This window comes from Strigops habroptila, chromosome 6, assembly GCF_004027225.2.
Source record: "Strigops habroptila isolate Jane chromosome 6, bStrHab1.2.pri, whole genome shotgun sequence".
Classification (NCBI taxonomy): domain Eukaryota; kingdom Metazoa; phylum Chordata; class Aves; order Psittaciformes; family Psittacidae; genus Strigops; species Strigops habroptila.
In genome coordinates this window covers 49,792,699-49,936,877 of record NC_044282.2, presented here as the reverse complement: position 1 = coordinate 49,936,877, position 144,179 = coordinate 49,792,699, and the positions used below count along the sequence as shown (strand labels likewise).

The 144,179-nt window shown below is 37.7% G+C and overlaps 1 protein-coding gene and 1 long non-coding RNA gene across 2 annotated transcripts; one reads left to right on the top strand and one right to left on the bottom strand.

Annotated features, from left to right (window-relative positions):
• Positions 1–47,818: 47,818 nt before the first annotated feature.
• Positions 47,819–50,938, bottom strand: LRATD1 (LRAT domain containing 1). Its single transcript, XM_030490588.1, has 2 exons — positions 50,823–50,938; positions 47,819–50,235 (listed from the first exon to the last, which is right to left on the bottom strand). Exon 2 carries the CDS (start codon positions 50,196–50,198, stop codon positions 49,344–49,346), a length of 855 nt encoding a protein of 284 aa, XP_030346448.1. The 5' UTR covers positions 50,199–50,235; positions 50,823–50,938; the 3' UTR covers positions 47,819–49,343.
• Positions 49,865–116,543, top strand: LOC115609856. Its single transcript, XR_003992012.1, has 3 exons — positions 49,865–50,168; positions 86,603–86,688; positions 116,504–116,543. It is a non-coding gene; the product is annotated as an uncharacterized LOC115609856 (long non-coding RNA).
• The last annotated feature ends 27,636 nt before the right edge of the window (positions 116,544–144,179 follow it).

The following is a 144,179-nucleotide window of genomic DNA, read 5'->3' as shown; positions in this document are numbered from 1 at the left end:
TGGTCAATTTAAATAACTAGCCCCTAACTCTTGCATTCTTTCTGGATCTGGAACCTCCACCTAATGGTCACTGCAGCCAAAGCTGTCACACTCCAAACTGTGACATGACCTGTAGACCACAAAATGGATGGAGTTGCCCTGACACCATAGGTCAGTCTGATCTGAAGGCTCTGGTGTATCAGAAGTGGTCACATCTGGCAGGGCACCATGTCTTGCCACTTGCCTCCAATGCTGTACCAAGTCTGGCAGCCTCACTCAGTCTCTAGCAGTGTCTCTGGAACGCTTCTACACCAGTTGCCACATTAGTCACCTGGTTTCTCTCTGCACATTCTCCTCACTAATGCTCTCTTAGACATCATTTAACCAAGGAGCCAAACATGAGCTTGCTCTTCTCCCTGTAAGATTTCCTACTCACCAGCAACTGCTCATGCTGTCTCAGTTCTTGGCTGCTGTCCCTCACTTGTGAATATGAGGTTCACCATATGCACTTTCCTTCCATACTGTGTTCCCTACAGGTATCAGAAGCCTGACGGTAAATTGCTTCTTTCTAAATCTAGGCACCAGAGCCAAGCTGGTTGTTTTGGTGAGACAAGATAATAATTTGCCAATGCATACTCTCCAATACTATTTTCTTCACACACGAGTACTTATTCTGTAAATAGTTTATGTTACTACCACTTGTTTCACTCTCAAAATCTGAGTTAAATCACAGTCTGTGGAGAATGGATTACTTGGTTGTTGAAGAAATCTGTTTTAATAGAAATGAACTGATGTTTCCTCAGCATTGAATCATTATTGTTTAATGTTTAAAGTTCTGTTTCAGGCAACACAACCACTTATCCATATGAAAGCAATTTCAGGTGTGATCCAACTTCCACTGAAGCTGACAAGACACTTTCTTTTTCTTACAAAGTAGAAAACATGGGATTTTGGAGCAATTTACAGCTTTTTCCATAAAGAGAAAAAGGTCCCAAACATTGTCCCTGCCATTTAAACTATAGGCAGATACAATAGCTCTGTTATGAATCTATCCTACACTTTAATTTGCATGAAATATTCATTTCCAGTTTCATTAGACAGTTGAAATAATTCAGAAAACCTCAGAACCAAAATAGAGATTTTAGTTTTGAAACAAGATAAAGGAAGATTTTTTTCCCAAAGAAAATTGTATAAATTGAATTACAGTAATTAACCCAGCAGAAATAGATGTCTTTAAATTACAGTATGAATTTCTGGTTATTAGTTTATATTGTTTAAAAATTGTCAAATTACTTATAACCAAATGGTAACAAAAAGCAAGCAGAAAACCCCTGAAAACTCATTCTGTAACCAGAACTAAAGACATCCATCCATCTATGAACAAAAAAACTGCAGGATTAACACCACTGCTGTGCAAATAATATTTTGCTTTATTGACAGAATTAATAAATTGTGCACATTTAAAATTCAAACTGGTTATACATTTTTTTTCTTGTCCAAACAGTCCTTCCCTCTAGGAATCCCTCCACTGCTTTGTTTTCCAGTAATTTGCAAAATCAATTCCCCAGAAAATATCTGAGGGAGGCATTCAGATGATTTTAATCGCCAGGTGATTCGAACACATGTTTTTCACAACTAGTAAAGGTCTGTTTACAACATTAAAGATACCAGCCTGCCTCATATTTGAACATCTCCGTCTATGCCTGGGGGGTGTGGTGGTCTGTCCGTCTGAATAGCACTAAGAGCTGTGTTTAGGCTGCCTGCTAGAAATTTGGTTCTGTAACTGTAGTGAGAGGTTCTGACTGCCTTTTAGGCTGATCTCCCTGAGAACAGCTTTCTTTACACTCAGTGGAAAAAAAAAGATGCATTTAAATGGGTCAGGCTGTTGATGATGAGGCATATCTATGATAGCAAACTGAGCAGTGGTTGGCCTGCTCTTGGCCCTGAGGACTGGCCCCTTCAGTATTTTCTGTGCTCTTAACTTCCAGAGCAGTATGGTCACAATCATGCTGCACATTGGGAGCTTTGCCTGCTCCATGCTAGGCCCTGAATGGTGCCTGGGAGCAGTCTGGGGAAAAAGTGCTAGTGAATATATGCTGAAACCATGCCAAGTGTACTTCTGACTGTTTATAACTGTAGATGATATTGTGTTGGAGCTCAGGAACATTCCCAGGCGCAATACACATGGCCATGTTTGATAAGTTAGGTGTCATGACTTCTCTTCAATGACTTTAAATGTCAGGGAGCGTTAAACAGTAGGCAGTCTAAATTGCCCATAACTCTTTAAGTGCCTTAAGCACTATCATAGTTCAAATGCCTAGGTAGCCACTTGTAATAGATAGCATGAGTATATCCTTACGTGACTTTCCAGTGAGTGCCTGGGAAGTGTGCATTTCCCTACCGTACACTGAGCACTCAGCAAATTGCTGAAGGAGATGGGGTAGGCCAGATGCTCACCTACCTAAGAAAACTCACAAGGGCAAGATTCACTCTCCTTGTTAAGCAAGGAGCAGGTAGAGTTCATCTGTGGATCTCAGGATATCTCTCAGGGTCCCTTGAGTAGCTGTTTTCTCACAGAATGCCTCAGAGGAGTGGTAATCTCATACTCTTCAACTTTATGAATGCAGGAGGGGAACTACTCTTGGGCAGACTCAGATTTTCATATGGAAACATATCTAAACAGAAAATCCACTATGAAGTGTAGCTTGTCCACAGTTAAAAGAGATCTACTACAGCTAAGAATGAGAACAGCAAACCTTATTCCAAATATTGTTGTCATTGCTCTGTTCAAGAGGAGGGCTGTTGTGGTCTCGTTTGCTCTCCTCTTCGAGCCCCCACCATCCCTCTGTCTTAATCCTTCACACTGGGTATTAAAGAGTATCTTAAGCAGTCTCAATGCTCAGCTGACTGATCATTTAGCAAACAGGCAGTATACTCTTCCTGCTCTACCAGAGAAAAGAAAATGAAAAACCCCAAGCACCATCACACGGGCTTTTTTGAAACAAAACAGCAGTGAAAAACATTGTCAGTAATTTAATTATGTTTTAGGCTGACAGCTTTAGCTGTATTTAAAAATTACCAACCAAGGGCTTTACATTAAGCATGCCAAAAAAGAAACAGCAACTAACAGATGTGCTTTACTCTTCTCTTTTGTGTCTTGCTTTGAAACACTGTCCTTTTTTGATCACTATACGCTAGTTTTATTACCTTGCTTTTTTCTAAACCCTAACTTTCTTTTTGACAGCATCATGCTGATGAGCTTGCAAGAAGGATGCTCTTGTATGTTAAAATTGTGCTAGTGGTGCAGAGAACAGGTTTAGCCAATATACATGTCTACAGGATGCAGAAAAGTGATGCTCATTTTTAATTAATGGGACACTTCTCAATGAAAAGATGGCAGTTGTTTGATAACCAAGGCACGAATATCATCTGGAACACACTGAATATGTTTGTTCACCTTGGAAGGGAAATTAAGGTATCACATTTGTTTTATTTAAACTGCATTTAGAAGTATAAAGAAATGGCAACCCTGGGAAAGAGATTTGTCTGGCAAAATTATTAAAGCGAACATTCCCCAGCTTGATATTATTCATATTTGAATAGAATGGATTACACACAGACTATTCTACCTCTTAGCACATCTGGTAATTACAACAGCAAAAAATACAAAAGTGAAGATAGAATAAAATCTCAACATTAAAACAACCCTTATTTTTCTTCAGGAACACAAAGGAGTGTTAGAAACATGCTGGAGGACACCTACATAGGGAACAAATAAAGCTGTTGGAGAATTTTTGCAAAGGAGTCAACAGTTTCTTTATTTTGTTCTGTTGAATTATATATTTATTTTTTTTACACTGTCAGAGATCCATACTCGTAACAGCTTCAGACTAAGCTAGGTATTTTTATCTAGAAAGAAGAACATTTTGTGGGTAATGAAAGGAGTAATTACAATTAGCTGAGATGCTGACATCCAATGGGGTAGAATTGTTATTTCATTTAACATCCTTAGCAGAAATGTGCTTACTTGATTCTTAGCCAGAAAATGTGAGTCTCATGCTGAGAACTAAGCGTGAGCTTGTACATAGGTCACAGCCTTCAGTTAGGTAGTGGGTGGTTGGAATGAACAAGGAGAGTCCAAGGGAGCTAGAAGCAGCAAGGAAGAAAAGAGTTGATACAAATACCGAGAGCTGTGAGCACATTCCTCCTCTTCCATACATACTTCCTGACTCTATCTGCGGTGTAGGAGCAGTGCCAAGCCTGTGTTTTCCAGCCTTTCTTCCTGTGTAGGAAGCTCCTAATAGGAGCTGATCCTAAGTAGCAGACTAGGGCAGGGGAAGAGGGGGGGGAAAAGCAGAATTAGAAGAATTGGCTGACAGCCAACAATCCATCATCTTTCTCCACCCACACAATAACCATTTTTCCATAACCACATTTTTCCATAACCATTATTCCATAACCACAGAATAACAGCTCAGCAGTGCATGTTTCTGGTACAAGGGCATCTTCCAGCTCACCCTTAGTTGCCATGCAGTCCTGCACACACAGGTGATTTATAATCCCGGAGTCTGTAAAACCTCAGGCTTGCCAGCCGCTGGCAAGCCAGAAGGGAGAAGGAAAGGAACCCTTCCATACTCTGTTTCCACACAGGAAAGAAATGTAAAGTGTGGCTTGAGAAGCTATACTATTTAATTACTTTGTTGGTGGGACTGGATTCTGAATATTGCGATGGAGTTTGGTATTTTTCACTAACCCAAGAAATAAGCTCTGAAAAATGAAAAAGACATATTAGATCATACAGTCTGTCCTCCATGTCACTTCCTCCATGATTGCCTCTGTTCTTAACTCCAGTCCACTTGATAAAATCTAAATGACCCATGCTTCCAGTTCCGTTCCTCCAAGGTTAGCCAAAGTCCTCATAGCTCTGAGAAGTTATCTATGAAATTTAAATTTTATTTTGTTTTAATGAATAACTGGTCTCAATTACAGGTCATTACCTTTCATAAAGACTTTGAATGTTATTAACATGGAAATAAGAGGTAACTGCAAATTTGAAAGTCAGATGCTGCAAATCTATGTTCAAAAAAGTAGTTTTTTATGAACTGTGTTTCAATGGCAATATTAACCTCATTAAGAGGCACAACATGAGTATGAGATCCGAATACTGCTGTCTTCAGTATTTAGATGGGCAGGAATCCAGTAGAATACTTAGCCTTGATACAATGCAGAAGATGCCTTGATACAACACAGCAGAATAATCTCTAGAACCATCTCACTGAACTTTGAGACACCTTAGGTGAATAACAGGAAATGCAGCTGGTGGGAAGAGAAGGAGAGAGGGAGGGAGGGGAAAATGCCTAACTCTTGCTGCTTTTAGGCAGAGAGCCCCACAGCCTCTTCCTTTAGCTGTACCCATTAAATGTGTGAACCTGCTGGTACAATTTCATATTCTGACCAACTTTCTCATAAGTGCTTAACATAGGACTAGGAGGAACCAATTTTAGAGTGTCTCATACTGTTTTCTTCAAGAGCTCCTAATGACTACTTACTGTGGTAGCTACTGTGAATTCCTGTTTCAGGTGTCTAACTCTTAATTCATCAGGCAGAAAATGCAGGCACTTGGCAACTGCTAATTTCGGGACTACAGAAATACAGATAAATTTCATGCACTGCAATCTTGAGTGTTAGTATACTGACAATCCTCTTTAGATCACCAAGATTGAATTTGTCTTATCTAACTTTATCGCATTAAAGTTTTATTCTAGTATGGACATACTTAATAGTGACAATCCATCTTTTTCAGTTCATGATGGCAAAACTGCTTGGAATTGGGAAGTAGACAATTGCATATACTGTATACAGCCATCCATTTATTTTCTCTTATTAAATAGTACATCATTAATTACTTAGTCTAACTGAGGAACACTCACTTAATAATTCAGTTGACCTATTTGGTCACATTTTCTGCCTGTCGAAATACCACAAACAGATTTCAGTTTCACCATAATTAATAAATGGAATTAGATGTGTATACACCTATAAAATGTACGGATTAATCATGATTTGTTTATTATGGCTACTCATTTCTTCATCTTTAATTTTTGAAAATTTAGCTAGCTTGATTTTGACCATACTTTAATATTTTACATAATGACTAGTTGAGATTAAGATTTACAGCTTAATACCCCAAAACAGTAAATGAAAATAGTAATCTTCAAAAGATTACTATTAAGAATATAGTTAAGGGAAGGAATAGGTAAAGGGATGCCAGAAGAGACAAACACTAAAATACTTTTCTGAAAATTAAAAATAATCTGATTTTGCTTTTCTTTTTTTTCTTTTTTTTGTTTTGTTTTTGTTTTTATTTTTGTTTTTTTTTAAATAAACAGTACAACTAAGTGCAAATATTTTCACTTGGTTTTCACTTTCAGAAAACTTTTTTTTCTCTGTGGATGGACTCTAGTAAAATCCATGGCAACTGTATTTTTGCACAGGTTTATACAGTAAAGCAGGAAAAAAGGTTAAGCAGAAACTTATTGGGCTTGTTTCACTGCTTTTGTGTCAGGACCTTGGTCAGTGTTTCCATGCAAAGTGTAATTCAGTGCCTTGTTTTAAAAATAGCGTCTCTTTTAAGCTTACAATGTTCAGTCTCAGGAAGCATGTGTGCCTTAAAGACCTTCTCCAATAACACCCTTTGCAGCCTGTGCTGTTTCCTCACATGTTCTTTCATACTTTTCCTAGCTTTCCTCCCCACTTGAGGCTCCAGTGACACATAGGTGCCCTTCATGAGCTCTCTCTAAGCCATGGCCCACCTGGCCACTCATGCCAGCAGGAGGACATAATTCCTGGGGTGGGTGTCCTACCTCTGCTGCCTTGACTGCTAGCACCTCTGAGCAAAGCATAACTGCTGGGTGTCATCCACCCACTAGCCGGGCCCTAGGGGAAAAAAGACAGCAATCAAGGTCTCATATGAATAGGGCCTGAAAAGGATCTGCACCATTTTTGCTACCTAGTATTTACTATGCACTTGATAGAAATTAGCTCAGAGATAATTTTTCAATATGTATATAAAAAAAGCTTCTGAAGCTGGATGAAGGAATAAATACAAATAATAATAATAATAATAATGATGATGATGATTATGATGATGCAAGCACGAGGTGCACCTAACAGCAATACTTTATAAACCATGAAGTAGGATTTTTCTAATGGACTCATTCTACCTCATTTTAAGTAGAGCAACTGAAATGTGGTGTATATTACAGATGGATAATATCATAACAGCAGTACACTTTTGTAACTGGCAAAGCGGTGTCTGGGTTTATTTAACAAGCTAGCTAGCATAAACCAGATTTCTACTTATTATAGGAATAGTTGGTGCATACAATGTTGTTTCAAGGAAGCACAAAAGGCAAATCTCTGTGAACCATTTGCAGACTTAAAGTATGCCTGCAGATATTGTTTCATCTTCCAGAAACCTTTAAAAGTAATATTTTAATCTCTTATTAGTATATAGCATCCATTCACTCCCTATAGTAATACCCTAAGCCTATGATGACTGCACCCCTGAGGAATGAACAGGATTTGCCCATTTGCATGTGTAATACACGTATTGTGTACGTGTGAGAGAAAAACACATTCCTTTTTTAAAAATATTAGATGGAGCTAATTTTTGTTTGTGTACAAACCATTTTCAGTACTCACACAGATAGTTCTGTTCTCCAGGTAAGCCTTTCATGATTATATGCTACACTGCTGTTAGACATGTAAACAGCCGTGTTTTGCGCCAGGATGACTAACTGCCGAGCCTTTACACGTATCTTGAACAACCCTATTAGTCCCTGTTGAGACTTGAACATGATTTAGATGATAAAAGCTCAGGACAACCACTACTTGGTAATGTGAGCACTTAGATATGTTATTCATAGAAATGAGGGCTATATCTATAGCAACAAGCTGAACAGGAACAGGTATGGTTTTGCTGACTGGTGAGCAGCAGTCTGCAATGAATAATTGCTAGCACATTTCCTGTTATGGATTTGGCGCAGGCCACAGAGCATTCTCCCAGGCAATATCTAATTTAGGTTAGCATTGGCTAGGCATGGCTCCAGTAGGCAATACAGATATTTTGGGCAGGCAGAAAAAAAGAGTTCAATAGTTTGCGTGAAACTCAGGGCCAGAAAACCAGCTGATGGTACAGATGGAGCCAAAAGTGCCAGACATCTAACCTTATTTGGATTGGGTATCTGAATGGACAAAGGGTTGCCTCAGCTCTCCTGTACCTCTAATCATAAGGTCCAAAGTAGGGAGAAAACATGCTGATTACTATTAACCCCACTGACATGCAGTCCTATAGGAAAAGACAGAACATACTCCAACGGCTGGTTGCTGAGAACAGATGCACTTAGATAAGATGTGAGAATGTTTATGGCCACTGGAGGAAATCATTAAAAGAAATGGTAGGTTTTTCACTTCCTAATGTCTCCAGATTAAGACATTTATGGAAAATCTGTGTTAGCCAAAACAAGTATGGGGCTGAGAACAAAAATAACTGGTTGAAAATGAAGGATCTGTGGTGCATAGAGGCTAAGACTACAGATCTGAATAGTGCTATGAATAAACCTTGTAAATACTCCAGTGAAAACGAACACATTATTATTCTTAATTTACTCATGAGGAAAATGAGCTGTGTTGAAGTTGTGTATCTGGCATGACACAGGGCAAGGGCGTAGTTAAAAGCAATGTAAAGGGTTCTCTGAAATTTGGTAGCAGATGCCCTTTTCCAAAATTCATTGCCTGTCCTACTGGAAAAATCTGCAGTGCATAAACAACTTAGGGGTTAAAGGCATTTTGATTTATTCCAGTAAAAAAAAGGGATTTTTCCCCACGCGCTTCCTGAAGATTATAGACTGTGTAATAACACAGCCCTTTAGCAATACACAGGTTCATGAATGATTAATGAAGTTTTAGGTCCAAAATCACTGAGTAGTGGTATATTGCAAGTTTTACAGTGTGATGTGTTACCAGCAAATGTATTTTTTGGTGTTTCATTTGTTGGACATACTGTGCTGTGAACTGGATAACCCTTCTGATTTTCCCCCCTTCTAGAAATTACCAGTTAGGTGGGAGTGAGAACAAAATTTCACTGCATAAATGGATATTGCTGTTAAGCACCTTGTTCCTTGTTTGTATGCTTGGTAGGTGAAGAGGGGGGGTAGAGGATTTAGCTCTCATTTTCTGGCATTTTTCTTCTAGTAGTAAGGTATAATTTGCATAGCTTATCACTGCAGCATTTTCAGCTGCTTTATTAATGGCCTTTTAAGGAAGATAGCAATACTCCTCTAAGTAGCTTTGTTTGGAAACCCTTGTCATGATTGAGTTTTAGAAGCTGAAAGAAAAAGATGAGTCACAGAAAGCTTCAGGATGTGAGTGATCCTGCAGGAAAGATGAATGGAAGAGTACAAAGGTTAATAATTTTTCTTTCCTTTCCTTTCCTTTTCTTTTCTTTTCTTTTCTTTTCTTTTCTTTTCTTTTCTTTTCTTTTCTTTTCTTTTCTTTTCTTTTCTTTTCTTTTCTTTTCTTTTCTTTTCTTTTCTTTTCTTTTCTTTTTCTTTTCTTTTCTTTTCTTTTTTCTTTTCTTTTCTTTTGTTTTTTCTTTTCTTTTCTTTTTTCTTTTCTTTTCTTTTCTCTTTTCTTTTCTTTTCTTTTCTTTTCTTTTCTTTTCTTTTCTTTTCTTTTCTTTCTTCTTTTCTTTTCTTTTCTTTTCTTTTCTTTTCTTTTCTTTTCTTTTCTTTTCTTTCTTTTCTTTTCTTTTCTTTTCTTTTCTTTTCTTTTCTTTTCTTTCTTTTCTTTTCTTTTCTTTCCTTTCCTTTCCTTTTCTTTTCTTTTCTTTTCCCGCCTGTGAGTGAAAAGTTACAGAAATCATAGAATAGTAAAATACCAGGCTGGCAGTGTTGGGAGGGACCTCAAGGGTCAACTGATCCAACCTTTCTTGGCAAAAGCACAGTCCAGATGAGATGGCACAGCACCTTGTCCAACTGAATCTTAAAATAGTTCAATGTTGAGGAATCCACCACTACCATAGGGACATTATTCCAATGGCTGATTGCTCTCATTGTGAAAAATTATCTTCTTGTGTCCACTTGGAATCTCCCCAGGAATAACTTGTACCCACTACCCCTTGTCTTTTCCATGTGGCTCCTTATAAAAAGGAAGACTCCATCTTCTTTGTAGCCACCCTTTAAATACTGGAACTGGAACATTTTTGCTCAAGGCTGACCAAACCTGGCTCTCTCAGCCTTTCCTCGTCTGGCAGGCTTCCCAGTCCTTTGGCCATCTTTGTGGCCTTTCTCTGGTCCCTTTCCAGCCTGTCCACATCTTTTTTGTATAGCATGGGCCAAAACTGAACACAGCATTCCAGGTGTGGCCTCACAAGCGCCAAGTAGAGTGGGATAATGGTATCTTTATCACTACTGGTGATGCCCTTGTTGATGTAACCCAGCATCCTGTCGGCTTTTTTTGCCACAGCAGTATGCTGTCCACTCATATGGAGGTTGTTGCCCATTAGGACCCCCAGGTACCTTTCCATCCTGGCTGGGATGCTCCCTAGCTGGATAGATCCCATCCTGTGCTGCAGTCTTGCATTGTGTTTACCCAGCTGCAAGACCTTACACATGTACTTGGTGAAATCCATAAGATTCTTGTTAGCCCACTCTTCCAGCCTATCCAGGTCTTCCTGCAGGGTGGCTCTCCTTTCCAAAATGTCCACTTCCCTACCCAGTTTGGTATTGTTGGTAAACTTGGTCAGGGTACACTTGATCTTTTCTTCCAGGTAATTTATTAGATATTATTAAGATTATTATTAAGATATTAAACAGTGTTGGGCCCAATATTGATCCCTGTGGGACCCCACTTGTGTCAGGTGTGTGCTATTTACCAGTACCCTCAGGATGCAGCCTGTCAGCCAGTTCCCCACCTGCCATACAGACCACTTCTTTAGACTGTAATGCATCAGTTTCTGTAGGAGGAGGCTTTGGGAAGCCATATTGAAAGCCTTGGAGAAATCCAGGCAGACAATGCCCACCACTCACCTTGCATGAACTGGGTTTACTTCATTGTAGAAAGCAATCAGGTCCGTCAAGAATGATTTGGCCCTGGTGAATCCATGCTGCCTTTTCCCAATCATATGCTTCATTTAACTTGTGGTAGCCCCCAGGATTCACTTCATAACTTTCCCAGGACTGAAGTAAGACTGATGGGCCTCTAATTTCCCGGATCCTCTTTGAGCCCTTCTTGTAGATGGGGGTGACATTTGCCTTCTTCCAGTCTTCTGCCCCACTCTCTGTGACTTAGTAATTATTATAGAGAACAGCTTCACGACAACATCAGCCGGCTCTCTTAATGCCCTCGGCTGGATATTGTCAGGGCCCATCGTTTTGTAGGGGTCAAGCTCTTGTAAAAGTTCATATACGAACTCTTCCTTTACTGGTGGTGGAGCTGTGTCTGCATCAACCTGGATTTTTGTTCCCAAAGCCTGCACTCAACAGTGCTTGTAAAGAGAGGTGAAGTGTTGAAAACCTCTGCCTTTTCAGTGTTGTTGGTAACTAATTCACCTCCTGTTTTTGCTTGTTGCTTATGTACCTGAAGAATCCTTTCTGATAGTTTTTTATATCTCTTGCCAGTTTCAATTTGAGCTGAGCTTTTGCTTTTCTAACCGTATCCTGGGATGCATCAAAAAAAGCAGGTTGAAGGAGGTGATCCTGCCCCTCTGCTCTTGTGAGACCTCACTTGGAGTACTGTGTGCAGCTCTGGTGTTCTCAACATAAGAAGGACATGGAGCTGTTGGAGCAAGTCCAGAGGAGGGCCACGAGGATGATAAGGTGGCTGGAGCACCTCCTGTATGAAGACAGGCTGAGAGAGTTGGGGCTGTTCAGCCTGGAGAAGAGAAGGCTGCGTGGAGACCCCATAGCAGCCTTCCAGTATCTGAAGGGGGCCTATAAGGATGCTGGGGAGGGACTCTTCCTTAGGGACTGTAGTGGTAGGACAAGGAGTAATGGGTTCAAACTTAAACAGGGGAAGTTCAAGTTAGATATAAGGAAGAAGTTCTTTACTGTGAGGGTGGTGAGGCACTGGAACAGATTGCGCAGGGAAGTGGTGAATGCTCCATCTCCGGCAGTGTTCAAGGCCAGGTTGGACAGAGCCTTGGGCGACGAGGTCTAGTGTGATGAGTCCCTGCCCATGGCAGGGGGGTTGGAACTAGATGATCTTAAGGTCCTTTCCAGCCCAAACCATTCTACGATTCTGTGATTCTAAGGATTTGAAAAATGTATTCACTACAAACTAAAATTATAAAATTGGCTAAGTTCAGGGGTCATTAAGAACTAAAATACAGCAGAATTTAAACTTTAGCTGAATTTTTACAAAATAAGTGATTTCTGAACTGGAGAAATTGATTAAGTAATGTTTATACAAAGCATGTATGGCATATCTTGACAAGAAATGAATGTCTGTTTTAAACTTATTACTTCTATGGTGTCCTTCATCTTCTTAGCCCCATTAGAATGTAACTGAAAGCCACCTGGGGATCTTCTATTTAAAAATCTAAAAAAACCCCAAAAAACAACCCAAAAACCAAAGAACCAAAACTACTTAATTAATATGAGATAATTTTCACGTGTTTATTAACCAAAAGTGGTGCTACACAAAAGAGAAAATGGGAAAAGGGAAATCTCAACCACTAATCTGATTGGTGTTTTAGATATTTCCAATGGGAAAAATATGGTGGAGGGGAGAGAAAAGAACTGCTAAAATTGCAATTCAGGATTTTATATGGCACATATAAAACCAGGAGCAGGACTGAATTCTTATTTACAATTTTAGACTTTAATGTTGCAAACTCTAGCACCCTGGCAGAGTATGTATTCCTGTGAGCAAACCCATTGTCATCAAATTCTGTAAATAACAGTTGTTGGGTTTGGATCAGGCCTTTATGTAGTTTAATGAAAAATACGTAGTACGTTTCATGATGAGATTTGAAAATACTTGTTCCTTATTAAAAAAAGAAACAAAAAGAAACTAAACCAAAACCTAAACCAGTGTCTGTCAGGAAAAGGTCACTCACAGAAAATTGTTGAGAGTTATTCTGCAGAGAATACCATCTTTCAAACTGTGAATCTTGACTGTACACCTGTTCAAAAAAAGTCTGTTATTTTCTTCAGCTGCCACAGTAGTAAATTGTATTTTCTCACTTTTATCTCCCCCCAAAGCAATCACAGTATTTTACTGAAACTTCTCAAAAAAAAAATGTTATACTTGGGCAAACATCAAAGATGAACACCAATATAAAGATTACGAAACACCAAAAACCCCCCAAAACAAACACATGACTCAAAGCAAATGATTGTCATGGGTACTTACTTACTATTTTTTTGTTTTAAATACTAAATTGTGTTTTAACTAGAGCATGAGGGCATGGCAATGTTAAAACACTGCTGAACTGTGTTATCTTAAATCCTGCCTTACTGAGGATGTTCTACTTACAAAGTCATCACATATTTTTCCACACTGTCCATATAGATAATGGACAGATATCCGCTTAATTTCCATGGCAATCCAGGTCCGAGAAAACAGTTGCCTCGGAAAGTCTAAACTTTTGTGGTTTGCGTCATGATCTTGAATGTGGCTGTAAGAACCAATACAAGAGATGTGAGGCCAGTGACAGACTACTTAAGAGCTTGTTACATCACGTATTTAACCAAGAAGAAAGAGATACTTGGCCTGGAGTTAATTAAATCCATAGCATCAAAAAGAGTTTATTTTGAACCCTAAAGAGTTCTCTTAATGCTAAGCCATTGGAAAGCCACCACATAAGTATTTTCACAAGGGAAGTATACTTGAAGTTTATGTAGTTAAGTGCACAGCATATATGGAAGTTGGGACATAAAAAGGATTTGTAGTGATTAGGATGCAATGACAGTGTTTGCAGTTACCTAGTTACTATTTTGATTACTGTTCTTGCAACTGTTTTGTTTACTTTTATTCTTTTACTCCAGTAACAAACTAGAATGAAAGGCATGTTCTAAGGACACACATTTTCCCGACACCCATTTTCTTTTATGCATACCCCTGCTTTCAACAGAAATCAGGTTTATGACACCTGGTGTCTTTCAGGAAGATAGTGGATCTTGAAACCTTGTCTCTGAGCTGCATGCTTAGTGAAGAGTATGACCTAGAAATGCTAGAATATAAGGAGTAAAATACTTTCTTAGAAGCAGAAGCAGTAAATTCAAGCCTGCTTAGATTGAGGATACTGTTAAACCACAGTTCCCTCATTCCTGGCAAGTATTGTAAACTGTAGAACAGTAAGGCCACATTTTCTACACATCTTCCTCTTATTAGAACCAACATCGCTCCGTTAGGCTTTGATTCTAAGAAAAGGATCAGGCAGCCTGGATGCAAAACCTAGCTGGAGTTTGCCTGATATTTCCTCCTGATTTCTTATACACTTAGTGAAAAGAGGCAGAATTAGATTTATATATCTCATTTTGTTTACTAAGCTTTTTCTTCCCTTTCAAATAAAATATTAAATTGCCATGCAAAATGTGAAATCTGATCTACCTTACTAGGAAGATTAAGAGAAGTTTATATTTTATGCAACTGGATTCTTCACTTCTCAGCATGGAGATTTCTCTTGTTCACATCTTCAGTATCGTGCTTTGTTTTAATAATTTAGGAGTGTTTGTGTGATTTCCCGGAGGAAATTAATCAAACAAAACGAGTGGGTTTCATCACACCTCATTTGTGATGTGCAGCATGTAGACTTCCATAGCTGAACTAACCACCTGAAATCCATTTTACGATCAATGGAAATAAATAATAATTTCTAGGACTTGATTCATCAGGCCTGGTTTGCATATCCACTTCAGAAAATACTCGGCTGTACCTAAAATTGACTATTTTACTTCATTGATTGCAAAGGCAGACCAAGGTAATCTGGTCATATCTTTAGCAGACATCTGTCATCATCTATACTGCACGTAGACATGAATATTTGGATGAATCCTCTCCAACACATCTTTGAAGATACAAATGTCATACTTGGGCAAGTGACTAACTTATTACATTCCTAAACAATGCACATTTTTCATTATCTTTGTACTACAATTTTAATGCACTTTCCTGTTAACTAAATTGAATGTTTACAGTCCAGGAAAAGGAATATTTTGCCTATATAACTGTTTAAAGAAGATCAGTTTACTCTGTATGCTAACAGAATAGTCAGGGATATGGGATCTGGCTTAATCATTCAATTTGGAATGGACATCAGGTCATCTAATCCAGCCTTCTGTGCAAACCACTTCAACACTGATTTTAGACCAGGATGCTCAGGGCCTTATCCAGTTAGGTTTTCCAGACCTCTGAGGACAGACAATCTGCAGATTCTTTGGATAACCTGTTCTACTGGTTGTTTATCCTCATGGGGAAAAGTTTTCTTCTTATCTCCAGATGAAATCTCTCCTGATTCAGCTTATGATGTTATCGCTTACCCTTCCAGCATGGACAGCTATGAAGGCCATGGCTCTCCCTTCCTGATGACCTCTTCATAGATACTGGCATGTTAGGTCTGCTGAAAGCCATCCCTTCGCCAGACTGAACAAGCCCTGTTTCCTCAGCTCCTCTCATGGGGCAGTGCACAAGCCCTCCAACCATCTGATGATTGGCCTGCTAGCACAGCCCAATATACTAGGATGCACTGCTGACTCATGCTGTCCATCTTTGCAGCAGAGCTGCTTCCCAGCAAGTGCATCCCCAGCTGTTATCATTAGAAAAGTTTTTTCCTTCCCAGGTGCAGGACTTTGCCTGAATCCGCACTGAATTTCATGAACCCATTCCTCCAGCCTGTCTAGGTCTTTCTGAATGGCAGCTCTGCTCTCAAGCATATTGATTGCCTAATTCTCAAGTTACTGTATGTTTGTATTTATTATATTATGATAATCTACAATCATATATTTTAATTCATATCTCATAAGAAAGTAAAGAAAGAAGGAAGCAAGAAAGACGGTCTAGATGTCAAAACTGAGAAATGTAGTATTTCAAGCTGAGGTTTTTGATCCATTTTTTTCTTTGTAGTGGTATGACCATAGTCTTTCAGTGCTTAGCAACATGCTAAGACACAGGGTGCTGTTTATCTTTCTTTTCCTGATGACTATCTTTACAACAACATTTAATAAAAACCCTTGCTAGCAGCTAGTAAAGATTCCTAGCATCCGCTTTAGGAACAAACAATCCTCTGGTGATTAAAAATCTCATCTGAAACATCAAAACGCTGTTTTACATCCCAAGACTGAGAGTGAATTGACCCTATAGATTATAACATGGTGTTTGAGTGTTTGTGCCTGCTTAGACAACAAAATAAACTGTAGGTGCACAAACTTCCTAATAGTCTAGATATTCTAGACCATGCAGATTTCCATGCTGATGTCAGAATTTCCTCTGATGCCTTTACTGTGTAGGATATCATCAGCTGGACAAAATAGGGATTCATAAAGGTGCCTACCAATCCTAGCTCAAAATACTATCTGTTCTGAAATCTATCCTTTTCTTTCTTAAATAGTTTCTCTTGGGAAAAAATCTTTCAACAAATGTAGAACAAAGCCACATTTCACAATGTGGGTTTTTTTAATGAAGCAGATTTTCTGCTTTGTAGCCAGATCTACCTATAAATATTGCTACATAGCTTCCAGTAGTTTAGACCCTCAAATCCTTCTATTTCCCAGATTGCCTGCCAAAGTGATATGCTGTATACAGCACAGAACCAAAAATAATTGATATAATTTAACTGATGTTATTTTAGCTGATTTTGCAAATGACCCCAAATTAATTTACCGTGATTATTCCTAGTAAAATAGATGAAATAGATTAATCTCTTTTTCCCTACTACTTAATTTCCCTGAAGAGACCAGCTGGGGCTGAGAAAATAATTTAACACATATAAAGAAATATTCAAGATTACTTGTTTCTCCTCCAACAGGCTAATGAACTGGTTTTGATGCAAACTTAAGATGCTAGAAATACATTTGAAAGCTTCTGAATCTTTGATTTTTGTTTGGATTTAAGGAATGAGGGACTTTGCTACCTCTTTAGAGGTTTGGTCCATGATTTCTTGCAATGGAAGACAGACAGTGAAAATGCACATAGACTTCTTGCCAAAGCTTAATAAAGCATTGATGTCTGATAATTCTAGTATTTGTAAACTACCAGACTCGAGGGAGAAAGCGAAGGTCTGGGGGAAATTTGCAGAAGAGGTGAAATTCAGTACTAACCATAAGTCCTGTTATGCAGACTGAGAAATTCTGCATAAGAAATATGGCAGCAACCATGTTTCTATGCACAAAAAGTAGAGCTACCTATACTGGCAAACCCACGGGTTTGAGATTAGCTACCAGGAAAGGTTTAATAAATATCCTCAGACAGGTGTTTGGAGATTACAATTGTGATTTGAATTTACAAGGTGGTCAGTAGCTGCAACACTATAGTGGAAAGCTGAATGACCTAAACTACAAGCCTAATTTTTAAATTATTGGAGCTACCTGAGCAAACCATAGCCATAACTCCTTTCTATGCGTATAAACATCTGCTAAACCAGGGACAGCACGTGTTGTGGCTAGTTTACACATATGGGCTCACTTATAAATGTTCTTCTTGGCCATCTAGCATCTGCCAAAGCAAATGCCAAGTGGCTGAGCTCTGCCTGAGCTGCCCTCAAAAGGCACAGCCTTCACGTTGTGAAAATCAATGAAATCACACCAAGGTGCAAGAGATAACAGAGAGACAAGTTGGTCTAGTAGAGCTCCATTTCCTGAAAATGGCCCTTCTTCTCCAGTAACTCTTAGAAAAACTGCTGTAAGCTTTCAAAGCTGCATAGGCAAAACTGAATTTTGCCACGTCAAGGATGAAGAGCTGCCATAGATAAAAGGAAGAGGCTGAAGAGTAAAGCTCCCTGGTGGTGGGCTCCTTGGTAGAGCTGCAAGAAAGGAAAACCCTAAAGATTCAGGCTGTTTTGTTGATATCTGCTGCTAGGTGGAAATACTCTCTTTGATTACCTTGCATTCTCTGATTTACCACACTTTTTGATTTCACCCTCAGCTATGGGGAATCAGTATTGCAAAGCACAGTAAGTACCAGCTGGTTTGTCTCTACGTTATTTGCTTGCTTACATTGAGTACCAGGTTTGATCCCCAGTATGATTACATTGCGTTACAGAAGCTAAATCTTTGTTCGCTAAAACTGAGCTTTGCATGTCTGGAGGACAGAACAGAGAGAAGTCACTGTGTGATTAGTATGGTTTTGCTCTTTACTTCAAAATTTCACATTGCTGCTGTGTCATGCTTTTTAATTGAAATTAGGTAGAATTTTTAGAGGAAATTATTTGTTTATTTTATTTATTTTTTTTTTCAAACTCTCCCTGGACTTTTCTTTTTTTTTTTTTTTTTTTTTATAACTGGGTGAATGGCATTACAGTGATGACTCTGACTTTACAACATGCTTATCATGATATACTGTGTCATCTTGAATGGTACAATTAGTGAGACGTGACCTTATGCCATACTGAATGTCACAGCAACATTTTAGTTTTTTCCCTTCATTCCAGGAATGTCAGAAACAACTTTTTATTGTGTCAACTACTCAAACACTTATACCCACATGGTATGTGTTATGAAATACCTTATCTTCAAACAAGTCTGGCAGTTAACACCTGGAATATTTTCTTTAACTTTTAGATACGCACAGTGTTTTCCCAAATGACTGCATTTTATTTACTTCGCTAAGCTGTGCAGTTCAGTGCCAGTAACAAGCTATCCTGATTATTTAACCAATCTGTACCATACAGTTGGGTTCTATGTTTTGCTTTCATGATTTTTCTCTAGCCAGTCTAGAAGATCTGGAATATTCTTTCTTGATAGATCATGATTTCAGGATGTTAGCTCTCGAGGTCATGCTGATGCTTAAAAGCAAATTTCTTTTTCAGTATCCAGATGTCTATCTTTGCTTGGTATGTGCGAAATGATTGTTGACAACCTGAGGCCCTGAGTGTATAGGCAGGGCAGTGCACAGATTCAAGAGTCATCGTGCAGGTCTCTAAGAAGAATTTGAATGAAAAGCTGATCACAGCTGTGGAGGAAAAAGGCTTGCTATTTTAATTCAAACCTTTCATTAGAAGAGTGTAAGGATTGTTTTTTTTTTGCTTTGTCCGATATTGGTATAAATTATTATACAAAATGAACCTTTAGTAGTAACTGTCCCATGAACATCTGTTTTGGCTGAGTTCAGGCAAACTGCTCACATGAATATTAACTAGCTGATGATTACCTTATTTCTGTGCTACAAAGATTTTCTTTTCTGCCAACGGGTGATACTTCAAGTACTTGTTGTAAATACTTGGTTTTCACCACACCACTGAAATAATGTCCCCTACTGTAAAATGTTCCTATTTTGGGACCAAATGCAACTCCCATTAGAGCTATTTATTGAATTAGAGGAGAACTGAAGTAATATTCTTATGGTGACCTTTCGCTCTGGAGTACAGTGAGCTGATGGCTGTCACCCTTCAATACATTTATTGCTAAGACACTCCTGTTGAGTTTGCTTTAGTGTTGTTAGTATAAAGTAGCTCCCAGCTTATTCAGGAATAGGTCCTTCCAAAGTACAAGGAATTTGTCCCTTTGCTGCATAAGTGAACTAGTCTGGAAAACTTAATATCATATAATTTGTTCATTTTTTAACTAGGAAAGAAAGAAAAATAGATTTTCCTCAACTAAAATTACAAAAAAAATATGTTAACAAGTTTGGGTTTGATACAAAGAAAGGTAAGGGGATTTCATCATGCTGCCTAACTTTGGAAACCTTGACTTACTTGCCTTAGGACAAGAGTCCTCCCAGGCTGTCTGGTCAGTCACAGGAGAAAGATGGACTCCCTCTTAAGCATGACCCCTTGTAAATGACTATTTTCTGTGGTTTTGATCAGCCTTTGGATGAACCCCTCACTCTCTCCCTTGATTCTGAAAATTACCCAAAGAAAAAAATGCAAGAAAAATCATAATACTAAAGGCAGCTAATCCTTCCAATATATTCTCCAGCATTTAGCAGTAGTGTTTTAGGTAGCTGCTAAACTGGAGTTTTTAATCTGGACCACTAATAGACTCTGAAATAGTGCTATACATTGGTTTCACTATTTTAATTTTCTTTTTTTTTTTTTCTTGGTAGTTTTTTAGTGTTTTTCTATCCTTTAAGAAATATTGTTTATAGGGTTAAGGATGCAGCTGTACACAGTGGAAATACAAAGTTTCACTCTCAATTTCTTTGCTAATAATTTCTTAACTTTTAGTTTCCTTTTAGACTTCTGTTAAGCAGGCATTTCCTTAGAAATATCTACAATGACTCCAAAATTCTGTCCTCTATGTGATAATAGCTCATTTAGAACCTATCAATCATTTTATACATACTTTTTCCTATGCTTATCACTTCGCATTTGTCAACATGGAATCTTTTATGTGTTTTATTACCCATTCACTTCTGTAACTCTGTAATCAGCATTAGCATTGACTTTCTGAAATAACCGTGTATCATCAGCAAACTTTGTCACCTCACTATTCATGTACTTTACTGAATTATTTTTACTGATACAATGAACCTGTGTCCTGACTCCAGTAACCTTCTTCCTTTGTGATTACTGGTGAATGTTTTTAGGCTTGAATTTATTTTCTTATTTTAATGAGTTACTAATCCACAAGGGAAACTTGTTTCTTACCTATGATAATTCATTCTTCCGACAAAAATATTGTGAAAAGCTTGTAAGTGCTCTGCGTATCCAGTTCTGAATGGGTCATTCATACTTGTGTGCTATTTCACTACTTCACAGAAGCATACTAACTGTGTGAGGCATACCTTTTCTCTGTAAGAAAAGTGTTTAATTATTGATATTGAACTTTGTATCTCTTATTTATCCACATATATCTTCATACTTATTCAACTGTCTACCCCTACATCATCCCCCAAACCTTTTCTTGCAGGTCATTTTCTTACTCTTTACCAAACACAGCTATCAGCAAGTAATAGTTAGTTATCATTGTTAGTGCTTTACATGTATAAATATGAACTATTTAATAATGATTAAGTTAATTTAGAACTCTTGAGTGATTCCATGTGGCCCTTGAAATTTGTTTCTCTTAATTTTATTAATTGATTCTGAATCCAGCCCTACTGCTGAGATTGCACTTGCAGACAGTCATTTCTTTCCCCATATAAACAAACTCCAGTCTGTCAAATTCCCTTAGCTATTTGTAGTGCACAATGATCTAAAAATGCCTATATATTTAATTTCACAAAAATGTCTAGTGAATGCTTTTCTTAATTCTTGATCCCCTATGTGCGCTACAGGCTCTGTATCAGGCTTCATATTTTGGGGAAATTTTTTATTAAATTCTAAGTCATTGGCAGGTTGCATCTCAAAATCCTTGTGCCTCTAACTTATTGATTTTGCACTTAATTTTCCAAATTGTGGTGGGTTTTGGTTTGGGTTTGGTTTTTGGGGGGTTTTTTTCTTTGGTTTGGTTTGGTTTGGTTTGGATTGGGTTGGTTGGTTGGTTAGTTTTTTAAGAATAGCAGACCCTAATTTAGGAATTTAGCTTCAGTGTCTTACATTGGGCTGCATAGCTATCATCAGTAAATTAATTAGTAGACAGGAGTAGTAGGAGTAGATCCAAGTGCTTTGAATCATCCCAGCAGAAGTAACTCTATCTGTTCAAGGTAATCAACAATGTTGTCCAGCGTATAAAGGCTTACGCATTAGTGTTATAAGCACTAAATGTTTAATTCAGCTACAGCTGTATACGTTGTTAATTTAATCAAAAGTATTTTCTTTGTATTTTTTGCACAATAAAAATTATAAAAATACAGTTGTTGTTGAACTCAAGCTCATCTAGCAAAAGAAGGAAGCAAGCACAAATCTTTCAGTGATGCTTCATAACCTGGTTTTGAGGCCTCAGTGATCATAGCCTTGATCTGTGAAATGTAACATTGACAGTGTCAAATCAAATTTTTCAGACTGTGGAATTTATTTCTATCTTTGTTTAATAAGGTAAAGTAATTTGAAGAAAAATAGTGAAGACAAAGGCAAATCTATACTAACTGAGCAATCGTAAGTCAAAAATGAAAAGGGTGTACTCCAACCTTAAAGCCATTGTATGTGTGAATTATAATGCATTTGTAATAAAATATATTTAAATTCATGTGTGCCTAGCAGAGCAAAATGGATTCCAAAAGGATCTTTACAATGTTGAGTTTCTTCTTATTTAGGTTAGGAAATTTCAACACTCTCAAGTTGCAGAAAGTTAGCATGGTTTTTTTTACTTAACTCCAAACCCAAGAACTTCTATTATCCACTCCCAACAACAACTCATTTTTTAAAAGGCCTTAAATAATCCTACTTTAAGTATATACAAGAATTTAAAAGTGAGAATATAACTTTGAGTATGGATGGCTAACATGTCTCAACAAATAAGGATGAGGCTGCCTTCATTGTGCTGTAATCAACACTTTTGATGTTTACTCAAGCAGTATAATTGTGATTTATTATCCTGTTATTTCTGTCACATCATCTCTTAAAAATGAAAATAAAGTAAGTGTTTGGTGCCAGAAGTTGGCAGTGAATGACCCTAAACAGAGAATTACAATGCACCTCAAAAACATAATTTTAACAAAATCAAACTTACTACTATACAGAATACAAACTTGGCATTTTTCCAGATACCCAAAACCTACAGATTTAGGAGTGGCAGCTGTTAAACAAACACATAGAAAATATGTGAAGTGTAATTTATAAGTAATCGGAAGGCATTCACAGAGCAATGAATTTAAGTTATTAGCAACCAGCTACAGCTGAACATTGTGGGGGAGGGAGAAGGGGGTGAAGAGAGAGAGGGAGACAGAGAGAGAGAGAAAAAAAAAAAGAGGAAGAATGAGAGAGAATAAGAGAGAGAACAGTGTACTGCTTTCCTGGAGCAGTACATAACTATCCCAAAGGATGGACATGGGTACATTTTCTCCATTTTTGTTTGGGTTTGGGTTTTGTTGGTTTGTTTTGGTTTTTTCTTTAGGAAAAAAAAAACATAGCTCATTGTTACTGCTATTTTCTTCACTTGCAGCTGCCCTTCTGGATTTTTCTGCATGTTGTCTTGCTCTCCTCCTTAGTGTAATGGCTTTTAATCCTCCATTCAAGGACTGCAACAGACTGATGTCGATCAGTCTCACAGCAACCTGTTACTTGTCAGAAATGAGACTGTAAATTCCTCAGGATGCTTCCCCATCCTTTGTATTTTGTGTCAGAATAGCCCTGTGCTCTTTGTGAATACTAGTGCAATTGAGGCAATGAATGATAATAAAGGTTTCAGGTAGTTAGAAAGAGAAAAACAGGGGAGGGATAAATCATCCTTTTCTTGCAGTCTTCTCTCCAGGAGAAATAGATTAAATCATACTTGCTGGAGCAGGCTCCTGACCCAGCTGACAATAAAGTCATTGTGGATCAAGAGCATGATGACTCAGACGCATAGGATTTGCTGTTCCTCAGAGTGGTGTCTACATGAAATATCTATTTTATTTGTATTTTCCTGCAGTAGCTTATGCTTTTATTTTCTGTCAAAAAAAACTAGTTACTTTCCTGTTCTTCCTCTCTATTAATAAATAGCTTCCAAAGTTATTCTAAAAATAGACCTGTTGGGAAGATTCCTAATGTGAATAACCCAGAATTTCTGATTTCAGAGGAAACAGAAAAAAAAAAAAAAACAAACCCAAGAAGATTCTTGTTATCGTCGTATATTCTTTTATGCACACTTTTCTATTTGTATCCACCTCCAAAAACAAGTGACAAGAAACATTCAAAACACAACATGCAAATCATTCAGGTAGATCTCAAAGGCCTTATAAAAATATGGATCCTTTTCTGTGTCACTTTGCTAGGAACAGATATTGACATTTTATTCCCCCTCTGATTCATTGCAGAAGCAAAAATTAAATGCAAGACCAAAACTCATAAGCTGAATAATATCTTACTCTATGGCTAGTTTAATTAAAGTCAGTATGCCTACTGGTGGATGTAGTTTAGCTTTCCATCAGTGAGGGTAGAAATATCATCCCAAGATGTAAATTCTTTAAAACTCCTACTTGGGTTCCTTTTTCTTTCACAAAGTAAGATGCATAAAGCCTCATATAGTCCTTTTGGACAGAAAATTACCATAGAACACATTAGCACAAGGAGTTTTATTCTCCTGTATCATTACTGAATGCAGTTTTACTTTCTCTGCTTTGTGTTTACAATCTTTGTGTGACAAGTGAACTGTTGGTTAATACAACAGGGACTGAGCCAGGAACCTCAAGAGCTAAGAACATTAAATACAATAGCTTGAGTTAAAAAAACAAACCTCTGTATTTGGGAGCTGTAGCACTTGTATCATCTGTGAATAACTCACTAGTAAGTTGCACCTGTTCTGAATGCTCAGCTCTGATTTACTTTGCACAGTTTCAGACTAAACTTTTTGTTCATACATTTACACTCAAATACTTTATTTAGTTTTGCTGGTAGTTTAGCTTTTTGTAAATGACAGAGAAGCTTTTCAGATGAAAATGGCAGACACACATAAATGATTTTTTCTGATTTCCAGTAAGGCTTAGTCCAAGGGTACAAGGCACCATCTAACTTCATCTATGTAAAATTAAATGTCTAACTGAAAAGAATCAGCTAAGCTACCTTTACAGCCAATGGAGAGAAATGAGGAAAGCTGTTCATTTTGCTATTTTATTTGACTGTTCTAGTGGAATGGATAAATTCTAAAGACACCAGTCCCTCCTTTGGGTGATGGTCCTTCCCACCTGCAATGAATATCAGCTTCTGAAATACAGATGTTGAGTGCTGCTTGAGATACCATTTCCACTTGGCTTCCAGCCATCACTCCAGAATGGAGCAGATTTTTTCCATAGCTTTTTTGTCTGCCAATTCTGGGCTGATGCCTCAGATACGCTACAATATCTGAAAAAGCAGTGCATAACTATACTTAGATACTTGAATTATTCTCCTGACTATGGGCAATGAAGGGTGATAATGGAATTAATGACACTTTAAATCCTAATTTCATTGACATCACTAGCAAAATTGATTTAGTTTTTGTTATACAGGCGTAGACTGTCAGCCCTTCATGAGCCTCAGATTAACAAAGAATACACCTGAGCAGACAGTCTAGGTAGATAGCCAAGAGTATTTGCAAGTAATTTTAATATCCTTTGCTGGAAAATTTAAGTATCGAAGATAGTTATACATGATGATTTTTTAGCAGAAAAAAGGACTCCCAAGTAAGTTTACCTGCTGGGCTTGTGCATGTTGTGTGTTAAATAACCAAAAAGAGGAAAAAAAGACAAAACAGTTAACAGTTGGCTCAGAACATGAGTAGTGAATTGTGCAATTTTTACATTTCAAGTTTTGCTGCTGGGAATATCTTTATTTCTAATCAACAGAAAAGAAAATCACATAGTTTAAAAAAGAAATGTGCATGATTACATTATACAGTCATACAATCTATGCTTGTGCAGTTTTTATTATCGAAAGTTGTTTGCTTTGTCTATTAAGAAACTGTATAGTGTCTGATTCAAATGAAATGAATAGGAGTCTGACAAACAGTGGAGGAACTGAAATCTCAGAGCGGTTCTCTACTTTGAAGTTTAAGTAAGTCCCTTTAAGAAGAGATAAAGTCTACATAGATTTTCTGGATTTTTTTTACAGTCCTCATAATAGCATGCTCTTTACTACTCAATGCAAAAATACTTCAAAGCTAAAGAAATAAAAATGCTTTTATGTAATATACACATTACAGAAAAACCAAAAAAATTCATGCATTTTTTAGAAAGATTTATGAAAATGTTTTAGCTGTTTACAACGCTGGTCATTTTCTGACAACTTTAAGAACATGATCTTAAGCCCTTTTGAGGCTAAAGACTGACTTAAGTGGCATCGTAGCTGAGTGACAGCAAAGGAACAAGACAGTCATTTACACACTTCTAGTGCCAGATGAAAACCATAAATAAATGGAATTCCTTTAAAAAATGTGTTCTGTAAACACTAGTCATGTATAATTGTGAACACCAATTCTCTAAAATCTTGATGGATTTACATCCCTCCTCCTAACAAAAATAAAAACCAAAGAGTAGTTTGCATTGAAGTTCAACTGGCTTCAGAAAAAAAAATAAAATGGCTAAAGCAGTCTTCTCTGTAGATTAATATGCCATTTCATTGAAAAAAAAATCAGCGTATTCCAAAATTACAAAAGCTAAAAATATCCACCAGATTCATACAGAAAAATATCAGGTTTACAGAAAAGACTTAGAGCTTTCAAGCATTTAATTTAAACAGGCAATGTGCATTGCTTTGCCTGTCACTAGAAGCTGTTGTTTTTCTAATGATGCTTTCCATGTTCAGACACTTTTAAAATATTGGATATTTATCTTTTCCCTTCCATTGAATTTTTATGTTTTTGTTATATAAGTTACACAGAAAGATTATTTCCCAACATGCAGTGGTGATGCTAAATCTTCACAAATGCGTAGAAGAAACAAGACATCAATAAAAAGTACCTGGAGTGGAAAGAGTTTTAACAATAAACAAATTTTTAAAAATTAAAACTAACACAGCAGTCTCCAGTCAGACACTAACATGAGTCTTTGATTAGACATATAACTCTCTATGTAACTGTTTCCTGCTTAAATCCTTCAGACATCATTCTAGACTGGAAAGAAACATACTAAGATGTCATTCCCTACTGGGCTACCTAGGCTATTTCAGAGTCTCAGAAGGTTTAAACTGACTAATGTCTATTGAATTATTGTCATGTGAGAAGCAGAAATCCTCTCAGCAACTGAGATGAAGGAGAAGGCTGAGGTTCTTAATGACTTCTTTGCCTCAGTCTTCACCAGCAAATGCTCTGACCACACAACCCAAGTCTTGGAAAGCAAATGCAGGGACTGTGAGAACGAAGACCTTAGGCCCACTGTAGGAGAGGATCAGGTTCGAGACCATCTTAAGAACCTGAACGTGCACAAGTCCATGGGACCTGATGAAATCCATCCACGGGTCCTGAAGGAGCTGGCGAATGAAGTTGCTAAACCACTGTCCATCATATTCGAAAAATCCTGGCAGTCAGGTGAAGTTCCCGATGACTGGAAGAAGGGTAATACAACCCCCATTTTCAAGAAGGGGAAGGTGGAAGACCCGGGGAACTACAGACCAGTCAGTCTCACCTCTGTGCCTGGCAAAATCTTGGAACAGTTTCTCCTGGAAAACATGCTAAGGCACATGAAAAACAATGAGGTGGTTGGTGACAGCCAACATGGCTTCACTAAGGGGAAATCCTGCCTGACCAATTTGGTGGCCTTCTATGATGGAGCCACGGAACTGATGGACAGCGGCAGAGCAGTTGATGTCATCTACCTGGACTTGTGTAAAGCATTCGACACTGTCCCACATGACATCCTTGTATCTAAATTGGAGAGACATCAATTTGATAGATGGACCACTCGGTGGATAAAAAACTGGCTCGATGGCCGCACGCAAAGAGTTGTGGTAAATGGCTCGATGTCCAGTTGGAAACCTGTAACGAGTGGTGTCCCTCAGGGATCGGTGTTGGGACCGGTCCTGTTCAACATCTTTGTCGGTGACATGGACAGTGGGATTGAGTGCGCCCTCAGCAAGTTTGCCGATGACACCAAGCTGTGTGGTTCGGTTGATACGCTGGAGGGAAGGGATGCCATCCAGAGGGACCTTGGCACGCTTGTGAGGTGGGCTGATGCCAACCTTATGAAGTTTAACCAAGGCAAGTGTAAGGTCCTACACCTGGGTCGGGGCAACCCCAGGCACTGCTACAGGCTGGGCAGAGAAGAGATTCAGAGCAGCCCTGCAGAAAAGGACTTGGGGGTGTTGGTTGACGAGAAGCTTAACATGAGCCGGCAGTGTGCACTTGCAGCCCAGAAAGCCAACCGTATCCTGGGCTGCATCAAAAGAAGCGTGACCAGCAGGTCGAAGGAGGTGATCCTGCCCCTCTACTCTGCTCTTGTGAGACCCCACTTGGAGTACTGTGTACAGTTCTGGTGTCCTCAACATAAAAAGGACATGGAGCTGTTGGAGCGAGTCCAGAGGAGGGCCACGAGGATGATAAGAGGGCTGGAGCACCTCCCATATGAAGACAGGCTGAGAAAGTTGGGGCTGTTCAGCCTGGAGAAGAGAAGGCTGCATGGTGACCTCATAGCAGCCTTCCAGTATCTGAAGGGGGCCTACAAGGATGCTGGGGAGGGACTCTTCTTTAGGGACTGTAGTGGTAGGACAAGGGGTAATGGGTTCAAACTTAAACAGAGGAAGTTTAGATTAGATATAAGGAAGAAGTTCTTTACAGTGAGGGTGGTGAAGCACTGGAATGGGTTGCCCAGGGAGGTTGTGGATGCTCCATCCCTGGCGGTGTTCAAGGCCAGGTTGGACAGAGCCTTGAGCCACATGGTTTAGGGCAAGGTGTCCCTGCCCATGGCAGGGGGGTTGGAACTAGATGATCTTAAGGTCCTTTCCAACCCTTACGATTCTATGATTCTATGAAGACTCAGGTCTCTGAAATCCAAGGATCTCAGGACAACTGAGGTCACACTCAGAGCCACTCTGCAGTGGCCAATGTAAGCTAATTTCTGCAGGTTTAGATGTTTGTGGCTCTCAGCCATTGCTCTTCCTTCTCCAAGCAGACTGAGAGGGGATGATGAGGGAATGCTGAAATAATAATGTGGTCATTGTTACCTTACTGATCTTATATGGATTTGCAGAAGATCTAGATTTTCCAGTTTCTCCACAGTCCTTCAACTGATATTTCACACCTTCATAGGCCCGATACTAAAATTATGCACCGACTACTATTTCTGCCTCTTACTTCATGACTTAGAAAACTCTAGAAAATCCTCCCTTTCTGAGCAGTTAAGCCCTCTAAACGCTTTGGCAGCAGATCGAAACTGACACCTGTGTGGAAAAGCAAGAACTGTGTAACTTCCAAAATGGGCAGTTCTCTGAGCACAGATGGATGAACAAAGTATAAAGGGAGTCAATGTTGAACATTAGAAAACTCCATAGCCTGGGATATTCTTTAACTTCAGTGAAAACAAAAGCTAATTCCTTTGCTGAAAGGGAAAAATTTACATACACCAGATTCAATGACTGGAGACAGGAATGTCACACTTTACTGATGTTCAGCCTGTGTGTAAAGCGGCTCACAAGCTCCCGTAATGGCTTTTTAGCCACTCTCTATGACAGCATCACTTCTACTAACGCATAAAAGTAAGTTGTCGGCTTTTACATATTGTTGGCTGAGCTCTTTCAGTTTTCTAGCCATTAGTACTGATATTAGTACTTTTTAAAAAACTTACTATGTAATCGTGGATACTGCTGATCACAACAAATCTTTAGAAAATGTAGCCCCACATCTATTTACTTCCCTAATGACTGAATTTAACTTCGTTCTTCTGCTGTCAATTTGCTCCTTAGAAAACTAGGATTTTATTTATTTATTTAGTAATTTGTTTGTGTGTTTAAGACAGCCTGACTCAATTGCCACTTAGCTTAGGGTAATTACATGTTAGATGTTATATACGGACACAAAGAACATATTTCGCTAAGAATCAGAAGAAGAGGAAAAAGAATAAAAATGAGCAGGCTTTAGAAACACTTGTAAGCCACTTGTCTATCCATACCAGCTGTTTGACACTAGCACTCTCCTTGAAATAATTTTTAGACTGAAATCACACAGCGATGATGCTTCTGAAATGTTAATGTTTTCATGTCTAAGGCAAGACTGGATTATTCTCTCCTGAAGTTTTTTAGCAGGCAGTTAGGTCCTTGCCAGCACCAACAACATTTTGGACCCCTACTGATGATAGAGCAAAAGAACTGCCTTTTGTCTTGTTTTCAGAGAATAAATGCTCCCTGTTACTCACACTGCCTTAGTCCTCTTGAATGCAGCTGTCTTTTTTTTTTCATCAGAGTTTAAGTAAATTTACAAGGGTGCTTTAGTGAGAGAAAACTGAAAAGGCTGCTTATCCTCGAAGCTCACTATGTTGGCTTTTTTCTGAGAAACACTCATTGTTCAACAGTGATACTCCCTGCCGAACTCACAAATTGAATCTAGGGGAGAGATAGGGAGGATATTTCGAAGGTTAAATTGAATGACAAGTTTTATCAGTGTGGTCTATAAAGTTCATAATGTGTATTTATTTAGGGCTTTTGCTGGGACTGGGATTGTACAGTGTGGAATGTCCTTTCTGGAATATTTGCAAGACTTGTCCCATGTGTTTGGAGCCTAACAATTCCAGAAATTTGCCATGGAGAGCCTGTGGTTATATATTTCTAATCTGGGAATGATGGAGGACATCCACTTCATACCAGCCAGGCTGAATCACACAAGCAGAGGGTCATATCCTTTCTTTATTTGATGTCACATCTCTAGCACAGTCTGACAAAGAAAGCTGAAATCTGTGACCCTTCCCGGAAATGGGATTGCTGAAGATACCCTGCATGGGTGTCTTGAGTGCTGCCCATATGAATTCTTAGGGAAAGAGCAAAGACGAAAAACGACAAGAAAGAACAAAACACTGTTACTCCCTTACCGGCACTGGTCTGAGGGGTTTTTTTGTAAGCTCACACAAGCAGCAGGGGCCAAGGTTGGTTTTTTTATGCTTTGGCAACATTCTGAATGCCCTGTCATGCCAGTCAGTATCATTTGCTACTATTAGCGGAGTAGTGAAGTAGCACCTTTACTCCATTTTTCATAGCAAACCTGCTTAACAATAGCTCAACGCATCTGCTACATTTTTTTCATACCCAGCCTGTTCCCTGAGAGCACCAAAGGACAAGACTGTCAGGCACTGAGTGAGTACTTTGAAAGAAGAACACAAAAGTTCATTGACTTGTGTGACCCTGTTGAAGCCCAAGCTAGGTCAGAAGGAGCACAGCAAGCCAAAATTTTGGGGGCACCCTTGTGAGGAAGGGAAATGTGGGAGGAGGTGACAGTAGACATTAAAATACTATATATAGTGTTTTACAAATTAAAATCTGACATTTCAGATGGTTTTGCAGTAGACATGGTTGAGTATTACATAGGTGATCACAAAAATTATTTAAATTCATGTGCCAAGTTTGCTATGCCTTTATTTATGAGTTGCAACTATTTTAATTTCTCTGTAACAGTGAGCTATTGCGGCCATTTTAGACTGAGATCTAAAGCTTCCTTAAACCTTTAACAATTGAAAACCTTCAATTCTTTTATTGCTCTCCTCTGAAAATGGAACTTGAAAGTATTTTAAACTGCTGTGGGAGGAAAAAGAAATCCTTATCTGGAACTAATTTGAAATTTAATCTCCATTTTCCAAGTTCTTGACTAGAGTACTTTATAAGATGATCCAACAGTTGTAGTTGTAGGATAAAGAAACAATTTGCTTAGAATCATAGAATCATAGAATGATTTGGGTTGGAAAGGACCTTAAGATCATTTAGTTCCAACCCCCTGCCATGGGCAGGGATACCTCGCACTAAACCATGTGGCCCAAGGCTCTGTCCAGCCTGGTCTTGAACACTGCCAGAGATGGAGCATTCACCACTTCTCTGCGCAATCTGTTCCAGCGCCTCACCACCCTCACAGTAAAGAACTTCTTCCTTATATCTAACCTGAACTTGTTTAAGTTTGAACCCATTACTCCTTGTCCTACCACTACAGTCCCTAAGGAAGAGTCCCTCCGCAGCATCCCTATAGGCCCCGTTCAGATACTGGAAGGCTGCTATGAGGTCTCCACGCAGCCTTTTCTTCTCCAGGCTGAACAGCTCCAACTTTCTCAGCCTGTCTTCATACGGGAGGTGCTCCAGCCCCCTTATCATCCTCGTGGCCCTCCTCTGGACTTGCTCCAACAGATCCGTGTCCCTTTTATGTTGCAGACACCAGAACTGCACACAGTGCTCCAAGTGAGGTCTCATGAGAACAGAGAAGAGGGGCAGGATCACTTCCTTTGACATGCTGGTCATGCTTCTTTTGATGCAACTTAGAGCAACTGTGTAAGTTACCTCTCCAAACCACTTCATCTGTTCTTTTTCTACTGGTCTTAAATTTGTGTCAGATAATGTGAAAGGTCTATTGGTATTATTTATAATCTGTAGGAGAAAAATAAAACCAGGGAATAATCTTAATTATCTTAAGAATTTAAGAATTGCTTAAGAATTTGCTTTAAGCAAGCAAATTTGCTTTTAAAGGAAGGAAGATGTTAAGATGTATGAAAAAATGTTATAGTGTATGCAGGGAGCTTTACAATGTCTTTATACAAAACCACAGTGCAAATTAGTAAAGAATATTTGGAGCCTTGTCTCAGGTATCTAGCAGTTTCAAGGAACGCATTACTGAAGTGGAAGGGCTCAGAAGACAGTCACAAAAATGACACTTAGAAAAACTCATAATAAAAACACATGTTTCTCTTTCTTAGCATGGTGAAAAAACTAAGGTTAGAAAATCAAAAGTAGGTTGAGTAGATTGGAAACTTCTTTCTGTATCATAGAACAAGAATTGATTTCACATGAGAAACAGGTAGGATATCAAAACACAGAAACTGCTGAGACAAGAACTTAATTGAAAATAAAGAGTGAGCAGACTTCTATAAGTTCTCTAGACTGTTCATTATTGTAGTAAATTATAATGAATGTTGTGGAAAGGATAGTGTGCATTTTTTAAAATTAGAGAAGATGATAAATCTCTACATATTCTCTTACCGCCTCTGGTGTTGGCAACTTTATAAAGATGGATTAGTGAGTTAGAAAAATAAATGGATTGATCTAGTAAGAGGAAAAAAAAAAAACCCGAAAAAACCCAACAACAACAACAAACAAACAAACAAACAAAAAACACAACAACAAAAAAAAAAAACCCAAACAAAAAAAAACACCCCAATATTTTAATTTAAAAATTAAATGTAAATAATATAAAATCTGGCTGTTATGGTTTGAAATTGTAAGCTCAATTTATAGACTCAACAGTTCGTTGATCAAAGGGAGATCAACGCCCTAGTTTAGGGGGTACAGTAGAACAAAGCACAAAAACTAATAACTGGGGAATTGCTTAGTGCTTTTTTGTTGATTTGCTTTGTATAGCTACAGAGGGAAACTGAAAAAATAAACTCTTGAGACTCTTATTTCTCTGCCCTGAATAGTATCTACCTTTCAGTTACATGGTTACACAAAATTTAGATTAAGCCATTGGTGTTACCAAATCATGGATATTCTCTATGGTCAAGCTAAGACTCTCAGTACTCTAAGGTGGCTGATACAGTCATGCTCAAATTTTCACCCAACATTAATGATAAAATGGCCATGAGTGGGTGCACTGTTTTACTTCTGCAGCAGAGGATACATTTTATCTCCCTTCTTATTTTATCCTAATAACCATTCCACCCACTGCTGCCCCATTTGCTGTCAGTGTCTGAGACACTCCATAAGATCTGAGGGCAAGTGATACCTCCCGAGTAGAAAATAAATTCAAAATTCCTTTTTTTGACCACTAAATGACTCTCTGATCTATTGAAATTTAGTAGAAAAGCCATAGACCCTGGGAACACAAAAATGGATGCAAAGGGGTCTTTATGGTTGGGGGGGAGGTGTTGTTTGGGTGGTTGGTTGGTTGTTGTTATTTGTTGTTGATATCAGTAGTTTATGCTGTGAAAGCATGGGACAACCTACCCAGAGATCAAGACAAAATTAAATTTACACATTTTTACAGCCACACCCTTTTTTTATTTGTTTGTTTATTTGTTTGTTCCCTTCAAGAATCTCCTAAGACTTAAAGATAATGAATCATACACACACAAAAAAGGAGGAAATAAGCAACCTTGACAAATCTAACAGGCAAAGGTGAAACTCCAGTGCTGATGTCATCACATGCAAAATAGGTGATGGCAAGAAACAGTGTCTGGTGTTCATTCCACTGATGTTCTTTTGTCCTGAAAGCTCCATGTAGTTTTAATTCATTCCTTCAGCAATTTCAGCCTCTTCATGAGAATTGGTAGTGTTATTCCTCCGCTTCTACCACAACAGTTTCAGGATGTCGCTTTGGCATAAAAGTTAGTTACTCCGCTTTCCACTTCTCTCCCTCCTGCCTCCCTCTCCCCTCCACTACAAAGATAGTATGGTTTCTAACAATAGGGACTTGAACGCAGGTATATGGAAGAAAAAAATCAGCTCTATTTCGGCGTTCCACAACTGAGTAATGTCTTGGTAGAGGTTGTTCTGAATCATGAACTGTAAGGCTGACTGCAGAGCAGACATCTGCAGCATTTTAGAACTTAAGAAGCCTACCAGTAAGCTGATCAGGTAGATTATGCAGCCCTCTGAAGAGAACTAGTGGATGAGGACTTGCAATAAATCCCAAGATGCAGTCTGCTCTGATGTTTTCTAGTGAATAGAAGAGCACATGGCATGGCTGCTATTTGGTCTTCAGAATCTTAAGCACACTGCTGTGCTGTGAGTAGGAGGCTATTCATGGTTATCTATTAAACTGTATCACAATAGGCAACTCAACAAACCAAGTTTTGATAGAAGTACTTCTATTTATGAAAAGTCCAGGAGCTAGAAATCCTATAGAAAATGTTTATTCTTTTGGTGATGTTTACAATCTTTCACAACGTAACTTCCTGTCATGTGCTATAAAAAAAAATACATGTCCTGAACCCTAAATACATTTAACTGTGTCATTGGTGGCTGCTTATGCCTGATGGAGTAAATGGGACAAATTTGAAGATCACATAAAGTGAATACTAACCTAGCTTAGTTTTTGATACCATGACCAGAATCACCAGTGAACTAAAACCATTATTTTTCCAGCTCTAGAGATGACCATATTTTCAGAAGACATTATGAAGAGAGAATTATTTCATTAGTGGTTTAGTGTGATATCTGAAAGTAGGAGAAAAAAAAATTGTTTCTTTATTAATATGTTCTAATCCTCAAATGCAAGCAGAAATAAAACTAATTATATCTGCTCCTTACAACTGAAAGAATGTTTTCATCAAAGTGAGGAGGATTTCAGAAGTATTTGACTTACTTATCATATGTATTTTCAAAACTTATTCTAAAATGCACTTATAATGCACGAATGAATAACTAGTTCAATTTAATAAAACAAATGTTAACTACTGCATATTTCCAAGGATAGATATTATCACTTTTTATTTGAAAATGGGATTATTTAAAGGTATTTGTAAATTCTTCCAGTAATGAAAAAAACCCTAGTAAAGGTCAAGCCTTAGAATAAAAACCTGGTACCAATTATATTACTATAAATTATATTTCAGTTTCATTTCCTGCTTTATCTCTGATCTACTTTTTATGCTTCATGAGGAATGACTTAAGCAGCAACCACAAAGTGACGTTGGAATTTCTCAGGCAGCCATTTTCATTAGATAATTTTCAGTCAAGTGTGAAATCCACCAAAGGAGCACTTAATATTTCTGCATCTAATTTTTTTAATCTGTGTATCCTTTATTCATCTCTCTAGATAGGAAATGTCATTATACGATGCCATTTGATACAGTTATTTATGGTGTTTGATCAATTAGAGCACATACTATAACAGAAAAATAAATGTAGATGAGCAGTAAAACAAGGATATATAATTGCTTCCGGTCACTGTCTTGCATTGCAAAATTTGTCAGCTAGGACCTAAAATTCAATACTGGGAAATCAAGAGGTCAAGAAGGAACCTGCAGAAAGGTAGAATTTTTTATTACATAAATTCACCTTCGATATTAGAGAATTGTGCAACATTAGCACTTCAATGTCTTCCTCATTTTAAGTTGTTTCTTTCATGTTCAGTGCCATGGCAGCTACAGACAGACTATAGCCACGAACAAATTGAGTCTAGAGAGAGCTTCAAAAGCAAGTTTGGGCCTTATTCAAAAACCTTTGAAATGGATGAAAGGGTATCTATTGACTTTGATGGACTTCAGCTTGAACTCTTCCAGCTGCTAGAGGCAGTCTTGGGTTCTGGTCATGGCTCCAGATTATGTTCATGGATTTTATTCAATTGCTGCTTATTTATATGTATTGAACAGCACTTTTAATAGGTCCAGGAGTACAGGACTTTTGCCTTCCACAATGGTGCTTTAACAGTGAATGCAAGAAATCTTTTTTTTTTAATGACTCAGATTTTTCCACGATTTCCTGCGTAGAGACATAACATTTTCATTAGGGATGTCTTCCATCACTCCAGGTGTAGGCCAGTGGTGACAGGACAGGTGAGGTAAGATGGAATGCTCATGGACAAATGCTCATGGACAAAAGAGGAAAGGAATTACAGTCCGCATCAAAATTACTTCTGTAACTATTCAGGCCTGGGTCAAAACTACACATATGAAGTTGTAGCAGAAAACAGTTTTCATTGCATTTCACTGGATTCCAAAGCTGCCTGACTGTGGGAAAAGGCAGGGCTGCAAGCATTATAAGGAACTGTCAGAACTGGGAAAAAACCCATCTTTTCTGCTTCAGAAAATCTGAAGAGGTTTCTGTGATTTTAAAAAGTCAGACTAAGTCTTTAAAAGTTTGCAGCCTTTATATGAGTGGAATGTGCTGATCTAAGAACATAACAAGGGGGAAAAATGGTCTACCACCTGCTGCCTGAATCAAGCGCTCACCCTCAGGTCACCAGTCTTGTCAAATAGATTTGAACTGGCGGAATGTGAAATGGCATCACCATCAAAACATATAAGATTATCTTTCCTTTGAAGAAAAGCAACAGCTACACTAACTTTGAAGTTCGAGAACAGGAAAGCAATTAGTTCAAAAGTACTAGACACAAATGGGGAAATTAATTCAATGCTGCCACTAATAGAAACTGACAGTTTCAAACCCTGAAAGATTGGCTTCTTATAACACTTTTCAGTGACATGTCCCCAGCTAGTGAACTGATTTGGCACCGTAAGAGTGGGATCACTTCAATAACCATGTCCAATCCTCAAAAAAAAGCTAATCTTTCTGCTATATGTAAATAGATTTCACAGAACAGCTACTCTGTGTGCCACCATACCCTCATGAGCCACAGATTATGTTCCAATAATCCATGTCACAGTAATAAAGTAGAGGAGATTGCGGGAATTGCACGAATTCTGTTAAAATTTTGCAGATGATGTTAGACAGTGGACTACACTATATGCTACAGAGGAGCACACTCTCTCCTCTGCTTGCAAAAAACTAAACAAGAACCTAGTTAGTAAGTCCTTGAACATATGAACAAAATACAGCAGTTAAGCACTTAAGAAATTATACTGCTATTAAGGATATCAAACTTGGGTCTTCTGCCTGCTCTGTCTTTACTTCACCTTTCTTCAGCTTTCATTGCCTTAGCATCAGGGCCTCAGCTTTAGAACTTATTTTGAGATTTCTCAGAGCTCTGTTACAACCATCTCTTACATCACTTTCAAATAATTTTTCAGCATTGTTTTGAATAACAGCTAAGCTGTTAATCCTAAAATATATTAACTTAATTACAAATGGTTGCATTTGTTTCTTACACTTCATTCTCCCGAAATGCAGTCTGTTGTCTTGTGGCTGTACTGACCATCACTACAACTGAGTAAATGAGTTCTGATGAAGACGAATCTCTGTCTGATTGGGCCTCCTGTCATCTAAGGAAATACAGAGCACAATAAGTGTTAAAGCTTGTACCTGTATGGTTACCCAGCTGAAATCCTGGATAATCCATTTCTGTGTAAGGATTCATAATTTCATAATGCATATTTTTCTCACTAGCAGAAGATATCCTTTAAAATGTAATCTATATTAGTTACCCATATCTTTTCTGCCTGTCTGCAGGTATGCTACCTAACATTAAGGTAAGACTCATGTCAACAATCACCTCAGAATTTTCAGTAAGTACAGAATGTATCTGCTCTATTTTTATCAGAATCTGCTATAACTAGCATAAAACATTAATTTCTAAAAATGTGCTGATTTTTGTTTGGACAGACTTGAAGACTTCATTAACAGTATTTAAACTTTGAGTAGTTTGGAAATCAGCTTTACATTACAACATCTCTCACATTATTTTCCCTCATAAAAGTTAAAATCAGTTGCAGATCTCCTAAAATGAGCCATCAGATTAACATTTTCTAAGATATCATTGGTGGGTTCTCACACTGGAAATCTATTCCTCTGGCAGGCCACCTGAATTTAAATTTGGCAGGCTGTAGCATAGTATAAGGTTTACTTGTTCAATCAAGCATTCAATTAACTAACACGTCAGTATGTTGGTCCTTTGTGAGACAAATAAAAGGCAGCTAAAGTGCATTGAGCCATCTGAATGGATAGTTGTGTAATTAATATTTGTTTTTAATTTATTGAAGATGTCCAGATGCTCTGGCAGTCTTTTCCTGGGAAATCCTTAAAATAATTGACTGAGCTCTGTAAACTTACTAGAGGGCAGCAGGTTTTCCTCTGTGTGTGATTAGAATTGGGCAAATGATTCAGGAGAACGTTCTTAATTTTTTTTTTTTTTAGAGTTTTTTAGAATATTGTTTACAGTTATGACATAATTTCTGTGTAATTGCCTATTTTTTAAATTCTAGGGTTTATCAATTATCTACATTCTCCCTAAGATTGTCATTGTTTTGGGATCACACAGCATTCTCCAACTCAGTAAACCAAGCTTTATTAGTGTGGCAGAGAAGAAAGCATATAATTTCAGGACATTTTTTTTCTCAGTTAATCTCATCTTTGTTAGCTACTCCAGCAGTAGGTTAATCCTAGTTGTGTAAACACTAAACGGAGAGAGAAAGGCATTTGAAGGGCGTGTGTTGAGATAGGATGAGTTGTCCTCTGAAAGTGTGGCTCTCTTTCTACTGCTTAGATGAGTAACTTGGACTTTATATACAACTTCTAGGTGAAAAAAATTGGAGAAGAGGAGAAAACAGAGTCTTTCAGTCTGTTTTTGTCCTATTTAACTACAGTATGTAAATTAAGAGCATTGCTATGCTAGACACTTCCTGTAGCCAATGAAGATGCAGGCATCTTCAGAGAATGAAGTAGCTTGAACATGCTTTCCCATTAAGTACTGAAAAGTTAAGTCTATATTGATAATTGAAATCAGATTAAACAGATCTTTATGTAACAAAACATTGCACTTCACCAAGGTTTCAGAGTAAACGGGATGATTCTCAACTAACCAAAAGAAATAAGAAGCTAGGCTGATTGGCTATATTACACCTTTTATACTTACATTACCTGGTGGCACTGACACCATGGGAATGGCAAGGACGTTTCTAAATATCATTTCAGGCTGATATGATACTACAGACCCTACTGGGAAGACCGTTCTGTGTTCCACTGTGCCACATCCAACACATTGGTCTGTATGTCTGGTAAGTCCTAGAACTGGTGAACTGGTTTTTATCTCCATTCCATGTCGCATTTGCATCATTCAAGTATACATTCCCCCCACTCATAGATTGGATGAAATGTCATTTGCAGAAGGGTCATTCCCACTGCTACCACCCCTGTCTTATTTTTCCTCTGACCACAGTTGTATTGATTTTTTTCTACTGACTTCTTCCTGGCTAACAGTTAATGATCACACTCAATGTACAGATAATAGAGATGCCAGTATCTGTGTAGCAGTTAGCTGTGTCCACACAGACCCATTCTCACACACAAACAAAAGCAGTAACAGAGATCCCATAAGCATCCGTATACATAGACACATTTATTTGAATGATAATGGAAACCTCACCAAGAAAGGGTAGATTAGCTCATGAATCAGATGTAAGGAATACCTTTTCAAGCTCTACATCTTGCATTCAAGATATAATGGGTTTGTTTTTAAGATAAACTACTTAGCAGCTACCTTTTTTACATGTAATATACTTGTGCTAACCTGCATGTTTAAAACTCCTGACCTATTTAATGTTTAGGAGGATACAATATTTAATTCCATGTTTTGTAAGATTTATTTTACAGCTATGAAAACTTTTTAAAATCTGTAATGTTTTCCAAGCTCCACTTAAGCTGTCTTCAACATTCAGTTTCTGACTGAAGTCTGCTTGGGGGCTTCTCTTTCAGGTGGCAAAGTTTGACATAGTTTGGAAAAAGTAACCAGTTTGAGAGGTCTTCAGCAAAGTACTGAGAAGATGAGGCACCACAAATGACTAGTCATATTCCTAAAGCACTGACCATTATGAACAAAATTAATACAAAACTAAGTTTCATGGGTTTGAGCGATTCATTCTGAAACTAGTTCATGTAAGATTTGGAATGCTGAAAGAATATGACTCAAGTTTTCCTCCCAATATGACAACTCTATTAAACTCAAACTGGTACATTTTCCTTTTCTGTAGCATTGTTTATTTCACTAAAGCACACCTGACTTTTGAAAAAAAAGTCTATGGATCTTGCAAACCAAATGGCTCCCTACGTATCAATACTCTTGCTTCTGTTTCAAGAAAATAGGAAATACATGACAGTCCATAGCTGAACATGAAACAAATTCTTCCTCTGACTTTTTATGTTCCTGCTTTATTTCCATTCATCTTATCATGGACATTATTCTTGGGAAAGACATTAAAAGCTCAAAGGTATGTATGAAATTAAGGATTTAGGAGAATGAAATTGAAGATATGTTTTCAGTACTGATATCTCTTGCAGTATGCAAACATTTGACATTACTATTGCTCTTGGGGCATGTTATCAGCAGACGGTGAACTCAACTTTGGGTTCCTATGGATTAAGAGAAGTTACTAGCGTGCTGTGAAATGGAAAAGCAAAAGATTATCCTCTTTTTTTGTATTCAGTATACATATGCAAGCTTCTAACATGCCAAAATTTAAAGGGTGTAATTCCTATAATTGGTGCTCCTAACACAGTGCAAGTTTTATCTGCATGTTTCTGAGTTTATCTGTGTACAAAGCATAAATGTAAAAGAACATCCCAAGATTTCTGCTGAGCATGACTTTTTTCCAGAGCCTTTTTCTTCTGCCAGTCTTTTTTCCCCTATTCCTTCAAATTGAAAGACATAAAGAAGTAGGAAACTCTTTTACAGCCTTTAGCTAGTGCTAATGGGACCCACGCAATATTACTGCCAGGATGAATCTGCATATTAACTGACCCTTTGTGAAGGGGTCTAGCACCTGACACTCTTTTATATTGCCATAATTAAAATGAGTCAACATTAAAGTGAATTTTTCAATATTAATGACCTTTGATTACACCTAACTGAGGAATCAATGGTATAAAGTCAGCACAGGCCTGAAATACTAATTCAGAAAACCTGTCAGGTAAGCAGATGTATCACGTAACTAGGTTTGAATTTAAACCTAAAGAAGGGTTGTGTCATATTAGCACATATATATAGTTCTATGATAAACATTAACAGGTCCTTGCATTCATCTAAAGTAGCTCTGTTCAATGAAGATGTAGCTAAACATGCAATCCAAGTGTCTTAAAAGTAACTGTTGCTGATGCTTGCTCAAATGTTTTAATTACCAGCAATACTACGGTGGTCCATGTTTTGTTATAGTGGATCAACTTTCAGTAGCAATATATTTATTTATTTATTTCAATAAAATTGTTTTATTAATGGACTTTAGCAAGATAAGTGAGTAAATTCTTTTTCTTCCACAGACTCTGGAAATGACAGTATTCTCTGGGCAAGGATTCAGTTTTGACAGTCTCTGTAACAGTGATTTCTAGTGATGGGCTTGTTCATGAAAAAGGGATTTATATCACCCACGGGTGGTTTGATGAGGAAGAATAATTTTGGATAGGTAAAAAGATCCATAATCTTTTATCAGGTGAGACAAAAACTTCATGGGTGAGGACACGGAATAACTGGGCTATTTTAGTTCCTGAAATGAAATTTCATCTGCCAAGGACTCAGCAATCCAGTCCACATGAAGTACTTGCAGGTCTTGATAGAACTCATTTTCACCCTGTATCCTTTAGGCAAGATTTCTAAAAGCAGTCAGGGTTAGCTGATCTCTGGCCCAAATAACTTTGGTGCAAGTTCATCAATGATTTCAATGGGGAGAATCAAATCAATCGTAAGTGCTTTTCAAAGTCTCATTTAGCTTTTGAAATACATGTATCAGTTCAAAGAAAGAGGAGATGAGAAAAATCAAGAAATATCAATGCCACACCACCCCTTTACTTAGGAGCAACAATAGTTGAGCATGCCTGAACAACAGAACACAGCTAATTTCAGTGTTATGCTTCCAAAATGTTATAGTGAGGGGAAAAACATTCAAATTATGGAAAAACATTTGTGGCACTATTCATTAAAATATGCCAAAAAGAAAGATGGATACTTCACTGGAGCATTCTTTTATTTATAAATACACAAGTCAGTAGCAGCATAGTTCATTCTAAAAGGGTACTTCATTATTGCAAAGTGTAGTGCTCCTTGGTATTTTTCCTCCAGTAAGTAGCAATATGTCAAACCCACATATTTAACTTGCTTCTCTTCATGTCAGAAGACCATGGATTATCCTAAAGAACAAATATTTGAATAGTGTTAAAATCCAGTCAGTAAAGTCTTAGGTACTCATCTGTTGCACAAGTAATACAGTTACTGAAATGACTGCCATTTACTGCCAAAACTAAAAAAACAGTCAAGACTTCTTGTGTGTGTGTATGCATAATATATACACACATGGTATGCATATGTATATGTATATACAAGTATACCTATTAGTTATATATCAATATGCATACTAATTTCTGCTTAAATATTTACAAACAATTAATATATTTTTCAGGCTCAGTTCTTATATTGCTTTCAGCTGACTGAAAGGGCACATGGAAACAATAGGAACATATGGAAAACAAGATCTGTTTTGAGATCAGATTGTGATATGTTTACTCATGTTGAATAACATGTAAGGAATATTCCTTCTGTGGCATAAAATACTCTGCTGTGAGGAAGTGTCACAATGCAGCAGTTTGTATTTACTTATGCTGTTAGATATTTGCCATTTATTTACCTGCAGCAGTGATAGTGTCATGTCAGAACTAAACCTGGGGTTTGATTGTTTCATTTATTTGCAAAGTCTACCCTATGACAATTTTCTTGAATCAGGGTTACTCTTTTATTTAGACAAGCTGGGAACAAGCTCTTACCTCTACAGTATATGAATTACCAAAAAGGATTACTGAGGTCTCCCATTTATAAGCATTATGCTGCTTAGCTTACGAGCTTAAAAATATGACTTTTCAAAATAGATTGCCAATGCCACTCTGTATCCAAATAGTGCTTAAACTGTGAAAAATTATTTAATACTTAAGGCTGAGGAGATACCGCATATTTTACTCACCCTATTTCGCCTAGGCAGTAGCATGGATCTCCAAAGTGTGAATGGTTTTATGTAAGAGTGGTGCATGGTTACTCACCCTCATGCACCTTGGAGAAGAGAAAGAATAGAATTTCAAGCTTAGCTCTGAACATCTTCCTTGAACAGCCTGATGTTTAACTGCAAACTCTCCCACACGTTTCTGTTGTACCCACATTGGTTCCAAATTCCACCAGAGTTCCTGTCAAAATAGCTGGAAATATTGGCTCTATAACTTCAGAGGCTCAAGGCTGTACACTAAACTCCAATTTTCTATTTTGCCCAACACAGCCACACAAGAGAAAGTCAAAGGGATGTTTGAAAAGCATTAACCCACTTTACCTAGGAAAATGTCAATTTGCATAGATGATTACAGTATATACAAGTAAGAATATGCAATTAAGGCCCTTCTTGTAGAAATCGCACATGTGAGCCTTCCATTGAATTCTACAGGAGGTTGACACTGAGGTCTTGATTCTGGATAGTCCTACTGCTTGATTTTAGTCCAAAGTAAATGCTATACGAAGGGGGTAGATCTTCTTTTATTTTAAAGATCCTGATCCTGCAAATACTTGAAGAGGCAAGCAGTTTTATATGCATGGATCATCTGCAGAATCAGAAATGTTCCAAAGCCCCAAAATAAAAATACAAAAAAAAAAAAAAGAGAAAAAGTGTCACCACATAAAAGCATAATCTCAGTCTGAATGGCTTCTGCTAGTGGAAGTTCTATGATTCCTCCAGATGTATTCACCTGAATACATTTGCTCTTGATGCAAAATACTTAAAATTAAGAAATGAAAGTCCATATTACTAGCTGCTCAATTATAAAATACTAAAAGACAAATTCTAGTTTATTTCTCAAAGGTAAACATGGTTAAACTGTTAATTTCAATAGCATGATGGCATTTCAATATACAAAAAAAAAAATAGCACTTCACAGGGGATTTGTATTATTTAGACAAGATAATACTACTTTGCAAAAGAGATAATGCAGAGTGCCACAACAACTTTTTAAAAAAATATACAGTACTGGTAGTTTATATCTGTATAGATTATATCTATATAATGAAGAGTAAATCACTGATATGCCAAGTAACAGAAGATTCCTAGTTAATTTCCTTTTTCTAAGCTAACATCTATGCTACCCTCTTTTTTATTTACAAGCAGTTCAGTAAAGTATCTAATCTCAGTATTCATTAATTTTCTTTACAATAAAACCGTAAAAAAAAGTCTGACAGATTGAACTAGTATTGTGTCAGACAATCTATGAGCACAGGGCAGTTTTAGATGTCAAATCTGAACTCCAAGTACAGTGAAGTTAGATATTTCAAAATAATAAAGTAAGCAAATAAATTCCAGACTTGACTCGGAAACACTGACACACATGAACTATAACCGTAGCACTTGATCACACTCTAATCATTATTATTATCCTTTAGATCCTAACTCTGCAGTGAAACTGCCCTAAGCACGGTAGCTCAATCACACCTCCTTACATATTTCTGGATTAATTCTTTGGGACCAGGACTTTCACCTTCCTCCTGGGTTATACTGCATAAAACACACTGCACAACATAAGCAGCAACACATACAACTTTTCAGTCACAGACAGGTATAATTATGGGCAGAAATCTTTCACAGAAAGTAACTAAACCTTAAAATCAACAGCAGCTATCCCAGCCCACTACTTCCTCTGTAGCTGCAGACAGAGGGTTGGGAATTGAGCGGGCTGAGGTACCTGATCCCACAAGATGCTGCATGTCTTGAGGGAGATTGAGCATTCCCTCAACTCCAGCGAACACTAGTTGGAGTTATAGACGTTCAACACGTATATACAGGTCTATGAATCCAACAAATTTTTGCACATCACTTACCTGAATACGAAAGACACTAAAATGAAATGAGGCAGGATAATTAACACTGTGCACACTCCAGCACAGACCAATGGCCAGTTTTTGTCACACCTTGAAGGCTGCACCTTGTTACACCCTGCTTTAAATCTGAAATGCCCATACGGATCAATAGCATATTGCCCTAAAAAATAAGCTATGAGGCTGTTTTGGGGATTGGTTTTGTTTTGGGTTTTTTTCATTCTATACAACCATAATGACCTGAAAGGGGAAAAAAAATCCTAACAAATGAAAACAAAGTAACCTGGAAACAAAAGATGGCGATGGAAACAAATTTTGACTGTGACAAAACCTATTTTGCTACAGTACTCTACAGTGCTACTCCGCACAGCCAATAACCAGTAAACATTTTGGTCATGACAGTAAAACATTCCACAAAAGCTCTCTGTTTCAAGAGGACATGAACTGAATTTTTAATAAAATGTTAGCCTCAAAGCAATTCAGAAGATTACACTTTGGAAAGACAAAGAAAATCCTATCCAAGCAAAAGTGATTCTATAAAACTGTTACCCAAATAGCTAACAGAAAACTTGAAACATGACACAAATGAAAAATGTGCAAAGTATCCTAACATTGCAGTCATGTTACAAGTCAGTACTTCAAGAGCAATGAATGAGATATAAATATTTACTTTAGGTAGCTAGACTGAAAAATGTAAACAGATTCCACAGATATAATTTGTCAATATCTTTACAGCTGGAAATAGAAATGTTAACTCAGGCAGGTCACTGATCCTGAAAGATGAGTATAATCCATTACATTTTTTACCTGTCAGTCATTCGCATCATTGCCTTTCTCGCAGCTGACTGCTCCCCTTGCCTTATATTTCTTATTTTGAGGCACTGAACAAGCTATTATATCAATTTTTCACTTGGTTTTTTTCACTATTTCCCTACTGCCATCTCAGATTAGCACTGGCTGTTTCAGAACTAGTCTGTTTTCTTCCCTCATTTGCACAGCATTGCCCACTTCCACTGTCTCCTATCTCAGAAAGGCAGCCCTTCTGGTCTCTGAAATGCCATCTTAAATCTCACTTCTTCTCAAGGTCCACAAATTTTAACACCTCCTAAACAATAAAATCTGATCCAAAGTTCACTGAAGTCAGTGTAAGCCTTTCCATTCTTCAATGGACTACGAATAAGGACCAGATTGCTGTCAGTAACTCTGGGCTGAAATCTAGCAGAAGAAAAAACCCTAAGAATCTGTATGGGTTTCTTTGTTTTTAATAATAGACTGCTACTTGAACATAGTCATGGCAATACTATATCCTACGTTAATAGCATCTGTGAATATCTCCAGTATTTTCTCCAGACCTTATGCAAAGGACTAAGGTCTTAAATTTGTTGTTACCTTTATCTGTACAAATTTGGAGTGATGCCAAAGACTTCTGACACAGCTTGAATAAATAAGCACAGACTAGTTCCTATCACTTCCTTTACATACTTCAAAACACCATTCTACGTCTAGCAAGGTAAAACACGGAAAATTCTTGTGTTTATGAACCAGGTTAGTAAATCATTACAAAAAAACCCAAGAGTTAAAATGGCTGTTTAGAGTGATGGAATATGTGAAAAGCACAGTGAAAAGTTTAAAGCCAGTATGTTTCAGACTGTCACTAGTGAGGACGTGCAGTGCTGTTCTTGCAAGGATCCTCCCTTTAATTCTATATTATTTATCTAAGAGCAATTTTAAGAAAAAGGTATCAAAAATAATGTGACTCTACTTCTTCCTGCCTTCACAAACATTCTATAATTTATTACCTCTTCATGTAATTCTCCCCGTCTCTTGCAACTGCAGTTCTCTAGTGCATATTTTTTATAAGAGAAAATTAAAATAAATTACTTTAGCTCAACCTTCCTTCTCCTACCACTTAAGTTTGATTTCTTTTTTTTTAAGCACCTTGGGTGTAAAGCCAATGCCTTTCTGCAATCCCACAGTGCCCTCACCAAGTGATGTAGGGAAAACAGTTCTAATGTACAATTTGGGAGATCTAACACAGTATAATTGAGATACACAAATACTATGTAGAGTTCACATTATGGAAGGCTATCATTTGCAGAGAGCAACTATTGCCAATCTAAAGCTAAAATATTACACATTTATTAAAACATATGTTGTGATTTGAGGCTATTTCAGCAGAAATTTGTCAGTAATGATAATTCACATTTTTCACATCTTTACCCTATGCTGTGCTAACCAAGATACTTCAGCGGAGGGGAGGGGATAAAAGTAACACTGCCTGTTACCACATAACTTTGCCAAGTGTAACAGCAAACCAAAGCCAGTTTGATGACCTTCACTGAACAGGTGCAGTTTGTGGTTGGTTGTTTTTAGTGTGGTGTTTTTGTTTTTTTTTTTTTTTAAAGATATTTGTGCTGACAGTTTTATTATAATGAAGTACACTCCACCCTCACAGCTTCAGCTATGGGAGACAAGCACTTTGCAGAAATGAAATTACTATTGCAACAGGGTTGCTTATGACATTGTTTAATACAAAAAGGAGCCAGGACACAGTACATTGATAGGGGTGGAGTGTATCATATACACAGAAGAGGGATATTACTTCTGTTCTGCCATCTGACATTGATGTTGGAAGAGGGGACAAAAACAAATGCATTTTCTTTCCAGTACTGAAACATGCAGACAAAATGCTTATTACAAGTTGTATGCAGCTCAAGAATAATTAAAGAGAATAGACAGCTCTAGAAATGCCCCAGTATACTTAGCATGTTGAGATATTTTTTCAATATATATTTAATACTCTGATCTTTCACTTAAAAACTTAGAATTAAGCAATGAGTGAATGGGATCTGAAATACAGACAAGGCATTGCTCACATCACATTAAAAGGCATCTTTTAAATGCAGCTGTGGATTTCTAAACTTAGACTGAACAGGATTTTTAGTTGCTTAGAATTTGAAATGAAAGATGAACTTGGCCATATTACATCTATTTTCTTTAAGTGGAATTGAAAATATGCAATGAATTGGTGGTTCAAGAAGGCAACATGCAAAATTCAAACCTATTTGTTTCTTGCAGGATTCTATTGACCTGTGCATGAAGAGGTATTGAAGCAGTGGTGCAGTGAGAATCACTACAGCGATACAAATCCACAGCTCAAGCATGACATCCTAGAGGCTGGACCTCTGAGGAGCAACACAGTATACTGTTCTCCAAAATACACCACTTCCTTTAACCAATGAAGCTCAGGAAAACAGCTGCTCACCAAGTTTTTTCCAAAAGGAAAGAAAAAAAAAAAAAAGGGGGGGAAGGTGGGAGGATGGAAGAGGTGGAACGAGCTTATGCATTATGATGACATTTAGCAGAGAGCTGCAAACAGAAAGCAAAAACAAATACTTTAAATGTGATAGATTTCAAGCAGAAACATGGAAGCATTTTCCCCTGTTAGCATCTTGACAGAGTTGGCTGGGACAAAATTTGGGTTGCAGCTACAGTCTGGTTCAACAGGGCTGAGAAACAAAAGAAAGAGGCATTTGCCCCTCTGCCCCTCCCAACTCCCTTCCCTTCCCAGTCAGCAAAGTATGACTGATGCTTTTGGTTGGCTGCAAGGCAAATATTAGCTAGAAACTCATTTAGCTAAATCCACATCCATGGCCCCTGCTGTTTAAAACTTATCATGGATTAAAGCCATGAAATAAAAATTTAAAAAAAATTTCAATTTGAAATTTTATTGGTGTGTTGCTAGAATGGTCAACATCAATCAACAGGAGAGACTTTGTCCACATACTGTGAGAACAGCCTTCCTGCACCTCCCCCCTTTTTTCTTCCTCTCTCTTGCTCTTTCAGCATTAATGCTATTAAAAGCCAAACAAAATACTGGCTATGGGTGTAAAGAATGCTGGTTTTCTGGAATGTTGCCATGGATCCTGCTTCCAGTCGCGTCCCACGGAAAGAGGGTGCAGCCTCCTGTTTCTGTGGCAGGCTGGTCTCCCTGGGCAGGGCAGAAGGAAGATCGCTGTGAACCCCTGCTCCTCCCTACTCCTTCCCATCCACTATAGCCAGGTCTTTGATCACCCTCAGTTTGCCACTGGCATCGATCCTGCGCTTCTCGCGTATTAGATCCTCCAGGCTGTGGAACCTCACTGTGTGCACCTTGTTCTCCGCCAAGTGGATCTTGAGATAGTATTGCTGCTGGTGCTGGGTGCCGGCAGCAGCCTGCAGTTCCCCCCCGGCTTTGAACTCCCTTTTCCCGAAGCGGCACCAGGCGGCAAAGCTCTCGGAGTTAGTCCAGCAGATCTCGTCGCTTTTTAAGCCCAGGTGCCCGCAGGCGTTTTGCACCACCAGCTCAGCCACCAGCGGGCGAAAGCGGTACCAGCTATTCACCACCCGGCCCACGTTGCCCGCGGCCGCCTCGTACAAGCTGTCCTGGCGGATCTGCCCCTGGTGCAGGTGGATGATCTGCCCGCTGCCCACGTACACTGCCCAGTGCGGCGGCGGGTGCTCCGACGGCCCCAGGTAGAGCAGCTCCAGAAGGTCCCCCGGCTTGCAGAGGGCAGGCAGGGCTGACACGGAGTAGACGCTGAGGTCCCCGGCCTGGGGGCCACTGCTGACCTTGGAGAAGATGCATTCCTGGCCGCGGAAAGCGGAGAACTGGGTCTCGTTTAGCACCAGCTGGTGGTGGAGGTGGTGGGTGGGCGTCTCCTGGCCAGGGCTGCCGGAGCCCTTCACGCTGTACTTGTCTGGCTGGCCTCGCTCGTCCAGATCCTCCTCCTCATCCGAAAAGAAGTAAGCCACCCCGACGCGCAGCTCGTCTTTCTCGATCCCCGAGGGGTCCCCGGTCGGCAGCTCGCTGTAATTCAGGTGGGTGATGCGATCCAGTTGATTTCCCATCAATGACAGGACGAGCCGAGGGCAGGAATCGCCGGATCTGAAGGAAGGGTGGGGTGGGCAGGGACAGAGAGAGCAAGAGAAGGGGAGCAAGGAAAGAATGAAAGAAAAAAGATAATCAGTGCACATACAAAAGATTTCAGCCATTCCGCCCTAAGCCCTTATCCCTCCCCCACTCCTTCTCCCCGCTCTGTGCAAGGGAGTAACTCCCCGTGCGGATCTTTCCCCCTGCCCTCGGTGAGCGGGGCAGGGCAGAGCAGAGCAGAGCCCCGTCTTCCCGTGCGGGGCTGCCTGCGCCCCGCGGTCCCGGAACGCTCAGCTCCCGCCGCCTGCTAGCTCTGCGCGGGGGGACGGAGTTGGCCCGTAAACCCCCGCTCCGCAAGACGAGAGGGCTCCCGGAATAGGGAGGAGGGCCTGATCCATAGGGTCCCGAGCTCTTCCCTCTCCCGAGTCGAGCCGCGCTGGGCAGCGCTGCGTGCGGGAAGGCGGCTTGAAGAGCACACAGCCTCGGAGCTGACACTCCTGCCTGCGCGATCCCTGCAACCCGGCCTGAACCCCACAAGGAGCAAGGCGAAGAGCAGGCGATCAGCTCACCCCACCCCGGGGTCCCTCTCACCCCCTCCGTACCCGTGGTCGCCCAGCGCCAGAACCCCCCTCAAACTCCTTTAAAGTCGTCCTGTCCCCATCGGCGCTGCAGAGGAAGCGAGCCCCGTCCCTCCCCGCTGCACGCCCCGCTCCGCTATGGGCTGCCCGGCCCCTCCGGCGAGCCTAAGTACCGGCAGCGCCGCTCCCGAGCCCGCCCCGGCCCCGCTCATTGGACACGCCGCGCGGCGCCCGGCGGCGGCGGTGAGGCCCGGCCGAGCAGTGACGCCGGGAAGAGCCGCCGCCGCCGCCGCCGCCACCGCCACCGCCGCCACCACCGCCACCACGCGGGGGCCCCGACCCCCGGCCCCTCCCCCGGCCCCAGGGCTGCGGCACGCCGGCGGCTCGGTGTGGGGGGGCGGGGCTTCCCGGGGGAAGGTAAAGAGCGCGTCCACCGCGGTGTGCCGCTGCCAAGCGACCCTGCACTGAAAAGAAATAAAGGGGGGGGAGGAGGGAAAGAAGGCATTTTCGTCAAAAAAATCCCGCCCCGGCTTCAGCTGGAGGGTTGTGCGTGTCCAAGAGTTGCTCCGTTCTTCGAGGCCGCTGGTGGGATGCCCGTCACCTAACTTCAGCAACCTCAGGTTGTGTCTGAGCAGTCTGAGCTGTCCTCGGGGTTTCCCCATAGTCAGCAGAGACAGGCATTTCCAGAGGGCTGCTCCTCCCGCCTGTTGCAGGACCTATTTTTGGAAGGCGTGAACTGCCTTAAGAAGGTGACTGCCTATTGCCATCACCTACCTGGGACGTTGAAATGTTACATGGTGGATGTTAAGTGAGATGACTCTGTCTTTCCGTACCCGACTGAAGCAGTGATTGTGAGTTGTCCTCAGACTAGAGGATGCGCTATGACTTGTCTGAAGTAAAAGAGACTGCCTGACAGAAGTAGTACATTTCTTCCTAAAACGTACGAAACTAGAATCTGTCATCTATAGTGGTTAGTAGCAACACACACTTTTAAACCTCATTTTGCACATTATGGAAACGGAACTCAGGAATTATTAGCTCATTTGACCACCGTTTCCATGTGAGGCACTGCCAATGCTTCAGTGGGTCCCCTGGCTTACAGGAGGAGGCAGGCAGGGCTGGCACTGAGTATCCGCTGAGGTCTTGGAGACTGCCAGCCTTGGAGAAAGCGCATTCCTGGGGGATTGTAACCTAGTTCTTCTGCGTTCCCACTCTTGTGCACTACTCGTGTGAACTGAGAAGTGAGAATTTAAATATTTTAAGATGCTTCATGAAAAAATCTAATGACATTCTTTGGTTCATATGTGAATCATATTAAAGTACATATATACATACATATATGTGAACCATATTAAAGTACTATTGTCATCTAGAAGTACATTTACTACTTTCTTCACACTGGAAATAGTTTTGTGATCTAGACATAAGTATTTCTGCTTTCAGTGGTTTTGGATAATATCTCTCTTCACTGCTGGCCTTTTTCCAGTCTCCAGGTTTAATTAACTGAGAACAATAATGCCATTGCTTTATTCTCATGATAGAGAGACATACATGCTTAAATAAATACACTGAATTTCAGTTTCTCAGGGTACAGTTTGTACCCCTAAGTACATATGGGTAAAATACCGAGTTTCTTAGATAGATGTGTTTACTTTGAATGACCCTTTTATTTTTCCATTCAAATATTTATATGCTTTTCTAGAATGACTTTTTTTTTTTTTTGTTCTCATTATTTTTTTAATGTATGCAAAGGCATCACATCATAAATGGAAGAGAAAAAAGGGTGTGTTTAGTGATATGGCATTCAAAGACTGACATCAGTTATCTTTCACTGTGGCAGTTATACTAATCTGTTGATGGTTACAGACTTCCCATGTCTCATAAACCCAGGGGCTGCAGCCTTAGACTCACAGGAATTAAGCTGATTTATAGCAGCTGATTTATAGCATGCAGGGTGTGTAGAACTAGAAAGTGAATTAAATAAATAAATAAATAAATAAATAAAGGATTCTAATATATGCATTTAAAAGTTTCACAGGACTAAGCACAATGGATGGATGTTATTAATCTCTGGAATTGTGTAAATGCTTTTCTAATGATTGTCAGAAATTGTATGTTCTTTTATGGCATGACCTTCACCAACTGCAACATTTTAAATTAAGAAAGCACTATAGTAGGTTTAGAATTAAGGCTGTAAAACAGTGTTTAAATATTTCGATTCTTTTTTAATAACTGTTAATGTGCTTCATTGTTAAAGCTAGTCCAAGTTGAAGGCCATTTTCCGTAGGCCTTCATCAACAGTTTCTGTTTTCTAAACACTTTACATTTTCCCATTTAAAGTCTTCATCTTTTTAAGTTGCACTTGCACAGTTCACACTTCCCACGTTTGCCAATCATCAAGGCTACGTGGAGTAATTTTTAGGTAGTTCTAAACAAATGAAACATTATTTCATCTTTTCCATGCAAAATCGTGGAGAACAGACTGCTTCAGTAAACTGTAGGTGCAGAAGGAAGGAGTCTGGGTCTAAAGAAGACTCTGCACTTCTATCTAGGTGGACTATCTCCTGCAAATTTTAACCATTTTCTTTGTCTTCCATGCTTTTGCAAGTCTGCAGAAAGAGGGTATTCCATGGCTTGCTGAAGCACTTATATTCCCTTATAATCAATCTACGTCTCTCCATGACCTCTGTTCCACATACTTCCAACACCCATTTTGGCATTTCACTTCAGTTCTCTTGGCTGCACACTGTCTCACCAGTGCTTCATGCTCTACCTCCACCCCTCAAGGACTTTTCCCCGCAGTTTCTCTTCAATCTCAATTTTAAATTATGAAGTGTCAAGTAGTTGCCTTAAAAAAACCCCCATAATCCCCTCCAACCCCAAACTTATAAGCATACTTCTGTATAACTGTGATCAAATAACACTACAGAAAAATCATAGAGATTATGTAAATCAGCTGCTTGAAATAAAGCTCTCAGCTTGAAGGCTTCTGTCAATGTTAGAAGATGTCACAAAAGCAGTACCCAGTGTCCACAGAAGTGTATTTCCATGGCCTACTGGAGATGCTTGTTTTGCCTGAGCTATTTTAATTAATACATTTATCATTTCCTTTAGATGTTTTACTTCTGAGAGCTCATGGAGAATTATTTAGCAAGGTAGTGAGCGCAGGCTTGGCTGATGTCAGACTGTGGCACTGGCAATGCAGTGTCACTCTGTTCACACTCCCACTGACCAGCTTCCTCCTCGTTTACCAGGGTCATAATCTCTTCATGCACCAGGACATGGGGATTTGCCATGTTGCTAGCCCTAATCCATTGTTAATAACCCTAATAATTTTTCCCTCTTTCTGAGCAGAGGAGAGAAACCCGATAAAATCATCATCTCTGTTTCTGTCCTGGTGTGCTGTGAGGGAGCGAACCTACATTTTTCCACTGCTATTTTTCCCTTTTGTGCCTTTTTCATCCTTGGCATTTTGTCCCTGTTGCATTTATGTTTAATTTAATACAGTGAAAACTCTTAAAATATGTAACAAAATAGATACCCAGTAGCTTATTTTTTAAACCTTATTTTTTAAATGTTCTTATTGTCTTGCCTTGAGCTGAGCTTTGAAGCCTTGGATGCCTGTTGCTAAAATTGGAGCTGAAACCTCTGTTGATTTGAATGAGTGGATAACATTTGTGTAGAAAAATTTAGGAATAAATGTTGCAATAAACAACCAGAGATAAAAAGCCCTGATGATAAGAGTGGGAACTTTCCCATGTATTCTAAACCTTCTCTAGATTTTAGAAAGACGTTCATGAAATTTCTGTTAACATTGCATCTCAGATGCCCAGAAACTCACCTGTTTCAGATTGCAATCTGGTCTGCCTGCAGGCACCTAGACATAAAGGGTACCAGGAAGGATCTTTGCATAATACTCTCTAGAGTGGTATACTCCATGTGTGTTTCTTCTGTGCTTATATCTTCATTAGAGCCTCAGAGTACCTAGGGCCTCAGAGACATAAGACGTTAGTTCTTTGAGAAACCTGTGAACTGGACCACAACTGATTTAGATGGTAGAGGATCCAAAACAAGGAAACCTCATCACTTTTCAGCTGTTAGAGAGCAGCAGGGCAGGGGCAGGGTTTGGGAAGCTGGGGGTCACCTCACCCCCAAGTGCAGCCCCCAAGTGCCCTGGCAAAGGGAGCAAAGCTGGGGTGGGGGACTGGTGCCAGGAGAGGCCCAGCCAAGAGGTCACAGCAGCCATGCAAGGCCATCCCAACACAGGCAGCCTAGCCTAGGCATGGGCTAGAGCTTCAGTGCAGCTTCAATGCAGCTCCCAGGTCAGGGGCTGAAGCCCCATCCAAAGCTTCTCAAAGCTCTTTGTCAATAACTTTGCTTTTCTCCCAGAAATCTTACCCAAGATTCGTCTTATCAGACCTGATCTTGAACACAGGCAGCAGACCCTGAGGAAATGAGGCAAGAGCTTGTAGATCTTGCTGGTGTACTCAGGGCCCTGACAGTAGCATCATATTCATTCACTGAAGTATGAAAGAAAAATAGCTGAGGGACTAGATTTTCATTTAGATGTCTGTCTCTCTACAGTAAATGTAAACTGAATGCATAGGCTTTTTTTTTTCTTTTTTTTGGGGGGGGTGGAGGAGGTTAATCTTAAATTACCTACTCAAATATGCAAAGAAGCTTTCCTCGGGATTACAACAGGATGCTTTATGAACTTCTGAAGAATTGGATGTTGATGAGCATAAAGTTAGATCAATTAACAGTGAATCTTATTACTCGATCCTTGTATTTCCAGGGCAATCTCCTCCTCAGTGTGATTTTGAATATTCCTAAATGCTCTGACATACCACTATTTTCTTAGAGAGACAGAAAAAACAAAATAACAACAACAACAACGCCATCTAAGCATACATGACTACAGTCAAACAGGAAAATTTGCTTATTCATAGAAGAATATTTATACTTGTGCAGGTTCAGGAACATAGTCTAAAAGTTTATACCATTTACATAAATTTAATTTTATTTTTTATCTCTATTAGGAAATAAAACTAAATATAGTTAAGCCTAACCAAGTGATTGTAGCCACAGAATCTGTTTTTCAGTGGCTATCTATTTGAAAGCTTTTGTAAAGTAACCTTGATCTTAAATTTCATATATTAGTTCAAGTAGGTTTGATATAATAGAAGAATTTTTATTCATGGTTTGTTGGTTTGTTTGGGTGGGTTTGGGTTCTTTTTGGGCTTTTTTTTTTTTTTTTTTTTTTTTAGTTTGGCTGGTTTTTTTCAATAAAGATGCAATTTCACATTATATTTAATCATGAATAAGAGGATTCCAATTTATAGTGAACTTTAACCCTAACTACCTACTTCTTCAACTTCTTTTATAGCTGATCCTGTGATCATATAGTTACAGGTTGAGTTTAAATCTACAGCACTGCTGTAACAAGGTGTTGAATATGTGCCAGATGAAAAACATCTTTTTTAAAGGTGTTGGCACTCTGTAACTGGTACTCTGAAATTGGAATAGTCACAAGTATTGGTCCTTTCTGAATATATGATTTTGACGCGACTTTAGTAAAGGTGATTACATTGTTCCTTCTGTAAAAGGAGGGTGATAATAGCAGCCTAGTAGGAAAATTCCCATAGTCTCCTCTAGCTCTAGCTACAAACAAGTCTAAAATAAAAATGACATTATCATGTTTGTACAGGAAACAGTATCTCCAGAAACTAGTGTAGCTTCAGAAAACAGGCTGACAGGGGACAAAAAAGTAAATAAAAAAAAGTATTTGTAGCTGTCTCCTAATGCAATCTTATTAGGTGGACTACTGTCACATGGCAAATAAACTTCTTGATGTCTTTCTTCAGCTAACATTTGACAATGGCAGGCAGTGCTTTCCTAATCAGTTTTGTAGGCTGGAAACCTTTTTAGAAATATCTGACCATAAGGAGCAAAGGTTTAGTTCTTAAAAAAAATGGCATTCTGAATCTCCACTAATGATGTGTTCACTCTGTCCCTAAATGACCTAATGAGAAATACATAATAATTACAGAATCATAGAACAGCAGGTTGGAAGGGACCTCAAGGATCATCTGTTCCAACCTTTCTGGGAAAAGCATGATCTAGACTAGATGTCCCAACACCCTGTCCAGCTATGTCTTTAAAGTGTCCAGTGTTGGGGAATCCACCACTTCCTGGGGAGATTATTCCAATGGCTGATTGTTCCCAATGTGAAAATCTTTCCAATTGTGTCTAACTGGAATCTTCCCAGGAGTAACTTGTACCCATTACTTACTTCTCGTCTTTTCCACGTGACTCCTTGTGAAAAGGGAGCCTCTATCTTCTTTGTAGCCACCCTTTGAATACTGGAACATGGTGTTAAGGTCTCCTCTGAGCCTTCTTTTCTCTAGACTAAACAAAACCAGCTCTCTCAGCCTTTCCTCATATGGCACACATGTATCTAAGTGCATATTGCTTACTTTATTATTATTATTGTTTCTCAAGCTCCTGAAAGACAAAAGGCAAAATGGTTTCTCCAGTATAAGACATGAAATTTTATTTCATTTTACCTTTAAAACTAGAAAGATTGTCCACTTTTTTTGTTTTTTTGTTTTTTGTTTTGTTTTGTTGAAAAGCTGTTGGCAACCTAAAATTCGCCTATATGTATTATAACAGGGTTATTTGCTCAGCCCTGTCCTTTTTCATCTGTGTTTTGGAATCCTTTATTAGGTCATTGTTCTGTAATGGCTTTCTATTAGGATTCTGCTCATTTTTAATAACATGCATGATATTTCTGCTGCCCTGAAAGACTCCCATGAAAATTAACTGTTTAAATAAAATGAGCACCCAATGCTTCTTTCTATTAGGCTAGTTAATATTTGATAAAATATTTTTATCTGTGAGGCTTTAAATACCACAACTCCAAAATTACTTTCTAAATATTATAAGCAATAGCAAATACCCCTTGACTGAATAGCAAAGAAGAAATTCAATCTGTTTGACAGGTGCTATTCATAAACTGTTCAAGCTTCACTCTCATGGTTTATGATGTCAGCTGAACCCTTTTGGCTGAGTTACAGAATGAGATTCAATGGGGGAATCATACCTTGCTACATATAAATACCTTTTGGAGTTAGCCTCTATTTTTCTTTTTCAAATACAGAGCCTGATCCTGGAGACCTAAGTAATTCAAATTTTACTGCCAGGCGAGCATCATCCTGCCTACAACACAGAAAAGGCTGTCATGAGATACATGCGCACAGTTTCCTTTGACACCGATGAAACTGCTGTGTGCATTCAAAGGAAGAATACAGCCTTAGATGCTTAGAAATGACAAATTTATACAATTAGAATTCATTCAGTTTGCTAAGGTGTGTAAGTATTGAATAAAATAATTGAGACTGCACTGTGAGGCTTTTGAAAATAAGTTTCTGCTCAAAAAAATTGAGTAGTCCAAATCTGTAAATTCAGTAGTATTTACAGTAATAATTTCCAAACAACATTTTTCTAGCATCTAAACTCAACCTTGGGTCTCAAATACAAGTAGTGTCTATTCCTGCATATCATTCTTCCAGCTAAAAGTCTGTCTGACCTAATTAGACTCACAGGTTAACCCTGTTGTCTTCATGCTTTTTTTTTTTTTGTGATCATATCCATACTAACCTATTGTTTATAAAAGTTGGCTTTTTTGGGGGTTTGGTTTTTTTTTGGTTGGTTTGTTGGTTTTTTAATAGATTTAGTGTACTAAACTTTAACCAACTACTTTATGTGTAATACATAAATGAGTGTAGACTATGGCTCATTTTACTTAACAGTGTTGTTCCTTCAGTAATAACAGAAGGAAAAAGCCATGCAAAATTTATGTTTAAGTTTAGAAGATGCAGCATGACTTGAATATGCCTGGGCTAAGCTGCAAAAGGCATGTGTCATGGTTTAAGCCCAGCCAGTAACTCAGGACCACACAGCTGCTCGCTCGCTCTCCCCGCTTCTTGCCCCCCACTCGCAGAGGGACAGGGAGGAGAATTGAAGGAATGTGAATCCCATAGGTTGAGATAAGAACAGTCCAGTAACTAAGGTATAATACAAAACTACTACTGCTACCACCAATAATGATAATGATAAGGGAAATAACAAGGGGAGAGAATACAATTGCTCACCACCTGCCAACCGATACCCAGCCTGACCCGAGCAGCAATCTGGGCCTTCTGGATGACTGCCCCCCAGTTTATATACTGGGCATGACGTGCTGTGATATGGATTACTCCTTTGGCTGGTTTGGGTCAGGTGTCCTGTCTTTGCTTCCTTCAGCTTCCCGTGCCCCTCCTCACTGACAGAGCATGAGACTGAAAAGTCCTTGATCAGAGTAAGCATTACTTAGCAACAACTAAAACATCGGTGTGTTACCAGTGCTGTTCTCAGACTAAAGTGAAAAACAAAGCACTGCACCAGCTGCTAAGAAGGAGAAAAATAACTGTTACAGCTGAACCTAGGACAACATGATAGTACTTTATCTTAACTTCTTTCTCCTCCCCCCCCCCCAAAAAAAAAGGAGAAAAAAGGCAGAAATTAATGTCGTTTTTAGTAAAGAAAAAATTGTACTGAAAAGGACAGAAATAAAAAATCTGGTTTGAGACAAGTCTGGTGTTGTACCTGTTTGTTTTACTCTCCGCTGTGCTACGAATTCTCTTAGTGACCCTGGTCATGTCACTGAGATCTCGGCTGGTGCCATCAATTGTTATTTAAAGAACTAGAACCACTCTTCTGATTTAAAACACGCACATGTTGCTCAGGTGTGAAAAATCTGGGTTCAGTGCCCTGTGACCTGAGTTCGGTTCTCCTATTTAAACAGTGGTTTAAATCTCTCTTTCAGTTTAAGAGTATCTGCTAGTTAAGACACACCACAGGCTATCTCTTTACTTTCCAGTCATCATGTTGTAACCTTGCCCTTGTTAAGAAAATAATTCAAGGAAATATGAACAAAATTTTTAACTAAGTGATTAGAGTACTCACCTGAAGGCAAAGAAACCTGGGTTTCTATTTCTGTTGCTATAGTTCAAAGACTATTTAATGTAAAAATGGAAATAGCCTTGACATGAGAATGTTCCTCCAAAAATAGGTGCTTTATTCTTTCCCACAAAACAGAAAAAATAACTGGATCCTACTTTCCTGATAGCTGGTTTGTGATCTGACTGCTGATTACAAGATAGGTGGTCAAGTGTCTCACTATTTGTGTCAGGCATGTCTTAAAATCCCATGATTTTGTGTTGTGCTCAGGCCTGCAGTGGATGGTTGGTGTTGCTGAGCACAGCACAGAGCCCCAGGGAGGACCCCTGGGAATTTAGCATGAATTCACAGCAGGTCACTGTTGATAGGTGCTGTGCTGCTTATACTCAGGAAACTTCAGGCATGCCTGTAATGAGAAACGCTAACCTCTTGTAAACTCAAATCTACAGTCTCTCTTGGGTTTAAGTGCCTCCAAGTTTAGGCAGCAGCTGCTGCTTTGCTTTTCAGATTACAGTTTTCTACCTAAACATCTCCATTTTCTCCAAATCCTGCTTGAGATGTTTAAATCCGTTATTGACTCTATCCCTTAATCTCTGCTCTGCTTACCTTTCCGTATGTTAATAGGAATATTTGTACTTCTTTCACCTTCCTTTACCTTCTGTGTTGCCTGATAGCAGTTATATAGGACAATGGCTGTCTATTTGTTCATAGCAATTCTCACAATTCTGTTTCTTTTGGGCACAGTTCATACCTTTACTGGGATACAAAGTTGTGCTAGAAGAGTTAGTTCTAAATAATATAGGGAACATAGCTGTTCTCTACTAGGAAAAGAAAAAAACAAAAAATCTGTGGGAATGACAGATGGTAATTTAGGACATGAAAGAGTAGTGCTACAATGTCAGTGCTGGTCTAGAGAGACTGTAACACTGTTAATGAAACAAATGATGTTAACAGTTTTCTGCAGGGGACATACAAGTGAAATGCAACAAACATGGGATATGAAAGTAGTGTCAAACAAAAATTAATTTAAATGATATAACTGCATGCTCATTTCATTTCAGTTACCTGTTCCCTGGACCATCACTGATGTTCCACAGAAAGTGCTATAAGAATTATATTATTTTGGATGTCATCAAGTTTTGGGGGTAATAATCCACAATATGGGTAAAAATCTGGGTGTGAAAGCATGGCCCATGCAGCCCCTGTGTTGTATTTGAAGAGTATGACCAAATTGGTAATGATAAAAGACCTTGAAGACTCTGATCGCTGGGATAAGCTTGAAGAGTTTGTTGTTCTGTGGCCATTTCATGGGGAGAAATTCAAATGAGGCAGAGATGGTAACCTCATGAGCAGAATATGATGAAATTCATGATTATACACTCCTGATATGGACAGTGATTCTTTTAGCTCAGTTTAAAAAAGTTGCTTATGAATCATGCTGCTTACCAGACATTAAGAAAACCCCAACCCAAACAAAAATTGAACCTATGAAGAGTGGGATTTTTTAAACATACACTTTTTTTACTTGGGGAAAAAAGAGAAGTCAAATATGAAGCATATGCAAGTGTAAAGTGAAATTTTCTTTTGAAAGATGAGAGTCTTTTTCTCCCTTAATTAAAAAGACTAAATGCTAATGTAAAAAATATATTTAGAATCTTCAAAAATGCTGAATATCTTTGGGCTGAAAGGTTGTTGAATTTCACTTGGACTTGAAAAATATTTCTAATGATTGTGTAATATATTTCTTGGTACACAGAGTATTTGCCAAAAGAAAAAAAAAATCTAATAAACCATCCTGACAGTAGCATGTGAGCTGGGTTTATGACTACAATCATACGTGATATGGACACATGAAATGCTTTTCCAAGACCAGAAGCAGATAATCCCTTGCCACCCCAGAGACACCTGTACAGAACTGGGCTTTGATAACCTCCCTTCACCAAATATGATTAAGCCTTATTATGTGGCTAGTTGAGGATTACAGAAATAAATGAAGCTAATAAAGAGGAAAGATTCTGCAAGGAACCAATTGTAGTAAATTAAACTGAAAATGGTGTAAGTCACGTATGTTCATCTCAGCTTTAACTGGGATCATGGTTCTTAGTAAATTATTTATTTGCCACATTGTTTCTTTTTCTTTTCCCTTTTTTCTTTTTTTTTCCTTCTCTTTGCAAATAACTTACGAAAAAATAGCTGTTTCATCAAATGTATCAATTGGTCCAAATTATTTTGTTAAATAATTTCCATGAACGGAAATTGCTTTTTGTTTTCAAATAAATTCTTGACTATTACTTTTGCTTGTGAGCAGAAACTTGTAAAAAATATGGTATGAAAATGTTTGGGGCACACAATTAAAATTCCTCTCAAGTCCTCTATGTAAATGAAATAGCAAGGTAAAGCCTGATCAGTACAAGATAGCTGGAAGAAATGTGAACCCAAACAAATCCAAAGGAGAAATAAACTACTATGTTTGTTAAAAGAAAATTATTAACCCTTGGAAAAAATGTACAGAGAGTAATGCAATGCTTGCAGTACCTGATTTTCAAAACTGAGTGTATTTTATGGAACAGTCAAATAAAGTAATTGATTTCCATATAGTCCAAGGAAAAATAAAAAGAAACACTTTCACAGATTCATTATCTAATCTTCACCCTTCCTTAGCTACACGTCTGTGAGTACAGGTAGCTTACATATGTTGTTTTGAAGGTCTCTATAGTTCGAGAGTCCATAATCTCCCAGAAGATCTATTTCAGCGCTTCACTATCCTTACCATTGTATTACTATTTTCTAATATTCTAATCCTAATTTCAAAATTTGTTGCAGTTTAAAACCATAATTTCTTTTCCCATCTCTTAGGTCATGGAGAATAATTTATTCCTTTTCTCCTACTTGCAGCCTTTTACATATTTGAAGAAATTCCACTTTTAACGTTCTCTCTCTCCTTTTTTTTTTTTTTAAGGTTAAATAATCATAATTTGTTAATTTTTTCCTCTTCAGTTATGTTTTCTAGAATCCCAGTTGTTCTATTATTCTACTGAGCTCTCTTCAGTTTTACATCTTTCACAAACTGTGGTGCCCAAAATTGGAAAAAGAAACCCAGCTGAGACTTTAACAGAGCAGAATAGAACAGAGGAATTGTTTACAGGCTGTCTATTTTTACCTTTCTTTGTGGTCTTATACCTTTTTGCAACAGAGTGGCATTGTTGATACACATTTAGATTGTCATCCAACTGCACTTTTTTCTGTGAAGCTGTTACATTGTCATGCTATTTCCCGCATCCCTCTTTCTGACCTTAAAATTTTGGAATCTGTGAGTCTTGTTAGTAGCTACTACTTTTGTATTCTCCTGGTAATTATATTCACAAATTCTTTCATCTTAGCAAAACTCTGTATCAATAAATGTCTTGTTGACAGATTAGTCCATCTGAATAAACTAAAAGACCCTGAAGAGAAGTCAAACTCTGGAGAGAGAGTTTGAATAAGATTTTAAGTAGTAGATCGTCCTCTACAGAGGAAAAAATTTACTTGCTGTAGCTAATGTCCAGTCATTAGAATTCACTGAATCTTTCTCCAGGTAAAATTCATTTTTTAAAATGGAGTGAAAAAGGAATTGTGAACATAATCAGTGCAAAAGACTTCAAGAATGGAATATGTATTCATGGAAATTATTAGCAATGGTTATTCATCTGTATTCCTATTCCTAGGCAATTCAGATTTCCTGAAGTACAGTATTTCGAAGGACTAAGGTTTAGCAGCAGGGGTTTTTTAGTGTCCTAGACTCATAGAAGTAGTAGTTGGAAGGGATACCTTGTAGTTCATCTAATGCGCTTCCTCTTCAAAGTGAGGTTAATATTAATCCTGGATCTACATCTGCTTTTTCCAACTGTGTCTTAGAAAGGATAGAGATTTCTCCACAGACTGTTTCAGTGCTGTACTATCTGCTGTACTATAGTGAGAAAGTTTTTCATAATGTCCAATTTTAGTTCCTCAAGCTGCAACTTGTCGCAGCTGCTTCTTGTTAAATTGTCCGCCACTACAAAGAAGAATCATCTTTTTAACTGCTCTTCTGGTAGTAGGCTGGTTTTGGATTGTCCCTTAGCCTCCTTTTTGCCAGACAAACCACATTTCTTGTAGGACATATGTTTTAGGCTCCCGAACAGATGGACTCTTTCCAGTTTCCTGACATTAATTTTGAGCTTTGGAGCCCCAAACTGGACATGGTACTCCAGTTGCAGCCTTGTCAATGCTGTGTAGACTGACATGAGAAGTGCTAGCTTCACTTTTCCTAGTGTAGCCCAATACGTACCTTATCTTATTCATGCTGCCAGTGCATTTCTGCTCATATTCTGTTTGATACCTACTGTAACTCTCAGGTCCTTTCAGGGAGGTGCTACTTAGCCAGTACTGCTGCATGAGTTTATTCCACCTCACATGCACAACTTACTTAGCACTTCTCCACCTTGAGCTTCACAAAGCTCCTGTTGATCAGTCTTCAGTATTCTCAAGGCCCTTAGATCTGAATATGTATCATCTGGTGTGTCAAACACTCATTCAGAAAAAATTTCCTGAGGAAGCATTCTGCCTCATCATCCCAGAGAAGTTATTGAACTGCGCTGTCACTGCTTTCAAACCCTGCTTGTTTCATCACCAACCTTTAGACCTTGAGCCACTGAATACTGTTTTGGAGCCCAGTGGTGCATCCAGTTTTCATCCAGTTAACAGCCTATTTATCCCACCACACTTTCTCAGCATCCAAACAAGCATCCAGTGGAAGGCATTGCCAAATGCCTTAGAGAAGTGAAAGCTGGAGCAACTGTTACCCCTTTTCTTCCCAGTCAGTCATTTTGTTACAGAGGCAATCAGGTTGGTCAGGTATGATTTGCCTTTGTATATCTGTGCTAACTGTTCTTGATTGCCTTCTTGTCTTTTGCAGGCTCATAAATGTATGCTAGGAGGATATACATCTTCCATCCCACCAGGGACTGGGCTCGGTGTGTCCGCCTGATGGTTCCCTGAGTTGTCCTTCTTATCTGTCTTAAATATAAGCCTGGTCTGTCACTGATGTGATTTTTAATAGTTATTAAATAACTTTATAATTACATCAGCCAACTCTTCTATGCCCTTGGGTATCTTTTCAGGCTCTACAGATTGAATTATCCAGTTTTTTAAGTAATCCCTTGCCTGTTGCTACCCAATCATTCTTTCCAAACCATGCTGGTATGAGTAGAGGGCTGGGAACAGGCTTGCCTAGTAAGGGTGAGGCAAAACCAAAGTAAGTATTTCAGTTTCCCTGGTCATTCATTGCCCAGTTATCATCCCCTTCCATCAGTATTCACTTATTTGTTTGCTGGCTTAATTTTTCTCTATTATCCTCTCACCAAAATAGATACCTAGGTTATCAAACATGTTGAATGCTCCATTACTACTTACTTTAGCAATAATGTGGCATCTCTTTATGTCGTGGTTTGAGCCCAGCCGGTAACTCAGAACCACACAGCTGCTCGCTCACTCCCCCCCTTCCTCCCCCCGCTCCAGTGGTCTCACTATCCGCTAAAAATGACCCTGCTCTTGTGGTGTTCTGTGGGAGAGACCTAATATTAATAAGCTTTATGATACTCAAAGTTCCAGCAATAAAGGGGTATTTCGTGTACTCCCTGAACCTCTTTTTGCCATTAGGATATTCATTAGCTACACAGGAGATTTGGTCCTTTGCCTTCTAGTTTGGGATCTGATTAACATTGTCCTGGTTCAGCCTTTCCCCCTTAGCCATGGGCAAACTATAGCAAATGCTGTGCAGACCTTGCAGACCTGTGATGTGCAGGAACAATGAGGGATGAAGTGTGCTCATTCATTCAGTTCGGATGACACCCACAGCTGAGTGAAGTGCAGCATTCTCAGTCACCCTGAGGCCTAGAACATGTGCAATTCTGTGCACAGCACTGAGAACTGTGTCAGGTCAAAACAAGTTCTAGCAAGCTTTTTTCCAGTATCCAGACATGGGTTTGTAATTTTCTTTTCAAGTCGTTAGAACTAGTCAAATTTCTATATGTTTTTTTGAGAGGTGGCAAAAAGGACCCTGACTGCAGTTGTGACATGTGGGCTTCAAAGCATGGTTTGGCTTTATAAAATGAGGTAGCTAACGCATTTTAATGTTAATTTTCCCCTAAATAAAATTCCCCCAAATGACAGAGTTGTTTGATTGAATGTTGCCCACTAAAGAAAAACCCTCAGGCAAGAATCTGTCATAGAAAATATAAGCCCAAATAATTCATATTTTGCAAAATTATAAGCTATGAAAACAGAGATTTGCAACATGAAGTGTCAGGGATCCTCAATAGTACATTTTGCTACTGCCTTCCTGCAGCAGTAAGTTATGGGTGTGGTATTGGATATTTAATAAAATTCTTGAACTTTTTTTTTTTCATAAATAGGTGCAAGAATTTGGTTCAAAAGTGCTTTAGATTTGTGTAGTTTTTTGTTACAACAGCTAGGAACAAAATATCTGTAATAAAGTGAAATGGCAGTCTGAATTCAGAATGCCCATGTTTTTGTGTTTTGATGTCTCGGCTTTTGTGCTATTTTTATGTTGTTTCTTTCATCTTTAATTTTACCAAGAGATTCATATTAGATGAATTATTAATCCCTGTAACACTGCCTTCTTTTTTTCTGCACAGTATGAGAGATTTCTGGCTTGAATAGAAATAATAATGTGTGAGATTATTTTCTACATTTAATATGTGAATAAACAAATAAACAATGTGGATTTTCTAAAATCTCCATGCACTGTAATTTTCTTCCAAAGATTTCACCGATGCATAAGGACTGAGAGGCATGAGCAATCATCAAAGGCTTTTAAGCAATGATTTTGGTTGTGTACTTTATAACCTGAGAATTCTCAGCATGCAGCACATTATAACACATAGTGCACTGGAAAATAAACAGAAAAGTGAAGTGTAGTAACTGGACTTTCCGTAGGAGCTTGACATAGATTAAATGAAACACAATTCTTCCAACATGTTGATGAACTGCAGAAAAAGCAATTAAATGTCTCACTGATGATGGTTAATGGGAGCAATTAGAGAATGTGTTTTGAAATGTGACTGGTACAGTTGTGATGCTTGTGACTGAGAGAGAGAGGCAGGAGGAAGGGGAATAAGGGATTGTGAATAGACAGCAGAAATGGAGCCAATTTTGGGAGCTGTGTTTTTTTTGGTTGTTGGGTAAAGGGGAAGCTGATTACAAATAGTATTCTATTTTGAATTAAAATGTGTATTATATTCTTTTGATGGTTTTATTTATTCTGTAGACAGTATCACAGCTGCACAAATTGGTCAAAGAAAGGGAGTGGTATGAGGTGATGAAAGTCCAGGCTTAGCATTTCTACATAACTACAATAAAAAGGGATCTCATAGGGCTTCTACAGCGTTGATCACAGTTAGCAAAGTCATCTGATGGTTGTCAGGCTTCCATTCAAGCTGGGATCAACAATAATCTACTTAAACAGAAGATTAATACAGAAGGAGTATTTTGGGCCCCCAATCATCAGCTGGCAAGACATTTCTGTGTAAGGTAGTGTAATGACTTTGTAGCTGATGTCTTTTCTTGTATTGGAAACAATGATAATTGTGAGGGTTAATGTTTCCTAAAATATGTAAGCAATTAGAAATCAAAGTCTCATTTACAACAGTGCTGTAGGACTTCTCCCACTGGCCTCCCATAGCAACAGAGCTGTGATGCTGCTGTAGGTGTGAAAGAAATACAGTTGCTCCTGTGTAAGTCAGCCCTGAAGCTGGAAGTACTGGGAGGTATGGTGGAGCCCCTGTGACCAGCCCCTTTCTACAAAACCCAATTAGAATCTGGAAGCAGAACTGGCATGTCCTCAAAGCACTCTGCCCACCCCAACAATAAAAACCCCTCTATGGTTTTGGGTCTGTTTTTCTGGTTACCAACATTCAGTTCATATCTCTCTCCTATTTGTGTTCATAGCTAGAATTGAGAAGGGCCTATGTTAACAGCGTAGCCCCTCTTCTCTCAGCATGGCTCATATCCTAAGGTCTGCTGTCAGTTGGGGTGGGCCCATGTGGCCAGAGTGCCCTCCAGAGAAGACCAGTCACTGGTGCTTCAGAGCACAGCACAGAACTTTAAAGTGTGTTCCATGTTTAAAAATATCATGAAAACTAACTTAAATTATAGTCTTAGTGAACATGTGTGTTCATCTAAAGCCACCAGAATTGCTGGGTTTCCTTTAGCAATGGTAAAGCATAGAGAAATTAAAGTGTGCAATAGTTTCATTTGCTGTATAAATGTAATATATCACCGCAGATATTCGACTGGGGTTTTTTTTCCAGAAAAAGTGATGGGATGATTTGGAACGCTCATGAAATGTGGTAATTCTTACAGTTTGGTTAGAAACTGGCTAATACTAGTTTAAACTGAGAAAAGAGAATAAATGATAATGTTTTTTAAATAACATAGTTTAAGCAACACAGTTTCAAACAACAGAGGTAAACATTGATGTATGTAAACTAGATTCTTATTTCAGTCACCAGTTATTATAATTCCAGCTTAAATTCAAGGAAACCAGAAGAATTATTTCAATTTATAATGGTTGTAGGGCATCTGGCTAGGATAGAGTTAATTTTCTTCATAGGAGCTCATATGGTGCTATGTTTCAGATTTGTGGTCAAAACTGTACTGGTAACACACTAATCTAGCTTTTGCAGAATGGTGTTTGCACAGCATCAAGGCCTTCTCTGCTTCTCACTCTACCTCATCCTGGAGAATAGACTGTGGGATGCTAAGTAGGTTGAGAAGGCACAGAAGTGGGCAGATGACCCCAGCTAACCAAAGAGATATTCATTACTGTATAACATCGTGCTCAACAGTAAAATGGAAAAGAGAAAGTTTTAGGGAGGGAGGTTAGCCACCTTTTGCTCGGGAAATGGCTAGGCATTGTTGTACCCATGGGAGATGGTGAGTGATTCTCTTTGCAACACTTGTGTTTTTGTTTGCTTGAGGTTTTTTTCTGTTTTCTGCTGTCTTATCCTTCATTTATTAAACTTTTTTATATTTTTATCTTGACCCCTAAGTTTTCTTGGTTTTATTCTTCATTTTCTCATTCCCATCCCACCGGGGAAAGTGAGCAAACAGCTGTGTGGTGCTTGGTTGCCCACCAGGGTTAACCCGCAACAGGCAGACTGTGGCAGATCTGCCTTGTTATGAACTTGTTTCATGGGAAAGTACTAAATGAGTGTAAAAGGTCCACGTTCTGCTTTGGAAAGATATAACTTACATTACAAGGCAATGGAGATCAGTTCTGTTGGTTTCAGCAAAGCCACTTCTGACTCAAGCTGTTCTACTTGAGATGAGATTACTGTCTATTAAGGTTTCATTTAGACTTACTCTCACTGTACTCCTCAGTGAAAATTATTTCACAACAGAAAACAAATGTAATTAATTAGATATAATGCATGATTCATAGAACAGCACCTGCTGTTCCAAGTCAGGACTGAAAAACACTAGAAGTGTTAACATAATGTGAGACAAATGCTGAAATGACTGTAGTGCCAGAATTTTCAATATATGTACATGCATTCAGCGTGGTATATGTGTATTTAAATTGGAATTTAGCAGAATTATTATCAAAGTTTTAATAAAAAATGTAAGTACAATGCAGCTGGTCCTGGTGCATCCTGTTCTTGGTTTTGTTGTTGTGGCATTCTTATGCAATAAAAAAACACTGTTAGAAATGTCCTCTTCTTAAAATTTTAATAGAATTTAATCCATAAATACTTCTCTAAATGCCTCTGTTTTACTAATCATAATCAAATATATTCACTGCAAGAGTCATAAAATAGATGAAGCAGTGAAAATGTTTAGGGAATGTTAGAACTAATAATGATAATGATGCTACTAGAACAGTTGGAGCACAGCACACAAAGACACAGGAAGATATTACAGTAATCTCCATGCACTCTACGCAGAATCAGTGGTATTCCAGGATTGTATAACTGGTACTACAGGCTGCACTGGAGTTGGTGTCTACCTCTGGGACTGGTTTGTGTTAGCAGAGCCAGAAATAATGTAAATGTTCGTTTGATGTTTAGAGCACTTCCTCTCTCAGCATTTTTTCTCTTTTCTGACTCTTTATAATGCTTAGACAGAAGCTTTTTTTTTAATCATTGTCTTTGTCTTTGGTCTTTAGCTTCAGTTTGTGAAAGAAAGAATGGTCATTTTTTCTTTTCTGTTTGGAGGTGCAGTACTCAGCAGACCAGCAGTGTTATACCACATCAGGTCTGAGTAGGTCATTCAGAGCTACAGAGCTGTGCTGCTGACTCACCTGGCTGTTAGGTGTTAAGTGCTTTTACAGAAAGGCACTTAATATGCTGACCTCTTTTGACAACCAACTCAGAAATATAAACAAATTTAAATTTCTGAGTTGGTGAGAACTGAAGAATAAAGAATAAATCCAAATGGAATAAACTCTTGGCAGGAAAGAAGCAAAACTGGCGTTCAATAGTTTGTATTTTTTAATTCGTAGTGGGTTATTTTGGATGACTGATTGTATGTATGTTGCATTCATGAGTGTGTGTGTTCATGTGCATGTTGTTAGGAGCCCAGAGGAACTGCCACCAATTTACAACACATTTTAGCTGATATACCTCCGGAATTAAAATTTACAAGCTGAGCTTTGCTGGAATTTATTGATAATAGCATCATTAACAAAATTAACATCAAGACCAGTTATGCTGCAATATGGAAGATGGTTGAAAAACCTAAATAGAGTAAATCATAAATAGAATAACTTTGTTAAAAAGACAGAACCACTAAGGAGGTGTTTGCTGTGAATTAGGTGTGGCCCTAACCCAGGCTGGATATCTTCCAAAATCACCATACATAGCCTGGTGATACCCAAGTATCCATATTTACTTTTAGCTTAAAGGCACCTGTGCACCTGCTGTGAAGGCTGTTTTGCCATGTAGAAATTAATCCTAGGCTAGATAATGCATAATTAACTAATGGTGACCTATACTTCAGAAGATCATCACTGCTGATATTGTCATAAATAACTGATAAACAGACAAATAATACAGTAAAAAGTTAATTAGTGCACAGCACTATATTCCTCAGGAAGAAAATAGTGTGTTTCAAAGACCCCGTTTTCCTAATCCTGATTGATGATTCCTTTTGAGCTTAATAACAGTTCAAAGCTGGGATCAAAAACTGTATCCTTGCTAATGCCTTGAAGTTATTGAGTTATTGTGTAGAGTATTGTAACTACCCTAAAGTAATGATCAGTTATGGGTTTCCTGCTTTGGGGTGGTTTTTTTTTTGGTCTCACTGGTATTTTTCATCCATGCCACAGGACAAAATGCTTGGGAGAAACAAACTAATCAATTATGGTGTTTAATATAACAGTAATTCAAACAAATTGAGAGGTTCTGGCAAGAGAGACAATGTACCTGTTTGAAAGAGAACTGGAAATAAATGAAAAGTCAGTGAAGACAAGGGATACAGGGAAATGCAAATCTAAGTAATAAAGCAAAATAATGCAAAACATGAAAACACACACAGACATGCAATACCCAACAGCAGAATACCCCATATTCCCATGCTACTGCTGCAGTGGTAGTATTTTGTATTTACTTGTCTTCTGCTCTCAGAAGTGAGTATATTTAATGCAAGTTTCTGTTCTAATTATTTAAAACATGTAAAACTACCAAGTTTCATTTTGAGTTGAGTGGATGTATCTGTTCTTTTTCTGCCTAGGGCCGCCTTCTGCTCCTATTGCAATCATGGATAAAGTTCTCACACAGCAAATCTTGGTATAGGATTGGGACTTGGAAAGAGTACTAAATAAATGTAAAATGAATATAATCCAAGAGGTATTATTTTTAGCACTTACTCATCTAGAACGGAAAAAGAGAGAAGGGTTTCAGTGTAAGAAGAGAAACAAAATCAACCAAATCAAACCCAATTTATTTTTGTTGGTTACAAAACTTTTCCTCTTCCTGCTTAAAAACACGCCAAAGACTGGAACTTATATTGGCTTTGACCGTGAATAAGTCTAAAAGCACGGTGGTTTTTGTGGTGTAGAAAGTACTTAATCTCTCAGTCTGGGTCATTGAATTGAACAGGTTAGAACCTGTGCTGTGCTCTGAGTCGTAGTAGAGCACAGGTGTGTGCATATATGTGTGTACAGGTGCCTGTGCTACCATCCCTCCTAAATGTGTCTGGGGTTGCCTAGGGGCATGCTAGGTGGTAGGGGCCAAAGCTGTACTAGTGAGAGTGCTGACAATTAGTATGGATTACAAGAATCCAGTACCCATCTGTGTTCTCCCTCTGGTTTATCCAGTCATGTAAGCAGAGTCCTTGAGGTCACCTTTTTGCTGCACAGGAAAGCGGTGAGTCGATGGGACTTTCCCAGTTGCTAATCAGTGCACTGGAAGACTACACCGCAGAGAAGACAGTAACAGGTTGAGAAAAGCAGACTAAATAGCAGAGGAAGGTCTGAGAGACAATGTTCAAGACATCCCTCAGTCAGCTTTCTGTCTGATGGCTTATCAAGGGGCATTGAAAGCATATCTTACAGTAATTTACAGGGACATCTCAAAGATGTTCTGGAAGGCTGTGATCCAGCAGACTATCATATGCCAGCAAGACTGTCACCAAGTGAAAACTAATGGCAGCTACAGGCACAGCCTCCCCTCTGCAGCACTGGTACCACAGCTTATGCAGATCATGGAGGCTACGTATGCTGTTACAATGACATGAAGAGATGGACAAAGAGAGGAAGAAGGGAGAGGTGGTAATCAGATGCTTCAGAAGACACAGATGTAATTTCAGCAAGAAAACATATGTAGCTTTGTTGTACACAATGATACTGTACATTCAGCTTATATCTGTGAGTAGTTGGGGGTTTTTTGGCTTCGTAGTTGAACTGAAAAATTGGTCAGAGAAATAGTTTAGTGTTGATGTGCCATTTAAGGGTTATTAAGATGTTTTGTGCTATTCATTAATTGTGTCAGAATAAATATTATTTTAAAAAGCATTCAGCATAAGATTTTTAACAAGGCTCTTTCATTAAAGAGTAACTCTTTATTCTGAAGCTTTAAATTTCTCAGGTGAAATTATTTGCTGTGATTTAACTAAATTGATAAATACTTTCCGTTCTCTTAAAATGACAATTTCTTTCAAATTTTGTAAGGGCAAAAGTGATGTGTTTGGTCTTAAGGAAGATTATGGCATGCTAGCGAAGCCTAATAGAATTACATGGCCTGTAGGCACTCAAAGTAATACATATAATGTGAAAGCTATAACCAAAGTTAATTTGATTCTGGTACATTAAAAATAGACAGTTGTTCCACTTCCTACCCTGTGCAGTGTGTGGCTACTGAACCCTTCTAGATGCAGATGCAGAAGAGTGGCTGCTTGCAATTTTACTTCTTTTGTGTCTTGAAGTAAGGAATGAGTTCAAGGTTGGGCTTACAAAGGCTAAAATTTGTTCTTTCAGGCAACTTGTGAAAATTATGTATTGTGTATTATTCCTGAAATGCAATCCAAACAGGTCAACACAGCCAGACTATCCTGTAATCAATTTGCGTTTAATATTTTCATGCAACTTTAACGTGATGACCTCCTCACGTGGCATGGTTCGATCTGTAACAGGTAATTAATATTTGTATAATAACCTGTACTTATTATTTGAATAATATGTGACTAATATTTGGATAATATGAATATTGGCTATTTTTATAAACAATAAAAAGTGTTTTCTGGTAGATCAAGACAAATTTTATTTAAAATATTTTGTTCATGATAACAGAAGGAGATTTGTAAGGTGATCCTCCGCCCCAGTATCCAGCTTGAAAAACAGGTTCTGTCACAGGGAAAGTATAATGTATGGTTTTGTCCAATGAGTGGAAAGCTAAAATTTGTCTCTTTTCTTTAGACATGTACTAAAAGAGGTTGAAAATTCTGAAAAACCCACGGGGAAAATTAATATTATTTTCTAAACTTTCATTCCGTTCTATAATCTAAAAGTCTCCTGGGTCCTTTATATTAATTTATTTACAGTAAGTTTTTCCTCTTCTCAGTGTTTGATACTTCACGTCTAAGCAGAACATATGCATGCAAAAGTTGACAGTGGTGTTTTATTAGTTCTTTCACGCAGGCAGGATGTTCATGGCAATTAAAGATAATTCAGCACTCAAATATGAACAAAGGAAATATTAATATGTCTGTCAAAAACACAGCTCAAAGATATGAAGGGGAAAAGAAACCCTGAAATAATGAAGTCATTTCCAAGTTTTAAAATATACTACAAAATTTGTAATAGCAGTGCCAGACAGTGCATGTCAGCTTTCCTTTTTAAATCTTTCTTTCATGATTTTCACTTGGAGCCGGGTGTTTGGTTTTGAAGAGCTTAATTGGGAAAAGGTATTGCCTGTTGCTGGACAAATTTTCAGAAAAAAAAATATGAAAATAACCACACTACTGAGATCAACATTTCTTTTTTCGGCCACAAAGATTTGAACAATATTCAATTTTTGAGTTTTCTCTGACTCTTTTAGATGCATGGAGACATGCAGGGTTTTTTTGTATTTTCTTTCAGTAATAACGCAACTATTAATGCATTTTAGGACAAGGGGGAATGGCTTTAAACTGAAAGAGGGTAGATTTAGATTAGATATTAAGAGGAAATTCTTCCTGGAGGCAGAAATTCTTCACTGTGAGGGTAGTGAAACACTGGAACAGGTTGCCTAGAGAAGTTGTGGATCCCCCATCCTTGGAATTGTTCAAGGCCAGGTTGGATGGGGCTTTGAGCAACCTGGTCTAGTGGAAGGTGTCCCTGCTGGTGGCAAGGGGCTTGGAACTGGATGATCTTTAAGGTCCCTTCCAACCCAAACCATTCTGTGATTTCATGATTTTCAAGGTCATGATTTTACACTTTCTAATGTGTGTGTAAATCAAACAAACAGGAATGTTGCACAACTCAAAACTGAGTGTAATAGCCGTGCCTTGCACTGCGAACGCCAAATAGTCATGAAAGTGTAATATCTACCTGAAGTAATGCAGATGCCTAAAATGCATGTGATGGCTCTTCTGTTTGTTTTTCCAGAATAAGGCATAGAGTTCCAAAACATTTTGTATTTTAACATGCCATCAAAAAAATTGGCGTGAACAACCCCCAGGCAATGCACAAGGTCTACATAACAAAGAAAACGGACAGGAAGGTCAGCAAACTAGGCCTTGCTCACTGGAGATGGATCTCATTATCATCTCATTATCACCTAATGTTTACATTAGATGTTTACAGGAACACCTGTATTTCAGGAAGTAACCCTAGCCTTGTGGTGTAGTCTGTGGGGAGAAATAGAACTGAAAATACAGTTTCTCATGTCTGTTTCCTAAACCTACGTTAGGAAATAATGAATGACATCTAGAAATACGCATTTCTTTTCACTATCAAGGCAGTCTAGACCACTAGTTCAGAGGTCAACTCCTACTCTATAAATGCCTGTGGTAACTCAGATGTATTTGACTTAGATTCACATCTAGATGGGATTTTCATTTGCCTGCATAACCTTCTGAGGTTGTCTTAAGTTATAAGGATCTGAACTAGAGAATTTTGAGGTAGTTTCCAACCTTTATGGAGGCTCACTTATGGTTAGAAGCTAAGTTAGATCAGGAATTGTGGATGTCCATTGGACACTATATTAGCTATATTTCCTCCTCTCAAGAAGTTTGCTGAGAAGTATGAAAAGTGTGTATTTTCTTATTACCTCAGTGAGATATACACCTTATTTGAAAATTTCCCTAATAGGTGGCAAGGAGACAGAGCTACTCCTCAGCTGATCTATAGGAGCCTGCCAGCATTTTAGTCCATCCAGCTTGAGAAGTTCAAGGTACCTGCACAGTTCCTCTTCTCTGAAATGCATCAAGCTCCTTCTGGGTCAATCACATTTGGACACAGTGGTCTATGGTATGTGTGTGTTCCCCAGTGATATTTATGCCACTAAGAATTATATACAGGTAGGCTTCTAAGTATTTTTATAATATGCGTATTTCCATTATGTATTTATTTTGCACATAATGTTTTTCCTCCATCTTCCTCTCCCCATCAACAGAGCAGAGTTTCAGAGATGTCCTTTGATGAGTTCAAATCATTATGGTTTCTAAATTCGTTCTTATGCGATGGTTAGCAGAAGCTAATTTGCTCATTGGGTTTTCATTTCTTGTTTGGGCATGCCTTGTGCTCTTGTGCTTTCCCAAGAGCAGTTATGCAACATTGCAAAGGCAGATTAGTGATGGACAAGGGCATGGTTAGTTTATGTTAAGCAACAGCTAACTGTATGTTATTTGTCAAGATTCCTGTTAAGACATGTAGCTAAGCTTTCAGTTTGAAAAGATATGGACACATTTGGTAGTGATAGCATAGGTTACCATCAATCAATAATTTTAAATGGAAAAAAGTACTATCAAAAACCCACTCAATCAGTAAGTTTTATTTTTATTGTTTTCACTGAAATTGAATGGAGTCCAACCTCCCTACAAGCTTGATTTTACTGTATTTCTAGTAATTTTAAGCAACAAAATAAACCTGTGAATTAAAACTACTCCAGATTTTCCCTACACCTATGTGACTTGAGACATTCTTAATAGCTCCAAAACTATTGTGTTCCCATTTTTGTTATTTTAAAGTCTCATCCTAAAAACACACAGGGGATTTAGAAAAAAAAAAAAACCGCACATACCCCCCAAAATCCCCAAATTGGATTTTATCTTGCCAAATTTACCATTAAGTAAGCTCACCTTAAATCACAAATTTCTTCTGAGGTTACCGAGAACTGAAGGTATTTTGAGTAATGCGCATAGCATTAATGAGAGAAATAGTAGCTGCTACAATAACAACCTGTCTTGGGTGAAGACCAAGAAATCAGAATAGAAAATTTACTTGACTCTAGCATGTTAACCAAAGACTTTAAAACAAACTTTTCACTTCGATGGCTTTTTGTTGGCATTTGTTTTGACAGAGTATATGTTAAATTGGAGCCTTTTAAGATTTATTATGGTCTCTGCAATCTGGAAGCTTCACTTGACTGTTGAATGAGGATGATAGGGCAAAATGATATGGTTACAGCAATTACAGATGCCCGAATAACAGAGTAAATACCTTGGCACAGACATCACTTCTGTAGCAGTGCAAGCCCCAACAGAAATGTGCTTCTGACTCACAGGCGAGGCAACATGTTCACTGCAAAGTTTGGAGCACTGTGAAGGCAATGCACCTTAGCAGATGAACGTGGTTCACAGCAAAAGAGCCATGAATCCATGGCAGCTCCACTGGCTGTGGAAACCTGGAGACCTGACAGGTCCCTCCAAACTCTCCAAGCTTGGTGTCAGGGAAGAGTAAATGATGATCTTGTATCACATGTAATTAGTGGATCTAAAGCATAAAACCTCTGAGCAATAAAGATCAGTGATACACAGACTCTCCATCTGAGAACACTGCATTCCCTATGTTTAGTGGGGAAGGAGGCCTTTTTGCTCCCCTACAAGATTGGATCAGTTATGCGGTTCATACAAAACAAGCATGATGTGCAAAGAAGAGGGACTTCAGAAAGGTGATAGCAAGAAATTGACCTACTTTTGTTCATGAAGCCCAGTAGCTGGTTCCCATAAGTACTTTGTCCACTGATGGACCACTGGAAAGCAGCTGCTGGGAGCCCACTACAGGGTTGCTGGTGAGAGGAGGGCAAGTGCAACCAGTTCTATTGTTTTTTTCACTTTGTTGGGTCTTGCATATCTTGTATCATTCCTCCTGTGGAAATGAACATTAAAGGCAACTTTAAGCTGTCAGAAACAGTGTTTGGAGGAGAAGGGAAAAGAGGTGCCCTAACTAATACATGTGCTTCTCCTCAAGCAGCATTAAGTAGATGACAGTTCCCAGAGGCCTTTTTTTGTCTGCTTTTCTTTCCCTGTGTTTGGCAACACAGACTCTATTTCGTGTCTTATGCTGACAATAGTGACAGTCTTATATTGCATTAGAATATTTTTACTGTCTGCTCGGGAAGGGCAATCTGGCACGATGACTTTGGTCACATGATCAATTTGTATAATAATTTACATATAGAAATTCAATTTTATTACCATGCTATCATGGCAATAAAGTTGTGTAATTAAGAATCTGCAAGTTCTAATGTATCACAGAGAGCAAAATCAGAAATATAATTTGTTCTGAAAGAAGTTAAAGACCTTACAGAAGCTATGTCTTTTCATCCATGTGTACAGGTCATCTGTGCCTGCTTACTCATTAATTCACACAGGTCAAAAACTTGGAAGGCAAACTGAGCTTTAACATTCGGGAATAACCTATACAAGCATAGAGACAACATTGTAGTTTAGGAAGGATGTGTGCAAAATGGGCATGCTGTGCTTCCTGACACTCTGAGATGCCCTTGAAGTCTAGTCTGCACATCATGTAAGACTTCAGCAGAAGTATCTAATCTTTTCACTTCACTGTCTACCATGAACTTTCAGCCTGTACTAGGTCATGGGGTTTTTTTCCTGATACATAGACAAGACTTTGGATTATAAATTTTACTTGTAAACAGAAAAAAAAAACCAACAAACCAAGAACAAAAAAACCATAAAAACTCCAATGATATTATGCTAGAATTATGAAGTAGTTGCTTCAACTGTTCCATTCCGAAACAGTAACAGCATCAGAGTGTGGGCTAATAGAAATGACACTATTTGTTGTCATAAGCGTATGCCTTACATAGTATAGTAGTAGGTAAATAGTGATTTTTTTCTAGCTCTCAAAATTTGTATTCATATTTAATAAGAAATAATTTTATAATATCTAAACAGGTAAATAGTTCATACAGAGCAAAACCTTAGTAGGCATACACCTTAATAAACCAAAATGCAAAATTCATAATTCTTTGAGAATTTAGAGGTCTCAGAGGCCTTTCCTTTTGCCCTTGACTTTGGGAAGGCGTTTCAATCATGGCTGTAGTATTGACCAATTACTCCATCAAATCCAGGCTGCTGCCAGAGGAGTTGCTTAGTGGAAAAACTTGCAGAAGCCCAGTTCACACCATCTTCCATGTCCGCACCAGTGTAGCTAACTCAAACCACTGGAATTCAGATGGATCAGCTCATGGGTTAATGAGTTTCAAACGGTTATGACAAAAAGGAGAAATCTATAGCACTGAAAAATTTCTGCAGATGTGAAAAATGTACCGTCTAATAGTTGGGGTTTTTTTTTTTAATATAAGACCATATCAGGTGTGAGAACTAACGCATTTCCATGCTCGATATCCCATGAAAATGTTCTATTATGCTTCAAATTAAGACCAGGAAATTGTACATTTAGATGTTCCTAACAGCCACTGAAAACCTTTGGACTGTTAATTTTTTCATCAGGAAATCTGGACAGTAGGAAGCTGAGCTCCTCATTAAATTCTGCTGGCTAATTCATGATACATCATTAAAATTTTAAAATCCACCCTTTTTGTCAAGTACTTTTCCTTGTATTAATTACCTAATCACAACAGACTCGATTAATAGTCCTTGTAAAATGTGATTTCAGCCTGTTAGAAGGGTCCATCTGGTTAGAAAATTTGTCCTTATTATGGAAATTGTTGTGGGAAGCCCTATTACTGTTAAATGCTAGTAGAGTATTTAAAACAGGGGGTATATAGAGTCATGGTGGAGAATGACAAGAAAACCATGAAGAAAATGAGAAGATCTTTCCATTTTATTTGTATGCATGCACCACATCCCAGAGACTGCATGTACAGTATATATCATGGAATAAATGTTTTAAATGAAATAAATTTGAATATTCTGAACATTTTAAAAACTAGCTGTGTCAGATGTTTCTACATGGGATTTTTTTATGATTCTGGTAGTCTGATGGTATGCGCTGCAAAATGTTCACAGCTAGAAACATGTGGTTAATTTAATTTAATTAAATTAAAAGACTTGATAATAATGTTGTATGATGAGATGTTGTATGAGAAATTCTGAGTTTAACTCTGGCTCCCAGGACCAATGTATTCAGTAATCATTGAATTAAATAACTGTTTCAGAAACAAACATTTTTAATAATATTGATATTCCAAAGCATGAGACTTATTTGTTTCACCCGTGTTCTGATAGTTATGATGCATTTGACAAGATGTCACATTGATAAGATGTGAGTGTATGTCTCTGTAGCTATCAAAGTAGCTATATATAGGTTATATGTGTATAAATGTTTATATATTTATTTGCATTTATAATCTATAATCTGACAGTGACATATCTGCATCATGTATTAGGATATGTACAATCATATATTCATAGATATGATTCATGTAGCATCATTACAATCTGTTTCTTACAAGACAGTGATGGAGCCACAAGACTTCAAGCAGTACGAAGACGTCAAGCTTCATGATGTTTGAGAAGCTGAATTCAAAGTACAAGTCTTTCTCTTTGAACCAGTGTAAAATGAAATCAAGTGATGTTCAGGAAGATTTCCAAAACCATGGGTAACACTGAATAAAACAAAAGCAAAAGCAAAAAATATCTGTACATATCACTTCAGTGCAGATGTTAGGCAAATACTACCAACCCAAATGTACCACAAGTGTCCCCTTTTCTAAAAGAAAACCACATGGGATTGATTTAAAAATTATAGAAACAAGAATATCTCCCCTGCCTCCCCCTTTACCTCCCCCACCCAAACTGGTAATCTCTCCTATTTTATTTCACTGTTTTACAAACTCTTGTTAGCCAATGCAAGGGACAGAAATTTACTTTACAAGGAAAAGCTGATTTGATTCCAGCAGCTGTGGCTTGATTTGAGACACCATACACTATGAGATTCACAGTAAAATCACTGGAGCTAACAGTACTGTAGAGACATGTTCAGACAGTGGCAGACTGTATCAGAATTGAAGATTCATGAAATTAACAGTGTAACTTCAGTGTTCGTTCTCAAAAAGCACTTTGTTTTCCATCCATACACAAAACACAGTGAACAGAAATTGGTGCAGTATCCCTCCAACTTAGAGAACAATTCATTATAATTCTAAATTCATAACACTTTGTCAGAGTTTAAAATTAATTTTTAAGTATCTGTTTCTTTCATAAAGTGGGAATACTCTGATTTGAGACAACACTTCCTTCAAAAATATTAGAAAAATCTATCCTGATCAACACAGAGAGCACATTGAGGTAATTTCTGACATGCTCAGACACTCTTGATGCTGAACACAGCTTCATGGAAAAAAACCTATACAGTAGCCCAGAATACCAGTTGTTCATCTCATTTATTTCTTCCTGTTGGGTATATGTGGAGTGGCATCCTAACTGAGTGTTAATGAAGAATTAATTAGAATTAAGTGCTTCAATATCAGTTGGTGATTATTAGCTTTTTTAGTATGGGGCAATTTAATTCTTAAGCAGTTCCCTCACATTTTCAAAATGAGTATAAAACAAATAGAAAGGCCATTAGTTCTCCCTTCTTCCCTGAAACCTTGAATTTGCATTCCTTTATATGGTGACATTTTTAGGGTGATTTTTAATGACAGCACTAGAAACCTGTCTCTCCTGCCTCTCTAAAGGAAAAGGACTGTCCAAGTTTTCAGTAAGCTTTTTATATGTAACTTCCATCACCATGTTTTATCTCTGCTGTGAAGAAGCCATTTTGTAACAGAGCAAAGGTGTTGCTCAGTGTCCATGCTTACTCAATTCTCAACCTGTCAGCTTAGCTGAAAAGCCTTGCACCTGGGCTATAGATATATAGGAAATGGAGCATCTCATAGGAGATGGAGTTTGAAAACAAACTGATTGCCCATAGGTTGGAAGACACCTGCCAAATGATAATGACTTAAGGTCATTGTGGAATTAAGTTAATATGACCCCGAGACCACAGCTGAGAAATTTTGTATTCCTTCAGCCTAGCAAAGATTAGACTTTCTGTCACTAGCATCTCTGTGTGTTTTCAGACATCAGTGAAACTGACTATTTTACTTTTTTCTGTATCGACCTGATATGAGAAAATAAGCAGGAACACCTTCTTAAAGAATTAATTTCTTCATGTTCTGTCAAATACAATAAAAAATAACATAAAACTGAAACGCAGCAGGGAGTTTTGTAAAATAGGGAAACTTCACATTCTAATTTTTTATTTTTTTTAATGGCTAACATTTCCCTTGGGAAGTTTGCAGCTGGATACAGGGTCTCATGTTTTTCTTTCTTCAAAGTATTTTATGGATATTACTGTTAGGGAAGGGGGAACACAATGACTTTCTGACATGAAAAAAGATGAGGCTAAAAATAAGATACTATGGTTTTATATTACCTTTCTAATTCCTCAGTTTCCCGAGTGATGATGCTGCCTGAGCTTTTAATGGCAAGCCAGAGCTATAGAATTGTGTTACAGGATTTAAAACTTGCACACTGCTTTGGGTGGTACTGGTGGGGTGACTACAACTCTGTTTAGAAGAATTGCTGCTAAATCTGCATCTCCCTGTGCAAATAGCAACTTAAAAAAATCAGTATTTTTGGGTCAGCCTTAACCCTAAAAGATAATTTGAACTTCACCAATTTAATATCACTAAGATGTGGAAAAAAAACCCAAAACAAAACAAAAATTCTACAACAATATTTAAAATAATAAAATGTAATATGCATGCAAGAATAGCCTGTTGACTCAGGCTTAAAAAGAAAGCAACAAAGTATATTTCATATGAATAAGTATATACAGTTTCTAACAGAGCTTGAATTTAGTCAGAGGATGAAAAGTCTTGTGTGTACAGTTTTTTAAGTTCTATCCTAAATCTTATTCATCTTCGTGAACCAGAATGTTCATGAATCAAAGGAAAATTACTGTTGCAGAGTCTGTAACTTCATAAGTTTCATACACACAATAAGTATGCATTTATTTTATATATATATATACATAAATATGTATACATATATATATATGTAAACCTTTTACTGGCGGATAATCTAAATATACATCTGGGAAATATTTAGTTCTAACTAATCATCTTGCTGAAATAGAAGAGATTTGTGTGTGTGTATAAAAGATTCTCCAGGTCAGAGTGGCTCAGCTTGAGAAGTACCATCTTTATAAGGTTATCTTCACTAATCAGATTAACAGTGAATTACTATTAACTTAAGAGAATTTTTGGAAATTTCAAAGCAGGAATTGAACTCAGAGAATGCCACAGTAGTTTTAATTAATGGAGGAAGGAGAGAAGAAAAAAAAAAAGGTAGAAGGCAATCTGGAAAAATGGCACTCAGTTATGCTGGGTTGTCTCAGAGATACAGAATTAAGTATTTTAAATAATGAACAGTGTGAATCTGAGGACCACAAGCAACCTCATAAGCAGCCAAAATAACAAGCAAATGATGAGCTTTTTATGGACAAACTGTCAAAACAATATTCATCTGAAGACAGGGAAAATGAAGGAAGTCTTGCTGAAAGTCCACTTTGTAAGAAAGAATAATAGCATGTCACAATCATGTGAGAATATGTTCCTATGGCAAGGACATCCGTGGGAAAGAAAGGGCAGGTCTCCTAGTTGCATGAAATAACTTTTAACTACACCAGATACATGGCTGAATCAATATCACATAATTATTAAAGCCATGAAGGAAAAGAGATCATACTGTTTGAAGGCCTACATAAGCAAGGGTCTGGTTTTAAAGAATCAAAATGTAAGGCACCAATATGAAACATTTGTCCAATGCTGAGACAGCTCTGGGAGAGCCCAGGTGCTGAGTAATACATATTTATTCCTATAGGACAGGATCTTACTTTGAGGTATTAAAAATTAAAAATTATTTACATGAGAACATAAGAACAGCAGTGTGGGTTTGGACTTGATATCTACCAATATCCTGTCTTTGAGAACAGCTGAAACAAAAGCTTAGTAAAAGATTTTAAGAATAGAGTGAGTGCACGCTAATGCTTTCCTGTAATACCCTCTCACCTTCCAGAATTCTGTAGTTTGGCCACTTTCTGAGCCCTAGACTGCAACTTTCTGGTTATATCAATGTGAAATAGACATAACACCAGTGTATACAGGTGTACATTCATATATATGTATACATAAGTACATGAACAATTATGTGTAAAGGTATGCGTATAAACATGCATATACAGACAGTTTTGTTTTACTGTCTGTACATACACGCATTTAGCATAGATCCACTTACATTTTTTTCCCCTTTTTTCACAAATGTGATATGTTAATAAATAAAATATAATGGATCATCAGGCCAATTTACTTCAATATATCAGCTTGTTCTTGCTTTCCTCCCTTGTTTTGTATTCATGAGAATATCTTTGACTTAAGAATGTTATAATGTCCCCAATTTGTAATAAGCTTTTTGTTAAGGGGATTTTACAGTTGGTTAAAGCCCAGTAAGTGGGTTGTAATTATGACCTGGACTTAGCTCTTCCTGTTTTCAATGCTTGGTTTTGTAAATTTTATATTTGGCATTCATTTTATAATTTAGAGAAATTTGAGACAAAAGACGAGAAATTTTAAAGTTATTAATTTTAGTGCTCTGGAGAATAGGAACAATATGTTAAATCTGTAAATTAAAGGTTTTATAAACTGAAATTTCTAGTTTATAAAAAATGAATCATGTAGTCATAAAACATCTCCATGCCAAATATTAATAGCTACAAGGTTCAGCCTTGGCTATGCATGTGGGTATGTGTGTGGAAGTGCATACAAAAGCACTGCTTTATAATGCTAAAAAACTGGAATGAGTATAAAATCATTCACAATACTAATAGCTATACAATCAGAAAAAATGATTTGCACCAAAATCCATTCTTTAATCTTATAACACCCATGTCAACAAAACTAAGCATTTCACATTTAAGAGAATACAGTCTGACATATTAAAATCAGTACATAATATACTGGACAAATTGCAATTCAAAATCAACTATATATGCCTTTCTTTCAAGTGGTTTCTATTAGTTTATCAATAAACCTTCCATGGACTTCATGGCTCAATTGCTGACAGAATTCAATCAATGTAGATAGGCCTCCAGCAGCAAGATTTTCCAAGACCACTTGAAGAACAATGTGTGGAAAACAAACTAGTTACTGAATGCTTTTCATTTATAATGGTATTTGTCTATTACAGCTGGTGCCTAAGGGATCATGAATGATGGAATCAATACCAGGGTCTCCTAGCAGACCTCAGAAGAAGAAAATTCAGTACTTTTAAGAGCTCCATATATCTATGAGACTTCATTGGCAATGCTTTGCTGTTGAGATGGACTTAGTAATATCTGTAGCCAAATGAAGCGAAAATAAGGACAAAAGAATGATACATGCTACCCTAACCACATAGGAAGGCTTCTGTGCACATTCTTTGGTAGAGCCAACAAGTTCTTTTAAAAATTCATTTCTCTCTTCCATTTCAGAGATGGATGGTTTTCTGAGTCTGTCCTGACACTAGAAGAGTTGTTGGTTTATGTAGTTGGCCAAACACCTACCACAAATTTGATATATGTTGCATTTCACTTGTGAGCTCCTACTGCTGGGCTCGGCACAGGAGATGGATGTCTGTAAGAAAGATAGCCCTTTCTGTAAGAAAGATAGATTAAGGGGGGTGGGAGAGAATTAAGGGAAATATTTTTGTAGATATTTTCAAGTTTTGAAAAATTTCAGTTCATGCCTTGGACTCTTTTTGTAGAAGAGCTGTGCAGCTTGATAAACAACTGTCTACTCAAACTATTGCATGCAAGAACATACTGCTTTTTTTAACTACAGCACAGATTGTGTGGGGGAAAACTCGTACAGATTAAAGAAATAAAAGAAAGGTGGAGCATAACTTCATCCCCTGACACTGTTGACACCTGTAATGACCATCCTGCTGGAATTCCACTACATGACTTAAATAATTTCATAGAAGAAATGCATTTATTCTAATATACTTCCATTTTGTGTTTTAGCTTATAACGTGGTATTGTTTTTGTCAGCTGCAGATGACTAGGACCTTTTTTCATTAGCATATGACCTACACAAAGGAGTTGACATCTCCCAAGGAATTCAGAATGAATATTTGCTTACAGTGATTTGTATTACATAAAGTGTATGGCTGGTACCTACAAAACACAAAAAATCCTTCAGGAATAGAAAAAAGTTCAATTCTAATTATTTAATTATTGGTTTTTGGTTTTTTTGGGGTTTTGGTTTTTTTTTTTCGCCTTCACTGTGATAAAAATTCTATTTATTTGAATGTAAATATGTGCAGAGACACACTGGAGTAGAATTTCCAGAAGTGCATGAACAACTTGGGAGTACCTAATTTTGCCACATCAGTGGTGCTAAGTGTGGTGTTTTCTGAAATCTTAATTTACGTTTTCTTCCCTCTTACAGTATTGTGCCAGCCTTGTACCACCTTTCTAAGCATCCCTCTTCTTTTAATCATCTCTTCCATCTGATTCATATGGCGTACTGTGCACCTCATATATTCTTTATCTCAGTATATTTAGTATCTATGAATGAATTTGTTTCAGCACTGCAGCATGTCAAATATGAGCTCACAGACATACCAGTTTTAAATAAGCGCTTCCTCAGAATTTTCACAATGTCATAAGCAGTGGGTGGAAGGCAGAAGATTCTCGACGTTCAAGAGTCATTTTCTATAGCATGGAGCTGGAAAGGTTTAATTCATAAAGAAATTGCTCTATGGAACAGTCACTCCCATGGGCTGAATTTGCAGTTAGCAGTTTTCCTTTTTAAGTTGTACTTCTTTTGCCACAGGGAACACCAGCAACCATGCACACACAGGGGTGCCAGGACGGGAAGAGTGCATCACCTCTTCTCTGACAACTGCTCTGCTACTCCAGGTACACCATCCTTTCTAAAATTCAGATTACAATTGTTTTTCTAATATGCCTTAATGCCTTCTTTTTAATTTTTCTTACAGAATACCTCCAATTTCCCCACTTCCTTTCCAGCTAATAAAACTTACCCTATGACTTTTCTGTTTCCCTTCCTGACCCAGGCAGCCAGCCAAAGCCCATTTGTAACCACAAATGTTTCTGTCAGTTAAGTTCCTTAACTCCCAGGTGTAAGAAATAAAATTAATACTAGCTATTTTACACTATATCCCCATGAGTTGGAGCAAAGTCAAAACAAAATTGAGAAGGCTGACAGGAAGCACTGAATACCTCTTTATGTACATTGTTGGGACCTTTTTTTCATTCAGTCATTTGTTATTTTGACTATATTTCATAATCTTGCTCATTATTTATCAAACTCTATTTGGGCAATCAATACATTTTTCTAATTGCAAACAAATGTGGTGTCTCCTGAACACTGACCTAATTGTGAGTTAGACTTGCAAAACCCACTCAAGGTCCAGACCATAACATAGTCTATCTGCTTCAAGTGCTAAACCTTGTAGGCACCTTCATTAATTTGCTGTATTTTACTAAGCTTAACAATCTTTTCTGAGCAAAACTTCAGGTATTTGTCTTGTGGTGGGGGTCAGATTTCAAGTAATCAGTTACTTGCCAGCCAAACCACTTTGCAGGGAAGAGAGTGAGCCCAGCTGTAGGTTCCAGTGTTAATGGGATCGCTCTTAGCATAGGGGTCCAGTTTTAAGGGAAGGGCTGCAGATACCGGCATGGATGCTTCATGACTGTGACTGCAGTGCATGACATGGATTTGGTCTTCTGCAGTCTAAGTCTGCTGCTTGGGTAAATGTTTCTATTATTACTATGATTTCATCTTGAATTTGACTAAGCATCCAAAAAATGCCATTCTCAAACACCCCAAATAGGCAGAAGATCCTAATATTTCCTATTGGTTCCCGTTACTCTCCACAAGAGGGAGTGGATGTATATTTAAATATGTACAGAGATGCCTGCTGTAGAGGGGAAAGAACACAAAATGGGATGGGAAATCTCCATCCTGAACATTTTCAGCAGTTTCTTTCTCCATCCATTAAGGAAATGATAGTGAGACTGGATCATCAAACACAACTCACTCTCAAGACAGGCACTTAGGAGTTATGTAAGATTGCATATCAGGTCAGGTGTCTGAATTGCCAGGGATGAATTCTACCCAAAGCCATGTCTGTTTTCTTGTGCAGTAGATTTTAATATAAAGAGGTATTTCCTTTTACTTCTTTCATTCTTGGAAAGGTGTTTATTTGCTCTTGTTTTCATTTGAAGTGACAATCAACAGTATTTTAACACGTATTTAAATATTTCACCTCATTAGTCCCAAACTCTGAAGCTGACAGAGCTTTTAAGTGCTGAAAATTCCTTTGTTTTATTAATGTTAGTTAGATAATCCCTGTGATCCTCCTGCCTAAAACTGCTCCGGACAGATACCTGATGAATTTCAAACAATGAAAAGGCCAACACCTTAGCTAAGCTCCTGGTCTATCTCATGTTTAAAATTCATTAATTTGCTTTGCCAGCTTCCTGGTTTAAGACCGGGGGCTAAAAAAGGAAGCAAGATAGAAAACTCCATGTTCATATGTCATGAGACTCTAAGATAAATGAGAATGAAAAAATAAAGCACAAAAGAACGTATTTTCTACCAATTTCTGCAATTTGTAATCCAAATTTTAGGTTAAAAAAAAAAAGATCTCATTATGAAAATATGCACTGTTTAGAATTCTTTCATCCAAATATGCTTAAGAAAGTACAATATTTAATTACACTTATCATTTAGATCAACATTAACCACAGAATTTTTTTTAACTAGATGCAGAGGATCTGTTGTTCATATCCTTAGTTTGTAACGATGATTGCTCTGTTTCAATAAGTATCACTTCATACCAAATGGCTACATCTAATATGCCAAAATATGAAATGCAGTCCTAACACTTAAAAAAAAATTAAATTTAATTTCAAGATTGCTAAATGTGGGACTCCATTTCAGTTGCTCATAATTTTGCCAAGCTTGAATCATTTGGGCTAAAATCATCCACAGATGTTTGTAGCAGCCTGTGTTTGTTTCACTAGGGAAATTTTCTTCATTTTCTTTTTCATTTTCCTTTCTTTCTTTTCTTCTTCTTAAAAAAAAACAAAAAACAAACAAACAACAGAGCAGTTCACTCAGGAGAGCTGCCCATAAAGCACTCAAAGAAATGGCAGTGCTATCTTAATTTGTCTTCCTAGTGCCTAGGCTTTTTGATATAGTTACATAATTACATACTGTTTTTTTCCACTGAGTGTTGCTTCAGTCAGGGTAGAGGAAGGATGCACCTCAGGGAATAGATTGGGACTGTGCAGTTACAAAAAGCCCTCCTTGCCACTGTCATAGACCCTCCAGCATCGTTTGCTGCAGAAGACGTCAGGTGTACAGTGTGTGAGGCAGGAGGCCAGGAGGTGGAGTGAGAAGGTCTTGGGAGGAAAGCAGCAAAATGATGCATCAGGCTTGAAATATCTTGCTTTTTAGCACTAAATCGTCAGAACATCGTATTAGCACAGCTATGCTGTTTCTTCTATCCAAATCATTCATTCCTGGCCCAGATACCTCTCACAGATCTGCAACATACCATGTGATTGAGTGATCCTTATTTTCTAAGTGCCCGCATTGAGGATCTAGGGTCTGATTTGCAGAAAATCTGTACATTCACAGCTGCCACGGCTGTCTGTGGGACACTGCTTTGAACATCTAATCTGCTGCATAATTCTTAGTACTCCACAGAATCAGGTTCTGTGTATCTTTGAATGAGAAAATTAGTGGGCACTTTGGATGTTTGTATCTGTGTGCCTCAGTTCTCAATCTGTAAAATGGGGATAATAATTTCATCAGATGGTTGTGGAAGTAAAGTCATTCTAAGCAGAGCACTCAGGTACTACACTGATGAGTACCGGAAGAAAAGCTACAGGAAATTAATAACTCTGTATTCAGAACAGGGTTTAAATAACATGCAGTAAGTAATGCATTGAAGCACTCATTGAGCATAAGCGAGAAAACAGCTATTGAATAGTTGCTCATTACATGAACAGTTGCCATTCTCTGCACTGACAGCAACAGTAAAGAAAAAAATACTATGTGAACCTGTAATTAAAGGCTGCATCAAATTCTGAATACAAAAAAGGCATCTCCTATATTTGCTTTGAAAACTGTGATATTGATATTCCCTCACTTCTGACTGCTTCACTCTGTGCTCTTCCTCATTCTATTTCTTTTTCTATGTTAAAAATTTGGGCTACGATAGCTGCTACGACTCTTTGGCTGAATTTTATTCCTCCATAAGCAGCTGGAAAATAACATTTGGAATTGCTTGTGTAATGCTTACCTGGTCTCTGGACTGCTCTGTTTAACTTGGAGGAGTCAGATGAGCAAAGCCTGGACAAAATCTGTTTCTGACTCATCAGGTCTTATGCTGATTTTTTCATAATTCATTTAACATGAGAGATGGACTTAATTTCCTGTGATCCTAATTTTGCTTGTGCGACCTATCTCTTTCCTGAGGGTAAAACAGAATTTGAGGAAAAAGACTCTGTAACTGTCAATATTCAGCGTGGACATCTTTGTGTTTGTACCTATGCATACCAAATATAATTGTGTTTTTCACTCTGAAGTTTGTTTAAGTGCTGTTGATATAACATTTGGGAATATAATCAACAAATCTCTATAGAAACATTTTGTTGGTATTGTCACAACAGTTACAGGCTGCAGAACTGTTCTCATTGAAATGTGAGGTGAGACCATAAACTACCCCTTTGGCAGCGATATGCCACTGCATATGTGGTACGATTCAGTCAACAGGAATAGAAGAGATGCACCTTTACAAATCACTGACAAGCACCTCTTAAAATACATCAATGCTTTTTCCTAAGGTGTTGCCATTTTCTTTCATTCCATCACATGTGATAAAGTGATACCTTTCACATTGATTTATTTCTAACAGCCAGCTTGTCTAAATTCAGAAAGGCACTAAACAATGTAAATAAGCAAAGCTTTTGCCTAAAACTTCCCAGAATTAGTAACAAATGCTCATGATCTCATGCAATTCCTTTCCAACTCTGAATAAACTGATATGTGTGATATCACCTGTAAGTAGCCAGAATGGGATTAATTTTATCGAAGTTTAGAAGTCTGCTGTGTATGCTTTGACATGTTTGACAACCGACTTCACCTCCCTTCATAGTCAATGAAAGCATTTTAGAACCCAATCTATCTAGCATGTTAGGATGTCTATTTCCAGATGAGAGAGACAGCACCCAGAAGTTCCTATTTCTTGGGTGAAAGAAATTTACATTATGGGAAACTCAGGCAATCTGGACAACTAAGACAGAAAAACGCACATTTGATTGTAATGTCCCAATTTGTTGTTATGTTGATCAAATATAATTTTTATCTTAGAGTTATTAGTAATTTAAACTGGTAATTTGCACAGGCGGTGGAATACCCATATCTAGGCTGCTGAATTATTCAAACAGTCCTTAACATGGGTAGGACTGGGATCACCTGGCATTCATGCATCCAAAGGGCTACCAAAGGGGTACAAAGTGAGAGTCAGCCCATGGCCTGGCCTATGGGTAAGACACCAAGTCCAGCATTATTTGATTTACAAGTATGTATGTGGTTTATATGTACTGTATTCCAGTAAGCGAAATGCATCCATTCTGCTCTTGAAAGAGACTTTGTTAACTGGACCCAAGTAGAAACATGGAAATAAGAAATGCACAATAATAGATCTCTGGAGTTATGAACAAATTCTAGTATTTGCTTCTGTCTTCTAGTAGCAGTCATAGTATCTTTCTCTTTTTAAGTAGGATTTGAGTCTTTAAACATACTCTTAATGAGCTCTGCTGTTGCAAGTAAATGTTTATGGTTAAGCATACCAAATAAACATCTTTGAAGTCAGGATACCATCTCTTATATCAATAAGACTGATATATAGCTTCCTGTGTGGCAGATACTACTCAGATAGGTACAGATCTTAATTACTGTCTTTTATTTCTATGCATGTGGTTGATAATCTGAGATTAGCAGTTAACACACCAGGAAAGTAATCTCCTTCTAATGCATTTAAATCTCAGGTAAGTGGAGATAGATAGATTTCAAACACAAAACCAAAAAGAGATCCAGGTAAAGCAGATGAGTGTAGTGCACACTAGAATTTGTAATATTTCAGCTATTCGAACAGAAGCATCCTAAATCTCATTTTATGTGTATTCTGTGAATACCATTAAGGATCCAGACAGTACTGTTAATGGTGTCTCAGATATTTCAGGCTCTGAAATATGCATACTAAATTTAGAATGCGCAGGTAATGGTAAAACCCAGTAACTATATATACTTTCTTATGTACAGCAATATATACTGACACGTGATCCATGGGAAAAGATGAAAAAGAAGGTAGGGGGTCATATTAAGTGAGACAAAACCAGATCAGCCAGTCAAAGGCCAAGTTTTTGAATGAAAGGGTAGTAAGATAAGCAGGCAGAGAGTGGATTAAAAAATGATGATAATAGAGACAGTTGGGAAAGGTACTGTAATTTTGAGTTCTGCAGCTACAAAGATTAGAAATGCAAAGGTGATAACAGTAAGCAGTTTTCATTCATTGCTTTATATTCTTCTTTTCAAACTGGACACTATAATTTACCCTGTATTTGCAGTTTTATATTCTTTTCCCTTTCTGCCTGTCAAATTCCCTACCATTTCTCCCACCAGCCCCCATTTTCAAACTTCAACTTGCATCATCACTTTTTATCGTATTGTCCCCTTTCTTCAGGATCATTCCCCTTCTTTCATTTCTTGTAAACTGACTCTCTTAGTTGTTTGGTTGGTGCTTTCAGTTTGGTGTTCATTATGGATATGGCTCTAACTCTGAGGGCAATTATGTTGAAAATAAGGACAATTCAGAGAATCATAGAATCACAGAATCATAGAATGATTTGGATTGGAATGAACTTTAAAATTCATCTAGTTCCAACCACTCTGCCACAGGCAGGGACACCTTCCACTAGACCAGGTTGCTCAAAGCCCCGTCCAACCTGGCCTTGAACGCTGCCAGGGATGGGGCAGCCACAGCGTCTCTGGGCAACCTCTTCCAGTGCCTCACCACCCTCACAGGAAAAGATTTCTTCCTAATAGCTCATCTAAATCTCCCTTCTTTCAGTTTAAAGCCATTCCCCCTTGTCCTATCACTACAGGCCCTTGTAAAAAGTCCCTCTTCAGATTTCTTGGATGCCCCTTTCAGGTACTGGAAAGCTGCTCCAAGGTCTCCCTGGACTCTTCTCTTCTCCAGGCTGAATAACCCCGGCTCTTTCAGCCTTTATTCATAGGAGAGGTGCTCCAGCCCTCTGATCATCTTCCTGTCCCTAATCTGTATCCACTTGAGCAGGTCCTCATCCTTCTTGCAGTGGGGGCCCCAGAGCTGAACACAGCACTGCAGGTAGGGCCTCATGAGAGCTGCGTAGAGGGGCAGAATCACACTGCTTGTCCTGCTGGTCACGCTTCTTTTGATGCAGCCCAGCATATGCTTGGCTTTCTGGGCTGCAAGCACACACTGCGAGCTCATGTTGAGCTTCTCATCGAGAACAAGCCCCAAGTCTTTCTCTGCAGGGCTGCTTTCAATCCATTCTCTGCCCAGCCTGTAGTTGTGCTTGCAATTGCCCTAACCCAGATGCAGGACCTTGCGCTTGGCCTTTTTGAACTTCATGAGGTTTGCATTCGCCCATCTCTGAAGCCTGCCAAGGTCCCCCTGAATGGCATCCCTTCCCTTCAGTGCATTGACCACAGCACGCAGCTTGGTGTCATCGGCAAACTGGCTGAGGGTGCACTCAATCACACTGTCCATGTCACTAACAGAGATGTTAAACAGCACTGGTCCCAATATTGATCCCTGAGGTACACCGCTTGTCACTGGTCTCCACTTGGACACTGAGCCACTGACCACAATTATTTGAGTTTCATCAGGAATTTTTTGGCAGCTCATGTCTATAGGCTTCATTTCCAAAGGAACTTTTGGCTCCTGCCTTCCTGTGTCATTAGCTTAGCCTTTGACACATCTGATCATAGAATCATAGAGCAGTTAGAACTGGAAAGGACCTTAAGATCATCTAGTTCCAATGCCCTGCATGGGCAGGGACATCACACACTAAACCATGTCACCCAAGACTCCGTCCAACCTGGCCTTGAACACTGCCAGGGATGGAACATTCACAACTTCTTTGGGCAACCTGTTCCAGTGCCTCACCACCCTCACAGTAAAGAACTTCTTCCTTATATCAAACCTGAACTTCCCCTGTGTAAGTTTGAACCCATCCCCCCTTGTCCTATCACTACAGTCCCTGATGAGGAGTCCCTCTCCAATGGGATGTGGGTTTCTCGAAAGGAATCATAATGGAATTCCTTCTGGAAGCCTGAGATGTGATGAAGACTGATCCAAACCTTTGTTCCCAGCAGGACCACATAGGTTAGAATAGGTTGCTTAGGGCCTTGTTTTAAGGATCGCCAAGGATGGATGTTCTGTCTTTCTGGGCAGCCTGTTTTGGTGTTTGGCCACTTCGACCTGTCAAAGCTGAGAGAAGACTCTGTCAGTAAAGACCAAGGCAAAGAAGGCATCAGATACTCAGGTCCGTTTCTTTTGTTCTTTTGGATATAAATAATGTGTAATAATGTAACATTTTAACTCATTGTGAAACCAAGTGAAAAGACAAAATTCCGGTTGCTTTGTTATTTCATTTGACCTCTAAATCTTGGTGATCACATAGGGCTAAATGTAAGTAATTTGGGAAGATAATACCAGCTAGGGTTCATGTGCACTAGCTCATCACTCAGGAGAACTGGATTATAACAGATTGCAAAATTTATTACATTTTCTAAATTTACACTCTGAAAAGTTTCCCAGAAACTACCTTTTCCCCCCTGCAAAGATATGACAGAATTTGTGCTCAATTTACACATGGTAAAACTGACATACATTGAGATTAGCATAATTATCAGTGGCCTAAGCCTCTAACTATAGGAGGAGATAAAATATTGGAAGTTGAAAGGTCATTCAAAATTATCTTTATTGAAATTTCTTAGGTCTTCAGAAAGGGGCAATGTTTGATAAGGCAACATTCTTTTCCTTTGATTTGTTTTGAATTTTATTTAACTTCTGCAAAAAATGACCTTAGTTTTAAGATTTAGATCAGATATCACAAATGAAAATTTGGGCCCTGGAAAGTTACCAAGAAGAAATGTGTCTAACTTTTCACATGGCATATGCAGTACGTACTTCAGTATTTTTAGTACATTTTAAGTAGCGGTGCAAAGCATTTTGCCAACAGACTGTCATACTTCTAGCAGGTTAAGTCCTTCACTAAGGAAATCTTCCCAAAATATTCCGAGAAAGAAGCATATGTGTTAATAAATATTGTTCTACCTATTAGAGGCAGCATTTGCTTGCACTTACAGCTTATGATTGCAAATTAATTGGTCCATAATTATGTTTCTGATGTGAAAATTAACTCTGTACAAAAATTGTATAGTAGGGTCCTCAATTTTAGGTTAAAAAAAACCCCAAAAGAAAACAGTATCAACAAAAAACAAACAAACAAAACAAAAAGATAGAAGTAAACAGAAAAATAGGCAAAATACCAATGAAACGGTAGAACTATTAAAACAAACAGGTTAAATTCGACCTATTAGATACCTGCCATACCTTATATTAAGTACTTAAAAGTTGAGGTCTGTGAAAGCAAAGGTCATTTCTATAATTTGAACAGCAAAAAGCTTTCAGTTAACCTATGTCTGAAAAGTACTGACTATATAAATCCTTTGAAGTTAGAACAATTGTGAAACATATTAAACCAATACAATTTATTCAGAAAAAAAGCTTAAATGTTCAATCTTACAAAGGTGAAACATGTTGATGTCACCATTATTCTGTGATAACTCAGTTTTTAGTGCATTCAACTGTGAACTGCCTACTGAATAGAAACAATGCCTCATAATAGCAAAATCCATTTTCAGATCAAGTGAAGAAAAGACAATTTACATGTCACCTCTATTCTGCTGCCTGGCATTGTCGTTAAAGGAACACTCTCAATCAGTGTTGCTCATTTGTGAATTAAGTATTTGAATATATGAAAAGCATTAATATTTGTCAAACTTTACCCCTTTCAGTACATTTGGGGGTCTGACATTGTTCTCCTGTGTTCAAAATTCTTGTGAAAGCTTACTGATTAAAAGCATTTCTCTGCTTTCTCAAAGTTTCAGTTCCAAGTCATAGTAATACAAAGATCTTGGATACTACAGGAAGCTGTGCTTCATGGACTGAAGCTAGTCAGAATAATTGCAGGTCCAATATATTTACTGAATGACGCATACAGAAAATTCAAAACTGCTAGATTGTGCTGTGTAGCCATTGGAGGGCTGATCTTGGTGCTATTTAGGTGAACACTAAAGGGAGTCTGAAGGCCTCTTGGACTCCTGGATGCAGTGCTGAAAGCCCATGGAGAGAATTTAGCTGAAACGTGCTATTTGCAAGGCTGGCAATCCAGCAGCTTAAAATATAATAAAACTAATTCATGAGGGACTACTGTAAGTCCAGAGTTTTCATCGGGACAAAACAGTCAGTCCTTCTAATGGTGACATTATGTGATATTGCATTCAGTCAAGGTGTTTGCTGGTAGTCAAATGAATTGAAAGGTGTCTCTGACTCAAGCTAAATTTCACATTACTCGAAGGGCTTGTTCGGGAGGGTGCTAGATCGCCCAGGCCAAAAACTTGTCAGGAAACATGCTAACATTTTAACAGTAGACAACTGTAATAGTGACCTGGAATTTACTAGCATAAGCCGAAGACTGCAGGGTGGGAAAAGACGCGGATCCAAATACAGCTCTGTGACTTCAAATACACTTGCTAAAAGCTGAAGCACATTAATAATACTTTTAGTTATGAAGAATAATCTTTGACACACTTTCCCAGCCAACAAACCCTACCAAAGGTCTAGAATATCTGAAAACATGAGTTAGGCAAATCAAATCTATATATTATAATAAGAGAATTTCGTAACAGTAGGGATGTGCTGAGAAATTTGAAGTGTTGCTTTTTCTTTTTGAAGGAAATTACATAATTCAGCCATAAATTGTTGATAGAAGACTTAGAAATTGTATGCCCTGTTTTGTAAAGGAGGGTACATAATCACAGCAATTTTCTTCTATTGCCAATTAAAACTTTTCTTAAAGAAAGGTACCAAATAAGACATAATGTAAAATTTATTTCTAACTTTATTTAACTGAATTTTAATGGAATTCTGGCATTTCTTTTGGGAAAAACAAAAACCAAACCAAAACAAAACAAAACAAAAAATTAAAAACAAACACCAAACCAAAAAACACCAAACCAATACTGAAGACTCTTGCTTGAGCAGCTGCAAAACTCATTAGGGGTAATATTAGGTAAAAACTATGCAATAATCCAAGACATCTTCCTGAGAGAGTACTATTCTCCTCTGCAACACTTAACTATTTCATAAAAAGCAGCCAACATCACCCCTAGAAGTTCTTCCCTGTTTCAACAAATGAGTCATGTTGTGTGAGATATCTTCTATCAGAACAAAAGTCCAGCTATGGATCTCATGTGTGTATCTAGCATAAACACCTAACTCATGTAGTCTGGATGCCAGTGGACTGTTTGCAGAACATCTCTTTTAGCATGTACCTTTTAGAGAACCTGGAAGACTGACTGTATTCATTGAACCACCCATAAGGCTAATTTTAGATATCATGAAATTTAAATTGGAAGCACCTAAGGGGCCTATTTGGATCTTGTTTCTATCCTCTGAAATAAATATTTAGGTCTTCCGAACACCTCCATAAGAACACAAAGAATTAGAAACACAGCTTAATACCAATACATAAATGCTATCATAATTCTATCTCAAACATTATTTTCTCTCCTCTACAAGCCTTTATGGTCTGAGTCTGAATCATGACTTTAATAGGGATATTTTGCAAAGCAGTTTATAATATTGACTCTGGAAGAAAATACAAGCTAATATACTGATTTTAAAAAGGTCTTGCTTCTTCCATGTCACTTTCACTGATGACTGCAAAAGCCCAGCTGTTCCCACATTTTTCACTTGCCAACTCATTTCTGCTTGTGTGACCTCCATAACTTTTTCCCTCACCAGCCCTGCAGACTGTCTTGTCTCCTGGTAATCCCACACAGTCTTAGATTACTTTGTTACTGGAAGATGCTTTCACCCTCAGGATTAATGCATGCATGCCTGATCTGTTCCAGAGTACTTTATATGTATACTGCTAAGGTTGATTGCCTGGTAGAGTGAATCACTGTGTATGGATGGCTGTTTAGCATTTAGATTTATAGAATAGTTTAGGCTGGAAGTCACCTCTGGAGATCATTTGGTCTTGGCCCTCGTCAAAGTAGTGCCAACCTAGATTAGGTTACTCAAGGCCTTGCCCACACAGCTTTCACCGGTACTCTAGGGTGGAGAGTTCACAGTATCCCTGGGCATCCTGTTGCAGGTTTGTTTACCCTTGTGGTGAAAAATAAATCCTAATGCACAATTGGAATTTCTTTTGTTGCACTTTTGACTGACCCTATTCATTCTTTTTCTGTCCTCCTCCAAGAAGCATCTGGCTTCATCTTCTCCGTATCTTCCCATTAGGCATTAGGTAGCTTCCAACATCTGTATCATCCCTCAGATATCTCTTCTTAAGGCTAAGCAAACCTACCTTCTTCTCTTTGTACACTATGTGCTCAAGTCCCCTGACAATCTTGGTGAGCTTCCCCTGGAGACACTTCCATGGAGATACTTCTATATAGTCTATCTTTTTCTTCATTGTATTGGGATATAATTGAACACAGTATCAAAACGTCACCACACAAGTGTGAACCAAAAAGCAAAATCAGCCTCAAACTGCTGGCTGCATATCTGCTAACACAGTCCTGTATGCAGTTTGCCTTCTTTGCTGTAAGGGAATACTGTTGATTTTAGTGCATCTTCTTCAGCAAGACTCCTGGTTCCTTTTCTGCAAAACAGAATCAGCTTTCTGTCCTGTTGACCAGCAGCCCCTACTGTTCCATGTGTTTGTTTCATCACAAGGTGCAGGACTCTGCCTTTGCCCTGCTGAGCTTCATGAGGTTACTGACAGTCCATTTTTGCAGTCTGTCAAGGTCTCTGAATGGCAGTCCACCCACCAGTGTATTGTTCCTTTCCACCTCAGGTTTGTGTCCTCTGCAAACTGGGTCATTCATGAAGTTATTAAACAGTATTGGCCCTAGCGTTGCCCTTAAGGAATCCTTTTGGTAATCAATTGAGAATTAGACTTTTTTCCTGATGATCACAACACTTTGAGGCGTGTGATCAGCCAGTTTTCAATCCATCTTGTAGGTTACTCATCTAGTCCACCTCTCTTTAGTTTGGGTACAAGCATACTATGGTCATCTAATAGATGCTATGACTGTGTCAAAACCATTGCTGAAGTCAAAGTAAACAATGTCCACTACACTTCCCTCATGCATGGAGACAATCATCTTAACACAGAAGCACTTAACACAGTAGCCAAGCACTCCTTTGGGCTATATGTTTTATCCCTTGGTGTGAGAGGTAAAAGTGTTAGCCCTGTAAGGGCTGTTTTTATAGTTCGAAACTGAGATCAGTTGATGAATGCTCTCGGGAGGCACAAAGGCATACATGACCATTTGAAGGTGGACTAGATGATCTCAAGAAGTCCCTTCCAACCCTGGTGATTCTATGAAATAGTAAAAGAGGTAATCAAATTGCCAATTGGGAATGGACCTGGGGTGAATTATCCTCTGAAGCACACCCAAGTTTCATCTCAAGAAGTTGGTTCACTCAAAAAGAGAGTTTGAGGGTGAATAAACAATTAAGTGAACAGATTTCTGGGAAGAGACTAGGGAACTAAGTTCTTTGTAAATGTACTTCTAGCTTAAAACCTGAGCTCCTTATCACTTTGTTATCTGACATCTTCTTTGCCAGGATTACTTCAGAGGAGAACGGAGTGGAAAGCACAAGGATGGATCAGCTCTCTAAGCTTTCCAACATAAAAAGAGAGTATAGAACACGTATTTTCAGGCATTTTGCATGTCCCTTGGTGGGTAAAGAGCAGAGTCAGAAACAAAGTTCCTTTCTTTACAGCTAAACAAGAAGAGTTTCAAACTTCTTTAAGCTATAACATGGAAAAAGCTGGAAACCACAGATCTAGAGGAAGACAAACTCAAAAGCACAATCTGACTTAAGGGTTATACTGTCTACATAAAGGGATTTTTTTAATAGTGTAATTATTAATGGTTTGATCCAAAATAATTGTGAAAAAAGTATAAAAATGGACAAGAAGCATGAAATCTACAGAGCAGAATGGGTGGAAAATCAAGTGTGAAATTGGCAGTTTTTTGAGTTACGTGAGGCTTTGTTGTTAACATGTGGTGTTACTGGAACTGAGTTGCTGAGGTTATGCTATCTAAACAATGGCAGAGTATCATGTTGAGGTAACAGGATCTTTAATCAAGATTTGAAAAATGTGAAAATTATGATGAAATCAAACCAAGCTAGACAAGGTATGACCAATAAATGGCTTAGACCATTTTACTAGGAGTGGAGATACAATGGAACGTCTAATCTGGACTTGCTCTGACAGGTCCATGTCCTTCTTGTGTTTGGGGCTTGTCATGGTTTAACCGCAGTTGGCGACTAAGTGCCACAGAGCTGCTCACTCACTCACCTTCCCTGGTGGGATGAGGGAGAGAATTGGAAGAGTAAAAGTGAGAAAACTCATGGATTAAGATAAAGACAGTTTAATAGGTAAAGCAAAAGCTGCGTGTGCAAGCAAAGCAAAACAAGAAATTCATTCACCACTTCCCATCAGGTATTGGTGTTCAGCCATCTCCAGGAGAGCAGGGCTCCATCACACATAAAACGGTGACTTGTGAAGACAAATGCCATCACTCCAAACATCCCTCTCCCCCGCCCCTTTCTTCTTTCCCCAGCTTTATGTACTGAGCATGACATAATGTGATATGGGATATCCCTTGGCTCAGCTGTCCTGGCTGTGTCTCCTTCCAACTTCTTTTGCACCCCCAGCCTACTCACTGATGGGGTGGTGTGAGGAACAGAAAATTCCTTAACTCTGTGTAAGCACTGCTCAGCAATAACTAATCTATCCCTGTGTTATAACACTATTTCCAGCACAAATTCACAACATAGTCCCATAGAAGCTAATATGGAAAAATTTAACTTTATCACGGTCAAAACCAACACAGGGCTCCAGAGCTGAATGCAGTACTCCAGCTGGGGTCCCACGGTCACCACTGAACTCTGTGTGGTAAGTTTATTAGACTTACTGTGCCTTCAGATTGTATTTTGTGCTGGACGCAGCAATGGATGCAGCATTTCCAGATGAGAATAGAATACTACCTGAAAAAGGGAAAAGCACAAAATGTATGGAATAAAAAAAAAAAAAAATCAACTTTAATTAGTGTTAAATATCATTATCTGCTTTTTTTTTTCATTTTTGTTTGTTTGGGGTTTTTTTTTGTGGTTGTTGCTGTTGTCATGCTGTACAATGAGAAGATTATATTCAGAGAGATCGTGACTTTGGTTTGCTTATTTCAGAGGCGTACACTGAACAATCTTAACTCTCTTCTTGTTTCACCTATAAATCCATAACTTAATGTATCAGAACAACTTAACATGACACCTTTATTAACAGTATCAACCTGATTAGGTTTAAAAGCAAAACCATAATGGAAAGAATCAGCTACAGATCTTCAAGTGCCCAATATTTCTGACTCCAGTTCTGTCAGAGTTGTAACCATACAGAAAAGGAACAGCTGAAGCATAGAATAAGCAGCGTTTTGTGTGGCACTGCAAGTTTTGTCTCCTAATTGTTCTTTTCCTGAATGTGCAAAGTGGTTTTTCACCTGGGGTGGGAGTTGCAGGATTGCATCTTTTATACTTTACTTTATATAGTTAGTTTAGAGAACCAAAGAACAGCTAACAACTAAACGTCACCACATAGAAAGAGCACCTGAAAATATAGTTGTACACTTTTTAAGCAGAAGGATCAATATAGACTTCTGGGAGCATATCATGCCAGTGTGCAGCTCCCATCATTCTCTCACTTTAGATCATGAGCTTATCAATGAAGCTGTCAGTCATCACAACGCAGTTCATTTGCAGGAGCCACAGCTGCATTATCAAACTGTCCACAAGCCTGAGAAACTGCCAGGGGAGAAAGGAAAGTGACTGTGAGTCTAAATGCCACCAGGCTAAAGTGGGAGACCTTGATCCATGCTCGTGGGTATCTCTGACAGACTTCCTATGTTCCCCAGAGAAAGCGGATTTTGCTCAGATTCCCTTCAATAAAAAATGGAGATAAGAGTGTTGCTGAAGTCAGGAGTTTTTAGCAGATTATTAAGTGCAGAGATATTACAGTGATGGAGAATGTCACAGATAAAGACTTTGATGGAGTTTTTTCTCCAGGATGAAAAGAAATATTAACCAAACAAACTCTACCTCGGTAGAGTTTCCATCTCGAAGTCACTTCAAACTGAAATAGCTATGTCCAGATAGGTATACTTTAGAATTTTGTTAAATCCTCAGATATCTCTGTGATGAAACCAATTACAAATTCCATCTGAAAAGAGAGATGTAAGATATACAATTTATACACTACTTCCTTGATAAGTGATTTCTAGTTGTACTGCACTTTTTAGGTTGTTTTCAAGTACCAAGCTTCATTTGAGAGGCTGGTTATTAACAAAGAAGGCTTCAGAATTTACCACTGCTGTACTATTATTTCCTGCTATTCAGTTTCATATTTATAGCTAAAGAACTGAAAAATGCCTGATGAGGACTCACATATTGTTTGTTACTGGAAGATAACAAATTTTTCAAGTATTTGAAGCCTGGAAATCTAATCTTACATCATTAATTAAATTGTAAATGATAGTAAACTGTAAGAAAGAGGTGTTATAGCCATGCCTGAAAAGCTAGCTTTTCCTTTCTGTTAAGCTGTTGTGATTGTTTTGGTCCTCACAATCTGTGACTGTTGACAACATAGGAACATGTTCTGCATCTACCCCTTTGACTGTGAAGCTTTATTTTCTGGTGGAAATCAATGACTTTTGCTTTATAATACAGAAAGGAATCTCAACAGCATTTATGGTAGCTTAAGCATATCATTTCTCTTAGTGTTAAAGGGAAACTGCATGTCTAATCTACCATGCACAACCCTAAAAAGTTACTTCATTACATCTTTTTTTCCAGAACTGACATTTTTGATATTGTTTGTCACGGTGATTTGATAACCAATTTTACCTTTTTTGTTACAAACAACAGCCATTGACATTTCTCTACCTAATTCGTGTCATCATTATAATAGTTACTATTATTATAACTATTACATTAACATACTACTTATACAAGAGAAGATGGAGAATCAAAGCCAATGTTTTCCTGTGAAGGATGCAAAACCAGAAGCACGTTTTCTCTTAAACAGATGGGATCAAACAGTGTAGGTTAATGTGTATTTTCAGTAACATCTGTCCTTATTCTACCTTGTGGAACCCCTTTGTAGATGATTTCAACAACATGAAGTGCCTTTTGAGGGCACCTGGGAAGTAAACAGACAGCCTTATAGAAGCCAGGTGTTCCTTGTTTTGCGTTATCAGGGATCCACAGATTTGCAGAATTCTTCATTTTCAAAGTTCATAGTTGTGAACTATGTTCTATGTTCTCCATAGATGGAGAAATAAAATGATTTTCAAGCCTGACTTCAATTCCCAGGAAATGAGGTGCAGTTCCCAAATAATATGTTCAGTAAAAATCACCATAATTGACACCATGGTGTATTGGAAGTCTTCTTTAAAGAAGCCAAGCACTATCTGATCTGAGCCACATTCTCATCCTAAAAAGAGGTATTCTAGACAATAATATTATGTACTATGGGATATTTCTAAAGCTTTCCTTCCTCTCCCACCCAGTTTATTCATCCCTATTAAAAATTCATTACAATACATGTCAAGTGGTTATTCCTTCAGAAAGAAATAGCACTGACTTTTCAGATGCAAGTGTAGTCATTATAAGGGCAAGAAACTGTTTTATATTCAAAAGATATTTGCAGTTATGTGCACAGTTTAATCTAATTTAGATAGCTAATTATTAGCTGTTACAGTTCAAGCTAATTACCTCAGGCTCCTAAATATGTGTGTTGAATCATCCTTGGGAATTACCTATTTCCCTCCACTGAGCAAAATAAATTTTTAGGTGCCCAAATTAGATGAGATAAATCCTATGCAGTTTATTTAGACTGTTAAGTGCTGACAGTCACAGGTCAATTCCCCTGTGCCTCAAAACACTGGGGCATAAGACAGCTCTGGTGCTGATACCAATAAGATACAGTTGCATGCACTGACACGATATGACTGTACAGAGTGTTAATGTATTCTGCCTCTCAGGTGGCTTACTAGCCTGTAGGCATATTCCTGCACTTCTAACACATTTACTTTGGGACCAGAACTGGTTTGCACTATCCTGGTTTGGATTGTAGGTAGAGTTAGTTGTATTGAAAAAGCTGTATAATTTTATCCCATCTGGGCAGGAAACTAGGTGTAAAGCCAGCTTCATTTGAGCATACAGACAGATTTAAATGTATCCAGCCTTTATTTGATTGCATATGAGGACTTGTGGGAGCCTGTTTAAGACTACGTCCAATGTATACATTACATGTTTTCTTTACTGTTTAGATCCAGATCTTTCAAGGATTTCAGTGGAAGCTTTCTATATTGATGAAAACATATTCTTGCCCATGTCAGGAGAGAGCTTGTCAGGAGATTAAGGATTGAGTTATTGTATATCCAGCTTGAAAATAACTTTTGCAGCCAAGCATTTCAAATTGATTTGCCTTTTTCTCTATTCCCCTGTTTTTATATACTAACATTTGCCAGCAATGAAAATAATCCTATTTATTGTTTCTTACTATGCATCTTTTAATGAATTCTTTCAGTGTATGATACAGCTTGTTTGTAATAGAGAAGCAGACAAGGAAAGATAAATATACAGTAAACTTGACTTAAACATAGAGTAATATGAAAAGCTTTTAATTTACGAAATCAAACACTTAAAAGAAGTACATAATTATTGAGTGCTGTATTATTAAATTTCCACAATGATTTTTTTTCTGGTGTTTCTGTTTTGTCTGTTTTCATTCAGTTATGAATTTGGTTTTCAATTCTGGACAGAATAATTGTATTAATTGTGTGTTAATATAATCAAATTAATTTTGAGTCTACCCTACTCAATACTGTTGCAAAATAATCAATATTAACAAACACAGAAGGAAGTAGACAAATCCCAGTCTAACCAAAAAAACCCCACCCTCAAATTCGAAGAAATGCATCAGTCAACTGTCTGATATAAGAATATTAAAAGTGTGGTTTAAACTGTAGCATAAGTAAAGCTCACGATCTAGGCACAGCAAGTGTCCAGTTTGTTCTTTAACATGCTCCCTGTTGTGCCTAGAGGCTTGGAGTCAGATCTTTAGTTTTTACTTTTTCATGCTTTCATGGGTTTGAATGCTGTTCTTTTAATGTAGTTTTGTCCATAATGTATGTTAAGAAATTTCATCTTTATGTGTTTTAGTAAAGAAATATAGTACAATTAAGTGACTTGTCATGAAAATTAAGTATTAAGTGCTTCAATTTAAACATCTCAATTGTAAAAAGAGATGATGATCTAAAATTTGATATACAAGAGTAACACCATGTGATAGTTGTACTCTATCAAATTAATCAACAGAGAAATATGTGCTGAACAGAAATGTTTTATTTGCTTATGAAGTAGAACACAAGCCAAATTCTGACACGGTCCCTGAGACTGACTAGTGCGCTTTTTCACCAAAGGTGAAAGATAATACTTATGATATATGGCACAGTTTAATACAGTCTGAATACTGAGAGTCAGTGTTATTTCTGTTGTTTTCCTTCAGAAGTACACCATTTTCTCAGCTACTTCATTCTTGCTGTTTCTCCATGTAACTGCTGCATAAAATTCTTTTCCTATCAAAGTTCAAACTAAAATTCCCCAAAACTTTAACAGGTTGAGATTTTACTCTTGGAATTGGGAATTCTTGGTATTTGTTTGTTAGGATTTTTATTTTTTTTTTTAATTAAAATTTTTGGTACTAATCTACTTGTATTTTTTATTAAAAAGTATTAAAAGATTAAAATGAAAAATAACATTTCCCTGTTTTTCACATTAGCTACATAACTGTATGTGTTTTTCCACTGTATTAGAATGCTGTTGTGCAGTCAGCTTTACATAAGGCTTGTCCCCCAGGTCAAAGCCAAATCTCACTTCTGACTTGACCAGGAATGAATCAATATGGATAGATAAAAACACAAAAGCAGAAGACAACATGTAGCAGCGTTACAACGAGTAATACAAGCACAATACCTTCCAGCACAAGTAGAATATATTCCAAAATGATGCAAAGATAGAACTTTCTCATAAATATCAAAAGGTTAGTGTTTTCAAGATGACATGTTACTGTTACATCAAAAGTCAATATTGTTAGAGCAACATTTTTCTGTTGGACACATGTGCCCATACATACACAAATGCACAAATACATCTATACACAGAAATACCACAAAGGATATCAGTTTCCAATGCAAAAAGCAACTATCAATGACATAGTTGGGAAAAAAAAATTTACATTTTTTAAATTATGCTTGCCATGTCAAATCACATGATGATAAGGACCATTCTATAAGTAACTATAGAAATAAAACAAGTGCTATGAAACACTTTATAATTGCAGGAAAATCATTTGCCTTTAAGAAGAATTCATACGTTCATAAATTTTATTCACCTCACTTGTAAATATAAATGTAAATTACACCAGATCCAGTGTTAAATTTTCAGATAAATATATAGGAAAATACTGTATATTTGCAGGCCTTTGAGGTGTGTGTATGAGGGTAGAGAGCACTATGAACTTCAAGTATCTAACGGGAGGTAAATCTCATGCTTTGCCTCTGTTCTCATATGGGAAACAGAAACTTCTAGTCTAGTTATCTCTGAGGGTAATTCTGAAGATGATGTATAAAATAGATGGGAAGAGAGCTAGGATGTTGCCTAAGATGAGTAGGGGCAATGACCTCTAGAGCTGCCTCAGTGTAACATGATCTCAATAATCTTCTAAGTTCCTGCTACGCAAAGAATAGAAACAGATATCTTACATTATTATTTAGGCAGGAAATTAATTTTTAAATTATTGGTTTGATAAGTCCCAACTCATTCATCCTACCTGTCTCAGCTGCTTTTGCAAAATATCCTGAGATTATATATATATATGTGATGTATCTGTCAGGCAGATTAAAGCATCAACACAACTGTTTCCAAAGCAATGTAGACTAATTGTGATCGGATCAAGCACCTAGTGGTGAATCTTTTCAACTTTCGTTCATTTCCCTTATGCAATATGTCCCATTTTACTGGGATATTTTATCCTCTGATGCTACTGACTGAGGTCTCTCAGACAATCAAGATAGGAGGATGATTTTCCATGCTTTCCTTGATGGTTCTAGAAAATACATTTTCTACCCTTTGTTTAGCAAAACTGAAAGGGATTCATGATGGTAACAGTCACAGTGATTGAGTCAGATGCATCCTGAGTGCAACATCATTGACTTCACTGCTTCTGATTTTCTTATAAAGGAATAATGCTGTTCGGATAAGGGCAGCTTGGAAAGAGCCTGCAATAATGTGAGTGGTACCGTAACCAACAAATATTTAATGATACTTGTATAATAATCTGATGGATTTGCAAAAGTTTCATAGAAACACAAATTTGCTTTTATAAAACCCAGAACAACTCAACTCAGTAACATTTGTGGGTGCTTAAGAGAAGAATTTAAACCATCAATATCAAACTTTCTCACCATATGGTTTAGAGCACCTACTTCCCCTAAAATGGAAAAAATTAGGCCCAGGAAAATGTATCAGAACCAACATAGAATAGTTACTGTTGGCATCTAGCACAGCTGGAAATAACTTCTGCTTTCCAGACAGCAGTATACAGCTGAATTTAAATGAACTAACTTTACTCTTTGCAGCAGAGAAGCTGATTTTCCAAACTAAGAGGAGTTCCGTGTTGCCAAGGCCAGACTGCTTCAGTAGCTGACCTACTTCTTTTGAAGCAAGCTCTATTCTCATGGCAGGGGCTCCTGGGAGAAATAACCTGTGGCCAAGAGAGAGAATCCAGTGACATATTTGTTAATTACAAACATATGGATCAGAAGTATTTCCTTCTCTTGCCAAAGTGCCTCAGTTAGAAGTGCTCAGATCTACTGGGAAAATATAAACCCTTTTGGCTGTGTCACTGTAACAGCCCAGCCTGTGCTCCCAGACTCCAAATAATATGATTCATACTTCCCTGTGTCCATACATAAAAGACTATTCAGGCCTGCCTCTGGTGCTTGATATCTGGTCTTCAGGGAAAACTTCAGATTAGACTTCTGGCATTCCACCTAGAATGAAATTTAACATAGAGTTTAATTCCGAAGCGGAGTGCTTCCAAATCTTGCTTTGTTCACATGAAAGCCAGTCACATAGTCAATACTGTTGTTTTTCTTAAACATAGCAAGTCAAACTGCTTGAAAATAACCCCTTCATCACCATCTTTCCCTCCTGATTCCAGAACTAGCCTTATAGTGAAAGAAAGTTCTTGAAAGCAGTATAATTTCACACCAATTGAATCACTATTTTCTGACAGTGTTGCATGATAATATTTTAATAGCTTGTTAGTTTAAAATACTTTGTATACATTTGCGTTAGTTTGATCTCTTCTACTTCTAAAAGCTGTCAGGCAGACCTGACAGTGTTCTAATATAGACCTAGGAAGGGGAGAAGTGAATTGTTAACCGTACAATACCCTTTGCTGTCTGGCTGGGCAGCATGCTCTGTAAGGTATAACATTTGTGAAGCTTGAAGAAGAACCCTAGCAGGTGCTCAATGTGGCATTTTACTCTTTGAAGACATAGGTAGGGCAATCAGCAACTGGCACATCCTTGTAATCCTGAAACACAGACAGAAGCTACTAAAACTATACATCTTTTCTGAAAGGAATAGACTTTAAGTTTAAAATTACTAGGGGAATTAGGCCCATATATCTGTTTAAGATTAGGTGCAATACCTTTAACTTCAAGCTCTAACCCTGAAGCCACTAAAAGACCTTTTCTTGCCAATGGCTTTCTTGAAGAAAAAAAATACTAAAATTGGAGAGAAATAGAAGAGAAAGGGTGAAAAGAGAAGAAATTTCTGTTTCTGCTAGGGGGAAAAAAAAAAAGACAAGCAAAAATATAGGAAATATATGAAGTTTTGAGAGCTATTAATGAAAAATAGTAATGACACATATACATACCTACCAAACTACCAAAAAAGTTGCTCTAAGCACTTGCATATGCCAGAAGATTCTCTGTTCAAAGCTTGCCTGTCAGACATCACTTTTAACATGTGCTACCTGAAATCAGAAAATAGAGATTCTTTGCACACGATTAGGGTGACTGTAGGTTCTGGCTTTGCAATAAGCAGTATATTCAGTGAAAAGATTTGTCTATAGTTACTTTAAGTTACAGTTACAGTAAGTAACTTTATTCTCCCTTTTGTGTTGCCTGCACTTTCAGGCAAAATAGCTTGCCTTCAGTTAGAGTCTTCTAGATCAGAGAGGTTTGCTCAAAAAATTTCAACAGCAAGATTTTTTTTACCCCCCAAACACAAGTTTTGTTTGACTGAAACCATCTGTTACCTTGCATTGAATTCATTGTATTGTTAGATACTCTGATATGTAAGACAAGAAAATGATGCAACAAACCAGAGAAAAATACTTTCCTACCTGAACCAAAACATTTACTCTGACAATTTCTAATTAAAAAATACTGTTACAATTCTGTTTTCTTCAATTTACTTGAATTTTATTTATTTGAAAATATAAATTCCACATACAAAACGGTTCTTTTTAGCTCACATAATACTTTTATTCAGTTTTAAGTACTTTTTTTGCTATTCAATAAGTCTTCAAGAGCTACCATTACTTGGTCATTCTAGTAACCTACCTCAATTCTTTCAGTTACCTTCTTCACCCCACTAACCAAACTACTTGTATAACTTGCTACAACTCACCTACTTCAATCTAGCCCTAAATAGCTACAGAAGATAGAGAAGGCACCCAGCTTTATTTGTCTGCTATAGTGAGTTCATTAGATTTGCCATGTTCCCACCTGTCCCCATGTACTATCTTTGCATTCTGTTGCTTCTTGAAATACATTTGAGTTTTGCCATTGGCTTATGTTTTAAGTGCCTCCAGCTGATGAACTGTGAGCACAGTGAACCAGTGGATTCTGAAGGCAAAAACATTACAAATATTTCCACATTACAACCACTACTGTCCCATTATTGATGTTTAATTTTGCAATGTGGCTTCATACCTTTGTCTCCAGGAGATGAGAACAATCACAGCCTCCATTAGAGCGGCTGTAGCCCACATTGTCTGCTGCTGCTTCTCTTTCTGACAAGATGAGTTAAAAATGTCTGTGGTGGGTTGACCATGGCTGGACATAAGGTGCCCACCAAAGCCACTCTGTCACTCCCGTCTTCAGCTGGGCAGAAGAGAGAAAATATAATGAAAGGCTCATGGATCGAGATAAGGACTGGGAGAGATCACTCACCAGTTACTGTCATGGGCAAAACAGACTTGACTTGGGGGGAGGGGGTGGGAAATTTATTACCAATCAAATCAGTAGGATAATGAGAAATAAAATGAAATCTTAAAAACACCTTCTCCCCACCCCTCCTTTTTTCCTGGCCTAAACTTCACTCCCGATTTCTCTACCTCTTCCCCACCAGCAGTGCAGGGGGATGGGAAATGGCGTTGCAGTCAGTTCATCACACATTGTCTCTGCCACTCCTTCGTCTTCAGAGGAGGACTCCTCACACTCTTCTCCTGCTCTGGCATGGGGTCCCTCCCACAGGAGACAGTCCTCCATGAACTTCTCCAATGTGAGTCCTTCCCATGGACTGCAGTTCTTTGTTAACTGCTCCAGCATGGGTCCCTTCCATGGGGTGTGCAGTCCTTCAGGAACATACTGCTCCAGCGTGGGTCCCTTCCATGGGTGCAGTCCTTCAGGAACAGACTGCTTCAGCGTGGGTCCCTTCCATGGGTGCAGTCCTTCAGGAACAGACTGCTCCAGAGTGTGTGCCTTCCATGGAGTGCAGCCCTTCAGGAACAGACTGCTCCAGTGTGGGTCCCCCGCGGGGTCACAAGTCCTGCAGCAAACCTGCTCCAGTGCGGGCTCCTTTCTCCACAAGGACACATGTACTGGAAGCATAAAAACAGTAAAGAAAATGCATCACCATGTGGGTGATGCAGCCCAGGGTGACCGGACCAGACACGGAAAACAGATGGAGGTCTGGTGGTTTATGTTGCTATGGCACCGGGGAGGAACATGAAGTGGGACGGAAGCCACATGGTCCTGAAAATACACAGCTGTCAAATATGCCATTAGTCATGTTGCAAAATCTTGCAAGAAAGGGTCACGAACAGCTGTTACCAAGTACAACTGCCCTGTACAATGTGACCACAAGAAACAGAAAGTTTGACCACAATCTTATCCACAGCGCTTAGTATAGTAATAGTTAATATGGTATAAATGTGCCCCAATTTTGTACCTAACTGGGGAATGAGAATTCAACACCAAATTGTGGGGACAGATTGACAAGTTTGTCTTCTTCAGCCTCCCCAGAAGGGACACCTTTCGATAAGACTCATATCCTCTGCTATACCAACTGTTTTGACCCAGGAAATTAAGCTTGTGATTGTAGTTGTAGTGTTACTGCTATATAGCTATTCTGTAGTTAATGCATTTACTGCTGGCAATCCAAAAAGAACACATATTCATTGCATGTGAATAAACCATATTATTCATTAACCTGCTAGCTCTTTTAAATGCAACCAGGCTTATAGTTAATAGACTATCCATGCACTCAATGTCAGGCCTATAGTTACATTTCTGGTTTTGAAACAACAGGTCCTGCCAGGAGACTGCTCCAGCATAGGCTTCCCATGGGGTCACAGCCTCCTTTGGGCATTCCCCTGCTCTAGTGTGGGGTCCTTCCTGGGCTGCAGGTGGAGATCTGCTCCACTGTGGACCTTCATGGGCTGCAGGGGGCCTGGAGCACTTCCTCCCTCTTCTTCTTCACTGACCTGGGTGTCTGCAGGGTTGTTTCTCCCACATATTCTCACTTCTCTCTCCAGCTGCAATTTCTCCTGCAGAGTAACTTTTTTCCTTTTCTTAACTATTTTATCCCAGAGGCGCTACCACTGTCGCTGATGGGCTTGGACACGTCCAGCGGTGGATCTGTCTTGAAGCTGGCTGGCATTGGCTTTATTGGACACAAGGGAAGCTTCTGGCAGCTTCTCACAGAAGCCAACCCTATAACCTCCCTTCTATGAAAATATTCCCATGCAAACCCAATACAATGTCAGATAGAGTTTGAGAATGGTGTTGCAGAATACTACAGTACAATTTTTCTATAAGAGAAGATAGAAATTATAGGCTCTGGTGTGTGGTCTGAAGGCACATGAGAGTATCTCAGGGTGCAAAGCCTTCTGGGACATTACAATGGGACTCCATGGGGTAGAAAATGCTAATTGGCTTGGTCTAAACAGTACTTGAATATCTGCTTGTGCTTGACCACTGTGGACAACTGCAGGGAGCCCATGCTTGAGCCTGTGCCTGCAGCTTGGCTTACATACTAGCATAACTACACACCATAAGCTATGTGATTCCCATTATTATGAGCTGAGGATCACTGGATCAAAGACATTTCACATGGATCAGGGCCAAAGGAGCAACCTCTTTTTCTTTTAATTGTCTTTTTTCCAAGCCTTTTGCTTCTGAATGAATTTTGCTTATTCTGCTGTCCTCCTCTGGCCTGCCAGTACTACTATATGTGCTGGAGAAGTTTATCTCCATTTACAGAAACCAAGAAAAAAGGCAGGCAGATTTCATTTTTGAGGAAAATGAATTTTAATGATTCTTGTGTTTTCTACAAAATTCAACCATAAATTCTGTGCTTCTTTTTACTAGCATAAACTATCTCATTTATTGTATTGACCCACTAATGACTCATAAACCTTGCTTTCAGTGTCACTCTTTGTGTCAAGCTGTTTCAGTAGAAGAGAGAGAAATGTTTCCTGACCTCCTTTACAGCCTCTACTATGTTTGGTATTTTTACCTCCAACATGTAAAACAGAAGTCAATTAAATGATCCTACTATGATGGACTTACAACTTATTAAGAAAACAAAGGAGATCTTGAATATTTCCATGTGACTCGTTGCTGTCATATCAGATGTGCAAAATAGGTCTAAATAATTGTTTTAAGGTATTTTTTTTTTAGTTTATTTATTTATTTAGAAATTTATTCTAATTCCTGATAAGCATTTTTTCATTTGTTTACTTATATAGAAAGTATTTTATTCAGACTCAAGATTTCATTAGCAACACAGGATTTTAGTTTTTCTCTTCTTTCAATTTTACGTCAATAAGTTCAGAAGAGACCAATGAATGGAATGATTGCTAGGCTGATTGTTGCGCTGCAGCTCACGTACACTGAAGCGTGAATAATTTAAACTGCTGGCTTGTCAGTATTGGATTTGTATGTGGTGAGAGGAGAGCACAGAGGGAGGCATCAGATAAATCATACAGCAGAAAAAAAAAAGCGAAAAAAAATAATAATCCCCCAAAAGGGTGGATCAAGGGTGAAGAGAAAAGGGGTCTATTGTACTTACAGTGTGAAGAGAGAGGGGAGGGTAAATCCTATCCTTCTTGTCAAGGAATTGTTTTAGATACTCAGTAACTTTAAAACAAATTGCATCAGCCCACAGCATTGTTCAGATCTTCTGGGAGGAAAACGTTTTCTGAATTCAGTGGGAGTGAAACCATTTTGAAAGATGTCTTTCAAAAAGTCAGTACTTTCTTTTCTTTAGAAATCATTGCTTTATATAGTAACAGTTTAATAAGACATGGTAACAGAAAGAAAAAAAAATCCAGCTCAGCATTAAGAAATTAACATACTCAAGGTTAAATGTCACTAATCTGTCAGTTGTTATGATTAAAGATTAGGGAGAAAAGGGACTTTGTTGTGTGCCCATTTCTAACCTTCTCCATTTCAAAATATGCCATGAAGTCTTCCCCTTAGAGAAGAATCAAGTGGTGCAAAAAGATTTCCATGAAAGCATTTTATTGTAATTATTTATTACTTATATTCTGGGGAACCCATAAATAGGGTTGGTCCACAGAGCCAGACAGCAATCCTCTACTTCCCCTGATGGGCAGTTGCTCCTACGTGAAAGCGTATTGGCTGAAACCAATGTTCACATTTTACTACCAAAATAACTGATCAGCAATGTCCCACTGTGCACTGCAGGTAGCACAACTGAAAATAAAACTTCCTCAAAACCAGTTTTAAGTAACCAAGGTGTTGATTTGCACATCAAGTGTTTTGGCTGTTACACTTTACCTTATTTACCCATACATTCATTTATTTCTCTTCTCTGCTTTCTCAAAACCTGAAATGTCCTTTAAGTCTGTGCCTCAGACTTAAAATAGTGACAGCAACCCTGTCCTTGCCATGTTCTATCACAAGGTTTCAGTTATTTCCAGTCCTCTCTATCTCAGAGCATCTGATTAACCTCAATGAGGGGTCAAAACAGATTTGCAGGTTTGGCTATGGACTGGACATAATATCTTTACAGAAAAAAATAGTATGAGATGCAAAATGTCAGGTGCCTCTAGAAATCACTGATGATTAAATGCTGTCTTTCCCCAGTGGAAGGTACATTGCTATGCTGCTGCACAGCTGATAAAAAACTATCTGGAGATTTAAAAAAAAAAAAAGTGTGGAAAAAACCTATCTATTTCTTCATATCCAATATCAAGTTCTGCTTACTTATAATAAAACTGTGTTGCTTAAATAAGCATACATGAGGAGGATGGGCTTAGAATTTTAGAAGTCTCAAGGTGTTATAAAAACTGGAAAAGACACCAGGGAAGAGCAATTAAGCAGTTTACATTTTTCAATGCCATACCACAAATAATGGCCCAACAGATCCTTATTAAAAAGTTAAAAAAAACATGTCATGGGGTAATGTTTTAATTAAAGTCTCTTCAAAGAAATTTTTCCTTTTATCATTTCATACCAGGTATATTTGTGAAGAAGGGTCATTTCTGATTGCCTACAGCTCATACCAACTCAGTTCTCAGCATTTTTAGACATTACCTCTAACTTGCCCTTAAAATCAAGGTGCCACTGTACCAATAATACACTTTAAATATTTTCTTTTCTTCTTTCAGTTATGAAAAGTACACAAAAAAGGGACTATCAGTATTTATTCATAGCTATATTTATATGAAACTGACCACTGCCAGAATTTTCCTCCAGTTCTCAGTCCAGAGGGCAGAATTTGAGTACATCCATACTACGAAATTACCTTAGCCTGCATCCACCATGTTTCTGCTAACATCTGAACCATGCCTGGAAATTTTTTTAGGAAGCAATTGATCCAGGCCAAAATGTATATCAAGGAATTCTCTGAAACTTAAAGGCATTACAGGCATTTAAGTTTCATTCCACTAACCCGTATTTAAAATATTTTGTTTTTCTGTAATAAAACATTACTGTGATGTCATAGTTGTACTTTTTTGCAGCTTTAAATTTTGCTTGCAAACCTTGCATACCTGGATGATATTATTTACATGGGATAATTTTATTCACAGTAGATGAGAGGGTGAAGCTTGCACAAAGCAAATACAGGAGAAATTGATTTCTTTGTTGTCCTTAGATTCCGTGCTTAATTGCAGGGTTTAGTTACATTATCAGGCTGTATCTGACTTTAACATCCTCTGTCTCTTTTCTTCTTCAATTCATATGCTATTAAAATCTTGCTGTATTTGTCATTAAGAAGCATGTGTGTTACATTAGCATAAATAAAGAAAAGAAATATTAATTTATTTTTTGTTCCCAGGCAAGTCAGGCTACCAGACAGATTGGACAATGGGATCCCAAAAAAACAGCATGCCTTAACTAAGACTGAAAAATGATCATTAACAACTAATTTTTCTCTTCTTTGATGCAGGGTTTAATAAATTAGGTGGATGCTTTTAGTAAAGTTGTGCATTCAATACATATACGCAGACACAGAGGTTCTTTCTACTGATTCCACTGAGTTTTGGTTTATGATTATAGTTCAACTAGTTATAGTTTGAATAAATTTCTGGGTCAGTGGTATCAGCTGGTGGTGTTTCTACACAGTGAAAGGATTGCACCAGGACTGTACTAGATACTCCCCACTACTATTCTGAAGGAAGTCGAATAACATGTACTTACATCAGAGGATATATGATGCTTGGGGTGTTTTTTTCTGGTATGGTCTTTGTGTCTGTGTTGCCTATGGACTCACTGCTTGCATGAAGCTGAAGAAAGGAGGAAAAGAATTAAGAGAAAACAAAAAATTTGTATTTTTCACTAGGAACGACCAATACGTCAGAGCCCGCATTTCCTCCACTTTTACTGCACCCATTCCTAATGCCAGTTTTTATTTTTGTAGTCCCTTAATACATGCTCCTTTTCTCAATTTTTTAGCCCTTCCAGTAATCTAGGAGCACACCCACCTCACCTATGGCACTGACTTGCAAAGCTGATTTAAAAGGAAAACAGGCATGTTCCACTTCAGGAGTTTCACCCAAAATGCAGCTTCATACAAGGTAAAACACTAAGCCATTGGGAGCAAAGCAATCCCTAGTGTCTCACAAGTTGGAGGCACGAAGTGATTATGGTCTGTAGAGAGCAATAGGAGCTAAAAAACATCTGATGTGAGCTGATATGAGGAATTCTGGTTTTATATAAGATAGTCCTGACCTTCATGATGGGAAGTAAAAACTTATCCAGTAGAGGGAAAAAAAAAAGGAGAGAAGAGTTTCATGTTTGCTGAATTCAGTCATTCTATTATTCTATTAGACATGTGAGGTGGTACTGATCAGGGATTTGTGAGTGCAGCTATAGTTCACAAGGCTGGGTCATAAGTGTATATGCTTAAATCTTCAGGCAAGAAGTTGAAAATTTATACTAGTTTTCCTTTTTTTTTTTTTTTCTGTTTTAAAATCTTTTCCTTGTGGCTTAAAATAAAAATCAACGTCTTCCTTTTCTGAACTTTCTGACTCAAGGGACTTGAAAACCTCTATGTACCTGAAATCCATTTTAAATCTAAACAGCTGTGGAGGCAGAAGGAAAAAAAAGTGCCAGTTTTCATCCTGTCTTGTGTGTCAGTTGGGATGTCAATAACAATTTAGTATCAAAGTTAGGATGGAAGCTGTGTGGGCTTTCTATCAGCAGTACTTAGGCCTCATCTGTGAACTGATCTCAACATCTGTAATTCCAGAAATAGGTGAATAAGTTTACTTTACTTATACGGAAAAGCGGGTTCCCCTCCCCTCAATACACTTGTAATGTTTGTCTGTCACAAAATACCTCTACTTCTTAAACGGCTGGTTATCCACCCTGCAATCAAGATTTTAAAACAGGTACTTCTAGTAAATTGCTTAAAGATTAATGTGATTTTACCATACTTTTCATACAGAGAATGTTTTTTTTACTAATATGATAATTTAACAATTGCCATTCAACTTTCAAAATGCTTATTTTTTTTGACATGTACGACCATAGGTTAGAGGTAATTGATCAGTTATATAACTAAACCATACATATTGCTTGCAAGTTTCATATCATATTGGGCAAATAATTAACAGCAGTTACAAATTTTGCTCTGCCAAAGACAATGTGAGGTTCTAATCACAATGCTGAAGATTGCATCTGTAAAACACTTTTAGGTGAGTATGTAAAACTGCCAATCTCAGGGGCCATCATAATTGGTTGGGTAGCCTTAGTGCTTAAAAGTATCTAAATTACTCAAAATATTATCTGTATAAATTGCATATGATTGATAGTCTTTGTCACCTTCTCTCCTTTGGATGCCTACAGAAAAATGCACCCAGAAGTTTCTTGCTCACTTTTACCTCAGCTTGGTGAAGGTGGGAATTGGACTACTTCTCATCTATATTAACTGATTGCTTTTATCACTTAAGATTTCTTAAAAAAAAAAAAAAAAAAAAGGCTACCAGAATGTTATAAAAGGTGTAGCCTGAGCATTAGCAACTGCTTTAGTGTTAAATTTCTTATTGAAGATGCAGAAGTGTGAATTATCAAGAGAAAATGGTTTATAGTGGACTGCTGCTCTTTTACATGTTAATACTTGAAGATGTATAATTGTAAATTATATAAAGTAAAGCTTTCATTTTCTTAATTTAGAAACAGGCAAGGGCCAGTTTCTTTTTTTTTAAAAAAAAACCAAAAACCAGAAATATCTAGAGGCCCAAATGCATATGCATATCTATGGACTATACAATCACACTGCCAAAAAAAGTTAGTGTACAACAACAAAGAGCCTGGAAGTGTGTTTAAAGCAAAACATACATAGAGCTACTTTCCTGAACTAGAAATGTCACCCTTTACTCAGTTTAAGTAGGAGGAGTATTCATTGCAACAGTACAAGGTAAACACTTATAGAGTGGATAAAGAATAGAGTGAGGCATTTGCAGTAAGGCTGTATGACCATTGACTAACTATTAGGAAATACAGAGTGTTATCTAAAGCAGACAGAAAAAATCATCCTGTCTAATAGCTGAAATATGATTGGGATCATCGCCTATCCATGATCTGGGGTTTATCACTGCTCAGATTTGTTTCTGAAACAAATGCACGTTTAGAGTCCATCAGAAGTATTAATAGAGTGGAATAAAACAGGAAAAAACCCACTTGTTTTACTGGCCTTTACCTTCATGCAATCTAATACTTTTTATTTATGCATCTCCATAGTACCAATATGCCAGGTTTACCTTGTGCAATCTGACAGAGCAATGCTTTCTGATTAATCTTCACCTTCAAAGATATGATTCAGGGTGGACGTACAAGGACACTCCAATTTTAAAGAAGTAAAGCAACAACTTGGAAACGGCATTTTCTCTTAGATTTGCCCCCATTTCGTTTTGTACTAAATATTAATTCTAGTCTTGTGCTGTGATATTTGAGATCAGTATTGTTTTTTGCATGCTGAGTGAATACATATCAAGGTTTTATTTATGCAGTTGTAAAATATGTTATAGGTAACCGCTATTAATTTAATACAAAATTCTTTTGCCTTTCTGTAGGCACCTCACTGGGTTCCTGGAATATCAAAATGCAGCATCAAAACTCCTTTACTGCTGATTTTTAAAGAGTATGAAAAAGAACAACTTCAGCTTATTAAGTACCATTAAGGAACAAGTATATGGAGTTGAAAGGGACCCTGTGAGGTGACTGAGGCAATCTCTGTGCTCTGACATGGGCATGCCAAAGAAATGCCTCTTAGCTGTTTGCCTACTGTCTTCTTGTGGACCTCAGTGAAAAGATTGCATTTCTTCCCTAGTCCATCTTTTCTACTTCCTGCAGATCTTTTTATGATTTTTTTTTTTTTTTACTTATAAATAAGCTATTCATTATTTTTTTGCTACAAAGGTGATGACTGATTCATATCTTACTTCCAGGCGATGTGGAAAACAATTATTATTATCTCATTTTATGAATGGAAGGAAGAGGCAGGAAGAGTTCATTACATATGTTTGTGAAGACATTAACACACATAACTCCCAGTTGACTTTAATTCCCTGACAATATACCTGATCTTATCTATCAAATAAAATACGCTGAGGTGTCTGCATCAGTCCCCAGTCTCTTTACTGTGTCCACAGTTGGTAACTCATGCAAAGATTAGCTGTTTAGGTAGAAACATCAGCAAGTAAACACTTTGGTTTAAAATACACAAAAGAAATGATCTTTTTACATGATAAATATTTTTATAATAAAACTCTTTGGAATTATGTAAATACCAAAATTGCAATTGAATTTTTAGAAGTGATTAAGCCAATTTATCATGCTCAAGTTCTCAAGGGTTATTAAACTTAATAAGGGGAAGATAAATGTTTCTACTTAAACTGTAATTTGTCAGGGATTGGGTACTTTGGGTGTATCAACCTATTTTTGCCCTATTCTTCTGATACTGGCCACTGTCAAAAACATAGTCTGGGCTCTATAAATTTGTCTGATTCTGACCGAGGATATGTGTTCTTATCTCCTTATATTCATTTTTATGTGTGAAAGTAACGCATTTAAATATGCTTTCTGTACTGTGCTACATGACATTTCTTTTCAAGAGCTACAACTTTTGTTCTAAAAATAACTGAACTAATGAGATGCTCACTTGTTTAAAGAGTTTGATTACTTTATATAAATGCAAATTATATATATACACATATATATATGTGGGGAAAGATATATATTTATATCAATATTGATAGATACATAAAACACTCTTTCCAAACAAATTTTGTAATCAAATGAGTTATAGTAGTTATAAAATATCCTGAGTCATAAAAATAAGTAATGCTATCCATCGACACCATATTCAATGGTTCTGTTTTGATTTCCTACAGTACATAGCTTTAGATCAACTAGCAATTTCATTCAGCCTGCATTTTAGCTATCAGACAAAAAAAAAACCAACCCAAGACAAAAACCTTCTTACATATTATAGATATAAATTGCATATTCCTTTTGTATGTGTCTGAACTTATGAAGGGTGTAAATAAGTATATATCTGGGTAGATCTTCCAGTTCTTTCCTGGATGATGAGGGAAAGTCTAGATATTGCTATGCACACTAAATCTGAGACTTATATTTCTCCTCTTGATACTTCAACTTTAAATGTGTGGATATTCTCACTAAATAACACAGCAAAGTTAATGTAACAGTTTTGCCTGAAGGCAAGTTATTGAGAACTTCCATAGAAGTACCAGCTATAAAATATTTAAAAGGCAATTTATGAAAGTAGCAAGAGAACACACATGTGAAGATTCAACAGCTTTTAGTCTTAGCTGAAAAACAGTAAGTTGTGTTCCTTAATCCAGAACTCTTACTAGAAATATTTTAAAAATAGTTCTATACTGTACTTTGAGGTTAAGATAGCCACAGAAAAATGTGGCTTATGTTTTTCTGATGACTAAGAATGTCAAATTTTTCATTTGGATAAGTAAACTGAGTTTTCTTTTTTGCTTGTCTAGCTTTCTGATATTCCCACAGAGCTATGTCTTTTTGCATGTCTTAAAGGTCTGCAATCTGGATTAATTTTGGATCATATACTATATCAGAATGTGGTCTTTCAGGGCTTTTATTTCCCTGAATCACAGTTTTCCAAGCTTGTCCAGAGTCCTGGATTAACTACCTGCATGTTGTCTGAACAGGAGGGCTTTCATTGTATCAGTATGTGCTTTCTTATGTATTGTAGCTCATCATAGAAATGGTGTTGACTCTGAGCTTATTGAGGACCAAACAAAGGCTTGTGCAAGCCTTTATAGATCTAAGTTTATTTATAATTAGGATTAACTGAAATTACTTACACAGCCTGGAAAAGACAACAGAAATTGCCAGCCAAACACAAGGCTGTAAAATTCGATAGTCCCTTAAAATAGATCCTCCTCAATCACAATCTTTAAAATGATATTTAAAAGAATATTTTTTTTAATTTTTTTCTATGTCTTTTCCAGTACGATGGGTTTCCTTTGCCTCCATCCTTCAATCTCAATAACAGTGTTAGAAGGAAATGATCTTAAGGAGCATCTTCAATAGGAGTGGGCAGACAGGCTTTCTCGAAGAACCAGGGAGAATATGAATCTGAAGAGCACTACCATATAATTCCTCCTGTACTGGCAATGACAAAAGATGCTTAGTTCAGCTTCACCTGTGCATGTGTCTGAAGTGAGCTATATGAAACACACATCATGTTTTACCTTCCAGCCTGGGGAGAGGAGATGCTTCTTCCTATCTGGCAAGACCACAGGCATATTGTTCGTGCTTCTCATTTGGTTGAATTAAAATGTTGCCTTAACCATAAACACTTATGCTTATATCCAGAGCATTCTTGCCAATTATTTTGTTTGGCCACTTTTATCGAAGAGGAACAAATATTACTGAAGAGAAAACAAGTTTTTTTTAAATACACTTTTTAAACTATTGTTTTCAATAATTCGTAATAAGTATTTATTCAGTTATTTAAAATATCTTCTGTTTTCACATCCACTTTTGTACTAGCTTTTTTTTTTAACTTACATAAATAAATAAATAAACATAAATAAAAACCAGATCAGATCTGCCAAAAATTTATATGTACCTGCTTCTATATGCAAAACGACTTCTGTCCAGATGAGAAATCTAAACCCAGATAACCTCACAGTCATAGCTGACTACGACTGTTTCTTCTGTTGTTGCATGATTTAGTCATAAGCTAAATTTGTAACCTTGTTAATCTTAAACCCATGTCATTTTCTCTAGTAAATGTTCTGTTATTTGAAATAAATATTTTAGAAACGTACCGATTCAATCAATCTAGCCCAAAAGGTTCATGTAGTCAGATTTTGTCCAGAATGGAGGACATCCCTAAGGAGAAGAAGCAGAGAATTGCAATTAGGTCCATTTGACTGTATTTGTATGGAAAATATTTCACAAAAAATGTAGTCTTAATTCCTTTTTGCATTAAAAAAATAAAAAAGGCAACAGAAAAAATAATGAAGGTTAGAAGAACTGTTCCTGTTCAGATTTTCATTCAGAGATAGCCATATATCTGTATATTCTATTGATAAATAGAAGTGAAGTTTTTTCTTTTAAAAGAAAAAGTGAATGAAGACCTGAAGTTCAAGTCATGAAAGAGGAGAATCATGTAATGGCAGCCATTTATAAACATGCTGGTTCTTTGAGTGACAAGAGTTTCAAAGTGTGAAAAAGTTTACCTTGATTCAGTCTTTTAGAACAGATGCCACAGGATAGGACAACTTACTTGTGTGTGTGCTATAGCGAGTTCTCAGCTTTATTATTGTGGAAGATTAACTTGTCTAGTTTTACCCATTTTTATCTCCTCATCAAAAGACTTAAATGCTGGAGACAAGGTAGGCTTTCCTGTAGAAAAGAGTGGCATTTCTGAGATGCAACCATGCCAAAATTAAATCCATTAAATACCAGTGAACTGTAGCTGCTTCCATAATTGGAGCAAAGCATGAGGTGAACATCCACCCCATGCAATTTCCCTATTGATCAAACCCTAGATTTTAGGAACTTGAATGAAAGGTTGGTTTCTAACTACAAGCCACTAAATATAATTGATGCCTACAGAAGAAATTGACTCTATCATTCCGGCTTATATAATTTATGATTCTTGGTCTACAAAACCACTTTGTGTCACACAGGGTCACCCTAGAAATCAGCTTTGGCTAATAAATAATTTTATGTTTTGGTTTAAATTTTAAAATATGAGGGAATGCTTCCTGGTTTCTAAACAAAACTGAGAGCAAATATAAGTGAGTGCTGCTAGGAACACAGTTACAAAGAATATAACAAATATTTCTATGAGAAGAAAGCATGATTTTATAGGTATTACAGAAAAAATACATTTTCTGACAAGAACATTAGTATTCTATATTTTGTATGCATATGAAGGGAAGCCTGCAGTCTATACCAAGTTTATAGGACGTATATAATCAGATACAGCTGTATAAAGAACACGGCACTGAATACTGAACCTTTCTGGACAAATTAAAAGCCCCAAGCTCTCAAGTTATAGAAAAAAGGGAAAAACCTCACCAAACCCACAAAAAAACCCCAAAGAAAACCACCCCAAACCACTGTTAATATGTAAAACACTTAAAATAGTTAAAAGCCACAGTAATCACCTCAAGCTATGCCACTGGAGGTTTAGAATCGATATTAGGAAAAACGTCTTCACCGAGAGGGTGATCAGGCATTGGAACAGGCTGCTCAGGGAAGTGGTGGAATCACCATCCCTGGAAGTGTTCAAAACCCACGTAGATGGGGCCTTTAGTGACATGGTTTAGTGGTGGTCTTGGCAATCCTGAGGTAATGGTCGAATTTGATGATCTTTTAGGTCTTTTCCAACCTTTTTGATTCCTTGATTCCTGGGAGAGTTTAATTACTCAATTTTAAGCTGGAGAAGCATTAACAAAAAAAAAAAAAGAAAAAAAAAGAAAAAAAGAAGCAGCTATGTATCGGGGAGGGGGTAGTAACAATTCTAATTTTCTGCTGTGGAAAAAGATGAATGTAGATACATTTGAATTAATTTATGAGTAACAGAAAGAGGTATGGACTTGGGAATTTTATGATTATTCTGCATGACTAGAAATAAATATACCAAGTTAGATGGTAGGCAGCAGGAAATAGGACATGGATGTCTAGCAGGACAAAAAGAAAAGCAAAATCTTAAGCCTAATACATTTGTTAATTTTTTCTTCTCTATCAGTAAATAAAGCTAGTAAAATTCTGTCATATATTTGGATGAAGAAATTTTGTGCAGTGCGCAGTTCACTTTTGAAGATGAGTTCTCCTCCCCTGCACAAGAGCGGATAGGAACAGGACAGGTTTAATCTGAGAAAGACAGGAAGGTCAGAGGCTCGCATGATTCCTAATTATTCTTCTGTCTGGCCTTTAAGAAGACAAATAATTAGAAATGCAAAAGCTTCTGTAGCTGTACAGAAAATTTGTAGGATGAGAGTCTGTAACCCAAATCCGTAAAGCATTATGAGGTAAATATTAGACAGTCACTGTACTTGATGTGGTGTTTACAATACTTTCATTGTGTATACACTTCCATTATATTAGACTTTACAAATTGCCCAAGTCCCATAAGCAGAGATGTTAAGGAATAAATAAATAAATTCAGGGTGGACAATATCACAATGAAGGCAGAAAAGTAAAGCAATCCACTAAGAGTATACAACAGAAGAAGAATGTATGAGAACTAGAGACAGGGTTAATCAAAGAATTGAAATATGACAGTGAATTGTATACAGTATAGTACAGAAGAGCTTAGAAAAAGAAAAAGAGATCCCTATAGACCATCAAGGCACCAGTCAAAGCATGTGGTAACATATAGGAACCAAACGAGAGCATTAGGAAAACCATAGAGTTTCATACTGACTCTAATACCTTGCTGACATTAAGCTGGTAAAAATGGTGAATAATAAAGTTGAAAATATATTTTAATGAATTATTGGGACTGATGGAAGCAACCAAAGACTGTGTTATTCCATGGTTAAAAGAATGTGGTAAAAAACAGATAAAACAAGAGGGGCACTAGTTCTGAAACACTGGCATTAATCCTTGAAATGAGAAGTAAGATGGTAAACAGAATAGCATAAGAAAAGTAGTGTCACTTTCTAGTGACTTTTAGGAGTAAAACTGTAACAGTGCTGTCAGTTTATGAACTAGCCATGAAAAAATGGAAACTTGTTTGTTCAGAATAGAGTTTTCATTTCACTTCTCATTTTCTGCCTCGTTACAGCTGTAAAGGTTTCTTCACAAGTTCCAGACAAACGGTTATACCCAAACACAAACACTATCTCAAAGAATGGCATAAATTACCTTTAATGTTAATTTTTAAGAAAGATAAGTTACGTTCCTTATTCCTATTGTAAAGTGATCTTATCCTTCTTCTACTCAGGAAACCCAGGCAACTAAACCCAGGAATTATTCAAGAAAAGGTCTATAAATATGGGTACAGTAAGAAGCTATACATGTGTTGAGCATCATTAATGAACGAAATTTGTCTTATCAGCTGCTTTACAGGATTGCATCCAAAGTTTATATTAAAATACTCAAATTTCTATATGTGTTTACAAAGTAAGATTCAGTTTCTTGGTTGACATATGACTTTCAGTAATTGCAATCGACAAAGTCCTGTAAGCCTTTCTATTCTTTTGTGCTGGAAAATCTACAGACAAGTTGAAATTGTCAAGCCATCTGAAAAATAGTTTGTTTATAGAGAAGAACACAATTATACAGAAATTTTTAGGACTTAGTACTGTCTTACATCCTTCTGATGGATGCATCAGAAATAACTGAGCACTGACGTTAGCAAGTGCTGTCAAATTTCATATCTGGTAGGGTGACAAAGCACTATGTAGGTTAGCCCTTAACCTGCAGCTGTATTATTTTGAGCAGTGATGTCAGCAGATCACACAAGTTAAACAAACTTGCAATTGCCTGGGAGTTGCCTCATGGAGGAGAGCTGCTTGGGATTTCTTTTTTTCACTAAAATACTTTCAGACTATTTTGTCAGTCTCTCTGGGGATTATTTACTTGGCTCTGTTCTTTTCAAGTGCAATACTGCTTTTGTTATCTGCCAAATTCTAAAGCACTCCATGCAGCCTCACAGTCATAGTGTAAGGAAAAGGACAGGGCTTGTATTGTTATTAACATTATTTTTGGACAGGCATGTAATGGTGCCAGAAATCAAGTTTTGGACCTTTGAGTATCTTCAGCAAACAGGAAAAAGGGAAAAAAAAAAAAAATTTATCTAGATACATAGATTATGTTTGCAAGTGGGTTTTATGCTTTCCATAGGCAAAGATAACCATTTTCAGGAGATAAATCTTATGTAAAAAATCAGTGGGAGGATTGCAGGGAGAATGATTACCTGATTTTTCAGCTCTGCCCTAACAGAGAACTCTCTGAACAGGAAGAGCAGAAAACAATCATGGACACTTGTGGCTAGCAGATAAGACTTGACTTCCCAGTTCTTTGCTCCAAAACCAGTGTTACTGTCTTTCTTCAGTGAATTTAAATGAGAATGAATAGATTTGTAGGTCCTAATAAGCTGTAGCCTGTTCCTGTTACTGCATTTTGAATCTTCTGTGAATATGCTCAATATAGAAAGACTATTTTATAAACTTAAAAAAAAATAAATCCAGAGAGAAGGATGAGAGGCTGTGGCATATGAGAAGACAATTCGGTATACTATGCTACTGCTTGAAGGAAAGACTATTATGATATGACTACTTACAAATACCTCAGCGGTAAAGCGTAAGATATACAGGGATTGTTATATCTTTATTTACTGTAATGGCTCTTCGACCATCAACATAGACTATTAACTCTCTGAAGAATATAAATTTGGCCTGCTACATAAGGTTATTTCAGAAAAAATACAGAAATTGAAGACACTGTACAGGAATATTTAGGTTATATTTTAGGAAGTAAGTTTCAGGCTTTTTAGTGCTTCATCTTGCACCAGCAACATCTTTGGAGATTTAAAAAGTGATTTGAATAAAAAATTAAGATAGGGCCCTTCAAGCAATAGTATGAGCAAACCAAGGAAATGGTTAGTATGTGAAATTCACTTCCATCAAAGATAGTCTTAAAGAGCTGTGTGTGAGGGAATATCAGAGAGAGGATTATAGTGGGAAATCCTGATTTTTCTGTAAAGGTTTGTGCTAGCTGATTTCCAAACTGACTTTCATTTAATTTTTAGAAGTGTCAAATGAGGGTATTCTGGACAGTGAGCAGGTCAGTTACTTATTATATACTATACACTATGTGCACTACAGGATGTTGATGTTGTCTGCTGTCAGATATGCCACAAGTGAAGGAGGCTTCTTTTCACATTTTAATTGTAGTTAATGCAGACCAAGAATAAAGGTATTAAATTCCACCTGGTTGCAACATGGCTTATTTCTATAAATCTTACTGTGTGACAGACCATTTTCCTCTCAGTGTTTTCAGTCTTATGTATTTCCACACCCTAAAGGCCTGTTACAGAACAATAAAGCTGCTGCAAAAGGGTACATTATCAAGATATAAGTGAAAATATACACAATTTGAATGGGCTAGTTTTCGATGTGACAGCTATTTAATCTGAAACATTTGCCTATTGTGCATTCTAAACTGTTCTCAATGTCATAATTTCAGAGCACAGCCTATAATTTTATTGAAACAACTCTAGTTTTAAGATTTATGTTAGAAAACTGGTTTGACAGCCACACTACAGTAAGACTTGGTTTCCCAATCATACTAAACTCTGACCCTTTTTGTGATTTAGTGTGAGTTTTAGCTAGCATAGAATGTATTGGTAGTTTCTAATATAATGCACAGCTGAGCTGTGGAAATCGTTGTCTCTAAGTGCTGTGCTGGCTAAATGCTTACATGTTTCATGGGGAGATTGGAAAAATTCATAGAATAGTAATCTACTGTGGATTACTAAATACTGACAAACCACTTCTGGTAGAGGAAACTGGTAGAGGAAACTCCTAAACCACACATTATTCAAGGCTAACAGTACTCAGTAGAAGTGTCCTTGACTTCTTTTTACACTTAACTCTAGGTATTCATTTTAGTTATTGTTGGAGAAAAGATTTCATTCCTGTTGCAGTGAGTATCGCTGCTGTCTTGAGTGAAAAATTTTCATCAATAAAAGCTACTCATTTTGCTGTTTGAGCATGCCTGCACTTCACAGGTAATTATCTGTCTGTCTCTATGTACGATTGTTTCAGTCCTTACATTGTACTGTGATGGCTGAGAGCTCTTTTGTTAACAAGTGGGAGACTGATTTTATAGCGTATGCACAACAGAATCTGATGGATGATCCATTTGGCAGGGCAGGGTGTTGAAATGCACTGAATGTTTTCCTTCTGTGACAAAAATAATTCTGTGTGATCAAGTCTTATTTTTATCTGTATACAATTTTGTATGCCCAAATGTTTCTGTTGCAGGATCTGTACTGTAGTGTTTTCTGTGTCCATGATTATTATAAAACCAGTTACTTGTATTTTAATTTAATTCTTTGCAGGACAATAGTTAGCATTCATGAAAATGTTAGCATCAGGAAATCTAGTCAGGTTCTGGTCAAATTAGATGAAACAATGTATGTGCTTCCTGAAAGTTACAGAAGAAAAAAAGGAAAGAAACAAAGCTGAAAAATAATCTCCTGACAAAAGTCCAGGAACAGATTGCATATAAGTTAGACTACGTTGTAAATAGTGACATAAGAAAAGGCAACTGCTTCATCAGATTTCTTAATCAGAAACAATTTCGTTGCCAGCTGACCAGTGTTATCCCTTAGACATACCACATTATTTATATTTCTTGGGAAGAACATATGCTCTTATTGACTTTCATGCAGTTATATGTCCATTAGTGATTTCCTTAGGGTTTTGTCAAGGTGCATATATTGCTTCTACATTTGAAATTAAATGGAAAAATTATCATCCTCTTTTTAATATTATTTCTTAATTCTTAGACATTTTTATGCTTTTTTTTTTTTTTCCCCAAAAACCTTCAGAATGATGTCCATTTCGAAGTAAACCTTTGATCTGGAGACTCTTCCTCAAAATTACATTCTCAACCATATAAGAACAAATCTGGAAAAAGATTCCTATGAATAGTTCCTTTAGCTGTAAACTAAAGGTCTCTAAGGCTGATACCGCACTGGAAAAGCTCTCAGAAAGAAGCCTAGTTCTACAATTCTTACACTGGGCAGCACCTTACTCTATGAGCAAATCCATATGATTTCTTTGCGCCTTTGTGTTCTGTTTTATACTTATTAAAATGGCCAAACGCAGTCCATAATAATGAAAGAATTTTCTCAGAGAAAGGTTTGCTATAGGTTTTTTGCTAGAGAGAATTTTAACTGACCTGTAAACCTGGAAAGGAGTTAGAATATGCTCAGTAGCTTATGCTATATATTTAAACATAAACATAACTTGCCTATATAAAGTTATAATGCAAAGCATTTGACACTGTCTCACACAACATCTCTGTCTCAACTGGTGAGGCAAGGATTTGGTGGATGGACCATTCAGTGGATAAACAGTTGCCTGGATGTTCACACTCAAAGAGTTGTGCTCAACGGCTCAATGTCCAAGCGGAGATCAGTGACGAGTCTCATGAGGCATTCCTTAGGCCTCAGCAGTGGGACCAGTGCTGCTTAATACCTTTGCCAGAGACATGGGATTGAGTGTGCCTTCAGCAAGTTTGCCAACAACACCAAGCTGTGTGGTGTGCCTGACACACTGGAGGGAAGGGATGCCATCCAGAGGGACCTTGACAGGTAGGCCAGTGCAAACCTCATGAAGTTCAACAAGGCCAAGCGCAAGGTCCTGCACCTGGGTTGGGGCAATCCCAAGCATAAATAGAGGCTGGATAGAGAATGGGTTGAGAGCAGCCTTGAGGAGAAGCACTTGAGGGTGGCGGTTCATGAGAAGCTCAACATGAGCTGGCAGTGTGGGCTTGCAGCCCAGAAAGCCAACCGTGTCCTGGACTGCATCAACAGAAGTGTGACCAGTTCAAGTGTGCTGGTCAAGGAGGTGATTCTCCCCCCTCTATGCCACTTGCATGACACCCCACCTGGAGTACTGCATTCAGCTCTGGGGTCCCCAACATAAGAAAGACATGGACCTGTTGAAATGAGTCCAGAGAAGGCCACAAAGGTGATCAGAGGGATGGAGCACCTCTCCTGTGAAGACAGGCTGAGACAGTTAGGGTTGCTCAGCCTGGAGAAGAGAAGGATCCGGGGACATCTTATAGAAGCCTTACAGTACTGAAAGGGGCTCTACGAGAAACCTGGAGAGGGACTTTTTACAAGGACATGTAGTGATAGGACAAGGGGGAATGGCTTTAAACTGAAAGAGAGGAGATTTAGATGAGCTATTAGGAAGAAATTCTTTATGTGAGGGTGGTGAGGCACTGGAACAGATTGCCCCAAGAAATGGTGGGTGCCACCTCCCTGGAAGTGTGCAATGCCAGGTTGGATGGGGCTTTGAACAACCTGGTCTAGTCGAGGATGTCCCTGCCCATGGCAGGGGGATTGTAACTAGTGATCTTTAAGGTCCCTTGCAACCCTAACCATTCTATGATTCTATGATTTCATAATGCTTAAATTACATAGAGAGTAATGGAGTCATAAGATGAGGAAAGACCTGTAGTATATTATCTAACCCATCTTTAGGACTAAGGATCATATGCTTTATGTATTTCATTGTTAATAGACCTTTGATTAGACTTTTATTTAAGATGCCCATTTTCTGAGGTTCCCATAATCTCTCAAGGCAACCTAATACCAGTCTTATCAGTAAAAAAAGTGTTTTCCTCCTATATGATTTATTCTTCCATATATTAATTTAAGACAGTTCAAACTGTCAGAACACAAGGATCTGAGAATAAACGTTGAAATGCTTCTAATGTGTGTTTGAGGACTATTACTTCCCTCTTCCCCACCCCATTTTACAGGGCATCCTCCCCTTTCTGACTTCTCTTTAAACTGAAAAAATGCAAAGCTTTCAGTCTTCCTCATTGTTCACATTCTCCAGACCTCTGATCTTTCTTCTGGAGTCTATTATATTAATCCCAACCTTTACTGACACGGAAAGCCAAAACTAAGTAGAGGTTACTGCCATGCTGAATAAAATACACTCTTCTGATACGTCCCAATAAGGAATTTCTGTGTTTCAGAAACGTTCGTCATTTCAGCATGTCATATTTTATATGTGTATTTTATATATTTTGAGGAAAAGCAAAGCATTATAAAGCCATTAGGTTAAAAATATATGTCCTTTTACATGAAATTGTCTTTAGTGTTAAGTAGGATCCTGTGCCCAATCCTGTTGATATTCTGACCAATTTAGACTATCAACCTTTTCCACTGTTTTCACGTTCAATACTTAAGATAGCAATACAAGATTCAGAATGATTATTTTATGAATTATGGCCACTCAAGAACCACAAAGGTAATAAAAAGCTGTAGAGAGATCAATTTATGGACAGGAAAGTGATAGGTTGAAGTTCAGCCCTGAAAAAGGTTAAAAATGCAGTGAAGCATATTGAAGAATGTGCATGGCACTCACTCTTTTTATTTTTTTCAAAAATAGATAACAATCATGTTATTTAGGAATGCTCTCATATTTCTTGCTGTCTTTGAAGGTGATTTTCATCTCATTAGACATCTATAAATTGGACATCTAATTTCAAGTTCTATACTTTTGGCTTTACTATCAATGGGCAGATGAAAGCAGCTTTGGGGCAATTTAATTATTCTACACCACTATGTTAAGAGAACTTGAGTTGGTATCTGAAAGTACATATTTCTCCTCATAGACTATGAGATTGCCATGCAATCTTATATGACCTGTATTAGCCTCAGACAACATACTTTGAGATACCTATGTGAAATGAAGCAAATTCAAAATTCTGGTGAAATCAGGTGAAGCAAAGTTTCAACGAACCTACAGCATCAACTAATGGCAAGGTAGAGAGCATTTTTTTACTTACAGTCTTCACCTGAATAGTTAAATGACATCTCGGATTCTGTTGTATGCCCATTCTTTTTAATACAGTGTTGTATCACATGACTAACCATGTTAATATCCTAGTCTTTTAAATTTCGATAGGCATTCTGAGACAAAGACTGAACAACAATTTAACTCTCTTGTGTTAAAAGACAACTCTACCAAAACAGCACATATATTTGTCATGGCACTTTAATGGCCTTTGGTGTATTTGAAGTACCAGTAGAATTAGATATTATTTGAGATGAGGCCATGCTTGAACATCAGTAAATGAAAAAGCAGTTCTTTGGGTACTAGTATGCTGTTTGTAGATCTCACTGTGACAGCGTGATTGGAAATGTATCATCTTTGCTGCTTTGAAGTTTTAATGTCATCCTCTTTCATTTATATCATTAAATATAAATGTTGTGGAAGGTTAAAGCCCTTTGTGATGTCTTATTTGAAAAAGAGTTTCACAACTGGGCAACTGTTTATGAATATATTTGAATGATATATGTATATTTTATTTCATGGTAAGGTTAACAGACTGAAACCTGGTAGTTTTGGGTGAAAAAAAAAAGGATCACAGATGGTATCAAAGCAACTATAATTCAAACTCTATCATCACATTTAATGATTCCTTTGCTCTTTTGGGACAGGAAAGGGTGAGACTTTTGGCATATTTTGACACTAAATCTGGAAAGTTCTTAACAACCAGATCTCAAAGGAAATTCTGATTTGTTTGTGAGAAGGGTTCTGGAAAGAAAAAAAAAAAAAGAACTAAGCAGCAGAGAAAAGTCTACAGATTTTATGGAAAGGAAATCTGAAAATGCTGTTTTACAAGCATTTCATGACATGTTTTTATTTTTAATATAGACCTTCTTCTGAATAGAACGATAATTACAACTAAGCCTGCTTAACAGTCTGAAATTCCATGTAAAAGCTCTAAGCCATAGGGAGCAAGCTAAGAATAGCAATATGACTAAAGATTATAACGATGATGTGAGGAAAATAAGCAGTTTAATTTCTGTCAGGCAGTTTTATTAGTGTAAGTTTTGCCTTTGGCTGAAAACTTATTTATGTATGATGATTTCAGCTATTGACTTTGATTAGTAAATATGCTTCATTTATTCTTTGAGGGAAAGAAGAATAAGCTGTCCTCTAATATTAATCATTTTTTTGGTTATTCCATATCTGTGAAATACAGCCTAAGCTTACCCACTTATAAATTAATCTCTGTATTTCTTGCCTTGAGACCTCAATCACTGTTACAGTTTTAGTTTCTTTTTTTTTAGAGAACAGAACCAAGCACAAGGCCTCTGCCTGAGAATCCCCAAACTGATTTATGTCAGTTGGCATGAAAACACTAACAGAAAATCTTCAAAATTTTGTATTAAAAAAATAATACCTTTTATTCTAGTTTAAATTAGAGTTAGCCAACACTGACGCTCAAGCTCTTAAAGAGGACCAGAAGTCTTCTGGAAGAGAATACTTCATGTATTTAAGCATTCTACTGCTCATTGCATTTAATTACCAATTTACAAAGTATTTAATTCTATAGAAGCGGCTGCCAGCCCAAATCTCTGACAATGTCCATTAATGTTTTCTAAGCTGATTCTGAGCAACACCCATAGCAGCTGTCCACGCAGTAGCATTTTGATTTCATAGACTTAAAATTTGTAAAAGTTATTGGCTATCACCCTGAGAATTTATTTCAGGTTACAAATATGAAGATAGGAAACCTCCAGCAGTTTCCTATGCACTGCTGACATGACAGCCATGGGGAATGCACTCTTTAGGAGAGAAGACATTACCATATGACATTTTGTTTTTAGCCCAGAAGTTTCAGTTCAGCAGTTTTGGAGGCATATTTTTCCAATTCTTTTATACATAGCTTTAAAATGTTCACCATTCCCCCTTTTTGCCCACATAATCATTCACACCCCCCAAACCAATGTAATTTGACAGAAAGACATTGAATGACTAATGCCATCAAGGCCACAGCTAGATTTTAGCTGCACTCATGAGTACTGTGGCTACGTCTATACCAGTCTTAAAAAGAGTAGTCAAGATGGGCTGTCAGCTCTTGTTTCTGCTTGTCTAAAGACTCTTACTTGATATCTCTGATGATATGACAGTGTATTATCCATAAGTGAGCCAGGCCCAGCCTCAGGGCTGACATCTTGCTTGGCCTCAGTCTATCCCCATCCCTAGGGAGATGCCTTATGCCCAGGGCTGACGCTGCCCCCAGCTGCCCCTCCAGCTGTCCTGGAGCTGGCTGTGGCAGTGGGATGAGTCCTGGCTGCCAGAACCTGCCCTGACATGCCTGGGGAGGCCCTGCTGCTCGTGGCCCCAGGGAGCTACTGGCTTGTGCTGCACCCTGACATATTTTACTCTGTTTCATGACATAAAAATTCAGCCAAGATCCTGTCTTGACCAACTATCTGTCTCTGAGGTCAAAGATTAAAGATGCCTGGAAGACACTCAGAGAGGAATGGGCAGCCTACTGAAGTCAGCCTGCATGCATATGATATACAAAAGGTGCGTCAAAGATGTAGATGTAGACAGGAATATCAATGAGAGCCACGCAGGCAGCTCTGACTGCAATTACACTCTTCAAATACAGAGTCCTCTGTACTCACCATTTTCATATTGCAAATACATGGGGATCGTCAGAGCAAATCTGTTTGCATTTCAAATAATTATTCCCTTATTTACACAAAAGTAATGTGTTTTTTTTTTAAGGATTTGTTAACACCATACTTTTATGGGGTCTGAAGACTTAATCAGTGATAAATAAATATTGTGTTGCTTAAAGTACTAGTCTTGATGTTTACATATTTAAAAAAAGATGAATAACTGTTAAGCCCTCCAATTTTTTTTTTTTATTTTATTTTTTTTTTTTTTTCCACTCTGACAATATATAGCTTTGTGCAGATTTGGTCAGCGTTGGTTACTGCTTTGCAGAAATACCTTTTGAATGTCATGTAAATCTTCAACTTCTTGGCAAAAGTATCAGCTTTCTAAAGAGAATTTCCAAGAATGTCACAGTTAGATCCAAATTCTAAAACCCTTTATGCAAGATTTCCAAAGGGCAGTGACTGAACTCCAAAATATTTGCTCTGTAGAGCGAGATGCAGTATTAACCTCCAACATGTCAGAAAAAAGGTCACATATTCAAATATTTTTAATAAGTTTTGATTATAAAAAGCTGTATGAATTTTTGTTCATTAACATAATTTTTCAGTCTGTCTCACAGTGAATAAGGGATCAAAATGAATTCATGCTACAGAAATTAGTTAAGTGTTAACAGAAATGCCGTTATTGAATAATACAGATTTTTTTGTCTGATTAATGTCACATGTATTTCAGCATGGAGTCATAAAATATAATTCAGTGTATAACTGTTTTATTTGTTTCCTTCTTCCTAAATAACTTTTCTTCTGCAGTGGTAACAAGAAGCAAAATCATGAACATATTTTGAGATATTTTCACAGTTACCTGTTGTAAGTAATGAAAACAGTTCTATTTTTTTCTCATCAGTTTGAAGAGGATCATTCCAACCTGAGGTAGAAAGGAAATAGTGCTTCTCTCATCCTGAAAAAAAATAGTGGACTCTGTTTTTTATTGAAAATTCAAAAGAGACATCACTAGTAAAATCTGAACTCTAACTTAAAGATGAACTTCCTTTACCATTTCAGTGAACTTCATGTAAGACAAGATTGTTCTGTACAAAATTTTACTTGGGGCATCAAATACATTTTTTTCTGTGTCTCAGGTCTCAACTTCAACTGATATTAATAGATGCAAACTAGTGTCTTCAATTTACCTAAACTGAATATCAGATTTTCCTATTCTTATTACAGATACATTCCTTATTTATTTCATTCTAAAAATGCTCTACATTTTCCTACATGTGGGCCAAAAGCAGCTTATGTTTATGCTCATTGTCTTGAAGAGACTGACCTCGCAATTCTCACCTGTGTGTACGTCTCACTGAATAAAGACTTGACTTTTAATGATGTGGATGCGTTTTTGCTGCTGTTACAAACCTTCTCAGTCTTGCTCAAGTAGCAAGAAAATAATGTTTGTTCCTAGCCACAATAGAAACTTTATACCAAACTACTATACATTTTCTTTATGTATTTCAGACTCTGTGATACAATCCTCTTGATTGCAGCCTACATGACTTCAAGACTGACACAAAGGATCATTTACTTCGAATACATTGCAAACAGCAAAAAAATGTATTATGCTTCAATCTAGTATGTTTTCTTTCACAGTTAACATAAACCAAGAGATGACCTTTTGGTTAGTGATTGTCATTTGATTTCCAAATTGAAAAAATGGTTCCTAACAGAATCAAGCAGATTTTGTATTTGTCATTTAGTGTCTTCTAAATATAGCTGAATTCCCCAGATTATTTTTACCACTAATAAATATAAAGGTCACTTTTTTTTTTGACCTCTACTGTAATGGAACTGAAGAAGGCCTGTAGCATGGATTATATTAAAAACTTTGCCTGTACGAAACTAGCAGCCAAATGAAATCTTTGTAGCAAATCTGCATGGGACTTTTTAAAGCTGTGATCACCCTCAGCAGTTCTAGATAAGCACTCTAGTGCTCACATAATTTTTGTGAATTTTTTTGGCTGATCAAGGTGATCTTAAAGCTCTACAGTTGAACAAACCAGGATGCAACTGCTCTAACTAACCGTTCCTAGTACCAAAAACTTTCTGATGAGTTTGTTCCAGTGCTTTTCTTTCTAATGCCCCAGAGTGCTTTGGTGACAAAGCTACCGCTTAATGTCATACTCTATTTGGTCCCCTCACAGAAAAAATTAGCAGACTTTTCTGATCCTTGGGCACTAGTTTCTTAACATAAACACTATTGCTACAGCTGAATGCAGAAATTTTGTGTTTAGATACCAAAATCCTGACTGTATCCAAAGCAAATATAAAACCAAACTAAACCAAACCAACAACAATAACAAAACAAAAAACCAAAACAAAACAAAAACCCAACAAAAAATATCTTGGCTTTTATTTCGAAAACTATTTTTTGAGGCATAGGAAGAAAAAAGTCTTTTGCAGTACTTGCCAATCAGCATTTCTTTGAAGTTTCTGCTTTAGTGTGTGACATTGCAAAGATTTTTCTGTAGGATTGACAGCAGATTAAATCACAGATTAGACAGCTGCTTTCTTTGAAGTTTGCATGAGTGGGTGATTTATTCATGAATGTCTAACAGGGAAGAAACTTATAGGTCAATTTTTATATCATGTGTCACCTAAACAACTTCTGTAGTGACCAACTATTTATTGAGAAAAGGCTTGGCAGAACTTACCCGACTGGAATGAGTCACAAAACTCTGCTTACAAAATAACAATATATGTACTGCTATCACCTTCCTACAGACTTGCCTGAAATTAAAGATTATAGTGGTGTATTTGTGTGAAAGATACATCACAGAGTTCGCAGGCACCGTGGTGTCATCCTCCTGTACCTTAACATTCTTAGTATTTGGTCTGAAACCTTGGTTGTAGTCTTAGTAAAACATACCACTAAAAAGACAAGCAGTATGGAACAAAGATATCTTTTCTTTGCAGAATATTTCTGGTTTCTGTGAAGCATACCAGTTCTAGAAAGAATTGTGGCTTCGACTGTGGGAGAGCTTTACACTTGCAAATTGTGTATTTAGTTTGTTGCAGCACATCTTGAGCTGCTCTGTAATAGATGTAGCAGAAGGTGTAACAGTATAATGGCCCCTTTTGTAACTTTGTCTTTATATCTGCAATTTGATTATAGCATTTCTGAGTCTTAAAATAATACATTTATTTGTCTTTATTATATTTCTTTTGGTCCATGCTCCCTCAGGTAAAGTAATTAAAAAACAAACAAACAAACAAACAAACAAACAAAAAAAACACCAGGACAAATACTGTATCAATTAATTTGACAAAAAGAATAATTGGCAGTTATATGGCATTTTCATTCTCAGAGGTTCCCAGAGCAGACCAGATTTCTAGCAACTGTTTAATCAGAAAGAAGCTATGAAAGCTGACTGCATTTTGGTCTCAAGCTGAGCAGCTTCTTCAAAGTAAAAAAAAAAAAAAAAAAAATAGAAGGAGAAATCAAAAAACAAAACAAAAAAAATCATTAAATAACTGCCAGTTTGAAAAATAATTTCTGGGAGAAGTGGTGTGTTGTCAGACAGCAGCTTTATGTAAATGTACATAAGTAAGCAAATAAATGAATAAGTAAATAAAGATTATGTCAGTGCACTTCAAGTTTCAAAAATAAAAAATAATATTTTTATAAATCTACATGAGATGTAGATACATCATTGGAACATCAGCTTCAAGTAGCATTTCATTCTTTACAAAAAATGCGACTACACAAGTTTGAGACATACAACCTATTGGAAAATACAGCATTTCCAGTGATTATTTCAATCTGGAGTGATGGATTAGGGCTAATTCAGATGGAGGTATGCTGCTGATGTACATGTACACAATGTACACACTGTACATTTTGGTCTTCAGAGGCAATTCAAGTATCAATCACTTTGAATTGAGATATCTCACTGGATCACAGCACATGGTGGAATAATTTACACAACACATTCACCTATTTCTTGGTTTCTCCTGGTTACAGGAACTGTGTTCATTAGTGTGCCAATACTAGCGAAAAATAGTGAGCTGATTCTAATGATCTTTGGAATTTCTAATAGGTATACACTGTAGAAGTGAAAGAGATTCTAAGAAGCAGGAAGATATTTATGAAATAGTTCAAAGGATCTTATACCTAAGCAGTCTCACTTCTGTGCTGGAAGAGACGAATTATTATCCCATGCTGGTCATTGGTTTCTTATCTAATATGATTACCCTAGGTCAGTCTGTTATTATTTCTTTATAGCTGAGATCAGCTGTGTGTTCGATCATTAAATATAATGTTACAATCCATATATTTATGTATGCTTTTTGGTTTTGGTTTTTTTTTAGAGATATCAATGTATTCTTTAAAGTGTTGTCCTAGGAAAAACAGCTTTCCAGCATCTTGATTGTGATTCATTTCTATCATCTGGGGAAAAAAAAAAAAAAAAAAAATTAAAATCTATGTTTTCTAAAAAAAACCTCAAACGTGTCAACAATTTTATTTTCTCATATAGCTAATTAATTACAGCCAAGAAAACAAAATAACAAAGAAATCTAACATTCCTTCTTTAGGGGTTGAATTCATACTAGGATACATAAATTAAATATCCAAGTACATATAAAAAAAAAAGAATAATGAGGTAGTATTTAAAGGGCATTTGAAAATGGTGGACATGAATATTTCAAATGATTTCTGATTAGATTTGGAGGTGGTAATCAGCCTTGAAAACTAGAAAAGTATTTTAAACCCATGAATATGCATTTTGTCTTCAAAAGAGGGCTTGATTGGTGTGTAATAATACAACATAGAACCACATTGTAACAATGAAAAGAAACAAAATCTTGAACAGCTGTTCCTAAATGAACATCATCAAACCTACATATTGAATGAGTCAGGGGTCTTGAGAAAAAAAACCAAACATATTTTGGTTATATCATTGAACATCAAATATACATAAGAGAAACTGACTTTTTATTTCTGCCGCCCCCCCCCCCCCCCCCCCCCAACTTTTCACTTTGGCTTTTCAAATCCAGTAAGACACATCCTAGATAAGTTTTAGGGTATAGTGCTATGATTTAGATTTCTCCTGTCAGATACCTTGGCGTTATTGCTAGCATATAGAACCACCTGCAACACATTCTACTTCTACACAGCCTCATGGGATTGTCAATGTTTATTTTGTCATTATATGTCAAACTGATGAATATGAAGTTTGAGGAATATTTTTTTGGATCACAATTAGATTTTTAAAATTAATTTGTTCTGGTATATTTACCACCATTTTCAGATTTCGTTCCCTGGGCAGTCATCTGACTGAGCTTAGTTACGAGATTATAAAAAAAAAAAAAAAGAGTTTTAAAAGTTCGTAGAGTCCACTAAAATAGACTTACCCTGTTTTTCAGTCAGGATTTTGAGCATTGGATCAGATACCATGTTCAACCAGTCGTGGATCTAAAATAACATGACTACAGCCAACTAAACTACAGAACATAACCTATACTTGAAATAATAAACCACTGAGTCAAATATGTTTGTAAAGATAGCAAAATGAATGAATAGAAATATCAGTTTGAGACACTCAATACATTTACAGATATATGAACAAAAAAACCATGAGCAATTTTTAAGCTCTCTACTGAGGTCTGTTTATACCAGTTATAGTAAGCAAAATATTTATGGTAGAAAAATCAAAATAAATTGGTCTATCTCAAATAATTGAAGTTAATTTTATTTGTTTGGTTTACATGTCTAAATTTCAAATGCTTTTTAAAGACATTATTAATAACAATCTAATGTCATGATTGTGGCAAAGTTAGGAAAACTTCTGACAGAAAAGACTTACAAAAAGTTCTCAACATTTGGAATTGTTTAAACCATTTCAGTTTCCATGTACATGGTATTTTAATTGTCTTGGAAAAAACCATGTGAGCTGTGAATAATTTTCTACATGGACTCAAAATCTGTGCTGCTCTGTTCAAGCTGTGTATTGCAGGAATCATTTGACTGAAAGATGTTTGAAATTACAGTTAACTTTTTGTTACTTTTTTTTCCCCCAAAGCATCAACCGTTTTTACAGTTATTGATTTATTCATTGCTTGTGCCAATGCATGCATATTGTCAGCCAGAGGACTTCTATAACACATGCCTGTACATGTTTTCAAATTAAACTATCATTCTCATAAGGAAGTCAATGACAGCAAAGGAATTAACTGATAATTAACATTATTTTGATAATCTATCCTTTATTTATCTGTTTTCTGAATATCTGTGCCTGTTTACAGTCAGGCAAACATATTTAGAAAATCTTCCTATGTACAAATAGTTATATAACAAGTACACTTCTAGTTCCTATACCTCAGGCTGCAGATGTCCCTCTGAAGTTTAAAGCCATATGTCAACATGAATTCACTGTTTATTAACAATAAACCTCCCTCCTGTCATTCAAAGCTTTATCTCTCTATAGAGATCTGAAGAATATAGTGTCTAATTTCAGAGTAAAATGAGGATAACTTAACCATAAACCTCTTCAGGCAATTTGACTTAAAACACCAAAATGGAAAATATCCATCTGTACCAGCAATATCCAATGCTTCAGCAGCAGGGTGAGGCAAATGCATTAATAAAATTCCAAGGATTTTTCTTTGATTTTTGTTTTACCCATAACATTTTGCCTAATCCTTCTTCATCTAATAGATTATCAGAGAACTGATAAAGAAGAGGAAAAAAGATTTATTTCTGAAAACACTTTTCCATATCCTTCATTAGTATATAACTTTCTTTGGAAATCCTTACTTTTTCTATGTCAGTACAGTCCCATAACTTCAGTGCCTTGTCTGTCTTTGGCTTTCTTGTATCAGGGTTTCTGCACATAAAGAAATGTATCTAAGCTGTAAGTGGAAATGTTATTTACATATATAAATATTACTATTTAAATTACATAAGCAGATATAATATACCATTGTGTATATTCTATGTTCAAATATGTATGTTGTTTTTTTGAACAACATATTTGTACATTGCAACTATATAAATACAGAACTGAAGAAAATTCTGTTGCAGTTTTGAGATCTGTCCTGTATATCTTGTTTGTCCTTTCACCTGAGTAGGTGGGATGAGACATGATGTGTTTTCTTATTTAAGTGATACAGTTATACAGGGATTATCTGCAGTTTTAAAATCTCACAAATAGGTGGCACTAATGAATTCTACACATACTGTAATTTCTGTGTTCCCAACTAGGAGAGTACAAATTCTTTGCGCTCTTCGATGCACTCCTTATTGACCTTTACTACCAAAAGCAATCTTGAACTTGGTTGTGAGGATTGAAACAGACAGAGAGGATCCAGTTTTCCACCTCCAGGAGATAAGTAACTACTACTGAATGTAACGAGTTACTCACTCATAAGTGTAGGAGAAGAGTGCCCACATGCTGCATTAAAATAAGAAAAGCATATTGCTCTTTAATATAAAACATGTCTACGGTGACTTAATGTATTGAAAGGTCTTATGAAAGACCTGAAACTAGTAAACTAGTTGGACCTGAAATACTACCTGGAACACTAGAAATGTCAAATAGAAATCAGTTTATAAATGTTTTCTAAACATATGCTTCCACAGGTATTGTTAGGTCTACCGGTAGAGTTAATCAGTCTATCAAAAAACGTTGGTGATAAAAAAAGAAAATCTGACTTCTCTCCATGCACTGTATGTGCATATCTGTATGCAGCTGGGTATGTGCACACATGCACATGTAGATACTGAATGAAATTATATACACAGAAATCTTGTTTCATTTAATTTTATTATACAATTTTAGTGAAATTTTGTCCTGTTTGTTTGGATAGTACTATGACTAGGTCTTCATAGACAAAGAAACTATGAGAATTTAAAGATTATTCTGAATCCAACCCTATATTTTAGAATGCTTGCTGCTTTGTAAGCCATGACTTTAAATATCTTTAAGCAAATTAGTAAATTTTTGCACTAAGAAAAAGAAAGACATAGAAACTTCTTTGGAAACAAATGAAACCCCTAGTAAAACTGGGACAGAGGTATCAGTACTAATCAAAATTTTAAAAATTAATAGTGCAATTAATTATATGTTTGATAGATTAGAGATTTACCAAGATTAACCAAGGCAAACTTCCAATAAATATTATTTTGTTTACAAAGAAGCAAAAGTAGTGGAGCAAGAGGTTAAAACAGGAATGGGAAAACAAGACATAACTGCGTGTACGTGGCCCACATTAATGTGAATGGCGTAGGCACTGCAGCTAAAGGAGCACAAAGAAACATCATTGATCAGAAAAGAGCAAGAGATTAAAACAGGAATGGGAAAACAAGACATACTGCGTGTATGTGGCCCACATTTGTGTGAATGGCATAGTCACTGCAGCTAAAGGAACACCAAAGAAACATCATTGGTTAGAAAAATTATTCTTCATGGGCATGTGTGGGTCCCTTCCATGGGGTGCAGTCCATCAGGAACAGGCTGCTCCAGTGTGGGTCCCCCGTGGGGTCACAAGTCCTGCAGCAAACCTGCTCCAGCATGGGCTCCTGTCTCCATGGGGCCACAGGTCCTGCCGGGAGCTTGCTCTAGCATGGGCTTCCCATGGGGTCACAGCCTTCTTTGGGCATCCTTGTGCTCTGGTGTGCGGTCCTCCATGGGCTGCAGGTGGATATCTGCTTCACCGTGGACCTCCATGGGCTGCATGGGGTCAGCCTGCCCCACCATGGGCTGTACCATGGGCTGCAGGGGAATCTCTGTTCTGGCGCCTGGAGCACCTCCTCCCCTCTTTCTTCACTGACTTGGGTGTCTGCAGGGCTGTTGCTCTCACACACTCTCATTTCTCTCTCCAGCTGCAGTTGCTCCTGAGCAGTAACCTTTCTTAACTGTGTTACCCCAGAGGTGCTACCACCATTGCTGATGGGCTCAGCCTTGATCAGCAGTAGGTTCATCTTGGAGCCAGCTGGCACTGGTTCCATAGGACACAGGGCCAGTTTCTGGCTGCTCATCACAGAAGCCACTCCTGTAGCTCCATGTTACCAAAACTTGGCCATGCAAACCTAATGCACATTTGCTTGTAGTAGCTCCAGAAACGCGCCCATATATTCCCTGGAAGCATGGTTGCTGGCTCAGGCCAAAAATGTGCCAAAACCACTGCAAGACTGTTTGAAACAGTTTGTCTCTTTTTAGAAATATGTACCCTGTTACAGTGAAACTCAGTCTCTCTCAACTAAATAGTGTTTTTCCTGCTATTTCACCTCAAAGATCTCTACAAAGAAAGTAAGAGAAAGTTAGCAGTAAAAATATCTGCAATAAAGGATACTGTAGAAAGAATAATGAAATGATATATTTAATTTACTGCAGTTTTATGGGTCAGAGGTGCCACTAGAAAATTACATGTTCAGGATAG

What these genes read in the sequence shown, in the direction of transcription:
- LRATD1 (XM_030490588.1), bottom strand. Translation starts at nt 50,198, where the DNA reads ATGGGAAATCAACTGGATCGCATCACCCACCTGAATTACAGCGAGCTG.